This window comes from Poecilia mexicana, unplaced genomic scaffold (genome assembly GCF_051168715.1).
Source record: "Poecilia mexicana isolate PSO_F unplaced genomic scaffold, ASM5116871v1 scaffold_12, whole genome shotgun sequence".
NCBI classification, from domain to species: Eukaryota; Metazoa; Chordata; class Actinopteri; order Cyprinodontiformes; family Poeciliidae; genus Poecilia; species Poecilia mexicana.
The window spans coordinates 6,237,114-6,381,292 of NW_028263381.1; the positions used below are offsets into that span (position 1 = coordinate 6,237,114).

General features: G+C 39.3%; 4 protein-coding genes across 5 annotated transcripts; 2 read left to right on the plus strand and 2 right to left on the minus strand.

Annotated features, from left to right (window-relative positions):
- Positions 1-10,474: 10,474 nt before the first annotated feature.
- foxd1 (forkhead box D1) lies at positions 10,475-12,711 on the minus strand. Its single transcript, XM_014997113.2, has one exon. The coding sequence runs from the start codon at positions 12,203-12,205 to the stop codon at positions 11,123-11,125; it is 1,083 nt and encodes a 360-aa protein (XP_014852599.2). The 5' UTR covers positions 12,206-12,711; the 3' UTR covers positions 10,475-11,122.
- Positions 12,712-16,448: 3,737 nt separating this feature from the next.
- btf3 (basic transcription factor 3) lies at positions 16,449-20,673 on the plus strand. 2 transcript variants are annotated; one of them, XM_014997115.2, is made up of 6 exons: positions 16,449-16,545; positions 18,435-18,503; positions 18,765-18,878; positions 18,960-19,161; positions 19,261-19,317; positions 20,162-20,673. In XM_014997115.2, exons 2-6 carry the CDS (start codon positions 18,435-18,437, stop codon positions 20,206-20,208), a joined length of 489 nt encoding a protein of 162 aa, XP_014852601.1. In that variant the 5' UTR covers positions 16,449-16,545; the 3' UTR covers positions 20,209-20,673. The 2 variants fall into 2 exon arrangements, with proteins under 2 accessions (XP_014852601.1, XP_014852602.1); XM_014997116.2 differs by having other exon boundaries at positions 16,482-16,608.
- Positions 20,674-22,210: 1,537 nt separating this feature from the next.
- ankra2 (ankyrin repeat family A member 2) lies at positions 22,211-26,434 on the minus strand. Its single transcript, XM_014997117.2, has 9 exons — positions 26,238-26,434; positions 25,712-26,031; positions 25,461-25,619; positions 25,311-25,376; positions 24,683-24,780; positions 24,464-24,589; positions 24,257-24,323; positions 24,076-24,156; positions 22,211-23,245 (listed from the first exon to the last, which is right to left on the minus strand). Exons 2-9 carry the CDS (start codon positions 26,010-26,012, stop codon positions 23,190-23,192), a joined length of 954 nt encoding a protein of 317 aa, XP_014852603.1. The 5' UTR covers positions 26,013-26,031; positions 26,238-26,434; the 3' UTR covers positions 22,211-23,189.
- A 3,358-nt stretch (positions 26,435-29,792) lies between these two features.
- Positions 29,793-78,473, plus strand: arhgef28a (Rho guanine nucleotide exchange factor 28a). Its single transcript, XM_088010824.1, has 36 exons — positions 29,793-30,866; positions 35,282-35,336; positions 40,903-41,047; positions 41,134-41,508; positions 43,467-43,656; positions 44,398-44,587; positions 45,082-45,145; positions 46,769-46,815; positions 48,172-48,244; positions 52,293-52,402; positions 52,474-52,715; positions 52,814-52,988; positions 53,090-53,186; positions 53,592-53,687; positions 54,577-54,619; positions 55,395-55,496; positions 56,064-56,187; positions 57,260-57,395; positions 57,468-57,523; positions 57,611-57,671; positions 57,792-57,927; positions 58,013-58,128; positions 59,153-59,299; positions 59,597-59,847; positions 59,914-60,039; positions 60,125-60,242; positions 60,346-60,594; positions 60,705-60,781; positions 60,866-61,044; positions 61,716-61,807; positions 61,915-62,100; positions 63,016-63,227; positions 63,852-63,899; positions 65,577-66,095; positions 70,183-70,432; positions 75,881-78,473. The coding sequence occupies exons 2-36, from the start codon at positions 35,304-35,306 to the stop codon at positions 76,036-76,038; spliced, it is 5,223 nt and encodes a 1,740-aa protein (XP_087866950.1). The 5' UTR covers positions 29,793-30,866; positions 35,282-35,303; the 3' UTR covers positions 76,039-78,473.
- Positions 78,474-144,179: the final 65,706 nt, after the last annotated feature.

Here is a 144,179-nt window from a genome sequence, read left to right on the forward strand (position 1 = left end):
AGTATAATTGGGAAGTGGATGGAAAATGAAACAACTTTCAATTTATTTTTTGCAAATATTAAAGGGTGCTGTGGTTGGTTATTAATTTCCCTTTGCTCTTGTGCAAAGGGAAATGTGTCGACTCAATGACTTTTTGTGAGACATAGTGTTGGGGTTATCATGATTTGGGGGATGCTTTTCCAACAGGCACATTGTAGTTAAACTACAATGCAAATTATACAAAAAAAAAACATGAGACTGGTTGAGAATTGACCCTTATACATCCAGGCAAAGAAAATGAATTTATTAGAAGGCCCCAGTTGAGAGAGTTTGTTAAAGCTTGGCATTTTAATTTCTCACGGCATTTCCATCCAATATGCTGGATTTTGAGCTGTTTTGCGAAGAACAGGAACCATTTCTCTCTTCAGATATGCAAACCTGGGATGTGCCTCAAAGTTTGTGTTTGCAGACGAGTTCTAGTGCAGCACACCATTGAATATTTCTGCAAAATTTTTCACAGGAACCTAACTTGGCAAAGATGTTCAAAGGGGCCTGTTTCGGAAAAAACAAACAAACAAAAAAACATGTTAGCGACTGAAAAATTAAAAATGGCAGCCATTTGTTTAAAATGGCTGCGGTCGTCAAAGAAAATTTATTTTGGCACAAAATTTTCCAATATATGTCATAGATTAGTTTTTTTTTTTTTTTGCTCATAGAAATCATATTTTCTGATATTTGTTTTTCATGGTGGTTGCCATGGTTATCATGCACAAAAATTTCTTTTAACTAAAATCACCACTTAGTTAAATGTATTTGATGTCAAATCATAGCCCACATCTTTTAAGCTGTAGAAATTAGTTATATTTTCTTAGTCTTGAATTTCCTTTTTTTAATTTTTTTTACATTTTTCAAAATGGCCGTCATGATAGTAATGGGCGTTTGCATTAAAACGTAGTTATTGCCAGTGGTTGGAATAGTCAACCAAAAAATTATGCTCTCTAACCACTAATTCCCTAAGCAAGAATACTTGCTCCACTAATGCTAAACCACTTACCACATTAAAACATTAGCAGAAGCTAACGCTAACCAGTCTGTGTCACACATCCAATCAAAGTTAGTTCTGCTTTTGCCACATATTATTACTTTTAAAGCTGTCTGAACAGAATGACCAGAATTCAAAACATATGAAGTGACATAAAATTCATCCGGGTCATGAGAAGGTGTAACGTGTTGGCTTAAGAGGTTCAAAACTGGCGGCCATGTTTAAAAATGGCTGTCAATTCACGTGGCTAATGGGAAAATATGAACGACATACAGCATGAGAGGTGAGCATGCAAACTTTTATCCTTGTATCCACATTTGAAAGTTTTTTTACAGCATGTTACACTATTCCACCTGTCAAATGTACTGAAAAATATTAGCCACATCTTTTAAAACTACAGTTTATAGTTACAATTTGACAAAAGTGGGAAAAATATCAAGGCCTGTTCTTAATTTCACTAAGTGCTGCTAATGCCTTTGTAGAAAGAATTCAGTCGCATAACCGCGAAACAAATACAGCATGGTGGCACTATTTCAAGACTCTGGAAGACGAACACGCCTGTCCCAAAGTTCTCCTCACCCCACTGCCATGAAGTGTGCTAAAAGGAAATCAGATTCCCCCGACATGTTGCAAGCAACATCGGTTTCGTCTTTTATGTGGTGTGCATTTTGGCAAAAAAATAAAAAATAAATAAAAGCTATTCGGGAACTTGTGCAGGGAGACGTCTGGATCCAATTGTGGGCTGATGCTTCGCTGTGCAAGAGGAGCAACGTCGGTCAAACAGCGAGACGGGATATTTTGGGAGACGTCCAGAAAGCCCGAAAGGGACGCAGCGACACAGATGGAGCAGGGGTGACTCGAAAACAACTGCCCCAAAGTCTCAGCTCCGACATTTTCCCCCCACCACCGTTCCATTCACAGATCCGAATCATCTGCCACAGACACTTTGTGGTTGAGTCAATGAGGTGGAGAGCTGGAGTGAGAGAGAGAACGAGAGAGGATGGAAGGAGAGAAATACACCAACAGAAGGGGAAGGTTTGGGGGAGGAAGTTTAGGGAGGGAAAATAAGAAATGAATGGGGCCACATGGGTGGCTTCCAGTCGGGGATGTTTTATTTCTTTTGGCTTCTTGAGTGACAGGGCCATCATCGCTGAGGAATCAGTGACATAATGCAGACGACGTGGACAGAAAGCTTTGAAGCGCTTCAGTCTTTTTTTTTCTTTCCCCCTACATGTGAACAGCGTTACATTGCAAGCAATGCAAACATACACAGGCTTTTGGTCTGCCTGCTTTTAATCCACGATAGGATCTGTGTTGAAATGCAGCATGTCTGACACTTGTCTAGAGTTAAGATTAGAAACACTAGTAGGCTGGAAACATTTGGTAGTTTTTGAGCGAATGCTGATTTCTGAAATGCCCAATATAAGTTACTACACGCTTTAATTTATACCTAAACATAGCTACTTTCAGCTTGCAGTGAATACTTAGCAGATAAATGTTATCTCAAGTCAACAATCTTAATCTCCTGACAAGAAATGGCTCGTTTTTGCTCTACTCATTGTTGTACCTTAAGTTTCTTGCAGCGTTTCTTTACATGATGTAAAATCTAACATGTTTTATCATGCTAGATTTATTATTATTATTATTATTATTTATTATTACTTCGTCCTCTTGAAAAGCTTCAGCAGAGTCTGACGGTCGGCAAAGAATGATCTATTTTCTCTTTTTTTCATCAAATGAAATCAAAAGCCTGCCTGTACCAATGGGTTTACAGCTGCGTTTTAAGGTCAAGTAAACAGAGTTTATTTATTTATTTACTGATTATATATTAGTTACTGTCCTTGAGGCTTTTATAGAATGGGTGGTTCCCAAATCAAGCTCTGCTCAAGACCCCTGTTTTCCTGGGACCGGCTCTGTTTTAAGCACACATACAAGCCGTGCTGTACTCACCTCTCTCTCTCTCTCTCTCTGTCTGTGTGTGTTTGCTGTGTAGACTTCTGGCAGTCTGTGTTTAGAAGAACTGTTTGGGCTCTGCCTTGCGTCAAGCTGCAGCTCTGGGTTTGGGTTACCTGCGGGTGTCACGATGATGAACGGGCTGCCGGAGCTTGATGAAGTGTTTATGACCGAAAGGCGTTGTTGCATGTAACTAATCAGGCCTGAAGTCGGTGGGCGAAGGCGAGACTCTCCGCCGAACGGCAACGGCAAGAGATGCTTGATGATGTTTTGGATGCAAACAGTCAGCGGATGTTGCGGTGACATCACGCAGCTGCTCGACTCGGAGGGTTCCGCGGAGCGGCCGCCACTGGGGACTTCTCCTGGCTAGAGACGGCTCGTTTTTTTTTCTTCTTCTTCTTTTTTTTTTTGCTCTATTTATTGTTGTAACCTAAGTAGGAGATGTCTAGGTAACCTCTGTACTTCGTTTCAAGTGGACAGAATAATAAATCCAGCCGTAACAAATGGTTTGTTTCAGGCCGGCCCTGTTATTTTATCATCACATTCTGCACAGGCGTGATGGATAAGCTACGAGGCTCCGGCTGTTTGTACGAGTGGCTAGCATGCCAAAGCAAACACGCGCGCGGGCTAAAAAAGAAAGTGAAAAATGCGGTGAGAGGCGGGCCCGCATAATTCTGCAGCAGAATCCCCCGGATCTGAGGGTTCACGCCGGGGTGAGACAGGCAAAAAGATTGGAGGATAAATAAAAACACCTCCAGAAAGTCTTCGGCTAAATAAATTATGTGCAAGGACGCGTGAGTTTGCACTTCGCGAAGTGGTGAAAGCTTGAAAGTTTCTCCTCGGCGGCCCCCGTCTGCAGAGATGTTGCTCCGGGCCAGAGTCTTTAATTCCCTTTTTTTTTTTTTTTTGCACTTCATGCATCTGCTGCTGTTACTGTAACTCTCTTTACGGGGGAATCGTCAATGCCCTGGGCTTGTCTGTGTAAGATCAGAAGGGTTACATGGTATAATCTTTGTTACAGTTCCTTTTTCTTTGTATCTTATTTCAGCTGTAGGGATTTCCATGATCAGAACTGGAAAACACTTATATGTAAAAGGGGAAGAAAATAGTGAGCAGTTGAACATTGCCAATAATGCATTAATTACATTTGGATTGCAGATGTCAGGCATAATTAAACACACACACACACACACACACACATCTAACCCACAACACATTGAATTTTAATGTCTGCTGGAGAAAAATTTAAGTTCATAAAGTCAAGATTTATAAGTCAAGGGAGGAAAAGTCAAGAGAAATGTTGTATGAAAGCAACAGTTTGGCACCCTAGGCGGACATTAAAAAAACTCTTTGCTCCAAGTCCAGTCTGCCTCCAAATAACCACACTTTGCCCCTAAATGCTGTGTTTTGGAGCATTTTTAAAAGTTCTGGCAGAATTCAGATAAATGCTGACATTTTTGTACAGGCATGTTTGAGCCCTGTTCCTTAACATCGACTGTGTCACCAGAGCAGACTAAGTCATATTAGCAAGCCGTACGGTCATTGTGTAAGTCTCACCTTTTGTCCACATAACCTAACCGTGATTTGCTCATTGGTTTTTCACCACATTCATCAACGTCTCTGTCAAAAGAAGATTACTCCAGAGTGATGCCACACAAGCTTGTCTGCAGTTAGTTCCCACTTCCCAAAAACATATTGTTCATATGTAAAAGTAAAAAGGTCATTTTAGGTTAATGCTACAGATTCAGCTCATGATTACATTGTTGATCCCTGCAGGGAGAATATTATGTAAAAGTAACACAAAATACAGTCAAAATGTAAGCAGAGTAAAATAAAAAAAGTAAGTATCAGAAGTGCAATATCCCACAGAGAGAATACAACCAGCAGGATTAGATTAACTACCAACAGGTGGAGTTGAATGTTCTGATGGTCGTGGATAAAAATAAAAATCTAGTGGGTAGTAATATGCGAGAGGGTGTTAAAGGAATAATAATAATAAAAAAACACTAATGGAAATCAATTTCTTACCTGAAAAACTTTATGCTCACAAACAACCTCGACAGGAGCCAAGGTGACCCAGGTGTTTACACCCTGCTCAAGCTACATATCCAAGTTCACCCATTTTTTCTGAATATCTATATATTGTAATCAAAAGTACTTACTGAATCCTTTTTCTACATTCCCGGTGAGCAACCACATGTTCATTCAACATTCAACACTAAAAATGTCCTTTTGTTTGATGAAAAACAAGGTGTTCTGCGTGGATCCAGGTAGCACGTCATCAACCACATATGGTGTTCACTTGCTGTTTTTAGTGAGGGAAAGGATTTATTTTTAAAAAATTATTACAGTTGCCTATTATTTCTTTTTTTAATTTATTTAGTTAAGGTTTTCGTGGCTATCATTCATTAGCTGGACAGGAAGGAGGGGCAGAGAGAGAGAAGGAGAGAAGGGAATCAAACTGAGTCGATGTCCTGCCACTGAGCCATGTGGCGCTCCTTATTTTTTATTTATTAATAGCTTTATGGCAAGAAAGAGAGAGAGAGAGAGAAAGAAAGAAAGAAGGGAAGAAAGAAAAATGCAATGGCTTGACAAAAATGGAAAAAAGCCACCGTTGTGCAGCAGGTCCTTGCAGTTTGGAGCAGCCTCTAATTAGGGTAGCATTCAGGGGTGGCATTAGTTCCCAAACTTCTTTAAGGGGTAGAAAGCGGAGCTCCTATTAGAGGCAGACATGCTGAGCGTAGAGACATATGCTCCCATACGCTGAATAGCAGATGGAGAGAACCAGCAGGCAGTGGGGTTGCTATGGATCTTGCAGCTCTGGGCTTCAGTTCAATAAATGTTCAATTTTTTTTATTTTTTTTATTTATTTTTTTTTTTTACATCTTTTAAAACTGAAATTATGTTGTAAAAGATAACCTGCATAACCTGCGAGGAAAGATACTTCTCTTTTTATTGTTGTAGTAGTTGGAGTGAAACACTAAGAAGTCAGAGCTCCATTTGTTTTGCAGGAAGATAAAGAGGGAACACTGTCAGCATACATTTATGTTTTATGTAAAAACACGACATTTTGATGTGTTTTAATGAAAATAATCAATGGTTTTATTAGAAATGCATTTTTAAAACGACTTCCAAAATGATTAAAAAAGGAGTACAAGAAAACATCCTGGTTCTTATGAAGGTAGGGGCGATGTTTACGTTTTCACTCCTTTTATTTCATTTTTGAACTTAATTCCATCGATTGGGTTTTAAATAAAATTCTGCAATTAGAATTAAATTATGATGATCTTTTTGTCAATATTACAAAGTGCTTATTACACAAGTCAGGGTTTTTTGGAGTGGGCGGGAGGGTTTAGTCACCAAAAGTCAAAGTTTTCAAGCAATTTCAGTTATTTTGTTGAAAGTTTTATTTTAAAGTTTTTAAAAATATTTATTTAATGATTAGTTATCTAAACATTTTATTTAAATAACAGGATGTACTGTTTACATTTGCAAGATATATTTGTAAAACTATCACCTCATTAATAAAATTAGCAAATGAACAAAACAGTTTTGTTAAAAATTCAGCACTTTTTCTGGTACACAGAAGAAAAAAAAGAAAGTTACTTTTTCTTATTCTGTTGTTAATATACATTTTACAAAAAAAACCTTTCTTGTGTACTTGGATTATACTCGTTGATTGCTTTAAAAATAATGTATACTTAAATTTTTTATGAACATGAAAATTCTTTTTTTTTTCTTGTACTTTTTGTACATTTTTCTGCGTTTCAGTTTTTTCATTCAAAAACACATCTACAGAGTCAGAACCAAAACCAGAGTAAGAATCAGACACGTTTGCACCAAAACCCTTTGTTTGCTCAAACTCAAATATCATTTTGTGCTCTTTTTTTTCGTCACAATTTTCTTAGAAACTTAACTTGACTTTTTCTTCCTTTTTTTTTTTTAAACCACGAGTTTTTTTCTGCTCTGAATGTTGCTTTATCCCCTCTCCTCATGACCCGTGTGACCCCGCAGGATAAACTGCTAACTGGGCTTCAGTCATGCTCAAGGAGGATGATGGCCACATGATCCATGGACACGTTGAGCCGCAGGTCTCCTCTACCTCTACCTCCACCTTACTGCACCCTCCGACATCCAACACTTCCTAGTTCCCAACGCATCTATTTCTTTCTTTCGTTCGTTCTTGCTTTATTTATTTATTTATTTATTTTTCAGCCGTAGTGTCGCATCTCTGTGTTAAACACTTTCCATAATCCTTTCGAAACTTAAGGTTATTTAGTCTTATTAAGCAGGGGAAGCTGAGAGATCTTATGCAATAGTTCAATAAACATATAGCCATCCACTTATTAAGAATAAACCAATTAATAAATCAATGTAGGAAGTGGAGGATGTAAACAGATATTTCCAACGTGATTTGATCTGTGTTTTACGGCAGGGTATTTTTGCGTATTTTATTTATTTATTTATTTATTTATTTATTTATTTATTTATTTATTTTTACCTCAAATCACTTGAACCGTTTTTACATTTTAATCTACGATTCTTTTCTTTTCTTTTCTTTTTTTTAAATAAAAACAAAAAAACAAAAAAAATAAACAAAGTCAGATGCCAGGTGAGTTGAGTAAAATTTCTTATATTCCCAAGAGAACAGAGGAGGTGGAGGAAAAAAAAGCACTTCAAGAAATTCAGTGGTTGATTTACGCCGAATCGGCCACTTAAACAATTTACGGAACGTATTTCTAGGTAAGGTTGTTCCAAAAATGCTTTCAGTTATTATAAGAGCAATTCACATAGGAAAATTAACGCCCATTAATACTGGAAATATGCCAGAGGGTTTAATAATGATAATAATACTAATTAATAATAATAATAATAATAATTACTGTATTCCTTACATTCCCAACTAATGCCAGATATAAATTCCGGAAATGATTCCATGATTTATCATTTCCGCATTTACTTTAGCTTTTGTCTCTATTTCACTTCTGCTATTTGTAAACAAGCCTTCAGCTGACCTCGTTCTTTACTCTCTCTCTCTCTCTCGCTCTTCAGTGTGTGTGTGTGTTCTGTATCAGTGTGTATGTGTGCCCGTCTGTCTCTCTTGCGTGTTACATCATCACGCAATAGCTGTCCTCTCGTGGCCCACTGAACTGGCTCTAAGCGCTGTACCAATTTGGCCATCTACTACGCGCTTCACGTTTCTGTGCATCAGCGCAGGCAGACACACGCAGGCGGCGGGCGCACACATCCAGTCACGGAAGCGCTCAGGCTGTATAGTTTTTTTTATTTTATTTTTTTTAATTTTTTTTTTAAGGCAACCATGTGGACTGATTAAATTTAAAAAAAAAAGTCTACCACATGCATCATCTCAAAGTATACTTGCATATATCTCAGATGCTTAAAAGCGGTTTGATTTTATGCGAAAAAATAGGGCAATTGTGTGGCTTCTTTCTGCAGTAAAAAACGCACAAGTGAACACTCCAAAGGGGCAGAAAACATCTGAAACAAATGGACGTATAATGTAAATAAATAAATAAATAAAAATCAAGCGGATTGAAGGGGTTCTAACTTCCAACACTCACATTTACGCACCGATCAAGTTGCTGCCAAAATGTCAACTTTTTTTTTTCCCTGGCAGATTTGCAATTTATGAATTAACTTCGAAGTTATTGAAAATTACATGTCTCATCAGTAATAATCCCAATTTCCAAACGTATTTTAGCACGTCATTGAACATCATACTAAGAGAATATTAAATATTATACACTAAAATAATTGAACTCCCGCAAACTCATATATTTGTACGTTCAATTTCCAATTAATATTAAGTTTTCAACCTACCTACATTTTTTGATTATTATCTGAAGTGAGCTGAAGTTGTTAAATTATTGAACCGTTAGCTATTCACATTCGGTGTGCAGTGAGGAGAGAACACACAGAGAACAGTAAGGCTAAAGTGTTTATATGAATTAAAGTTGAGAGAGGTTCTGTTTTTACATCGAGAACTTAGGTTCCTCTTCAGTTTTACCTAATTTATGGACAACACTAACGTGGTTAGTGTTGAAGTAATGCTTTCATTACTTCAAAACAAAACACACAGCAAAACTCAACGGGGCAAGCTGCACTGTAAAAACGAATTTTGGAAATGTTGAATACATTCAATAAAATTGTCTCAAGCCTATCGGTAGATGAATTTAGCTTCCAGTGATGTTTAAATTATGACTTCACTCGCTTAATTTTTTTATTTATCACAAATTGTACCAACTGTTTCAGTTGTTAGCTAAACTGCTAACTAGCTAGGCTCAGATGGTCAGCAGATAATAATGAGGCTGGGGTGTTTACATGGGTTTTACTTTGAATCAGTAGCTTAAGGCAACTAGTTGTCCTTAGACATGTGGTTGAGACGTTTTCTTTGTTGGAGTAAGAATTTGAGTTTTTAACCAACTTTAACAACGATGGCTCTTTCTTCTAAACTTGTTACCAGCACCAAAACTTTCCCAGTCACAATCTTTATAAGAACCCTGTCTGTTCACTACAATTAAAAACATTCCTTCACTTTGCAACCCATATAAGCATATCAATACAACTTCTTTCTGCTGAATGCCACACAAGATAAATGAGAATTGGATTATTGGTTAAATTCCGATTAAAGCCTTCAGGTTTACTTAAAATCACATGAATGTATATATATATATATATATATATATATATATATATATATATATATATATATATATAATATAGAAAATTTAGCTTATGTTGCACTTCATTCTCAGAAATGACCAGTTTGTTCAGATTCAAATATCTTAATCACTAAAATTTAATTTTCTTTTATAGTATAAAATCGTTAAAAAGAAAACTAGAGCATGTGTGACTAATTAGTCTGCGTAAAAATGATATAAAAAATGAGAATTTTTACTCTACTTGTTAAATAATTAATATTAAAAACGGTCAGCTTACTTACTGTTGATCTTCTAAAACAATTCTTTTCAGGAACGATTATTCACCGTCAAATTCGAATAATTTTTCTTATCGGTGTGTGTCAAACGGGAGCATATCCTGGATGATGATTATTATTATTATGTCTTTTCTCAAGCACTGTGGCCATGATGTGTAAATCTGTGACCCGGCGGCAGGGAGAACACAGCCGCACCCCCTCCCTCCCTGCCCTGCCTCACCCGGCTGACACCCTCCTGTCCGCTCACCGCAATTACGAGGATGAGTGTGAGAGAGGTCAGATGGACACGCAAGGCCCATTTGCGCATGTTCCAAAACGTGCAGCGGTGGCACCGAGACCAGCGTGCTTCAGCTTACATTTGTGAACACACGCACAGAAGCTGAAACACGCTCATCAGCCAGACGTAATCTGTCCTTCCTCGTTGCAGGGGCTGCGTACACCGCACTGTAAGTGGTCATTCCTGCACTTTGACTTTGCACTTAAACGCACCAGAAAGCTCAAAAGCAATTCAACTGATTTCCCAAACAGGCTATTGTCTCGTCTTTTTTCTGTTGCAAAACAAAAAGAGAAATTTATTCTTAATAAACAAATTGTGTAAAAAATATCACACCTCAGTTACACCATAATTGGCAAAAAAGAAAAAGAAAAAAGAGAATGTACAATGCTTTCATTACTTCAAATCAAAACACACAGCAACAGAATTATAAATGACTTTGCTGCTTGCGTGTTCTTTTCTTCTTTTCTTCTTCTTCCTTTAATACAAACTTCAAATCAAAACCTTTAAATCTTGTTTTGATTTGTTCATAAAATAATAATATATAAAAATGATGGATGTGTTTGACACAATTTAAAACATGTGATCACTTAGAACCTGTCCTGAGACGCTCCTAAAGAAAACAACAGTGACTGAAACTAATCACGTTTTGATAAAATACAAGGAAAATTCGAGGTCAAAAAAATCCTTTTGATTCTCACTGAAATAATAATAATAAAAAAAACCATACCATAAATATATAGTTTCATTAACAGCATGAATATAGGCACAAATAGTGTTTTTTATTCCTGCATGTCCGTCATTCTGCTGCAAACAAACGTACAAAAATAATCCTACCTTCAAAGAGGGGAGAGGGAGTTTGTTTCTGTTTTTGATAAGTTTTGTTGTTGCTGCAGTTTTAAGACTTTTTTTTTTTTTAACAGGCGCTAGTGCCGCCGATAATTCTGTTCGGGAAATTTTCGACTAAAACGGCCTCCGGGTGGACGGACTGCGGCTGGCTGGGGAGCCCCAGGGAGGTCGGTAAAACCGGGACAATGACAGGAGGAGTCCTGGCGGGGCTCAGCGAACCGCCGATGATGCTCTCTATGGAGAAGGGAGAACGCTGCTGCGGCTGCGGCGGCGGCTGCTGCTGCTGCGCCGGGGGGCTCGCTTTCTGTGCCGGGGATGCGGAGCCCAGAGCGGACCCAAGCTGCGGGTAAAATCTGCTCCGGGCAAGGTCCGTGCTGGTGGGCATAAGCGACGGCGAGGGGATGTGCGTGTGGGAATGTCTGGGCTGCTGCTGCTGCTGTTGCTGCTGCTGGAAGGCGAACAGCGCGGAGTGCGTGTGGTAGGACTGCAGCTGGATGCCGTAGCCGCCGCAGCCGTACGGTCCGTACCCGTACGCGGCCGCCGCTGCCGCCGCCGCCGCCGCGGGGATGAAGCCGTTGGGCTCTCGCAGCAAGTCCTGCGTCTGCTGCCGCTTGAAGCGCTTCCGCCGCCTCAGAAAGCTCCCGTTGTCGAACATGTCGGCCGACTCCGGGTCCAGCGTCCAGTAGTTGCCCTTCCCGGGGTTCCCGGGCTCGCGCGGGATCTTCACGAAGCAGTCGTTCAGAGACAAGTTGTGCCGGATGGAGTTCTGCCACGCCGGGAACTTCTCCCTGTAGTACGGGAAGCGGTTGCTGATGAAGTCGCAGATCTCGCTGAGCGTCAGCCTCTTCTTGGGGCTCTGCAGGATGGCCATGGTGATTAAGGCGATGTAGGAGTAAGGGGGCTTCACCAGGGCGTTCTTCCCCGCCGGCTTGAAGGCATCCCTGGAGGAGGAGGAGGTGGAGGTGGAGCCGTCCTGCAGGCACGGAGGAGGAGGAGGAGAGCCAGCCAGGAGGATGCCGTCCCGCATCTGCGCCACCTCGTCCACGTAGGAGCGCGTGTGGCCGTCGCCGTCCTCGCCCTCGCCGACCACGTCGATGTCGGTCTCTTCCGAAAGGAGGGAGGCATCCGACATCTCCGAGCTCAGAGTCATGGCTCAATCTGTGCGCTCCGAGCTGCCCCTGAACCCCCCCAAAAACACGTCAAAAACTCATAAGAAGAGAGGGAGAGGAGAGGCGCAGGAGAGAAACGTCCGCTGTTTTTTTGCGCTGTTTCCATAGGTTTTTTTTCTTCTTCTTTTTTCTCTCTTTTCTTTCTTGGGAGGTTAGGCAGTTCGCAGACTGAAGCGCGAACCCTGGAGTTGTAAGACTGAATGTGTGCGTTGGGGGGGGAGAACCTGCGAAACGGGCAAACCTAGATCTCACAAGGGGCGGGTCTTTTCTTTAAATTTATACCACCGCCCTGATCACATGGGGGAGGAAACGTCACAGAGGCAAACGAGAAGCATGCAAATAAAAAAAGACAAAGCAATAATATAATAAAAATTAAATTTGAAAACTCAGGTTGACCTTTTCTTTTGAGGAAAGATGTTTTCTAATGCTTTTTTTATGCATTCCAAACTCTTCTAATGCGTTTATTTGTTAGAAATGTAGCCAATTGCTCTCAGGACGCGCATGTCTCCATTTATCTAAATTTACATACAATATAATAAGAATAAAAATAGGGTGAAATAAAGGGGTTAAAAATACATTATACAGGAAGCTCAGTGATTGGCCATTTATTTCTCTTCTTCCCGCTTCCTGGGAGTGGCGCTCCCAGTTTGCGTGATCCCGCACTTCTCCAGATTATCCTGCGAGCCATTTGTAGTAGGAAAGAGTCAGCTGTTAACTCGAATCAGTCACGGGTCACGCAGAGCAGGCAATCCCCCCCCCCCCGACATGTACATGCAGCCGGGGCCTAGAGCTGGCTGCATCCGTGGTGCTGTGGGAGAGCGGCTATAGACTCGGATTTTTTTATTATTATTTTATGGCGCCATTTATATTTTATCGTATTTGTCTGGTTTAACAAACAACACAAAAAGGGAATTCTATAATAAGCATTGCAGAAGACGTCAAGCTTAATGAATGTCAGGCAAAAATCGCAAAATTCTTATTTAACATTTATTTTCCTGTTTTAGGATTATTATTATTATTATTATTATTATTATTATTATTATTATTATTTACTAATCTTTTGGGTTCTTTCTTTGATGTTTAACGCGTTAAGTCATGAGTAAATAGATAAGCAAATTGAATTTAATTAAATTCTGGCTCGCTCGCTTATAGTTGGCTCATCTTGAGGTTGATTTAAAACACTTAATCACATTTATTGTTCGAAATAATATTGTTTTTTCGAAGTACAGTTTCGATGTTTTTTAAAGTACAAAATAAACATGACAACCAAGTAAATAAATAAATCGAAATTTGAAAAGAATTCAGTTTTTATTTTTACATTATTAAAGAAGGAAAACAGACGTGTTATTTTTTTTTGTTTCTATATTGATTTATATATTAAAAATACATAAAGAAAAAATAGCTGTGGTTCATTAAAAAAATCCATGTTCAGGCTTAGAACTTGATAAGGTAGCTTCCCTTTCCAAGGGGATCTGTTTTGTTTGCGTTGCCCCCCTCCACCTCCCAAACGTTTCAGACGTTCCCTTGTTTGCACCGCCATCTAGCGGGGAAATGGTCCCGTACAAAAAAACAGAAAAAACCTCCAAGGGTCGCAACAGTTTCATACCAGCTCACACACAGTGCCTGACTAAAACTTGATTCATTTTTGAATAATTCAGAATACTGGAGTTATTTTGTCAATGTTACATAGGCTATATTCTTGTGCTGATGTTTTTTGTTGTTGTTGTTTGTTTTCTGTGCGTAGAGCAAAAACATCTCTTTGACCATAATTTCGCTTTTTAGGGACATCACTTACTAGCGCCAAAATTAATCGAAAGTGGGGTTTTATTTTCCCTGTCGTTGATATTTTGAACAATAACTGATGTTTAATTTGGTCAAAATGTGAATGTTGGCGGTTTTAACCGGCTCATCCTAAAGGTGTTAAAATTTCTTAAAATATATAAATTGACTGACAGTTCAATGTACATAGAGCAGAATCACAAAGAGATCTGTAATAGACATATATCTGTTTATCGTCAAACGTTTATCGTGATAATAGAGCAACTTTTTTTCTTATTGAATCATCTAATTGAATCATCTATTTATTTTAAGCATATAAATTTATAAATGAAAATACATCAAAAGTTTTATATATATATATATATATATATATATATATATATATATATATATATATATATATATATATATATATATATATGAAAATACATCAAGAATATGTGCAAAAAATGCTCGGAAACCTCTGGCACCTGCTACTTATCCCCTGCGTCCTACTTTTTCATCCAAATAAACGTGATACTACAAGTGTGAGATGCAGAGACTTTAACCTAAACATAAATGCTTGAATAACCACATTATACTCTAAAAGCAAATGGAGGTTATGGAACATAAGGTCATTTTCCCGACCCTGAGACGTTTTGATGCAAACGCAAAAAGAAAGCTAATGCGCTCTGGAGCTTTCTGTTGTTTTTCTGTATTTACAGTCAAGAGGGACGAGTCCTGACAACCACCAATCCCTGCATGTTTGGGGTTTTTTAAATTGAGCAAAAGCCCAATAAAAAAAGAAAAACACAAAACATTTACTTTCTCAGAGTTAATCTAACAGAGATTTGTATTTGTGAAACGTTTTTTGTTTGTTTGTTTGTTTGTTTGTTTTTTCACAACTTTGAAAGAGTTATAAAAACCAAATGACCTACAAAATAGCCAAACTAGGACTGGGTGAAGAAATGCCACAAGTCCCAGTTGCCACTGACACTTTATTCAAACACAGTTTATTTGGTCCTAGTTACATGCAAAACAGGTGAAAACACCCAGTGTTTAAGATTTAAGGAACAATTTCACTGAACACAACTCACTTTTTGCGATTATCATTACTTTATAGTACTATTGTGTGCATATATTGTTATATATTACATATATAATAATAATACCGGCTACACCCGTTGAAACTATTTAAATCCTGATCTTGATAAAAAAAAAAAACAGCTTTTAGATCGGTTTAATAATGATCGATAAGAGAGGAAATGGATCAAATACATTTACAGAAGTGGGTAAAAGTTGTTAACCACATTGGTAATGTTTTCGAAATGCTCAGTATAAGAAAACTTGCATTTTTAATTTTCCCACAGAAACACTATTCTGCTGTGTGCTGTTATATGTAGAGTATTTTAGCATTAAGATTGATATTTCCATATATCCATCACCTGGTGCAACATTTCCTTTTGAAACTTGATGAAATGATGGCAATGAAAGCAGAATTTAGTTGTGAGAGTGATTGAAATTTGGATACATTTTGAGAAATTAAATACCTTGTTAAACAAAACTATGGAACAGCCCAGTCCTGGCACTAATTACTTTTTTTTTTTTTGAAGTGTTGCATTCTGCCCTTCTTGAGACAAATGTGAAAAATGAAGACTGATGTTTTGGAATCAGCAGCAGCTGCTGGACTAATCACTGAATCATCTCTGAGTTTATCTCTTCACCTCCAGTGCAGCCAATAGTCAAATGCAAGGAACTGTGGATGTAAAAATTTTAGTGCAATACTTTCTAAACATCAACACAGTTTAATCTTCTGTGGCAGGGAAGGTGCTGAGTTAATTTTTATATAATTTTTATTTTATATTATTTGACTTTTTTTTCTTCTGGGAAAAAAAAAACTTTTGGAAACTTTTTAAAGCTTCAGTTATTTTTGAGTTTTATTTGAGGTCCTAATGATATGTATGCATGTCCACAAGCACCCAGAAACTTAGAAGACTGAACTCTATCAATGTGTACAAAAATAGTATTTGTGTGATGTCCATCCATTTATAGACACTTTGAAAAACTGATTCACAACATTCATTTTATAAGCACCTGTCTAGTTTTCTTTAGTATTGTATTTAATCTTATTTAACTATCTATTGAAAATCCTGTAGCTGTTTTAGTAAGCTGTGTCTTTGTGAAATCTGTTTCTGTTATTTGTTGGGTCATAACTAATAATTCATAGCACTAATCAAACATGCTGCCTATGTTTGTATGTGTACATGCTTGTTAATGTAAAAATGAGCAATCACATCGACCAACGGACGTCAAACTGTAACTGTTGCTACGTGTACGTACGACAACTGTTTTTATACACCTACTAATTGATTTAAATTTAACTTAAGGGACTTGAGGAAAGTTTTACAGACTTTCATGCGGACCGAGCGTCGCTTGCAACCTGCAGAACTAAACTCAGGGCAGAAAAACCCCAATTACGCTTCTCTTCTTTGTCTGACGTCACGTCCTCCCTCCTCTCTCGCTTCCATCTTGCTCCCCGCATGTGTCTGCTGTTAGTTTACAGGTCAGTGAGGAGCTTTAAATACTTTCTTCTCCGCACTGTTATCCCCTGATCAGACGGCCAGAGGTAAACGAAAGCCTTTCCCGACCTGATGGCTGATATCCGCCGCGGTGTGAAGCTAATTTTACTCACGGATCTGTGTGGCGGTGTGACAGGCCGTGCTGCTAGCACCTAAGCTAGGCAAAGTTAGCCTCCAGCTTCCTCGCAAAAAAAGCTATAAAAAACTAATTTAGGCTGAATGCAGGTTAACTAAACTTGCCTTTGACGTTGGATAACGTGTTGTTGGCTTATTTAGTTCAACTAATAATATTTCATTGTTATTTGCTTGGCTTCGCTCGTTTAAAGTACCTCCCAGAAATAAGGAGAATAGCTTGAGTTTTGTAGCACTCGTTCTGCGGATTGGGTAATTTTGTCCTTTTGGCTTTTTTGTCATGCAGTGTTCACTGACTGTTTAATATGGTTTTAACCTTTTATCTTGAGCATTTGCAGTATTACCACACCCACACTGACAATTCTGCTCCGTGCGCATGTCTGTTTATATGCGTGATATTGTTCCTTTATTTTTATCTTTTTTTTTTCTCCAATCAGATCGCATTTTGCAGAAAGCTCCGTTTTGCACTGATGACACAATGTGTAGACATAAATGAATTTAAATAAATTGGGGTTACAACTTGGTATTAAGTGATTATTTTTTTCATGGGATTTGGCAAGTCAAACCTGAACAGCCTGATTTTTTTTTTTTTTTCAAATCTGTTTGTTTAACGCAGGGTTTGCTTATTTTACCCTTGTTGTTTCTGAAATGACTTGTGGGGGAAGTGGTGTTAAAATAAATTGCATCTGATTTCAATGGTTAGATTCTACTTTCTCCCAGATACATTTCTGGGATCAGTCATTCAGAGTTGTTCTTTTTCTGCGTGAACATTGTTTGAACCTGTGATCTTTGTGATTATAGTAGTTTAGTATTTCGTAGATTGCTTATGGAAGATTTGAACAATGTTGGAGTTTTGCTTGCTGGTGTCCTATTAAGATTCCCGATGCCGACTTCTATATCTTTAAAAATGTATGTTTCTTGAGGTTTGCGTTTCTTCCATAATTTCCAATCCTCTTAATTTTTTTTCTTTTTTGAAGTTGTCACTAGTTTTATCATCTTAAGGAAATACTTTCATATGTTATACCAAGTTGCTACTAAACAGTTATTTTCTGCTAAAAACAAGAAAACTGAAATTTTGAGATTAATTGCACATATTTACAAGGAAAGAATTTTTGAAGTAGGAAGATTGTTGATATTAAGTCAGAAATTTGGAAGTAAAAAATCTTATTCAAAAGTAAGAATTGTAACAAAGCTCATTAAGTCAGATTTATCAATTTTTGTCATGAGAAAATAACCAAATTACTTGTTGTAAATATGTGAAATCTTAACATTTCCTAGTTTTATTGCTCTGCAGCACAATGAACGAATCCCTTATAAATTTAAATTTGGCTGTTATGATAAAGTATTAGAGTTTTTCTTATTTACTCTTTTTTTTTTCCAGAATCCAAATTTATAGAAATAAGTTCTGAACATAAAGTTGACTTTATTTTCTATCTTTTGTGGCTTCTACCGTGTCTGAGAGAATCATTTCCTCTCTGCTACACTTACATTCTTATTTCCTGTTGGCAAAAGTCAAAAATGTCGTTCATGTGAGTTAATTTCAAGATTAAAACCTTCACTCATTGTTTCTAATCTAATTTAATGTTTGAGTTGACAGTGTGGTGTCTTTATCTGCATGGTGTGTCTTTGTGCACTTGAGATTTCTGCATCATGTTGTCCCATGTTCTTATAACTTAGATTTGTCTGTAAATAACTGCAGCACTACCACCGTGTTATAATATATCAATCTTTTCATTTGCAGATGAAAGAAGCAATAATGAATCAAGAAAAACTCGCTAAACTACAAGCACAAGTCCGCATCGGTGGAAAGGTAAAGTCTTGCCGTTATGCGCAGCGTATTTGGGTTGAATGATCTCAAACGATTAAAACGGCTCAAAAGAACAAATCAAAATCAATGGTTATGAGTTGTCTAGTTAAAGTCTGAGCCTAACTCTGATTTGAGATGCTACTTAAACAGATCACTCATTCATGGGGAAAAAAGGCGATTCCATAAGATGGACAGGGCCAATATTTCTCCAGTGTGAAGTTAACGACTCTTTGGGACGCATCCTCCCCGTCCTCTCTCCCACAGGGAAGCGCCCGCAGAAAGAAGAAGGTTGTACACAGAACGGCGACCGCCGACGACAAGAAGCTCCAGTTCTCCCTAAAGAAGCTCGGCGTCAACAACATCTCCGGCATTGAAGAGGTAGGCGCCGCGCCCGGCAGAACCCGCCACCCCCCTGTCCGCGCCCGTCTCCTTCGGTAACGCCTCAGCGTCTCGTTCCAGGTGAACATGTTCACGAACCAGGGCACGGTGATCCACTTCAACAACCCCAAAGTGCAGGCCTCCCTCGCCGCCAACACCTTCACCATCACCGGCCACGCCGAGACCAAGCAGCTGACCGAGATGCTGCCCGGCATCCTCAACCAGCTGGGAGCCGACAGCCTGACGAGCCTGCGGAGACTCGCCGAGGCTCTCCCCAAACAGGGTCCGCAACCCCCCACGCCGTCACAGATTCCGTAGCTACGCCGCGATTTTCCGGTCTCGTTGCTGATGAGGTAACTTTGATTGCTTCCTCTGCTTTCAGCTGGAGATGGAAAAGCGCCGATCGCAGCAGTAGAAGAAGAGGACGATGACGTTCCAGGTGAGGGATTGGACATCTGGGGGGAATTTTCCCGCAGTGCGATCATTGCATCAAGATGTTCCTCCTCCGGCTTAAACAAATAAAATGCCACAGGTTTTTTCTTCCCAGGATGCATCGCTGTCTTTTGACGATGTTGGGCTTTATTTGCTTTTCTTTGCCGAGAAAGTTGGACCCAAACACATGAGGTTGTCATTAGTGCGATCCCGGCTTTTCCCAGGACTTCTCAGGTCCTCTCTAACGCAACAAACGATTACGCTTTGCTGTCAAAGTGCGTGATGGCACAGGGGTCAACTACCCTCACCACCACGTTGTTGATAGAGTTGGGTTTCCTTTTGTTCTCCTGCTGTTTGCCCAGACGTTTTTAAAAATTGTTTCCATTTTAACCTTTGACCCTCTGAGACTTGGACATGGTGGTTCTCACAGAGGAGGGAGAAGCCAACTTCTTGAAGTGCTTTGCCATAATTTGTACTGCAACTGTTTTTTGTCGACAAGAAACTTATTTTCATAGCATGGCCTTTATGTTGCTGTAATTTAAGTTGATTCTTTTACTTTAAAAAAAACAACAACCTTAGTATAATTTTTTTCCTTCTTGACAAATTGGTGCACCACTTTGTGTCGGCCTCATCTGACATACAGTGAAGTTTGAGGTTTTTATTGTGACAAAAGAAAGGTAAATTGTGTGAATGCTTTCATAAGGCATCGTATGCTGAGCACATTGCAAGTCTGTGTACGAGTGAGGAATCAGGTTTCAGATAAACTCTCTTCCTGGGAGCGTTTTGAAAGCTCGGATGTGACTTTCCTTCCCGCTCAGACAGTTCAGACCTCCGTGTTTGTGTCGTTTCAGATCTGGTGGAGAATTTCGACGAAGCGTCTAAGGACGAGGCCAACTAGGGGGAGACGGGAGACGGCAGAACTCAACAGGACCACGTGGGGAGTGGAGGGGGCACGAGACGTTGTTTCGCATCGAAGAAGCGGAGAGTTGACAGTCGAAACACCTGAGCAAGTTGAGACATCGTGTCGGCGTTGAGCCTTCTGTAAAAAGCGCAACACTTCAATTAATTACCGCCACACTCTTCAGTCATTTCTTTTGAGTCGTTTTGTAGAGTATTACTCCGTATGGAAACCGGGGTCACAGTATTTCGGTGTTCAGGTGTGTTTATTTCTCAGTCCACCTCTTTGCCACCAGGCGCTCCACATGCTTGTCGTGCTCATGTGGTCTTAATGTACAGTTACAGTAAGAGATTGTGTGTCTGATGCCCCCCGGCTGTACATCCGTTTCCTCTGTTACTGAACTGTGGCCTCGCTAAAATCACCATATCTGGAATAAACCTTTGCTACTGTCACTTAACAGAACAATGCGTCTGTTTTTTGTTTGTTTTTTTCCCTCTAACTGGATGATAAAATGCTTCAAAACATCTTTTCATCAGACATGTTTGCCACTTTTCACCAAATATCTGACTTGCACCCTCATGATTCTCCTGTGCTCTTAATTGTATTGTATTGTTTAATGCTAACTTAAAGGAATAGCATTAAAGTGTATGCAAAAATTAAGGCCTTAAAATTTCTTCAATTCAATGAAAAACAAGTTCTGTTGCAATAAGCAACTCAAAGAATCAAATGATAAAACGAGCTCAATAACTTCCATTTACATGATTCATAGTTTTTCTCTTTTCTTTCCCTCTACCAAAAATTGGTCAACAAACGTCTTCAGTCTCAACTAGCTCCCCCTCTTTTTTTTTTTTTTTTTTTATTTACAATTTTGTTCAGACTTCATAATTCATTGTATTTGTTTCTGTTGCTTTGTCTTCCAGTCTCAGTGTTAAATGTTCTTTAGAATTTAAAGTTTATTGATTTTTAAGAATTGGTTCTTGCGTTATTATGCCATTACCATTAGGTTACTTGAAAGTGGTCTATAAACAACGGTACTGTTTATCGCAATAACGTCTGGGACCATTTCAGTTTTGTTACCGTGACAGGCCTAACAAGTTAACAGCGGGTTTTGAATTTTGCTGTGGCAGGACTGTTTAATCTCATTATGTGTAGTTTTCTTGTGAGACTTTGTTGCTTTGAGTCGCATGCAGTCATCTTCACTGTGACGTAGTGAAGATGCGGCCATACAGCTAATCACATTTTTTATTAGGTTTGTTTTCTGATAACTAGCTGCTAATATATCCTTGCTGGTCTGACGACCATAAAACGTAAAAGCAGGTTTATTCCCAGTTGGCTGGATGGTATTTGTCTTGCCCATTAGCTCACCTGTGTTAACCAGTATGATTTTTAGTTTTATATATTTTTTTTTTTGTTCATGCGTTTGTTTTTTGTTCATTATGTCTCGCAATGCATTCTCATTAGTCTTAAAAGGTCTTAAATTTGAATTGGTGAAACCTGCAGGAATCCAGCTACATGATGTTGCTCTGGGTTAAAATGGAAGCCCTGAATCTTGACTGAATGAAGACCACTGGTCTGAAGCTGATTTGATGTGGTTAGCTGGATGATCAGCCATGGTAACAGTTTACATTTCTTTCCATACTAACAAGTGTAATGAACTTTAGAATAATCATTTCTTCAAAAGTCATTTAATGATTTAGCTTTAATTACAAACAGATTTTTTTAAATTTAGTCTTAACTCAATTCAAACTCATTTCTTGGTTTGCTTTGTGACTCGATGTTTGTTCAGTATGGAGCACTTCTAACTGCAGAGTCCTTCACATCTAAAAAGTGCTAATTATAGGGCACCTTTGTGTTTCCCCTCACAACCAATTTGGTAAATTGCCACAACTAATGGGATTTTATGTAATTTAAGTTTCACAAAACCACATCACACTGTGGCCTAAAAGAAAATCTAGATTGTTTTTTAAAAAAACAAAACAAAAAATTCTCACATGCCATTCAGTTTTCTTTTTGTAGCTTAAAACGGCTTTTATTTTTGATGGTAAAAATGTAGCTTTTTTTTTTTTAAAAACAACCAACGAATACAATTGGACAGATGGCAAAATTACGACTGTTTTAATGCACAAGCCATTTTATACAAAACTGCAAAAGAAGCACCACAATACCACATAGGGCTGTCGATTTACAGTGTGCTGTCTTTTTAAATTCACAAAACATCTAAGCGTGGCTGTACATAAACACACAACTGACCCTAGAAAGGCCCGCAATACATTCAAATAAAAACAAACAAAAAAAACACAAAAAGATTCGGTTAATTCACCGACATGTTGCCAGCTTCATGTTCTCACGGTTCAGTGTGCATCTGAAATGTGCTTGCTGTGAAGACCAGACGTGATGATGAACAACTTTTTGGTTTTTTTCCAACTTTAGAAACCATTTCAGTATGGCTAAAGTTATTTAACCCTCCCGCAGTCCTAGCTCTACATTCGGGAAAAGCGAGGCAGATGTTACGGTCGTCAGTTCCCAAAACCACAGGGACAAAAAAAAAAAAAAATCAGAAAACTTCACACGGGGTCCACTCTACCTCTTTTAGGTCAGCAGGAGGTTTAACAACAGGTGGAAAAGGTGTAATAATATATTAGGATGTGACAAAACCAATAACCAATCGTTGCTTAATTTAAAACATCACATGTAGTCTTGCGACTCGTCTCCACCTCACTTCCACGTCCTTCGGTGTGCTCCGATTACGTTTACAACTCCAGAGGATTATGCTAAAGTGCAGAGCATGACTGCTTCGAAAAGGGTTAGAAGTGAAAACAAGCTGCCGTGTGCACAAGATTAAATAAATAAGATTTTACGACACGAATTAAATATCATTGTTTTTAAGAGATCAAAATATTCCCACAGGCTGTAATCCAGGGCATGCTACATGATTGTCCAGCACCAAGCGACGTCCCACAAGGAGTCTGTCCTCCAGGAGTTCACTCTCTGATTCCCATCAGTAGTTTCAGTAGGTGGGCCTCCATCACCTGTTGAACTGAACACACAAACACGGATTTGTTTCAAGTGTAGAACCAGTAGATGGCGCCACATGACCAAAGAAACAAACCCCTGAGAAACGGCAACGCTGAAGGTTTGCTTAACAGCCAGGTGTTACATGTGCATCTTCAATGGTTCTATGCTCGGGAAAGAGTTATGTCCCACTGATGGATGTGGTTTTGGTGCAAAAATGTACCAATCAGCCGCAGGATTTAAAGCCGGTTTTTTCAAGAGCCGAGAGGCCACTCTATGATTAAGACTTCACTCCAAAAACAGAATTAAGTCAGATTGCAAATGCGGCAAACCTTCATTTTTAGATCATTTCTGTGGTTTGAAGAAACCAAAACTTAAGTCCTTGGCTCTAATGTCAATCGCTACATTTGGAAGAAAATGTAACAATTGTTAGGACACTATCTCAACTGGTAAGTATGGGGGTGGCAGCATCATGTTGTGAGGGAGGTTTTGGTGGCTGATGCTCCTTATGAGACGGCATCATGAAGGAAGAATATGAGAAAATATTGACACAACATCTCAAGATATCAGTTCAGAAAATATTTGATTTATATTTAGACAACAGGGGGAAAAAAAATGTTTGTTTTTTTTAAATGTAACTGGTTTCAACTTTAGCCGGAAAAAAAAACAACAAACAATTGAGAGGATGAAAAATATTTATACTAAATTCCAAGTTGTATTATTGTTTTTAAAAATCACTGAAGCCATTTCCTGGATAATTATAATTATTCTCATCTTTGATGAGCATGTAAACCTCTAACCAGCGCTGTATTTAGAGCTAAACGTAGCAATCAGACACATTTATTCCTCACACACCGTTTCGATGACCCATAGCCACGGCCATATCCATGGCGTTGAATCCCGAATCCGACTCTACGGTAGGATCGGCGCCGCTATCTAGAAAACACGAGTCACATTTCACGTTAGTGTCGGATTAAACAAAACAGACGGGTATTTATACTCTCGAAGTCATTACCTGCAGATGAATTTTCCTTACCTAACAGAATCTCAACACAGCGCACGTGGTTGCCATGGACAGCATACAGTAGAGGGGCGCCTCCATTCTGAGGAAGATAAGTTGATGTTTAAACAGTGACGCCCAGAGGCCGACCAAGGGAGTTCAACATTGTTTCCTTCCACAACCAGATCTATGTTAAACACATCAACCACAATGGGATGCAGCGGACGTGAATCAAGCTCATACCCAGTCGTACTCATTGACATCCACTCCGCAGTCGATGAGCATCTTCACTATGTCTGTGTATCCCTTACTGCAGGCCAGAGAGAGCGCACTTTCCCGCCCTTTGGCCAGCAGATTTGGGTCAGCCCCCTGCAGCCAAGCGAGAGAGAGAGAGAGAAAGAGAGTGAATGTTTTCAGAGTCGATTCAATAACCGCTACGTGCTCCGTTTTGTTCTGCCGTACGTTTTGCAGCAGAAACTCGACAACGGCGATTTGTCCGTGCGCCGCAGCCCACATCAGAGGGGTGAAACCTTCGTCGTCTTGGAGATTGATTACGGTCTCTGTGAAAAGAAATACACCTGAGATTAAAATCTGTTGGAGGTAGCAGAGGTACAAGAACAGGGAACTGTGGGTACACTTTTTCTGTAGTTCATGATTATTAGGTCTAAATTAGCAATTATTGTAGTGTTTATGTCTTAAATTGTTTTGTTCACATTATAGAAGGATTAAAAGTGATATTAAACAAGTTACACCAAGTTAGGCACTTTTTGGCTAAAGGCTGACTGACAATGTTGAAGTTTTTTCCCCTATGGAACATATAAGATGTAAAAAATATCCCTCTATTTATTGGATAAAATCAGTGTTGAATGTTATAGAAAATTAAGGGATTACAAGATGATCCCTGTTTACAGAACTAAACTTCATCAGTAGTCATAGTATTGAGGTGAGCAGTCTTGGAATTGTGGAAAACTGAACGTGCAGAAAAAGAGGGTACAGAGAACAGGGCCCTGAGGAACACACAATGACAAGAAATTGCTTTTACTGAAAGACAAAACTATACATGCTCTAAAAACAAAGATGAACTGCCCACCTTGTTCAATCCTACTGGCCAAAAACACCATTTCTCCCTGGGCTGCCAGCTGATGAATGGATAAAGCTGGAAAATAAGAGGAAAACTTAATGTGTTACACTTCCGATTAAATGATACAAGTAAAAAAAGAAAAAGAAAAACAGCACTTACAGTGGACCAAAAGTGGTGTGGAGGAAACCTCGTTGCCACGGTGTTTGTTGGTCAGTGTGGTAGACTGTTTGATCGGGGAGAAATGTTTGGTGGTGGACGGCGTGTAAACGTGACGTACTTGTATACCTGGCGACGGTGAGGTTTGGATGTTGCACTCAGCTGAAAGGAAGAAAAGAGATCTTTTAGCGTACACACAGGATGACTTCTTGTGCATTAAAGAAACAAATTTCCACTTAGAAGGCAGATCATACCTTTAAACAGAACGGAAGCCACCTCCAGGTCAGAGTTCACCTGGTCCTGAATGTTCTTACTGTCCTCCTCGTTGAGAGACTTCACAAATCTGGAGCAAACATTCATGTCAAAGCGGTTGGGGAGGATGAACTTGATGCCCATGGCCACATTTTGAGGGCTTGGCTCGTCGGGGGTCGGACCCACCGACTGCTCGGTCTTTATGGAGCTCAGGTCAGGCATCACGCAGATCCCCTCCATGTCCTCAGCGACCAGGGGACAGACAGCGGTCCCCTCTACAGCTGCCACGGTAACGTTATCCATCCTCTTATCTTTCACACAGCTAAGGCGGACCAATAAGAATAATGAAATACAAAGCTATATCTCGGAGCTATCTTCACTGAACTCAAGGAGTGCCAAAATACAAGAATTAAACTAAAGCAGCATTTATTTTATTCATCCAAATGCCCACAAACCAAACTGTCAGTTAGCTATTTGTTAGCATGTTATAGCATATTGTTGCTCCAGCTTTCTGTCAGTCATACTTACTTCTCGGAAAATAAAACATGTTCAGTTGTTCAGACTTGAAGCTTAAACGTCACCAGCGTCCGAGTAGCTAAATCGAAAAAAATACAACATGACGCTAAATTATAAAATCGTCATAAAATCATCGCTGCAGCTTCGGTGTTTTGATAAATATGCGCATGCGCACTTTGATTCTGGGTGCTCTCCCTTATTTGGTTCTCCTTGGACTTCCGGTGTTTTCGGCTATCCAACAGGTGCACACTCAGCCGCGGTTTAGTATGATGATGCATTCAAGTCGGGTCGTACACTGTATTTTAAAACTATTATCCCTCCCCACCCCCAGGACTTTATAAATGACATCCCAGAGTATTTGCAGGTAAGTTTCATGTTGTAAAGATTAAACATTACATAGTAAAATCAAATACTCACCAAAAATAATCTCAAATCTGTACATGGCCTTAGTTTAGATCTCATTTTTAGCAGTGTTTAAAAATCGGGCACCTTTTTGCTCAGAACTAGTGTGTATCTATTGTTTTGACCAAAATACATGAAACATTTTCAATTATTTGTAATTTGCGGTGCATCTTGCTGTATTTTATTAAATTCCTTTGACAAATGTGAGAAAAGAAATATTCAAGATACTGAGCAAAGCGCTAAAGTTAGACATTTTCTGGAAAAAAAAGTTATTTTATCTGAAGATTTTTGCAAAAAATTAACCTAATTTATGCCGTTGTTATTACACTTCTACCAACAGATGGCGCCAATGTCAAGGTGAAAATCAAATGTTACCTTGAAATTGAAATTGAATTTATCTTAAATTTATCATTGAATATCGGCTTCACGTGTATGGAGAAAACTAATTAAAAACTATACGTTAGTGGTTTTGAAACCATAGTTATAGGAGAAAAAAGTATTTTTTGAACTTGTGGTATAAAAATGTTAACATGTTTCCAAAAAAAAAAAAAAAAAGAAAAGAAAAGAAAAAAAGAATACTTAAATGATCTGGAAGAAAGAATCTGTAATTTCTTATCAGTCTCTGAGGACTCTATTTTTAAGCTGCGACTATCAGTGTGTTGTAAGAAATCTTTTTATAGAATAAGACAAACAAAACATTCAGAGTTGGTTAGTGGGTGGATGAAAATGCAGTGGGGAGTGATTCATGACACGTTTCCTCCAGTAAAACTGTCATTTTCAAGGAGCAGAGCCAAAAAACACATTGTAGACTATATAAAGCAGTGTTAATATAAAATAGCCAGAAAAACACAAAAATAAATAACTTCTTAAACTGATTATCACGAGGTCTCTTCTCTCCTAAAAGAATATGGCAACAAAGGACATACTTGGGAATTTGATTAGAGTGAAGTAACAATGCACCTCAAACAATGTCCGTGTGAACAAATAGGAGCAAAGAATAGATGTTTGGGTAAACAGTACAGTGCTGCACTACAGCTGGTGAAAACCAAACACAGTAACACCTCATGTCAACAGTCAAACACGGCAGAGGAAACTTCACCATTTAGCCACGTTTTACAAGTTAAGCACAATCTAAACGCCTGCTGATTTATTTATCATTAATACTGTTTATGACACATTAATAGGTTAAACAAAATACCAGAACAGTTCATTATAATATAAAATATAAAAATACTGACTGAATGCAGTGAAATACTGGGGTAAGAAGAGGCACTATTTCCTCTGTGTACATTAGTACAATTGTTAGCCTGGTCTCCGTGTGCACTGGCAGAGTCTCACCATGTACTCCTGCTTCCTTCATAATTGTGATTCTGCGGTAAGACTTGAAATTCAATTTAAGCAGACCTTCTCCATCTAATCTAACTAAAATGTAGAAAATTTTGGAAAATTTTTTGCCCCTAGATATGAAAAGCTGGTCGAATAACCCAGTAAAAGAACTGTAATTGCAGCAAAAAATGTTAATCAGAGTAATGATTCAGACAGGCTAGATTACAAATGCACAACACAAATGCAGAACACAAATGTAGAACACATTTTTCAAATCTTTAAGCTTTGTATTTATTCCAAACAAACTGTGTTGAATTTTGTAGTTAGAACGTGACAAAATGTGGAAAGTGAGCTAGTTTGAAATTTGAAATTTTGTAAGAAATACTCTGCTTTAGTTTAGTTTCAGCTCTTGCTAGTTCTAGTGGTACCTGAACACCACACCAGCATGACTGAAATTCACTTCACTTGTGATTGGTCACAAACGTTGCAGATATGATGAAGGGACACTGCATTGCAAAGATCTTTAGTCGACTTTTGCAAACCTCCACTCCCCTGTCCTGTTTGAAAAACAAAAACAAGCAAACCCCCACACAGTGATGCTGCCACCACCGTGTTTCAATCCTGCTTTTTTGTTGTTGGAAGTGTCGCCGCTTTTTGGCCAAATGACATCACTGAAGGCTGGTGTGGCGTAACACAAGCTCTCCCAAGGATTTGAAAACTCTCTAACCATTAGCACACAAAAATGAATCGGATTGAGAAAAGCTTTATGTACTGGACTGGTGCATAACCAGTAATCTTACTTTCAGGTAGGTGATGTCACTCGTCTCTTTTCTGAAATACATCCTGATAACGTTTTTCAGTTTTTCAAGTACAAGGGCGCAGTAGTGTGACAGGGAGTATTACCGCATCATAGCGCCATTGTTCGTATTTGCTTGTTTACACTGACCAAACCGGTTCCGATGTCTTCTTTCAACACGTCTGCTGAATTAAAAGTTTCTTTAGATGTGAAGAATCTGCTGCTGCCTCACCCTGACTCATACGTCTGACTTTATGAGACAGATGCCTGAAGGATTTTTGAAGAAGGCTTCATTTTTTTTTGCCACAACAAAGTCAGTCAGAAGTAAAATGTCTGCGTGTGTACAACCCTAAACCCGTTTTTCTTTTCTTTTTTTCTTTTTTTGCTGCTGCCTGCAGCATCCTCTAATTCAGTGATGGCTTTTAATCTTCTTGATATCAGCTTACGTGGTTCCAGATAAGCCGGAACAACATTCAGGTGTACTTGAGAATTTTATTTGGATCTTATAGTGACAGCCATAGTTTGCAGTGTGCTTTTAAAAGATTATAGTGGATCTCTTTATTATGAGGTAGCAAACGCAATTGCAAAGTGAGTACAGTCTTACGTATTTGCAGAGAAACAAAAACCTTTGCATACATTTTTGACATGCATCAAATTCTTTGACTACTGCATACTCTGATTGTTGCTTCAAAGGTGTATCTCATCCTTTTGGCCCACATTTGTTGCCGGAAAATAGGTATTACATTTTTTATTTTTAACCACATAGTGAAATTAAGCTTTAAAATAATGTCACTCTCAGTGATATCTCGGGGCGAAGTTTGTCTTTGCTAGCACAAAATGAGATGTAGCTAGTGTCAGAATATGAGAATTTTCTGCACTCTTTGACGGTAATTTTACGCCAGACACTATTTTAATTAAAAAGTAAAATTAAACCAAATTTTAATTTCAGCTTATCTGTAAGTCAAATTGATCATTCATATATATATATATATATATTAAAGAATTTAATCTTGTTTAAGTTATTTTTAATTATGGGTTTATGATGAAACAATCCAATTACAAAAGGAAACACGGATTTAGTTGGACACCAAGTGTATGTACAGAGGCAATAACAATAGTAAGAGTGACGTGATAACAGTCTCTAATTGGTTGAAATTTACAATATGACACAGTCATGAAAACAAAATTAGAGGTGTTTAAAATAACAAAAAATTCTATTCAATGTAATAATACTAATATTTTTTAAAGTAAGTGGAAGTGAAACTGACAAAAATGACTAGAGTAAAAAAGTGGTAAAAAAAAAGGCAATTTAAAACTATTTAATAATTATCTGATTTAATTAGCAGAGAGTTGAGCAAGCGGACAAACAGAAATATGAAGTTATGTGGAAATTTTGGTATTTTAAAGAACAGAATAAAAATAAGCTTAAAGTAAAAAAAAAAATTAGCCATCCATCAGAGAAACCATGGCAATTCAGGAAGTCAGTGAGTTGATGCATTCTGCTACTGTTGGGTTTCCTTAGACATTTTTTAACCAAATTGAACAATAAACTAAACTCGATAGCATTGTTTGACCGCTAGGTTCAATTCAAATTGTATGTAATTGAAATATGGTGTAGCAAAACTACTCCTAGAAGGACAGCGGTTATGCCTACTATCCTAAACATAATATTTGACCGTTTACTGCCTAAAAATCTTAATAAGATAACAAGAAATGCTTTATGTAAGACTAGACGTAGTAGGCAAAGTACAAATGAATAATAGACGTCATGTGACGGGGCCGTGGGACTCGTCCTGTCTCCCTCCTCTGTCCTCCTGCTGCAGCCGGTGACTGACGGAGAGAGAGGCAGGGGGCTGGACCGCAGGAGAGCAGCCTGGAAACAGTAAACCCTGCACGGCGACACCTGCAGACATTAACTCCTCGTGCTTATTTTAGGTCCCCCCCCTCCACCCCACCAGTACAAAAAGAAAGAAGAAGAAGAAAAAAAAAAACCGCGGATGAAACCGAAGCAACTGGTGCGGAATGAGGGCGTGAGAGTTGCGGGAATGTACGGAAAGCCGAAGCGAGACTGAATTAACAGAAAGTTCTGCGACGGACGACAGCGGAGACGACATCAGGTAATGGCAGACTGAGTCATTCTCATTCAGAAAAACCCCCACAACAAAACGGTGCTTTAAACAGCTTTTTAGATAGCTTCGCATTCCCCCCCCCCCCCTCGTGCTGCTTTAATATTAATGAACTATCTCGCGTGCGTTAGTTTAATTGATCTGTTTAGACCGGTGCGTTCACAGGTAAGGAGCGGAGCTCGAGTTGCTCCTCTCACAAGCCACTCTTTGTTGTGATCCTGCACACATCATTTGTTTGTTCTTGTGCATTTGGGAGGTTGCATGAGTGGCTTTCAGCATAAGTCGCTTTATTGTTCCAAATGAATAAGCCTCGATTATGATGATGTTCCACAGGCTTCTTAGTTTGACAATGTTTTGAAGCTTCGATCCGCCATAATCGGTGTTTTAAACAAGGACTCTGACAAAAACAGTCTGTGCTCTTTCTGCTTTGAATGCAATTAGACCAGTGACATCACAAAAGGCACGTTTTGTTTTTAAATGGATATTTAAGTTTCCTTCCAGTCTGTCCTGGTATTTTTAACAAACAGTGCTCTATTTTTGTCAAATCTTTCTGAAATTTCTTCAGTGTTCTCACATATTATTCAAATCTCAAAAGTAACTTTTCAGCAAGATAAATAAGCTTGTTTTAAGTAAATAATTCTTGAATATAGATATTGAAAAAGCACCATTTAGGCTCATAGATAATTTCCCTTATAACATGGGAAAAATATATTATTAGTGAAATAAGTAATTTTTATATTCAATAATTATTTACTCAAAACAAACTTATCTATCTTGAAAACTTAAAAAAACTAACGTATCTTGCTGATAAGTTAGTTGCATGCTGGTTTATTTTAAGTGCAATGAGATATTTACACTAGAAACTAGTCAAAAATACTTTTAAGATGTTGTGTTTTTGCATTTTGTACCTGTAGGACACTTTATGCCATTTCCATCTTTCTGGTCAACATCACAGGAAAGAAATGAGACAAAAAAGTCTAATACTCCACAATCGATGAACTCAAGTAATATGAGATCCAAATGCACTCATTTCCTTCGTACTGACAAATCACGTAAAAGTGATGATGAGGCAATATGAAATTCAAAAATGCATTTATGAATTTCAAATACACAGGAATACCAATCATAGGGAAAGCTTCAAATAGGAAACTGTCACTGTACTTGTCGCAGTTTGCTTCAGCAGCAGTATCCATCTCGGCTTGGGAGTCACCCGATTCAAACTCCGTCACAGACACTAAGTCGTCAATCGGCGACAATGCTAATGCAATCCAGATTTCTCTCAAAATCTGCAAAGAGTCACTTATCTGTCACAATCTTCATCATTGCCAGCTGATGAAGCTCGGTTCTTGTGCAACTTGTCATGTCATCGACCAAACTGTAAACTAAGCAGAGTTTGCAGTTTTCCTCTTAACTCCAAACGCCCTCTGTGAAATCCTACATTAGAAATCCAAACATCATCAGTGTTTACGTGGTAACAGATTTGCTAGTGGTAGAAAAATACATTAGAGGATAGCATCTTTAAAATAGCATCTGTCATTGGTTGTTTACATTCTGAAGTGAAGCCAAAACCTGTTTCCTGCATTGCATATGACGACTGCATCACAGTTAACCGGGAGGAAAACTCCTGATACATTTGCATCATTTCTTCTTAATGATCATGTTAGCGCTCATTAGCGCCGTGTTAGTCTCCTTCTTGCGTGTGAAATGCGCAGCAAATTAAGGTGTAATTGCATCAGGGAGCTAGTTTAAAGCTACTTCTTTTCATGCAGTGTGGCAGCTTGCCATGCGAGAGGAATTACATAATCCAATCCCACTTCACCTGGCAAGAAAGTGCAGGGCGTACTCGCTTACATCTGAGAACATTTGCATAGCATTCTTAGCTGTCAAAGACGCTCACCGAATGCCTTTTGACAGCGTGCAATCTTCTGGTGCTTGTAATCTCTTTTCCCACGCTGGGTTCCGGGGGGAGCCTGGCCCTAAGCCAGCTCAGGTTTCTGAGTCACTGTAAGCTCAGGGCCAGGACAATGACAAACGTAAAGAATTGTCTTTGCAACTCATCCTCTTCCCAAGTTGATTTTTTTGTTTTTTTTGTTTTTTTGTCTTCGTTTGGTTATCTGATCGTCTGACGGTTTGACATCACGGTAATTGTTGAACTCCGTAAGATCAGAGCCAGGCGCCTCTTCATTGTTTGAACAGGTGCATTCGGGTCATGCCCTTTTATTTTTAAAGCTTTTGTAAAGGAAAGCGAAACGGAGCGTTCGCATTTGTTGACCTGACGGGGCGGAGCCTGTCAACCCGCGCCAATGTTTACACTACAATATGAAATGTAGACTCGCCTGTTGACTGATATAGTATTAAAATCGGAGACGCCCTTGCCTGTGGTATCTTCTCCTGAAAATGCTGTATGTGTCTTGGTTACGTTATAGTGTGCAAACCTGGTAGGGACCTTGGTGCTCTAGGGTGTTATTTCCTAACCCTTCCAGGTTTAGACGCATAAAAAAACAAACAAACAAAAAAAACACTCAAAGGGAATCACAACTCCCAGAATATGCATGGAGAAGTGTTTTTGTCTTAGTGTACTTGAAATAAGACAAAACTAACTTACAAATAACTTTTCAACAACAAAAAAAATGTTGCTTGTTTTAGTTCAATAATTCCTTAATATTGATGAAAATGTACTAGTTCCACTGGCAAATTATTTCACTTATAGAAAAAAACGTCTTATAATAATAGAAATAATCTGCCAATGGAACTAGTACTTTTTAACTAATTTTAAGACAATTTTGACTAAAAACAAGCTCCTATATATTGTTGAAAAGTTACTTGCAAGCTAGTTTTGTCTTTAAAGTATATAAAGACATGTAATCAATATCAATAGATAATTCATCTGAAAGAATATTCAATAATTTCACTGAACTGCACAGCATTCTGGGGGATGTAGGCAGACGAAATACTTTAGCTGATCTCTCACGGCCAGCTAAAAGCGAGGTGGGTGGCCTTAACTAACTCACTCTTTGGTTACTTAGCAACGTACTCTGCAGCATTTGCAAGGTTTTGCAATTGTTCCTCATAAAGTCTTAAAAATAAACAACAGAGTTGCCAATAAACATTGTGTGTTGCAACAGCTAATGAAAAAGAGAGTCTGGGACACAATGTCAGCTGTAAGATTATTTAAAAAATAAAAAATCTTAACTATACAACACAAAACAACTCTAGACACGTATGTAAGCAGCTTGACAGCAACAGGACGATGTTGCTTTGTCTTTGTCATTATTAGCCTAGCATAGAGAGCGAACAAATAAAAACAAACGAGAAGCAAAACTAACCTGTCTATCCCTATGATCAAACTGTTGGTGTTAGTATGCAGCCAAATGCTCAGTTGAGGATATCATGGCTGATTACAACTGAGCAGAAGATGCAGTTCTACTCACCATGTCAGAGCAGATAGACAGTGTAGCCGCTGTAGCATCAGCTCCACAGGCTCAAGTGTTGGTCGAAAACTTCATGCATTCATAAATGCATAAAGTTTTAAAAAAATAATTAAGAGGTGCTTCACTTTTACGTCAGTATGACTTTTTAAACTACTATTTCTATATTTTGAACACGGTAGTCTTTAGATAAAAGAAAGAACTGCATGATATTAGAAAAGCCTCAAATTAGGATATTAGTGTTGAAATATTCTTTTTTTCCCCCATAATGCTGAGTTAATTTTTGAGATATTGCGAAAGTTATACAAGGTTCAGGTTGAGAATCCTTTGCAGTAATTCAAGGAGAATCTCCTCCAGTTATGTGACATTTAGGGCAGCAGAAAAACATTTCTTAGTATTCTGAGTTATCTTAGCGAGATGATGTTTTATTTGCAAATGCGTAGCTTCAGACCACAGACAGAATCTCCACTGTAAACATGCAAGTATAAGGAAGAGGTAAGAAAAAAAAAACATATTTGCAGAAACTAGCTGAAAGTAATCTGGGATCTTGGAAAAAATCTTTGTCAGAGGAACACAGAATTTCTCATAAAAATTGCTGGATCTCATAAAAGTAACCCAGGATCATGCTAATCTAATTTTTGCAAGATCTTTCAAAAGTAGCTTTGTTCTCTTTCACTGCAGCAGCTCGAGCAGAATTATCCCTTTTGCCTCCATTTCTGATTTGCTTATAATCATTAAATGTTCAAATTATCAAACACCAAGATTAAATTGACCTCACAGGGGTATAATTGTTTCTTCTTTTCATGCTTCTTGACAAAAAAAAAAAAAAAAAAAACTCCAGACAACTAAGAACAAATGAGTGCGGTCTGAAAAAAGCATGGGTTATAGATTAGACCGGGTCCAGGCCACCCACAGCTTCGTGGCTTCTGGTGTTATTATTAACTAAACATTAGAGTAACTCGACTCTTTCATCTGCAGGTATCTGGTGGATGGGTGGAAAATGGAGGTGAACAGACAAGAGGTTCCTTTATATGTAAGTAACTGCACAAGTAGCTTTATTTTGACATGTTGTGTAGGTCTGCTGGGTGATTTATTTTTTATTTTTTATTTTCCTGTCCAGAAGTAGAGCAGTTTTGAGCTATTTCTTTGTCTCCAAAGAACTAACCTTCCAAGCACTGGTTGACTGGTGAGACTTGTGTCGCTGATGAAACCCAAGCCAGGAGTGTTTTAGTCCCAAGGGAAGCCAGACCTTTAACAAGCTGTTTGCCGAATGAACATAACCTCTGAAAGCATGACTTCTCCTAAACACGAAGGCCACGGTGCAGGAATAAACTCGTCTGAGTGGGATTTTGGCTCTTTAAAGACAACTCCACTTAGGTCTTAAGTGGTGAAAAGATATACAGGATGTACATTAACAGCTGGGTGTGTCTGGTTAATTGTGGGACAAAGTTTTTCCTTTGTGTAATGCTTTTATTTCTTCAATCTACCTTCTTTTTCCCTTTCAGTCTTCCAAATCTGCTGTCTCTCTCTCTCTCTCTCTCTCTCTCTCTCTCTCTCTCTCTCTCTCTCTCTCTCTCTCTCTCTCTCTCGCCCGGGTGCTCCCGTGCCCTTGTGTGGAAACGTGGGTGGGCCAGTCGTTGAAGCGATGCCAGATTTTTTTGTTAGCGGAGTGTCTGCTTGTTTTGCTGTGTCACCGCTTTCAGGAGGCAAAAAAAAAAGGGTGGTGTTGGGTGGAGAGACGATGACTCCCCCCAAACCCTCCCCCCCAAAAAAACCCTTCACCTAGACTCAATGAAGTCTGAAAGCCAGGCATGTGAATCATTGCGGCTTCCAGCGCCTCTCCGGTCGGAGGAAGTGGCGTCTCCAACCTGGAAGGTCACACGGCTCAACAGGAGCGACTCTGGCTGCTGAATGAGATCCAGATTTCAATGGCGGGCTTTGTGCGGACAAGCCGCGGCGAGCCGCCGCCGTATAAAGGCCTCCATTGTAACACGCCTGGTAAAGTTTTATGGGGCACCTTCACAGATGTAGCGTGGTGTCAGGCCAGTTGCAGATACTTGTGAGATCAATGGACAAGTGGACGCAGTTACGCGCAGGCAGGAGGAGTTTGAGTGGAAGCTGGTTTTAATTGAGGCGACCGCTCGACCAGGTCTACAGTCCTCCCTCTGAACGTAACGGACACAGTATTGCTTTTATGATCTGCGCTGGCTTTCACAAGAAAATTAAATGTAAGACGAAGATTAGCTTTAAGCTTTAATTTCCATGTTCCAAGTTCATATCCAGGCAGGTTTTGTTAATTCAAAATAGACTGAAAGAAATCCCTCCGAAACAAACAGCTAAGTGATGTTTTAGGTGTCTGAATCAAACATAACTATGACAATGTATTAGGGCCGTAATAAACGGAGAGTAATAAACAGGAGGAATCATTTTCAACTAAACCTTTTGTTTTATTCTTTTTCTAAAAAGGACAAGGAAATTTCAGAGACTCAAATGTCAAACATTTGAGAGAAATTTTGAGATTAAGCTCTGAAATTTTCTAGAAAAAAGAAGAAAATTTGTTCCTTGGTCTTCATGAAGGAACCGACCTTCACTAATATTCTCTTAAAATAAACAAACTCTGGGACTTTCACAGAACAGTTTACAATTCAATTACACAATTTAATTACAACCAGGTCTCTGTCTACTATTGGGAAAAACACTACTGAATGAATATAAAGTGACAAATATCAAGAAGCAACAGAGTTTGAATGCTTAACAATATCTAATGACTTAATTAAAAATGTAGTTTGTCTAAAATGCAAATTAATTAAGAATTTAAACAGCTTTCCTCCACCAGCTAAACAAAGCACAGTAGCTGGTCATCTAAAAAAACATTCCTCCTTCCAGCTAGGCTAAAATAGCTACTGTCGAATCTAGTTTTAATCATGTCATCATCACAGTTATTATTAAACGGGATTCCAGTCATATTTTCTTAAACATACAAGGATTAGGTGAGGTTGTCATAATACAGTTATCTCACTAAAGCTGCATGTTTCTGTGTGTTTTTTTCTTTTGAGTTAGTGCAAAGTAATTGTGCAATTATGTAATTGTGTTGCACTTCACCAATTTAAATAAGCAGTCCATATACTGAACATGTGTGTTTAGCAATAAACCGTGTAAAGAAAAAAAAAAAAAAAAAAGCAAAAATATTGTTTGCCTGAAGCTGGTGAACGTTTGTACCTGCTGCAGCAAGTGTCACATATTTGAAATACCTGCTTGAGGCTCTTTGATTATCTCTTTGAATAAGTATTCATGCTTTACTGCAGAAGCTTGATTTCACTCTGACAATATGAAACAGGAGATGTTCAGTGCATTTGATTGGTTAATTCTCTATTTGAATGGTTTTGTACTCCAGGAGCCCATCCCAGATTACTGTTACAATAATGTGCATATCTATACTAGAAGTGTTTACTATTTTATTGTCCTTTAGTTCATTTGCCAAGTCCTGGACCTGAGGTTCTTATGAACTCCTCTGCTTTGATTTTGTGGGCCCAGAAAAGAAATGGAGCCAGGTTGGGGCAGGCTTAGAATTTTACTGCCATATTTTTTGGTGCTGTTGGGGGAAAAAAGCATAAAACGTAGAAATATAGATATTTATTAATTGAATTATATACTATATTTGTTCAGTTGTGTCATATTAAATGTTTTATATTGCTTAAAATAAAATGATTTCAATCACAAATATTAATTATTTTTTTAGGTAACTGCATGGCACAGTAGTACCACATTCTCTTTTAAAACAGGCTTTTTTTGGACACCATTTACTTATATATATCTAAAACAAACATAACTGTTTGAAGGACACTGGTGTGAGCTAAGGGCTGAAAGAAGTGTGATTTATATCCCTAGACTGCACACAGTAGCTGCATCTAATCATCTTTTTTCTGTTTTTATTTTAAATTTGTCTGGATAACCATACATCTAAATTCAAAATTCTGAAAGTTTTCCCGATAAACAGTAAATGATAGGATAAATGCCCACCCCTAGGACCAGGCCAGTGTCACTCCAGTGATCTCTCTGACGACCACAGAAAAGAGACAGAGCTCAACTCTAAGGTTTAGCTGGCGACCTTCTGCTAAAAACCCCACTTCTTTCACCAACTGTGCAAGATAAATAATTACCAAGATGCATTTCTGCTCAAACTGATGCACAGCTGTACAGAGGAGAGCAGCATCACAGCGTGCCAAGTAGTTCTTCTGGGAGAGAATTTCAGAGTTTATTTTGAGTGGATCACTTTCTAGTCTCAGTGGAATGCATTACTCATACAATTTACAGTATATCATACGTTATTTATTCTTCTATATTGTTCCCAGAAGTTTTAGTATGAGTTTTAGTATGAGGGCTTTTGGAGATAAGTGTGGAGAGGGCACTTTATTTCTGAGTAATTCTTTTAGCCATTAGCGTTCTTTGAACTGAAAAAAATGTGTGGCTGACAGCCGTCATTGTTTTCACGTCAGATTTAAATCAGCAGAGTTTGAGAATCGGATGTTGGTTGTCAACAGATCCTCAAGTTTATTTCAGGTCAGGACGCTTCTCTGCATTGCCACTGTAAACGATTTAAAACCCTCTTGCTTTATCTGTGAGTTTATGAATTCAGGGGGAAATCATCAGAGCAAGTTTGAAGTCCTGACGATGATGTTTTGTTTATATTGCACGCTTTTTGGTTTGATCATTCATATTTTGTGTAGCCTAATTCTTCTTAAATGTCATACGTGAATAATAATTAAAAAAACTGTGCTGTCCAACATTTCTCTATGAGACAAAACACAATTTGTGTCTGAGCTGTAATCCTATACAGAGAAAAACTGACATCAGGCAGCTTCTCACTAAGGAGAACTGCTTGTTATCGGAGCTGTTTTTGTTGTTCCAGCGGCGCTGGTCTCTCTCCCCTGACGTCACGCATGTGTCGCACTCAGGGGATCATAGCAAAGCGCTCTACTTGATAACTGCTGGTTTCCTGGAGACCGGACGGCAGATCTGATGTTGTTTTGCTCCTGAATGGCGAACAACACGTCAAGATTCTCGTCATCCACATGTTTGGATGCAGTGACAGGATTAAAACATTTCAGTCGTATTAAGCAGCCATGCCGTTTTAAGACAGAGTTATGTTTTGGTCTTGCATCTTGTTTTGATTGCTTTTATCATTAGCCTGGATATTTCCATTGTAATATTGTGCCTCACCTGAAAATCTGACCATATGGGAAGCTAGAGTTTAGGTGTTGAATTATTCACTGATCCTGGATCAGGTTGTGTCATGATAACACAGTGGAGAATAGGCCATAGATCACATCAGTCTGGAGTCTTATTAACGACTCCTGGAGCCAACTGTCTTATTGTTTCACAAGGCACAGGAGGTGCGATCCAGATACTGGACGTTACGTCAACCATGATTTTTTTTTTTCCTGTTATATAAAATAGAAATAAAATAGAAATGAGGAAATTGTTTTTCTTCATGTAATTGTTGAAAAAAGATTCATACACAGAAAATAATATAATCAAAGTTTAGAGATGAATAATGTGAATGCATTTACTTAGGACAGGCATGATCTGTCCAAAGGAATGGAAATACACAGCGAAAAAATATGAAGTTATTCTGCATTTAACAGTTTTCCATCAGTTTATTTCTGAAGAAAAACAGTTAATTATAACACAAATTTAAACAAGAGAGAGTAACATTATAATAAATACTTAGTTCACACAACACAATGATAAAAGGCAGCCAGAGTCTCAGCTCCCACAGTGAGGCGGCTGTTTTTCCTACCCCTACTCATCTGTTGGCTGGGCTTAAGTAACAACTCTTCATTCATTGACTAGATAAAGATGATTCTATTGCAATATAAAATTTTGTTGAGCAATTGTGTGATTTAGATGAATGTAGTTGGATTAGGACACCCACATGGTCTCCAGGATCTCAAGCCTCTCTGGATTGCAGCAGATATAGAAATCCAAGTTTTTGATGTGAAAGCCTTCGGCGTTTTTGTTTTTTGAGACACAAGTTTTTCCTATCACAAGTATATTGCTACAAGTGTTGCTCTCCAACCGCACTAATTCCCTGTAAATCTGGGAGGTTTCCGCATCCCACCCATCAAACATCAAACCAGTCTTTTGCACTTTTAGCATTGAAAACACTGATGATGACAATCCCACTGTCTCAAAACTCAAAGATCCTTCAGGAGCCTTTTTTGTTGTCTTGTGCAGCACCTCTCTTCCTCCACATGTCCTTCATTCTTTCCTTTGCTGTGTCCTCTCCACTTTCTCTCTTTTTATTAATTTCTTTCGTCTTGTATTCCGTCCACTTAAAATGAATGTGAAGGGCAGAGAACCTTTTAAAGCTAAGTCTGGGACTTTTGCGGCACAACGTCATCCCCTGTACAGACATGGAAAGCACCAGTCATTCCAGCACTTACTCTGTGACCTTGTAAAAGTACTTGAAAGCCTATTTAAAACCTTTGTAGACCTTGATAAAAGAAACCAACCTTTCCCTTGTTACCCCCAGTTGCATGTTCTGATTGCCTTGCAAAGACATTTAAATGAATGGATGTTTTTTCTCCTCATCTTAGGGACAAGTTGATGGATGCGTGTTGCTGCAAGAAGCAGCCCCTGAGGATGGCGAGTCTTATGTTGTTGCAGAAGGCTCCAGTCTTACTCACGTGACCACCGCAAAAAGAGGCAGCGACGAGCGGACTCTTTGTTTCACTGTTCCAGGTGATTCCCTAAAACATCATTGAGTGACACTTGTTCCCTCTTTGGCTGCCGTTTTTGTAACGTGTTGTTTTGTTTTTCATCCACAGGTCACGATCGCGTGGAAGTTGTCTCTGTCACAGCCTACATCTCCACGAACAATGGAGTTTATCCTTGTGGGTGTACAGCTTTCCTTCAATACTTTAGGGATACTGCTCAGGACGCAGCAGAGTGCCTTAGGGGGGAGAGAGACCAGCTTGACCCTCAGAGCTATCGGGAAGTCTTGAGGAGGTTTCCTCTGTTGGCGCAGGCAGCTGACCAGGAAATCTGTGGACTGTTAGAGTCTAGAGAAATGGAGACCCAGCTCAGAGGAAGTTCAGGGGATAATGTTGACCTGAAGCATCTGGATGAGAAGATCACTCTGACCCTGGCTAACATGGAATACCCTCAGCAGTGGAAAAACCCTGACAGGGAGCAAGGAGAAGGTAATGTAACAGGCTGGCAGGCGTGTATATCACGCGCTGGGGTCATACGGGCGAGTTTACAGACACTCCGGTAGCTTCCTCCTGGTTGTTGATGCTTTTTGACATCTCTGAAAACCCAGACGAGTTTGCACACTATGTGGTAAGGACCATTTAAACTTCACAAAGTAAAATCCCATTCATTAAGGCTGGTGTCTGGTTGGAATGATTCACTTCTAAAAGGGGAAGATTTCAATAAATGTGTACATATTTTTGCCTACCATCATTATTTTTTGAGGTGACATCACATTGTGTGTGAAAGAGTAGTTACTGTAGAATGATGTTTCACTATTTTGAAACTAATGTAAAAATATTGGAGTTCAAATTTTAAACTGTCTCCAGTGTTTTATCTCAACAGCTAGCGTTGTTAGCATGGCTAACATTACTGAAAGAGCGGTCCTTAAGCTTATTCCATGGAGAATGAATATCTTCAGCTTGACAGCAAGATTCTGAAAAGGCTGCTAACATTTACAAAAAGTTTAAAGAACTAAACAGGAAACCATTAGCTGTTATGTGCTCAAAATTATGAGAGTTAACATTTTAACTCTAATAATGCACAAGCAACTATTCCAGATAAATGGATATATGGACTATGAATTATACTTTGGAGTATTTTTAGATACTAGCAACACTCTAACTCTTCTAAATTGTGACCTAACTCTTTTTAAACAAATCAGAAATCACCGCCGGGAAGAAAAAGCTCCACAGGCAGACGTCAGCCGACAAGCTGAAATGTAGGACACAAAGAGCCCTTGTGTAGCTGAGTGTAAATATGGCCATAATTTGTTTAGAGAAAACAAATGTCCATGCAAAACACACGCAAGGTGCAGATGCAAAGTAGCTGTTGCCCCTAGCCCTTCCCCCACATGGGTGGCCTCTCAGTCTGCTGTCTGCAGAAACAAAACTTTGACAATAACTTTCTTGTTGTTTGACCTTTTCATGAAGTCGTTGGGCAGTGTTATCTCGCCACAGTTTGAACAAAACTGGGTCACAATTAACAGCTCTATTGTAGAGCCCATGGGGAAATTCTTGATATTTTTGCAACTGTCTTGACAATGGATTATCTTGTTGTTGTTGTTTTTTCTTTTTCCACATTTCTGCACCACAATAAAAATTCCACAGACCCATATGCAGTTAATCCTTTTGAAAATTCTCTCTGAGGTCACAATTAAAAATAGAAAATAAAAAAAAACAACACACCAAGACGCTGTCGCTCTTTACTGACGCAGAGTATCAGCCGATAGAGAGCAGGTTGAAGTGTTTCTGCTGAGTCGAGGGGCCAATGTTTACAGTCCCTCATACTCCACTGAGCAGCAGCCTTCGGGACACACACCTGCGGTGTGTGTTCAGCGAAACATCCAGTTTTTCTGGGTCGTAATATTGCTGATTTACTGTTTGGAACTGACATAATTACGAGTTATTCATTCCTCTTTTTTGCACGTGTTATTACTACAGATTCCACACATGCACATCGAATCATGTGTACAACTCTGTGAGTTGCACGTAATCGCTAGCAAAGATCATTTTGTGCTTTTACAACACAAATGTATTTTAAATGGATTTATGCAATACACTTAAATACAAATAAGTGCACAATTTTCAAGTGAAAGGAAAACGGTTCCTTTTTTTTAAAAAAAAAAAAAGTAGTTATATAAAATCTTTTCTGTTTACATTTATGCACTACTCTGTGTTGATCTATCATGTACATCTCAGTCCCAGGTTATAAATTATCATCTTGATCTGGTTAAATAAAAGTTCAATAAAGGAAAAAAAAATGGTGAACATCTGCAAAGTGACAAAATGAGAACATTTGTAAGGCTTCCTATTGCTGAGATGAACAATGCAGCTGTTGATGTACGAAAAATTCTAACTTTAGCTTAAATTTTTGACATTCGAATTCCTGTTTTGTCTGTTCTCTGCAGGTCATGAACATCATCGCAAAGAAGCCCTCCTCCGCCTTGCTGTCCGCTTGCAATTGGTCCACCTCACTCGCTTCCTAATTCACCAAACTGCAGGCCAAACATTGCCGAGCTTACCCAACGAAGAAGGGGAAACTCCACTCCAGCTGGCCCAGGGGGACGGATTTAATTCCACCTTCAGGGACCTGGCAGTGTAATACTATGATTACTATGAAATGTACTAATTTGTGGGACAATTACTGCAAGGACATTTTCCTCAGTGGAGAAATACACAGTGCTGAAGTAAATATTCTTATTTTGCAAATCTCAGTTATATCCAGTTGAAGAAAGCCTGACTTTCTCAGTTACTTACATCTGCGCTTAGATAATAAGCAACACCTGAAAGGCTTCTCAAGCTGCAAAACAAGTACTGCTGTATGCAGACTGTGAAACCTCCCAATGTAACGAGGCAGCGCTTCTCCCCAGGGCTGTAAGATCCCCACTGGGGCCTTTTGGGGGGCAGGCAGAGTGTAAACAGAACTTAGAAAAAACACAGAAACTACATTTGTCAAGAACCAGCTGACCCGAGGAGATTTGAGCTGGAAACTTCACTGCAGAAGTAGAAAAGAAATGTTATGTATATTTGCTCCTCCTTGTAGAGTTGTGGATGTTTTGAGAGGCTGAATGTATTCTGCAGTATTTATTCTGCTGACAAAGCTACTGTATAGTTAGAAAGATTTCAACTGGAGATAAATATGATGTGAAACACTAATATTGTGCATTTCTATTGCTAAGAAATATAATTTAATAGCGATTAGCAAAGGTATTAAATGTCAAGAGCAAGTTAGATATTGCTTGTTTATAACTACTCAGCATGACCCTACTTCATGTTAACATCCACACAGTGTTTTACTCAGTACTCTTGTTTGTTTGCTTTTTTCTTTCCCCTCATCAGTCCCTCTGAGGCTCCCGTAGGCCCTCCTCCGGGTGTTTTCTGTCTGTGGGCTGACAGCTCCTGCATGTTGAGGTTTTGTCCAGGAACAGAGTCTGTTTTCCTCACTCTGCGACAGGCTCCCGTTGGCTGCCCCCAGGACGCCATTATGGTTCTCAGAGAAAAACTGGAAGACCACAGAATCTGCAGACAGGTGGGGTGAAACCACAGGGAGCACTATTAGTTTGATTCATTATTCTGACCTTGTTTTTTTTTTTTTTTATTTTTTTTTTTTCTGCCCATGGATATGTTTCATGGTTTGGTTGCCATGGAGATACAGCAACATGAACACATTGCCTTCTCACTAAGTTTTTACATTCATTGAGTATTTCCACATTTTGTAACATTCCCACCACGACCCTAAGCGTATTTTCTTGGGATGTTTTTAAGTGATCACAGTGGATCACTTAATATACTTTGACAATTGTGGTGTTCTGTTTACTCTCACACATGTCAATGAAATCCACGACTTATTGCATTTAGAAGTGAAGAACTGCTAACCTACCATGAGCTACCCACTTCAACAGGAGAGCAATTACTTTGACATGCTTGTAGTTCACATACAAAACAAAGAAAAGCTTAAAAGCAAAAGCATTTAGCATAATATTTATGGTAGTTTTACAACACAAATATTTGTTTCTGTTCAAGATCAACGGTCTGAGAGGGAAACACAAGAAGTGCCACAAAAATGAAGCTCATCTGGATGATCAAAGTAAGTGTTTGTTTTTTTTCCTTTTTGGTATTTTAAATGCGGTGAATAAGTCATACAGTAGCTACTTAGCTGCACAAAAAAATAAAGCCGTTGTAGCTTTGTGTTGATTGAATTGCGGCTTATTTCAAATAGAAATGTTTTTTAAGAGAAGAAGTTGGTGTGTGTGGTGCTATGAATGCTGTCATGCAGTTACCTAAAAATAAAAAAGTAAGAAATAGATTTTTATCACAATAGTGCTAAAAAATATTGTGAAAAGTTTCACTTCATTTAATCATATTTTCAAATTTACAGATGGAAAACAGTAAAAGTCCAATTTCAATGTATTTTTCTGTCACTGACTGAAATTTATTGTGACAGCGATAAATAAAAATTCTTACCATGACAAGAGACAATAAATGTTAAATGATACAATAAATGTCCTCACCCTCTGGGGTATGCTGTCTTGTTTTTACATCTTGTATTTAACTGAAGTTTGAATTCAGGTCAACTCACAGAAGAGACTGTTGAAATAAAATCAAGGTTCTGAAAATATTTGTAAAAGAGAGAAAAATGGAAATTGGAAAAAATCCAAGATTTACTCAGCTGTAATTCTTACATTCCTGACCCATTGGAGTCTAACGTGTGTCTGGATGGATATAGCATCTAACAGTATAACTCTAGACTCACACTCACACTGGCGTTCATTCATTTTTAAAACGGTTTATCGGCGTCACTCTCCTGCGTTTTAAGGTTCTGTGATTGTGTATGTTCGCTTTCCCCTCGTAACTCCGTGAAACCCTGGGAGACGGCGCTGTCGCTCCGACTAAATGAGTATTTCTCTTGTTCCAACCTAATAATCAGAGGACTCTAGATTAGCAGCAATAATTATCAGCTTAAGAACTCGTGTTTCCCACCGTCCCGTTCAGACGGCTGGCGATGGGAAGCCTCTGCGCGGGTATGTGAGCGCGCAGGCTTCGCCGCAGAGCTGTAGGAAGCGAACCACCACAGATTCACTTGTGCAAACACCGGGATCGTCGAACATCCATCACTAGCAGCCTGCAGAAACTAGGAAAAAAACAAAAAAAACACTTTTAACAAATGCCATAAAAGGAGACGCCCCTGTGCAGCGTAAGACAGAAAATGAGTCTATTGTTTCTGTTTTATCCAAACCCCACCTCCTTCCTCGCGTGACATGCTCAGACTGGTTTGGAAACCCACGCAGAGAAAGATTTTGATCAGTTCTTTTTATTTATTTTTTTCCTTTTTTATATCTGTCAGTGGCTAGATCTCCCCCCGTAACTTGGAGCCACTCTTTCTGGTTACCATAGAGACGGCAGATGGTGGTATCGACTCATGAAGGCAGGCAGGAAGTGTACTTCAGTATTGACCTTAACCCTGTCCCGACTTCTGCAGTCGTCCATTAATTCTCTTGAAATAACAACTTCTCAGCAGGGAGTGTGTGTTCTTTCTCAGCACCAGCCGCAGCGGACGGACAAAACATCCCATTTGTTTCTTTTGGATTTGTGGACTGAAGAGTTAGGAGAGAGCCTGATCTCGTTCTTTCCACACGACTCGCTTTGTTTATTTTTAAGTGGTGGTGTTTTATTCAACACCTTTTGTTTAATGCTTTCTGTTTTGGCACAGGTGGGACCAAAGAGCTTCATGTCGATGGGAAAGAGATGGTGGACAATGTGAGTATTCTTACAGAAAGAAAATGTCTCAACATTTTGCTCTTATAGTGTCTTGCAAGAACTTTTTTTTCTCACAACTGTTCCTTATTACAACAATTACACTTAAATCATTCATGGTTTTGAAAGTTTTTACAAATAAAAGTCAGAAAAGTAGTCCATTCTTCAATGCAAGATTGCTGAAAGCCAGTCACGTCTTCTGAAAGCATCAGTGAATGTCAGGCTTCATTCTTACCAATGATTCTTGCTTGGATTTAGGTGTGGACTTTGACTAGGTCATTCTGAAACTGCAATATGCTATTCTCTAAATGATTTGTTTGCAACCTTTCTAAATGACTCCTTGAACCTAATAACTTGGGCCAAAAATGATAAAGAACCAACCAACTGATGATTTTAAATACAGTTACAATAATAAATGCAGGTCTCAGATGTTTTTCAATTTTTTCGATGCAGTAATTGAATTAAACTCCCCACAACAGAATGACACTAAAAGCACCAGCTTTATTCTTTTATTTCTATTTTTCTTGTATTTTGTCTAGAAACTATAAATATTCTTTGCATCATTTTCTACAGAAGAAATTGTGTGCTTTTTTTGGGCAAAAGTTTTAAGTTTTTCTTTACTTTAAAGTCCCAAAATTTAAGTAAAATGATGTTTCTTTTAGAAGAGGTAGATATTTATTACAAAATGTTAGCTGTCTTTTCCCAAGGTCATGTAGCCTTAGCGGCTCTAAGCTGGTTTTATTCAGCTGAACTGTGTCAAAACTAGTCCTAAATCGATAACTATATATACATCGCCATAGAAACGTGATCAGTATCAATAAATAATACGTCTGATAGAGTGAACTCCACCCAGAACCACACAGCATTCTGGAGGGTGTAGGCAGAGGAACGGCTTTAGCTGCTCAACCTCCAATGATGTTGGTGGTATCGACTCGTTCAGTCTTTTGGTTACCTAGCAACAACCTGTTGAGTGGGTTGCACAGCAACAGTTTCAGGTTTCACCAGCGTTCCTCATAACTGCTTATAATTAAACAGCAACAGAGTTTTTCAGCGTTGTCTGGTGATGCGTGTAGGGGCTTGGGTGATGTTGGCTTCCCCGCATCACTTAAAGTTTTGGACGTTGGCCACCAAAGTGTCAGAGTAGAACAGGGTGAATATGAACACGGTACCACAATGTTTATTTGTTGAAAGTTTTAGAAAATCCTGAACTATTATGCAACACTTTGTTTTGGTTTGTACGCTGTTTGAGGTTGTAATGTAGCAAAATATATATAAAAAAATGGCACATACTTGCCCTGGACAGTGCATTTAATTTTTTTTATGTCTTCTGTGTGCCTTTGTGTTCCTTCCTTTTTTAAGGTTTTTGACGATCCGACGACGTTGTTTTTAATCGACACCGATAGCGAAGAGGAAAACTCGCCGTCGCTTCCTGGTAATTCTTCCCCCTTCTACTCCTGATTTAGATGTATTCATCCCACTCCCTGAGCTTCTTCCATTTTACCACAACAACCTAATATTCCCATCTCTGTCTGAAATGGCAAACAGCTAAGCCCTAAAAGAACACAACAAAATTTTTGTGGCTGCAGAGAACAGCGGGGGTGTAGGAACAGTACACCATCACCGGCTGGAATCCTTTTTTTATTTTAGGACTGGCGCGATGCGCAACCGGTCTTCTGTTTTGAATCACATCACTGGAAATCAATACAGTTACTATTTCACAGCCACAGAGAGGGATGCGCTCCTGCCTGACCTCCAGTGGTTTGTGGATCTGGAAGCCCGTTCTGGTCGTGTCCAGCCACAACTCCACAACTAGTCCTTTTCCAGAGTCCAGGAATCTGCCCCATCACCGGGACAAAGATGGGAATGGGGTCAGGTTCGTCCCACTCAGAATCAGTCTGACCTGGGTGTCTCGTCCTCTCTTCCCCCTCTGTGTTCCCCCCAGAGTTGTCACCCTGCCATCCCCCTCCCCCAGCTTCCCCGATTAGACGGAAGAGCTGTCAGTACGAAGGAACGAGAGTTGGAATGTTAATAAGCTAAAGTGCTTATAAAGCATCAGAGTTTAGACAACATGCTTACTTTAAGATAATGTTTTTTCTTTTTTTTTCTTTTGAGTTAAAATCCCTTTGTGTCATCCAAATGCTTTAGTAGTTATTGCATCTACGTGAGGCGGCCAGAGTTATTGTTTCTTTCCAAATCTGCTAGGATGATCATAATAGTTCCTCCGGTTTCGCCGACATAACTCAGCGCCTGTCGGTTATTGTTGGAGCGAAGCGCCGTGACGTTCTGTCTACCAGCAGAGACCAATCTGTCACCAGCCCTCGGGTCGGACGGAGGGAAGATTTTCATGTCTCTGCTTGTGGTTGTATTTAAACACAAAAGCAGGAGGATAAAGACGCAGTGCTTTCCAAACCTTCCCCACGTTTTCTCATGCTGCAAGCGAAAGACATTGCATGCATGTTGGGATGTTACGTGAAAGATTCAGGATTCTGAAGTTTTTATTTTTGTGTTCAGGGAAACGGCACGCTGTGTAAGAAACAGAGCCTGTGATCTTGGCAGATTCACCTGTGTGATTTAAAGGGACACAGTGATCCGTAATGTGGGGTTGGGGGGGGACTCCCAGGTTAATTGTGGAGCTTTGATGTTTTTTCAACATCAAATGGCTGCATTTAAAGTTAAAGATACCCAGATATAATCTGCTGCTGAAAATTTTTATTTTTGATGAGCAGTCTAAATCTTCAACTCATAAAATCAAGTCAACACCTTGACACCTTGTCAAGTGATAATATACATCATTTCAACAGTTTTCTCAAAATCCACACAAAATCACTCATGTCTAAGTTTTTTTTCTTCATTAAAACAGCAGAACTAGTTAAGAATTTGTTCTTTTTGTAAATTAAAAACTCTACAGATATGAACTTAAATGTCATACTTTCAGTATGAGATGATCCAGAATAGCTTAGTCATTGTGTTCCTACTTGCAGGGATAATCAAGATGATTTTTTTTTTATTGTGTCATTTTGTTTCTGAACCAAAGTCCTTGAGCTTAAACATGCCTGACTTTATTGTTTATTTCTAAAGGACTATTGGAGTCGGCACATCCAGCTATAAAGAGCCATTAGACGCCCGTCTCGTTACAGAAACATAACTTGCAGACAGAAGCTGTTTCCCTTCTTCTTTACACATTGAAGCTTTTAATGTGTTACAATGGTCCAGTCTAATTGCCAGTCTAACTCGTGGTCAGCAGAATACAAATTCACACCGCACTTTTCAGATTTTTACTTGTAGAAATCTGTAAAAAAAAAAAAAAAAAGAATTAGAGTTTGCCCTTCACTTCAAAATGATTTGCTTCTTTCTGTTTATTACTTAAAATGTTGCTCCAACCCTTCTCAGTTTGTAGAACGGATTTAAAGGGGTGCCACGCTGCTTTGCAAATGGGAGAAGTTAAGGACAGGCCTGGATCTAAAACATCTGCCCCAGCGTGTTTAAACTCCAGTGTCTTCACTGTGTGAGAGAAGCAAAGAGGAAATGCCTCTGAGATGCCCAGGATTTCCTTTACATTAGTGCAGCCTTGGCTGGTTCAGACATCAAAGACTGGGTGGAAAGCGCACTCATCAAACGGGGCAATTTTCCACGCTGTTATTCTGCCACTCCTGCTGATATGCTGCAGCAGCACACGTACTTACAGACTGCACAAGTACTGCTCTGCTCAGTCACAGACATGCGTGGAGCCTCTTTAACATTGTTCTGAGCTGGAAAATTGTGTCTACGCGTTATTTTGAAGGTTAGGATTTCATGTGCAAAACATGAAATAGCCTTGGAGATGCAGTTTGTTGCGTGTTTAATCATTTACCCATCGCTTATTTTAATAAAACGATGTCGGCTCGCCGATGTTTTTCTACATGAGTCACAGGAAAGAAGGAGTGTAGGAAGTCCATTTTTACCAGTTTCTGAAATGGATAGTTCTACTGGAAATCAGGCAGGAAGTTTTTTTTTCTTTCTTTTTTTTCCCTCCCACTCCACTGAATTTATTTTTTTCCACTGCTTGAGTCTTGTTCTGGCCAGGTCTCCACCAGCTCTTTGTGATTGGTTTTAAAACCAAACATTTGATATAGTATTTTTAAAAATAATCTTCTCTCTCAATTTGCAAATCTATAGATGATGATAGGAGTTCAGTAACCTAAATTATTCCTTCAAGGCTTCCACAGGTTTACAACATTTCCAGGGTACTTATGAAATTCTGATGTTTTTCATTACTTATGCTTCCTGGTTTGACATAACTGTCATGTCCAAAAATATTATGTAATCTTTATTTATTCAGACAATCATTTTTTAAAAGAAGGAATATATTATCCCCAGTTATTTCTTTGACAATTGCTGCGAGAAAAAAATGTTAATTCAATTTTTATGTTTTTTTTTTTTAGAAGAGGTTTTAATTTTTTTATTTTTATTGAGAAAATTTTATATTTTCTCAGTGGGGAAACTCGGCAGCAAAGTAACCTAAAAATTGATGCACACAGATTCTCGCAAGCTAAAATATAAACAAAAAATAAGAGACTTTACACTACGGACAAATTTACAACATTTAAAAAGAAAAAATACTGTAAGCCTACAGTTATCGAAAATAGCTCAGCTGCCTTGGATTCAGAGAAACTAATTTAAAAAAAATGTCCAAAATGTGCTTGTAATATAATGTAATATGCTGACGTTTATCACTTTTATCGCTCTACGCACATCATTGCAGCGAGAGAGGCCAGCCGTTGGCTTGTCAAGATTTAAGACCTGACCGTTTTATATTAGAAGAGTGAGCACAAACATTAAGCAGATGTATCACAGCAAAAGGGCCCTGACTCCGAGAACGTCAATGCAATCCACCTTATTTTTCACCAAACACATGGGGCCTGTCGGCGAGGATGATGTGTAGAGGTTTTTTACAAAAACAATCCTTTAAAGGTCAAACAGGAGTAGGTATGCAGCAGCTCATCATATTTTCCTTTCTTCTCTCTAAGCCTTGACATTCGTGCAAAGAGAGAGTGATGCATTGTGGTTTGAAAAAAGCAGGGAAAAAGAAAAAAGAAAATCCTGAACCAGAATAAAGCATGGGGTAACACGAGTCAGGAGAAAGTAGGTATATCTTAATAGTCCAGCATTGTGACATGTTGATAATCGGTTCTCTAAGTTTGGCATTTCTGTGTGTGCTAGAAACTTTTTTTTCTTCCGGATTACTTGTCGTATTACTTTGGATTACTCTGGAAGCTGCGGTCTCTAAGCAGACGTCCACGTAGCTGGCTAAGGTCTTGATGAATTGTTAGAATTTTAAAGTAATTTCTCACCAGGCAGTCTGGTAATAAATCCTTCAGCACTACAAAAACAACGATCTGGCATTGTTGGATTAAAAAAAAAAAAGACCGAGCAAATATATGGAGAAGATTTAACAGACCACACTGGGAGGCGTAATGAGATTTTTGCTGTGTTTGTCTTAGTAAATGGGCACCGCAGACGGGACAGAGAAGTTCAGAACCAGTTCAGCCAGCGGTCTTCGGACCCTTTACTTTCCATCGTCAACGACTCGGATCGCACCCAGCAGACTCAGGTTGTACATTTTCTTTTTCAGTTAATCCTATCCTCAACTTTTTTTTTTAACATTTCTGTTCTTAACCTCAGGCTTGTGAAGAGGACGTTAAGGTAAGAATAGATGACGTGACGCATGACAGCACGGGGACTGACGGCGGCTTGTGGGACCCCGACGATCTTCTCGCGACCGACACCCCTCCGCCTCGGCACCGCCGTGAAGACCTCCTCCCTGGGTCCGTCTCTCTCTCACCAGTCGATCGGGCCCTCACCAGGCTGAGCCGTCGGCCCTTCACCGAGCCAAGCAGCCCGCCGTTGGAAACCTGTGACATCAGGTGTTACATTTTCCTTTGTTGTAGTCTCTCCGTGCCAGTGTTCCTGTTGTCATGACTTATTTATGATGTTTTTATTTCCCCCCGCTGCCGCCGCCCAGCCTGGTGGCCCTGGAGGTGGACAGTGAGGAAGAAGCTCCGGGGCCAAAGTCTCTGCTTTCCCGGCTGTTTTCAGACGTTGGCAGAAGCGAAGACAAAAAGGAAACTCCGCGTCCAGCTCCCGATCTCACTTGCACTCGGAGCCAGTCGGCCTCGGCGTGCGAACCCATCTCCAAAGTAAAATTAGCAGTCGCACTTTGACAAACATTTTTTTTTCACACCTGTTATGTATTTATTTATTTATTTATTTATTTATTTTTACCTCATTTTGTTTTTAGGACTTGAGTGAGGACGGCGTTCGACTTCGCTCCTATTCCTACTCGTACTCCAAGTTCTGTCCAAGTCGAAACCCCAGGGAGAACCACACACCAGAAGGTAGCCCCGGTCGGTAAAACTCAGTCCGCTTAACACCCAGAGCATTTCAGTCTAACACACCACTAATTTTCTTGACATTTTCTTCCACTAATGGAATAATCTGACACGTTGTGTTAATTTGTGAGCTACAGTCTTAACACTAATATAAAGTACAGTCATGTTCGCATAGTTGTTGGACAGTGCAGCTTGACGGGGTTTGAAAATATCCATACTTGACGTTATTTAGCTTCAAAATGCAGCACATTTTCTGAAAAGAAATATAAATTTTTCACCCTATTTGTCAAATAACACAAACCCTGCTGCATATCTCTCTGCTGGAACCTGACTGTACTGTTCACGCTGATAGTTTGCACCCTCGTCCTGTAGTGGTTGTGTTAGCCGCCTTCTGTCCACTGTGCCCTGTAGATGGCGTTCTCCACAGCGTCAGCCACAGCCGATCTCTCCTTCAGGCGCTCTCTCTGTCTAAATCCACCCTGTCTCTGTCTCTGCTCCACCCAGGCAGTAAGTACTGGACGCCTGCAGCCACCGCACCACACCCAGCACTTCACTGAGAGCACTTCTACTTGTGTGTGTGTGTGGGGGGGGGGGGGCGGGGGGGGGTGTAAGTGAGGCAGAGTGTTTGGGAAAGCAAGGATACAACATCTGAAGATGGAAAATTATGAAAATAAGAATTTACATTTCTAGCTAGCAGAACTGTGTGATTATTATTTTTTTCACTTTTGTGCTTCCTGTCTCATTTTAGGTCATTCTTATGTCTGAAATGTTAAAATCTGCAAAACAAACTTATTTAGTTGGTGGAAAGAAGGAGAATTAGGTGACAGTCTAGACAATATTTTCTTTAACGTTTTAAAAAGACATGAATTTAGCTCCATTAATAAGAACTATTATGTAAAAGTGAATTTATGTTGATTTTTTTATTTCTGTGAATAGCTTTATTCCTACTTTCAGTTAATCCTAATCTTAAAAAACTTAGAATTTAAAAAGTGCCTCTTTTTAATTTAAATGACAATCTGACATGAAAATAAATGCATGCGAGTAAAAGCTCCTTTTAAAAGTGTTAGATGAATTGAAATTCATGACGTACTTTGTCATAGTTTTTATGACATTTTCTTGTAATCTGGGAGGATTCATGATAAAATCGAGCTTCTGCTTTAACATTTATTGTTCCTGTTTTGATGAAGTTGTCATTTATCAGCATCTCAGATCAATTTTTAGAACGCATGAAGAAGTTCAGACAGTTCGTTTGCCTTCGTCACAAACACTCATGATTTTCAAATCTCGTTAAAGACTGAAAGTTATTGAGGCTTTATTTTTACTATTGATGTTTTTGCAGCTTTCCTTTTTGTTTTCCATCAAAGACTTTATCAGCTTCTCTTGTATCTCTCCACAGAACAAAGAGCCTCCAGCATTTCAGAGCAGCCCAATGATAAAAGGTATTAATTTTATATAACGGACTCTTATTTTTTTTTCTTTGCAGTTTCAATTGATATCTTAGTATATCTTGAATTTATTCATTTATTTTTTTTTACATTCTGTCACATTACAACCACCCATATACATGTATTTTATTGGGATTGCATGTGATAGACCAAAACAAAGCAGAGCATAGTTGTCAAGTAGAAGGAATATTTATTTAGTTAAAAAAAAAAAAACTTAGCAAGACTTGGCAAACTCGCTCATCCTTGTCTGTTTTCAAATGGATTTCATAGAAGTTCTGGTTGTATATTTTGGGTCATTATCACCCAAATGATAACAGGTGAACTTCTGCCTCAGATATTTTGCAGCCTCTCATAGGTTTTTATCAAAGATTACCCTATATTTACTGATATTTAACTCCTTCCTCATTCCCTTCGGCTGTGGTCCTAAAGCATGATGCTGCCGAGACTTTTCTTAAAGGAGCGGATGGTTTAACTTGTGGCTTCTGGCTAAAATAAAACCAGAAGCCACTTTATAATGAATATAAAGTATTCATTATTAATACTTTATATTCACTTCATCATTTGGCTCCTGTTCCAACACAAGCAAAGTCAAATATTTCACTGACATCCATTTTCTCCCTGATAACTACTTAGTCTTAGAGGAAGATATAAGACCGGCTGCAAATCGCAGAGATAAACTTTAATATTTTACAAGCAGTGTATGTATGATGTCTTTTTATTTCTATGGCTTCACAAAGCTTCAGTGTGTGTGTGTCCGTGTGTTTTCCAGAGAGGTTAGGTTCCGTAAGCGGGCCCAGTCCGCTGACGACGAGGGCAGCGCTGAGCTGGCAGAGTCGCTGCAGCATCTCACCCTGTCTGAGTTTCTCAAAGAGTATGTGTACGGGACCGACCTCTGTTGACCTCTCCCTGACTGTCCCGCAGATGGAGATACTAACCCAAAACAAAACTGGTAGCTCCTTCCCCATCTGGCTCCCAACAGCGCTAGAGCAACTTGAGCCCCCACTGACTGTAGCATGCACAGGTGTCTTAGTCCGTCTCGGATGTTTTTAGCCTTTAGCTCTGCTTCTAACTCTTACTCGTTCTCACGTCACAGCAGTGCAGAAGCGGAACACAGTTTTCTTACATTTTACTTACTAACAAAAAGGATTCTTGAGATGTTTTCATGTCGTTGCTTTGACTATCCGGGAATGCCCTGCTCCGAAACACATCCGATTTGAGAATGAACCTTTGCACCTTAAACTAACCGGATACTTTTCATTTACCTGGAGATTTATCTCAAAACCAGCTTTTGTTCTGCTTGACTTTGTTGTTTTCTTTACCTCCCAAGAAAAACAAGAAGAAGAAGGAAAAAAAAAGTGACAATTTTGAGTCTGCCTTATGAAAATCATCCACTCTGTATCTGCAGTTATAAAACTTTGGGACCTTTTTTTTTGTGCAGGATTGAAGAAGAGGAGTTGGAGCAGTGCAACATTCCTACCAAGGCAGAGTCAGAGAAGTATAGAGTCACTCGCACATTCAGCTTTCTGAAGAACAGGATGTCCAGCACACGCAACAAGAGCAAGGTAAGCCCAACTGCAGATTTCCAACTAGGGATGCATATTGGAGCAGCATCAATGTTGTCCTTAGTGCTTGGTTTTTGTCGCTGTTGAGAAAAACGGGTCAGCCTGCAGTACCTGGAACTAAGCAGAGGCAATAATAGAATGACTTACTACTTTTAGCTGTTGTTATAAGAATCATGGTTTATTATGATATCAATAAACTGGGTGCAAACTCCCAAACCAGACGTCATGGTTCGGATTGTTAATTTTGCTGCTTGAAATTTCTTCCCCACACTTGGTTCCATGTGATCATCAATAAATATTAACTGATTTGAAACATTACAAAATAATTCTGGTTTTGAGTGCTAAAGTTACACTACAAAACAGTGTAACTAATTTATGATGAGAATGTTTAGTTTTTAGAGCTATTCACTGTACATCCTAATAATTTAAAATTTAAATCCTTTCTTTTCATTTTTAGTTGTTATAATAAATCCCACAGATCCACCTCGAACTCAACCTTACCCATCCTTTCCGTAACCTGATCCTAACTCTGTTATGGAGTGTTTTTGGAACAATAGCTCTGTACTGAATCAAATAAATCCCACCTCTCGTCTCAGTAAAGATGCTGAAGCTTTACAATTCCCGGCTCCACTCTCTGGTATGAACTGTGCAATTGTCTTTTGGCTTTCTGAGAGACTCAACCAGGACAGAGTTCTGGGAATAACTCAAGGTCAGAGCGACAGACCAAACATGGTGTCCGGCCTCTTCCCTTTCAATGATTAATCCGCGGTTGTTGAGTCAGCACAGGGACTGGAAGCCCTCCCCGATTTCAATCTGTTGTTTACACTTTGGTCTGCTTCCGAGTCCGAGGACTTTTCTTACAGCTTGGAGGGAGGCGGGAATTGCTTCCATGCTTTTTTTTTTTTTTTTTTTCCCCACACTCAGGCTCGAGGTATATTTAACGTGTGAAATCGAAACTGTAGAAGACATTCTCTGAAGCCAGTCTTTAATGTGACTGTTACACTGTAGATGTAGGTGTAGTTATCTGTACGGTTTTCTGTTGACACCTATGTCTCTGGCACGGTTTTCGAAGGGGAAAGGGAAGGACAGAGAAGCCAAGGATAAGCACCTGAACGGCCACCGGTTTGCAACGGGCCCCTGTTTAGGTCCCACGCTGTGTGTGGTGTGTGACAAACCAGCTTCTGGGAAGGACCTTCTGCACTGCTCAGGTGGGTGAAAGGTAAACTCAAACTCCCAGGAGTCACCTGACTGAAATCATCAGTGGCTCGTTCCTCCCTCAGGTTGCACCGCTATTGTCCATAAGAGCTGTAAGGAGTCCGTCCCGCCGTGCTTGAAGGTTGGTCCGCTTTTTATTTGGTTCTCTACTTGAAAAATAAAATGGTCTCAATAGAGCTTTAATCAGATTTTCTTATATGTTGCTTAGAAACTACAGGATAGATCTGTGAATACCGTGGAGAAAAGCAAGACGGCGTCTCTTCCACAGAGTAAGATTTTACAGAGTCTAAGTTGAGCATTACAGATTTAACAAAACAATGCAGAAAAAAGTTTGGCATTTGCTGTTTTTTTTAAGTATAATAACTGATCTTTGTCTATTTTCCCCTCAGACTTCACAGTGAGAGACAGTCCATCCCATTCTGTGATCCCCATTTCTGCTCCTCAACCTGTCCTCACCCCAAAGGAGAGGAAGGACACTGGGACGCAGTCATGCTCTTTGCCTGGAAGCTTACCCAACAGTGACAGGTCATTGCGCAGTTGGAGTTTATTACTTAGATTAATGGGATGATAATAGTAATAACACACTCCCGTGTTCCACTTTGTGGTACAGTATGCTCTGCGAGAGTTCAGAGGCAGAATCTGAAGCCCTGAGGCCGAAAAGCCATTCGGAGGAGCTCCTGCCAACTCCAGGCTCCTCTGCCTCTAATGAGTCATCCTTCGGAGACGGTATGAGATCCAGTAAGGCTTCATGTTGAAAATATCCACAAAGCAAAAGAAAAATTAGATATGCATTAGATCTGCGTCGGTTTCTGGTCTCCTGCTTTGTAAAGCTTTGACTTACTAGTGTAAATATTAGTAGATCCAGATTTTTCACAGATCGAAATATTTTGCTCTAGATAATCTGTTAATCATAATCTGTTAACGCTTGGATTTGTTGCCTACTCTGACCAAAATAATATCAGATTTTTGAGGGTCCATTCAACCTAAAAGTCATTTTTTTCCGGTCAGAACCAATTCATTTGTACATCTCTAAAAGAAATGCATTTCTTTTAACCCACATAGTCTGACACTCTTCCCTCAAAGTGGTAAATGACTAAAAAAAAGCAAGTTTCTCACCTCAAAAAAGATGTTCAATAATAGATGTTTGGGGAAAAACATAAGAAAATGCAACTTTCAGTCATAATTTTTACTTCAAATGGTTTGAAAGTAAGAGGGAAATTACATTTCCATCCATTTTTCAATAATTATTTTTCTGTGGCTTTTCCAGTTATTCCTGGTGTTGTTGTTTTGAATGTACCATGTATGACCTCTTAATGAAATTTAAGCTTAAGTCAATTTAAATGAACATAAAATTGACATCATAGTATTTGATCTTCAAAAATGTGTTAAGAATCAACATTCTTGATCATCTCACCTCTTTATATCTGATGGTGAAAAATCTTTTGCTTCAGTTCGACATTTCTTTTGAACCGCGTCGAGCACAATTCCTTTTTAATTAGGCTTGGCATCTTCCAAATTTAGCCTCTAATTTTTTTTCCTCACAGCCAGCTAATGGTGGATGTCACTGATAAGGATGAAAAAAGAAATTAGTCTTTTTAACTGAATTTCTTTGCAGGCTCTGGCTCAAAATCCAAGCAAATGCTGAGAACAAAACATATCAAAGCGGATGTCCGTTTTAAAAGCACAGTGAAGACCGTTTATGTAAAAGAAAAACGATCAGAGTTAATTTTGCACCTTTCTCTGTCCTCAGACTGTGTGGACTCGTACATTCAGACTCACGGCAACATTTTAGCGGATTCTGCTGATTACGATGCCGAGTCGTGGAGTTTGACGGTGGAGCACAAGTTTTGCAAGAGGCAAGACAAGCGGGCCGTCAAGAGGCAGGACGTTATCTACGGTAAGCAAACGTTAAAGGGATGATTTGTTTTCTCATGTGCTGTAAGTCACATAATTGTTTCAAAAATTATCAGATTGAGTAACATTTATGTAAGCAGCATTTCTCTTCCTCTTGACACCACTGGTTGTGAAAGACCAAGATAAAGTTGTGAAGCAGAAGAAAAAAGAGGAAAACAAAAGTTTTTGCCTTCATCTGTATTAGTCAAATCTCTTTTTTTTTCCTCTTCACAATACAACAATATATGACTTTGGATTGAAGTTTGTAGCTAGTGCTGATTGAGCGTTTGACCCGACACAGAGCTGATGCAGACTGAGCTCCACCACCTTCAGACTCTGCACATCATGGCCGAGGTTTTCCGGCGAGGCATGAAGGAAGAGGTGCAGCTGGACGCCGAGTCGGTGGAGCGGGTGTTTCCCTGCCTGGACCAGCTGCTCGCCTTCCACCACGCCTTCTTCGCTGCCATGAAGGAGCGGCGTCACAGCTCCGTGCAGCCCCCGGGTCACAGGAACTACCTGATACAGCAAATCGGTGACATCTTGCTACGACAGGTTAGCCCTAGCTTTACAAGTTATCAATATTTCAGAGTCCAGTGCAATAATGAAACCTGCCTGTAGTTCTCAGAAGAGAATGGAGAAAAAATGAAGCAGGTGTACGGAGAGTTCTGCAGTCATCACAACGAAGCAGTCACCTTTTTTAAGGATCTCATGCAGCATAATAAGAGATTTCAAAGCTTCATTAAGGTATTTCCTGTCCTAAAAGTTATTTAGCATCGTTACAATTTAGTGGAGATAAACACTGTGTAATAAAATCTATTCATCTTTAAAGCAACAAGGTCATAACTCTTTGGTGCGGCGGAGAGAGATCCCAGAATGCATTTTGCTGGTAACTCAAAGGATCACAAAATACCCAGTGCTGCTGGAGAGGATCCTACACTATACTCAAGGTCAGGCAGCTACTGCCCTCTGCTGTTAAATCACAGTCACTGCAGGGACTGAAACAAGCACACCAAAATTGTTGTATCTTTTTTGTCCTTTCTGATCTTCCAGAGCAAACGGAGGAGCATGCCAACCTTTCCAAAGCCCTGACTCACATTCGGGACGTGATAGCGGCCGTGGACGTGAGAGTCAGCGAATACGAGCGCCACCAGAGGCTACAGGAAGTGTGGAACCGCATGGAGAACCGCAGCGCGGCCAAGCTGAAGAGCGGCAAGATCTTCCGCAAGCAGGACATGATGGGTCAAACGCTCAGACACCAGGGCATGCTGCTGTGGAAGACCGCCACTAGTCGCCTTAAGGGTGAGAATATATGATTCCCTGCTGATTGTTGCTTCACAGTTAATGTGATTGAGTTATTATATTGAAATTGATCTTGTGACATTACTTTCTGCTTATGTTGACTGTCCTAGATGTCCTGGCGCTCCTCCTCACAGACGTACTCGTCTTCCTTCAAGAGAAAGACCAGAAATACACATTTGCTGCTGTGGTGAGTGCAACAAATAAATATCATGGGAGTTACTATCATCTTTGCCTGTAGCACTCTAAGGCATTTTCTACACTTTTTCCATAGGACCAAAAGCCTCCTGTCATTGCGCTGCAGAAGTTAATAGTTCGGGAAGTGGCGAACGAGGAGAAAGGGATGTTTTTGATCAGTGCCTCTTCTGCAGGCCCAGAAATGTACGAGGTCCACACTTCATCCAAAGAGGAGCGAAATACCTGGATGAGGCTCATTAGAGAGGCCGTAGAAAGGTTGGTTTGTGTCTGGAGCTTTCAGAGCCACTTGATGCATTAATACGTTTTTGTTACATTCCAACCACGAAATTCAAAGCTTCATGTGACTCCAAGACTGTATGTTTTGTAATTTATTTTGGCATTCACGATTTGTTGTCCGAGTGTCAAAGTGTGTGTCCAACACATGTACATTCACAAGACTTTTGTCTTTGAGTTTATTTCAAATGTAATGGACACTAGATAAAAAAGAAAGGGGTGGGAAGTTGTGGAAAAGGTTTAAAGGGAAAAGAGTGAAAAAGAAGCATAGAGAGAACACAAATAAACACCCTGGAAATCTGCCTCTAAATTTGCAGAAAGAGGAAAACCAATTAAACCAAGACACTACAACAACAAACAGATGCTTATATAATAATAACAGTTATCACTGGAAACATGGTACAAGTTAAACAATATTTAGTGGCAACCGTAGCCCAACTGAGAGTGTATCTGAAAAACACCTGAATCCTAAACACCTTTAGAGACATTAAAATTGTGCAAAACCATAATAAATCGCTTCTACTTTACCTTGTGTTGATCTGTCATGTAAAATCCAGAAGGAAAAAAATATTTGAATTCATAGTTGTAACGTGACAAATATAACAATGTTTTTTACTTCTATATTGTTAATTGTATTGTATTGTTTGACTCAGCTGCCCTGAGGAACCGGAAGAATACGCAAGTGAATCAGAAGAGGAGAAGCGAACTGCTGAGGCTTGTTTCCAGAAGATCCTCAAGATACAAGGTAAATTCGTTCCAAGCAGGTGTTGTGTATATTCTGCCGTCGGGAGTTGGGAGGGAGGCATTTTTATTTTTTTTCTAATCTTTGAAATGCCTGAAACTACGTATCAGAGAGCTTGACGAGTCAAGACCAGCAGATCTGCTCCAGCCTGGAGGAGAAGCTGCAGATCTACACAGAGCTGTCCGCACTCAGCGGGAGGACGGACGGCGCGCTGGTGGAGCCGCGACTGCTGGTGCAGCCTCAGTCAGAGGACCTGCCGCAGGCCGCTGCGCTACTGGCTGCTGCTCTGCAAGAAGGTGGGACATAACAGTATGGCATTTCTAGCCATATTTTATTTACCTGATACATAAAATCTCAGCCTGCTTAGCTGAAATATCACACAACAAATCTATAAAGACAGAGTTTATTTGCAGTACTGAATAATCCAAAAATGTAGGAAATTTGATTGTCAAACTCTGGAACAATATTGAAAAATTTAAATTATTTCATTTACTTTTCAGAGTGAGTTTTTGGAAGGTATTGTGTTTTCTAAAAGATTAAAAAAGTAGATTCATAAAAAAATAAAACTATTTCAGACGCTGCTGTGTATTTCTATATAATCCTACGAATTCAAAATAAGAGAGGAACAATTTTACTGTTTTGGAGACTTTTACCTTTAACACTTTTGATTTGCATTCACTTTTTGACACATAAAAGAGAAAAAAATATGCTGCAGGATTATTAAAGAGGCCGTAGTGTTAAATGTAACAGAAATTAAGGAATTGAAAGATTATTCCTATTTCTGTATTAAAGCACGCTCCTTAATATTTATCAGGTTTGTATTTGACTTGAAAATAGTGCATCAGGGTACATGCTGTAGACTAAAAATGCTGGGAGTTCTGACTACTGATGTGTTCAATGAGCAAAAAAAAAAAGTTATTTTTTTACATGTTTGACCTGCCAATTAGGGACAATGAAAGATAAACTAGCTGGTTCCAATCTTTGGTTGTGTGATTAATGAATCTCAAGTCCTGATTTGATAAACTGTTGCAGATTGGAAATGGAGACAATCTATATTTTTGACTAAAATGTAAAAAAAAAAAAAAAAAAACTACTCTTAAAATATTAACATGCTTATATTATACTGTTTTCCATTGTGTGCTGCTCTTGCTCAGGATCGTTCTCTTTTATTTCAGCCACGTGTTTTGTTTTTTTTTCCGTTTGCTTTCCAGCTGAGAACCTCAAAGCCGCGCTGTCGTCCAAGGCCCGCTCTCTGTCGAGTCACAGCCAGGACTCGGACTCGGTGTTTCCCATCAGCCCCACCGCTCTGTCCGATCCCTCATCCGACACTTCGGAGGAAAACGGGGGAAACCGGAGCGACACTTTTGACCTGCAGCCTCCATCTGACTCGCAGAAAAAACACCAGAGTACAGTTGACTCTGAGGTAGAAATTCATTTCTTTTCCTGGTTGTTTTCCTAGTTTTATGCAGTAAATTGTTAATCCACCCATTACTGCTGTGGTTCAGGTAAGGTGGGGCTGCAGAGGTAACGGCCTCTCTCAGGTTCTTGTTCTTTTTTTTCACCCTATTTACAGATATCAGCCTGGTGTTCCTTTAATAATTGATCACTGTCTGTTAGAATTACATTTCAATCTTAATGTTGTGAATTATTGATAGACTCGTAATAAAGGGAAGTCCATTTAGCTCTTAAAGATCCTGCGGCATTAAAAATAGATATGGAGGCTTGTTCCAAAGCCGTTAGTGCGTTTGTGCTGCTCTCTGCACCCTTTATGACCTGTGAGCTAAATTACACCGATAAGAATGAGTTGTTTTCTTGTCGGCTCCTGTCAGGTAATGGGGGCTCCTGAATGATGCTGTAGGGACGGATTTTGCCTGGAGGGGGCGCAATTGCTGCATGAATCTACTCTTACCATGATTGAAATGCATTTTGAAGTCCCCATGCAGCTTCTTATTTTGAATAATTTTGACACTGATGTTAAATATTGCATTAAAAAACATGATTGATTTGTTGACCTGGATTGTTATTTGATTGTTTTTTTCTCCAACAGGCTGCTGACAGTGTCCAAACCTTGACTCAGTTACTCTACAGTTTGCAGGTAAGAGCAGAACAAGAAGTAGTGCATGTTTGTAAAATGGAATCAGATTTTTTTGTGATTTCTACTCATTTTGCAGATAGATACTCATGTTTTTATTTGTAGTCTTGCCACAGTTTTATGTCTAAACTTTAACTGTACCATAAAAACTCATCAATCTTATTTTGTTCATCTAAAAAACAAAAAAACAAAACTGTAGCTCAGGCTCAATCTTTAAGTCCAGTGTCAAATTCATGCTTTTTTCATTCTTTTAAGAGATAAAGAGCATTTTATTTGTTGTAAAAAGAATCCCAGAAAACCTTGTTGAAATCGAAACAATATATATATATATTTGCAAGCTACACCTTCTTTGGTAGATTCTGACTTTACTCATCTATGTTTAGCTACCACACAGATATATTTGTTTGCAGAAGAGACCCAAAGCCGCAGGTTTGACAAACAGAGCAACAGCGCTGTGTTTGACTGTTTGAAGCCAAAGGAAGCAAGCAACAGGAGCTCTTCCCCCAAATGATTATTATTATTTTTTGCTCAGAAACACAGGAGGGTCTTTTGTTTGGCAATGCACACACTCCTCGCTCGCTATAAAATGTAAATTTATGTAGAGAGGGTGTGTGTGTTTGTATTTGCATTTGGTTTGTGTGTGTATGTGTGTGTGTGTGTGCGTTCCTGTTTGGATTTAGGGGTTTTGATCACAATGTGATTTTCATATTCAAAGTTTTGTTTTCCCTCATGTGTCTGAAACCAAAACCAGTGATTCTATCAGTAAAGTGGATGCAAGGGGGGAAAAAACTAGGTCACCAGTTGAACCTGATTATAATTTCCATTTTAATTTGACATTCAAATCACCTGCAACAAGGATGCACATGAGCAGGGATGTGCACAGATAGACATAAGGAGGTGATAGAGTGCCTGCCCTTTTTACACTGAAGAAGAAAAAAAGTGCCCCTCTAAAATCTTTTTTAAAATTTTTTATTATATAGCATGTGGCAGAACAAAATGAACATTTTCTGTTTTGTTTTTGCTAGGCCTGTCGCAGTAAGCAATAAATCAATTAACCACAGGATAAATTAAAATGAGCTCAGTAATTTCCATTTGCATTATGCATCATTTTTTTCTTTTCTCTCTCCTTCTCTGCCAAAAACTGCATGACAAAACGCTTTTGTCTCAACTAGCCACTTTTTGTGAAGGACAGAGAGACTTCATAATTTATTTTATTTTGTTTACTTTTTTATATTCAACATGTCTTACAGTTGAAGTATTAAATGTTCATTAGAATTTAACGTTCATTGATTCTTGAGTCATTATGCCTTAGCTATTATATTAACTGAAAATGGTCTCAAAACACGATGCTGTTGTGGTGCGGGGGTTAAGCACAACCCACATAAGGAGACCTTAGTCCTAGACGCTGATGTCACAAGTTTGAATCCCGGCCTGGTGACTTTTGCTGCATGTCTTCCTCCCTTTCTCATTACCCAATTTTGTGTCCGTTCACTCATCTAAAGGCCACTAGAGCCAATTAAACCTTTAAAAAAAACAACAAAAATATTATTTTTTATCGCAATAACGTTTGGACAATTTATCGTCTGGCAAAATTTGTTATCGTGACCGGACTAAATACACCTCAAAATGTCTGAATAAATCTTCATGGTGAGGTTAACCACTATTTCTTGTTGACGCCAGGCTGCCGTAACCATTCAGGACACTTTCTACGAGGTCCAGAAGCTCCTCCTGCAAGCTAGCGAGCTGGCCTCGCCCCGCGGTCCCTGCCTGCACCTCCACGGCCTCCGCGCCAACTCGCTGCAGGAGCAGGAGAAGCAGCGCAACCTGGAGAAGCGCAAGGAGGAGGTGGCGGCGGCCCAGCGGCTCCGGGAGCAGCTGCGCCAGGAGAGGGACCGCTGGGAGCGAGAGTGCCAGGCCAAGGAGAGCCAGCAGGTGGAGCAGGAGAGCCGGCTGGAGGAGAGGGAGAGGAAGTGCCTGCAGGCTGCGCAGAAGCTGAGGCAGGACAGGGAGGAGCTGGACGAGCAACTGGAGGAGTACCAGCAGAGCCTGGAGCGGCTCCGGGAGGGGCAGAGGAGCGTGGAGAGGGAGCGCGAGCGTCTGGAGGACCAGCAGAAGCTGCTGCAGGCCTGGACGCACGGGCGGCAGAGCAGCCTGCCCGCCGTGATACCACACATGGTCATCCCTCTGGATGTGCATCAGGTAAGGAGTCCAACCTCCAACCGGCATTCGTCTGAAAGAAACGCTCGACCTTTTGAGGAGAGGAACCAAAAATGAACCAAAACCAATATTTATGACGGCTGACATCATTTTGCCGGTATTTTCAGTGTTACAAAAAAAAAAAAAAAAAAAAAAAAGTGAACGCAAAAGTTGTTTGTGTTTCTCGGGTGTACGTAGGTATGCTATGCTCATGTTCGTTTAAAGGGGCAGTATTATGTAAAATCAAAGATTTTGAGCTTTAAATTATTTTATACTCGTTATACTACTTATTCCCTCATCAAAAACAGATCTGGACTTAAAAACTGATTCTTTCATACATGTTTGAGAAATAATTTAATCTAACTGTTCAGCTATGCAAAACACCTGGGGAAACTTAGTTTCTACTCAGAACTGCAGTTTCCAAGCTTCTGAGCCTCCACCTCACGGAGCAGCGCCCCCTACTCAGCTCCTTCAGACTAGCCAGTAGCAATTAGCAAACACCTGGTGGAACTGCACATCTGCTGAGCTCAATGCACAAGCTGCTTCCTGGTGCAACGCTGGTAAAAACTTTAAGGATTAATGTAGGAGCCATGTTGTGATGACTTCCTGAAAGCGGACTTTCAGAAAGAGCAATAGTTCCTTAAAACACAATTTAAGGGCAATAAATTATGATTATAAGCACAGTTACTTTTTGATACAAAATGGCACTGTGTGCCTGGAAAAAACATAGTACTGACCCTTTAAGATGCTGCGCTATGTGGACAGCCTCTAGTCATGTGACTCCACCCGCTCTCGTCTGTAACAAGAAGTGAAAGAGACAATGAGGTTGAGAAAATTGAGAAAATTTCAAATTTTGATGTGCCGGCAGTAGATGTAGTCCTGGAGGAAGAGGAGCAGAAATTAGCCATCATTAGGGAATATCCTAGATAGAGTAAGGATGTTGGAAAGTAAGACTTTTTTTTAAATTCTAAACTTGTTCAGTTGTGTTTTTTTTTTTCATTAAGTTGCACATAATTGCGTTAAGTCAGTCCTGCAGGGTTAGTGCTGTCCTCCATTTATCGTTATCGAGGTGAACTGCTCAGTATATCACAATATTGACTTGAGGCCACATCGCCCAGCCCTAGTGGTGTCGTGAAGCACAGTTCGTCCAGTATTCCTTTCAGTGACCTCACTAATGAGATTCTTCTTCTTCTTCAAAGAGCTATCAGCTTACACCGGTTCACCCGTTTCCTCCGCCGCAGCTCAACCCAGCCTTGATGTACAAGCTGTGATAACGAGAGCAATCCCAGCGCCATTCGTCTTCATGCTTCAGCGGCTCGGCTCGCCAATGAACATCTCAATGATTAATGATAATTAAACCACCGCAAATAAAAGCTTCAACAAAAATAATTAAAACCCGAGGCACGCGGCCCCAGGAACCGATCAATTGTGTCCTAAAGGGCTTGAATTATTGACACTCTGTTTGAAAGGCACCTCACTGAAATTTGCCCCGACGCCGAAAGGCGTAGAAGATAAAGGATCACTGCTCTCTTGGACCGCTACAGACCTCGGCTTGAATGATGAAACCAACGTGCCACATGTACCACATACAATGTCTTGCAAAGGGTATTCACTCAAAGGTGGTCAGATTGGTTGGAGACCATGGGTGAACATCAGTTTTCAAGTTTTGTCGCCGCTTTCTAATTGAATTCAGCTTTATCTAGGCATCCTGACACATGGGTTTGCTTTGACATAAACCATTACATTGTAGGTCTGACAGGAGTTTTTGTCCTGCTAGAAGCTAAATCTCTGTCCAAACTTCAATTATTTGTAGCTTCTATCAGTTTATTTTCAGGTTAGCCCTGTGTTTAACGCCATTCATCCACCTCACAGCATGATGCTCTCACTACCATGTTTCACAGTGGGGATGGCTGCCATTGGAGGCAATTAATAGTCCTACATTTTGTTTTTGGGGTAACTGATTAATGGGGGTTCAATACGTATGCACGCCTCTCTTGCAAATCACATTTCTTTTTCTGCCATAAATATGCACTGCTTTGTGGGAGAACCATATATACCCAATAAAAAAATAATCCCAATGTACCTTGCAATTTTTGGTTGTAGAATGAGTTATTATATGAATAAATCAGTTAGAAGTTTGGACAATCAATTATTTTGACAATTAAATTGTTTAATCAAATAAAAATCTCAGCACATTCTATTGATTTTTTTTTTGTAGAATATTAGAAATGCATTTAAAAATGTGAGTAAACAAATAATTCAGTTCCTTTTTTTAAAATAAGAAAATAAACAGTTTAATGTCTAAAATTCAGTAACACAGAATTCCTTTAGTGTATGCTTGATTACTGGTAGCAAAAAATGCAGTGGTAAAAAATTCTTCTAACATCAACATGTGAAAAGCTCAGCCCTTTCTGCTGATGGTTTGTTTTTTGGATTACCAAATTAATAATTTGATAGTAAAAGATGCTGAGTTGGATATTATTTTTTAGAGAACCTGAACTGGGTGAAGCTAAAACTATGCCATTTTGAGGAGTTCTCAGTAGAACAAATCTATAGACGAATGTTTTTTTTTTTTGTACAGTTTTGTCGTATTTACTGCTCTGAGTATGTTGTTCTTTTAGCAACTGGCCATTCTTTGAGTGTATGCTCCAGTCAACTATTAATTGATTACTAAATGAGTAGATCAGTTATTTCATAATTGCCCTGATTAAACCAATTAATCGTTTCACCCCTACAATAAGTACTTTTTCCGTGCACCATGTATGCGGAGCTCTGCTGGCAGGTGGTTCTGCACCACAATGGGCGGACAAATGAGCACACTCGGGTTACAATATTCCCCGTCTCCCTCATTAATTTACACACACCACTGTGGGTCTTTTTTTTTTTCCTTTGTAGGCTGGATTTGATAAGGCTCTCCTTGCTTTGAGCAGACTTACTGTATGTATTTCCATTCATCTATTTTAGTCGCCAGTAACAAAGCGGTGCTCTCACAAAGGCGAGTGGAAGCAGTGGAGGTCCTAATGTTTCCCTGGTAATGTTTTAGCCTAAGGCAGTAGTTCATAGGGTCAGAGACGGATCGAATGACACACACACACACACACACACACACACACACACACACACACACACACACACACACACACACACACACACACACACACACACACACACACACACACTCACTCACATATCAGCTCTCAGGTCGTATCTAATTAGCTGTGCTGCCTCCACTCAACAGTGGAAAAGCCCTGTTGACGTGATCACTAGACAGGATCGCCAGCGGTCATTGAGCGAGTAGCTGGGGTTACACCCTGGACAGGTCCAGAGGGACATCTTTCACCAAAAAAAATCTAATTGTCAGTCAGTTCATAAAATTGAATAACAGGTTGTGTTTTAGAAGTCGATCAATCTTGACTTTGAGAGACCGATTTCAAAATATCAGCAAATAAAGTCCAAACAACTTTTATATTATTTTCTTACACCATAAAAACTAGAACACGCAGCTGTAGGGTTCGTTCCACACATGCACGAGCAGATAACAAAAACAAAAAAGCATTGTGCTGTGTTGTGCTACTTAACCAGTTTAGCTTAGCATTATTCTTGGTAAGGAATATATTTTCCATGAGCACTTTGTTGGGAGACGGAGACTGGTTATTTACGATTAGGTGGAAGCTAAAGGTGAAAAACACATGCACGTTCCATGATATTCTAAATCACAGCACCATCTTGTGGCCTGGCATAATAACTACAGCTGACTTGAGGTATCTTGGCGGTTCCGTCCAAATGTGGATCTTTTTCCGAGTCAAAATCTGAAAATACCGACAGGTCCTAAATGATTTTTGATCTCCTGCATCTAAAGAAAAATTATTCGTCATCGATATTTTCAGAAACATTTCATTGTATATTTTTGCCGTGGCATACATCTACATAGGTATTGACTATAATTTACTTGTTACTTATTCAATGTAACATCTCATCCTGCTGGAACATTTTACAACTGGGGACACAGTTGGAACATCTTAAAATTTCCTTTGAATTCACGCTGCTTTCAACCTGAAACGTAACGGTGGGATTTTTCTCTGCCTGACAGGCCTCTCCGCCAAATAACTCCAGACAGCACTCCGGTAACGGCTCTGTGTTTATGAACGAGGCAGCATTTGCCGGCAGCAGCGTCAACAATCGCCACTTCCACCACAAGCGGAACGACCCGAGGGCACACAATTGTTTCAACAGCCTGTTGGACAGATCTAACAACAGACAGTACCCTGGTGTCACGGGCCCGCACGGCACTGGATACATCTACAGTAATCCCTTGGGAAGTCTTAAGCACTCAACCAGTGGTAAGAAATACCTAAAACCTTGTACATAGAAGGCTGGTTTATTGTATGGTAATATCTTTAAATTAGTATTGACATTAAATTAGCAATAAATGTATTGGCATTGACCAGACAATTGGTGTTATCTCGTTGCCTCCTTTTGTAATGTAGGCTTGAATTAAAGACTCAGTTGAGTCCTATCGTCAACCATGTAGCACATAAACCATTTAATTGAATGAAGGAATAACTTGATTATTTTTCAATTGAATGAGCCATATTGAAATATTTCAAATATCTACTTTGACCTAAAACCTTTTTTATGCTCATAAAGCAGACTGCAGTGTTCGTTATACGAGTTGAATCCTTGCTATTGTATTTTTATGAAATGCACAGCTGATGCTGTCCTGTATATATTTATTTTGTAACTGTAAAGCACTTTATGTTGCATCCGACAAAATTTTTACTAAACATAGTTCCTATGTGGTCTTAAAAAATGTGCCTTGTCTTGGATAAGAAAATGAAATTTGAAGAAATGTTTGTATTTCCAGATGTTACGTCATGTCTCACTGTCTGTTATATTCTTTCCCCTCTTCCTTTCATGCTGTCTTTCCTTCTTTCCTGTCTCAAGGAAGACAGGAAACAATGATACAGTCCTTGTATCATTGTTTTTTCTTTCTTTTTGTCCTTTACTGTCCTCCCTTCCTTTCTTTCTGGTGTCTTTCTGTTGGTTCTTTCCTTGTGTTTTCTCTTTGGTCCTTCATGTTTTGGTCCTTTCTCATATCCTTCCAGAAGCCCACCCCATCTTTCTTTTTCTCCTTTCCGCCTTTCCTTTTACCTCTCCTACTTTTCCTCCTTCCTTCCTTGTCTCTCGTTAGTCCTTGTGCCATTTCTTACTTTCTTCTCTTCCCTCTGCCTCCCATCTTTCCTCCCTTGTATGCCTTCTTCCTTGTCATTAGTGTGTTCCTTTTTTCCCACTGTTTGGTTTTTCCAGGTTTTCCATTTAAAAATCCACCAATATGTTCATTAAATAAATGTTGCATAACATGCTAAGTGCATGGTAGAACTTCCCGATACTTTACTCTCGATATTTTATGTTCAGGGCTGTAAGTGAATGGCTCTGATTATATTTTCCAGTTTTCGTTTCAGTTTTTACCTAACGCCATTAGGTGTGTTGGTGCTAATGGCACAGTGAGGGGTTCTGCTATCAACCTGTCAGCTGAAAGGAGAAATGTTCTGCCTGTGAGAATGTAAACAAAGCGGAGCTTCACTGGTTTCACCCACGCTTGCGAGAGCACACTGAGCTTTCAAGGCTGTATCCCTGGTGAGGCCTCGTCTGCCCTTCCTCTCAAGCCCCCCACTCCACATTATTGTCTCACCACCTCCACCTGATCACCCTCACCACCCGCCCCACAGCCCTGCCAAAGGAAGAGAAAAAAAAAATCAATGGATTCTCTATCTATCGCCTGCCAGGGGACACAACAGTACGTGAATCACAGTTCACAAGCGATGGGTGACTGATTAGAACATTGATCTTGAAAAAAAAAAATCTTTACAAAACTCATTACTGCATGACTTGCCATCACAGCAGGTGAACGGACAGAGGGGGAGTGGAGTGAAGGTGTGAGGTACAGGGTAGAGGAATGAGAGATCCAGACTCAAATTAATCTATGTTTCTTCTCTCAGGAGGTGTCAGCAGTCAGCAACACTCTCACGTCGTTCCTCATTTCTCATCCTGATATCGCAAACCGCAGATGAGGAAAATAACCATTTGCATTTGGCGCGTCTCCTCAGAAACGGGGGTGGGAGCTACCCGCGCCACCCTCCCGAGTTCCTGGAATTGTTTACCGTCTCTCGTTCATTGATTAGCTTATTAACCCCTTTCCTCGTTATCGAGCGCACACAGGCCCCGACGAAACCTGAGTTACTTGTTAACAAGCCGAGGGAAATGACGGCCGCGGTTCCCAGCATCAGGGTTGTTTCAGATCATTTTTATCTGTAATGGGTTGCTCAGTGAGTCCCACAAGGGCCTGGAACGAACTAATCCACACAGGGGGAATATAATAATTGACCTTTTCTTAATTTCCTGCTTGATTAAACACCCCTATAAAGGCCCATCCTCTTACTTTATGTAGATTTAAAGAGCTTCTTTGTCACTACACTTAGATTGAACCTCACCCTCACGCTCCCTCCGTGGCATGCGGAGGAACTTTCTGTTTTTAGTGAGAAAAAGAAAAAAAGATCCTCTTTCAAATGCAAATTCCCCTCTGTGCCGTCACACGGTTCAAGACACGATCGCACATCCCCTCGTCTCCTTAGCATGTAGCTGCTTCTCTCTGAGACGCACGTTTTCACGGAGTAGATTTCCATAATTTGATCCAGGACAATGTAATCTCTTTGAAGCAGTTGGGTGGAATTTACCGACACGATGCTGACGAGTCGCCACCCTTTTCATGGGTTTCTGAAAAGGATCGGAGATGTGAGTAAAAAGAGCGGGAAAAGATGAAACCAGTTCACCTTTACGGTGGAATGTGGATGAGTTGGAACCTTGTAGAAAAAAAAAGAAGTAAAACTTTTAATTTCCATATTGCTTTTTATTTTTTTTAACACTAAATTATATCCAAAAGGTCAAAGGGTATTTGTAAGGCACTATATAATGAAGTCATCCTATCGCTTTTAGGGTGTTTTGACAGCATCAGCACCAGCTTTTGGCTGGACTAGATGGAGTACTTCATCGCAAGCCATTTAGATTTAAGATTCAATTTCTCAACATTGCTCTGCACAAGATTGGGTAATAAAATTATACAGTATTGTGTTTTCCCTGAAGTCCCTCTGGCACAAAACAAAAAAACAAATGAAAAGCATTGCAGCAGAAAAGTGGGGTCTGATGGAACAAACCGAGGACATATCAGTTCGTGCCTTTTTCAGTGTAACCAGTTAAGTGTGTGTGTTTGGAGCGATCGTATCGTTTATGGGTCCAGCCGAGTTTCTGCGGATCGTAAAGATGTACGCGCCTATCCGAGGCTTGGGTCTGTCACAAAATTTGTGGTGTAGGTTTTGTTTTTCCCTTCGTCCTGCACATAAAGTAGTTAAATAAATATCCATATGTCCAAATACGTTGGGACGACAGAGGCGTGTTGTAAGGGAGTTTTTTTTTTCTGTGAGCACACAGAACAAAAAAGGCATCTAGATCCTACGTCGAGTCTGAATCCGTCATTTTTACCTGTGCTTCCTAAACTAATCGGTATGAATATTCATAACTTCATGTGTTTTTGGAAGGTTCTTAGCAGAAGAGCTGATAAGAGCATCCGTTTTATGTAAAGTCTAGTTTAATTTAATTGTTCCTTCTGCATGTGGGCTTGAAGCGACACAAACAGAGTTCTGTCTCTCTCTGCTGCTGCTTCATAAGTGAGTCATACGTCCTTCAGTGAGGGGGAAAAAAGTGAACAGAATGGAAAAATGTAGGTAAAAATGTGACAAATGTGAGACCGCTACTTTATTTTCATTCTCTGGCGTTGACATGGAAATAAAGAAAGTCCTGTTGTTGCCATGGAAGTATAAAAAAATAAAAATCTAATGTCGCCGCCATGAAAATCAAACGCGTTATGCGTCTAACAACCATAACTTTCTTTAACTCGTGGAAGTGAGACAAAAAAATTCTCAAACTGAAAAATTCTACATAAGCGCACAATAAATGTCAAAATTGAATTTGTAAACAAAGTAGGACTTTGTTTACAAAGCTGCTACTTTCACGACTGTCATGACACCATCATATAGCAGCTGTCTTCAGTCAGAGGCCTGTTTGAGAGCCTGACTGCTACTGGATATCGTCACCTTGCTTGGATAATACAAGCTAAAACATTTAATTTCCCTGTGGGATAAAAATAAACCATTTTTTCCACAGCAAGCCACAAACAGCAATATCATAAACATGTGGTTGATGTGACTGACAACTGCAACATCGAGCAACCTACTTGTTGCACCTTGAAGTTTATATTTTATTTAGAAAGCGTTTTGCCAAGTAGGAAAGAAATTTTCAAATTCTTAACCGTGTTTTTTTTTTTTTTTCCTGAAGCAAGCTGCTAGCTACGTTATCGTATATGAATATTACTAACATGGGATATCTCCATGACAGAGACTGAGTGTTTATATCATCTGGCTCCACGTTGATATCTCATCTATCAGCAACCATGTGGCGGCTGAGAGGGCGACTCTAACAGACGCTTGTATGATTAATCAAACAGAGACACTTTCCTGCAGGGACACAATAAGGCAATTTATAGTTCATGCCATCTGTTACCATGACAGCACACCTGCCCTAATACTAGACAGCCCGACCATTAAGACAAACATAAAGATGCAGCTCTACCATAAATGCACAGCTACATGCAACCCACATATTACTGCCTTTTTTTTAAATGATTTTGCTTGTTACAATAATTGCATATTATTTAATCTTTTTAGTGTCTCAGACCCTGTATTATCATCAAGAGTGAGCCGGCAGGGCTCCTTAAAGTCGAGTCCCAAGTTTTAGATGATCATAAACAGATGATAAATTGGATAGTGCTGAGATGAAGGGCAATGGTTTATGGCTTTAGAATCTGTTATTATATGAACCTCGTACTTTGATCTAAAAAAAACAACAACATTGCGATTAGAAAAACACTGGTTAGCTAATTAGGGCGAGATTGTTAAATAATTTATCAGCACTTGCTGAACTATGATCCTAACCCTTTCAAGCATTAGCAGTAATAATCTTAAGCATAAAAAAGTCAATTCAATTCACTAGTTTTCAAAGAGGTTTTTACGTGTGAACTCAACACAGAGCCTTCAGAAGTATAAACGCAGATATTCAGAAACTCTGCATAATGGAGTGACTGATTTCTTTTATTCCCAGTAAATCAAACATTTCTTTAAGGAGAGATGCCATTCCTCTGAAAAAAGCATTTAAAAAATCCAGATTACACTTTGTGAAGTACGGATGTGGTAGCATCATGTTGTGGGGATGTTTCGATCCAAGTGGGACTGGTGCACTTCACAAGATGTGTTTAAGTAATTTAAATTATTTATTTATATCCTCTTTAGGGTCAGAACTTTAGGAGAACTTTTAAGATATCAGTCAGGACGGTAAAGCTTTGGTACAACTGAGTCTTTGATCATGCCACCAAATTAGTTTCAAAGTGGTTGATGAGAAAATCTTCAGGCAAAACTGAAAAGATGTTTGAAAGCGACAAATCTGACTCCGTTAGAGCAGATCCAGCAGGCAAAATTCCAGTTCACTGTTGTAAAAAGCTTGTGCAAGGATAACTATGATGGTTGACCCACCTTCTACCAATCACTGTAAACTTTTGAGCATTCTCAAAAGGCTTTTTTCTCTTTTGAATAGGCTTATTTAATGTCTCTCTATCTAGGTTTGAGGTGTTACTGTGTGGAATTGAACTGTCTTCTTTTTTTCTTTCTTTTGTGCTCACTCAGAGTCCAACTACAATGGTAACACCTGGATGTCGACACCTGACCCCAATCCAGAGCTCCCACATCCCAGTGAGCATCATCTGGAGCTGAGTACACTGGTTTCCTTGGAGACGGACAGCGATCAGGAGGAGGGAAGGGAGGAAAAGATTGTGTTCCTGTGAATGTTGAACCGTGTCAGACTTGGGTTGATATACCACCCGGAAACATTTCCATCTTATATTTTGCCTCAAACGCCTCTCGCTGCCGTTCTCCTCTCCCATACATCTCATCTCTTGCGCACTATATTTAATGCTCTTGAAAAAGATCTTTTAACTTAGGCTCTACCCTGTATCAATGAAAATGTCAGCTGCGTGTCTCGTAAGCCCTACTTTTCCTTGCACCTCCAGTAAATTACAGAGCAGCTTAGCAGACCTGTTGTCCGTGAACATATGTTGTCTCTCAGTTTAAAGAAAAAGTAACGTCTAACATGGTTGCAGGAGGAATGTTGCACTTGTGTTGCTGTGCTTGTTAAATCAGGGATTAACACGAAACGGTACAAGCAAACATTTAAAGTACTGCAAATCCTACTTCAGGAATAGTTTGGTGGTTTTTGAAGCGAGGTGATGTTAGCAGAATATAAGCTGTTCATATTTCAGCTGCAGATAACTCTCTTGATGTCTCCATTTGATGTAAATTGGGATTAATATTTCTCAAAGGCTGAAGCTAACCTTTAGCTAGCTAGCTAGCTATGGGAGGCCTGATTAAAGCAGACATTTTCTGTTCTTAAGTTGTAAAACAAGTTCAGTCCCAAAAATGTCATAGTGGTTTAGGAAAACACTAAAAATACCTTTGTTAGATTTGCATTGAGTGGATATTTAAGCAGTAGTCGATGATTATTTACACAGGAAATGAAAGAAGGCGGTGCGCCACCAATGGTCTTCCTGTGTGAAACATGTGCTGTACTGAGTAACTACAGAATAGAAAAGTAAGGCAGTTTAACAAACAATAAAATAGGGTTGGTAACACTTTATTTGAAGGGGTGTGCATAAGACTGACATGACACTGTCATAAACATGACATAACATCTGTCATGAACATAAAGGAGTCTTTATGAATGTTTGACAGTTGTCATGAAGTGTCATTCGGTAAATAATGACACTTTTAATGCAAAGTTGCTCTAAAAGTTGCATTGAAAGTCTGTTAAAAATGCCAAATTTGCATTAAATTATCATAATTTACAAAATCATGAAAAGTTGGCATTTTTAATTGACTTTTAATGCAACTTTCAGAGCAACTTTGCATTAAAGGTGTCATTATTTACCGAATGACTTCATGACAACTGTCATAAACATTCATAAAGACTTCTTTATGTTCATGACAGGTGTTATGTTTATGACAGTGTCATGTCAGTCTTATGCACACTGCTTCAAATAAAGTGTTACCATAGGGTTCACTTAAACTGCCATATAATTTTTTTTTTTTTTTTTTTGTGGTTTACACTATTTTTGTTTATATCATCCATTTATCAATGGATGTGAACAGTTTCAGTTTGAGTTGTTTTGAATAGCTCAGCTCCGTTTCTGGCTAGCTGTTAGCCTTTAAAAACAGGATTTATTTTGTTTTCTAAAAAACTTACCGACATATCTGCAACAGAAACCATCTCTGGTAATCTCTATGATATTAACTTCTTTGAACTTCATTTTTAAAATCTGGACTTTAATGTAGCAGTGTGGTCGAAATGGGTTTTTTAAAATTGCCATATATTCTTCAAACAATTTCTCAGAAATTCTCATAACAAGCTGTACCTCATCTGGAGTCAAAATGAGGCACAGCATTTATTTAACAAAGACCTTTGGTCTGTAAATAAGCGATGCTACCTTCACTTTGCCTTAAGTGCAAAAATAATTTGTCATTTGGGCATTTTTAGCAAGAATTTAGCTAAAACCACAATTCTGCTAACTCACCCAACCCTGCATGCATTGAAGGCTTTCACCTCTTCTATTATATTTTATGAAAAAGAGAAAACATGTTAAGCCTTACAGGTCGTAAACTATCCTGAGAATATTTTTTTGAAGTGCCCAGAACAATACAAAGTTGCCTTCCTGATGCTGTTTTGCTTACTTCTGAGCGACAGCACTTGAATATTCATGTTGTACATTTGCATGCTGTTTCTCCAGAGCATTTTGCTTTCTTAAAACAGATCTGTGCCAATGCTTTAGCTGTGTCCTGTTGTTTTTACATACACTACAAGACAGAAATTTATAAAAAAAAATTCTGTTTTCTTTTATGTTTGCTGCAAGGGCAGTAAAGCAGTGACAGTATTTAATGTGGTATTTAGTAAAATGTACAGAAAATATGTTCGTTATTTATTTATTGCATAACAATTTATGTTTTACCCGTTTCTTTTTTCTTAAAAAGTTGAATTGTACATAATTGTGTAACTGTGTGAACGTCGTCATGTCATGAGCGTTAAATAGTCACACGCGTCGATAAAATGTCATTTGTGGACTCCCAAGATGTGAGTTTTGTTTTCCTTGTGGCATGTTAAATAAAAATCCACTTTTGTTTTACTATTTCAATAAAACCTCACAAACGAGTGGCGTAGCCACAAACATCACCCCATGCATCGTGTCCTTGGTTTCACTGTGTGCCATCTCCAAAGGTGCAAACAGATGTGAGCGCCATTGGCCGCTGTTCAGCTGCCAGCAGTGACAGGTGGCAGACCAGGTGCATGAATGTCAATGACTCGGTGTCTGACTGCACCTCGGAATCGCAGTCACTGTCGGTAAACAAAAAAAAAAAAAAAATCACCCAAGATTTTTAAACATTCTACTTATGATGTTGTTGGTTTAATTAAATAGAAGAGAAAATCCAGGTCAGTTCTCTTATGGAGAAAGATCTCTCATCTGCAGCTTCCCCTTATTTATCATGAACCACCTGTGTCTGTGCTGCCATCAGAGGAGAGCAGAAATGTCAGACCTGCGTTCCAACTACGACCTGAACATACTGCTCATTATATTAAATCAGCCTGTAAACTGCCACATCCTTCCTCATCAGCCATTCTTTCATTTGGTCCGATACGTTTACCTTTTGAAGTGATGATGTTCCTTGCAAAAGCATTCAAGTCTTTTTTTTTTTTTGTGTATTTTTTTTTTTACTTTTTTGGGGGTTTATATGACAGCGAAAGAGCTGAAAGACTATTTATTTTTCTAAATAAAAACCTGAAAAGTGTGGCGTATATTTATGCCGCTGCATTTACTCCAACAACATCACAGAGATCAATGAACACACCTGACACACTGGGGATTAAATTATCAATCAGAGAAGCCTTGGTTAATCTATTTCCAGAAGCCCAGAGGTGTCATGTTCATCAAACAATTATCTAAGAGCATAAACACCACGGTGGCTTCTATGTCCTTGAGAAATACTAAATCCTTTTGAGAGAAATATATATATTCATCCCACCAGCGACATTGTCCACAGTAAACGGAGTCCTGTTCCAACATGGGCTGAAGGGTCATTCAGTGAGGAAGAAGCCATCACTCCAAAAGGGAGATTTCACTAAATTATTTGGAGGCATTTTCTGTGGTTTGATGAGAAACAAAATCTAAGTTGCAACATTGTTAAATATCAAAGAGAAAGGGTGATGCGTGGAAGCTGGCTGCATGTGTGTTATTGGCTCCAAGAGGGACCGGTGCACTTTGCATGAGAAGAAAAAGTCACTGAACAGAAGCAGACCAGTAAATTAGTGACTAATTAGCTTGAAGAAAACAAAGTCAAGATTTTGGAGTTTCCTGATGTTCAAAGAAATCTGAAACGGTGTCTGTAATTACATGCCTAATGCAGTTCCACTGTTTCCATCAGGAACTTAAAACACTTCATTCAGGCTTTACTATTTAAAAATGGATTCAACTTAGTCATTAGTAATTTGTAACAGTTTATTCTGATTGTATATCAGACAGGGAGCAAAAAAAAAAGGTTGCGTCTTTTAATAACAGCACATCTAAGTATCTGGTCTTAAATGTTAAGGATGTTATTTCTATGTTAGTTTTTTTCAATATACAGCATGGTATATTAGTGCTTTTTCTTCTTATGCATGCTGATGTTACTGCATTAGTCTGCGGTTACCCTTGAATTTGATTCTCTTTGCTTCGAACAGACCATCAGGGATCCATCCTGTTACCTCTGTTCATATTGAGCTTACTGTCAGTTCCATCAGCTCCAGTCGAACTTGGCATCAAACACGCGACTCTAATCAGTTTTGAAATGATTAGGTAATGTTACCCCCCCATGTTAAAGACTGTGGTTCTGCACAAAAGGAAACTTGAACAGCTGTTTGAATGGGAAATATTAGGGCTAAGAGACTGAAATAGAGGCACGTTTTGCTGTGCTTTCGCATTAGTGGAGATATCCCAACGCAATTTAATCTGCTGCCTGCAGCACACCGCAACCACAAATGTTAATGCGTTTTATTATTTTATGTGCGAATCCAATGCAAGTTATTGAGAGAATGAAAAAACTGCATTGTTTTCAAAGCTTTTTTGTGTTTTATGAATTAATATCATTCGAACTCATCATTTTCGGTTTTTTTAACCCTGATTCCTCACACAAAATTACATTATAAAACAACATCCCAGGCTTTTGAACATCTCACCAATCCAACATGCGAAAACGGAAAGAGCGTGGCTCAACTTGCAAACCTACCGAGACGTGCCTTGTCCGCCCAGAATGGCACGTCCCATTGACATTTTGCCACAAACCATGGGGTGGGGGGAGCACAGTAATGCAGGAACCACACCGTCATTTATTTGGGAAAAACAGAAAAGAAAACATCTTGCTTTTCTTTGACTTTTGTTACGTACACCTTTGTGTTGGTTTATCGCAAAATCCCTATGAGTCAATAAACCTGTTCATGCTTCTGACAGCTTGTTATTATTGTCTGAAGCTATAATAATAATAATAATAATAATAATAATAAATATGTATTTTTTTCATGTCCAGATTACCAGTATAAAAGAACCAGAGTGTTGGCTCCACATTCATTTCTCTGCATAATAACAGTAATAAAACAAAATCTCTCTGTTTTTCTGGATTTTCTGGAAAAACCTGGATTTTTCATGCTCAATGGCCTCAACAGCTAAGAAGTTTAACATCCCCTCAGGGTTTTCATCACGGCCTTGGTGTGTGTGTGTGTGTGCGTGGGGGTGTGTGTGTGTGTGTGTGTGTGTGTGTGTTCACACACACACACACACACACACAATAATTAAAAGCTGCTCCCTCCTCCTTACTGTTCAAAAACCCCTGTATGTGTCCTCCGTGTCTCTCTTTAGTTGATTTTTAATGACCTCAGAGTAGGGTAACCAATAACACCAAAGGCGAAGCCGATAACGGAGAGCCGTGTTACCGCTGAGTCATCTGCAAGGGTAAAACGCGCATCGCTCCGTTCGTCCCCAAGGGGAAGTGTAATGATTTCTGTGGGTGCGCGGAATAAAGCCACCCGGGCCCGAGTATAAATAACAGCCATTAAAGCACATCCCACCGAGGGATGCTTTTATGAGAAACCTGAACAATACACAGAATATATACAGGTTATTAGATTTCTCTTAGGGTGAAAAATGGTGACAGGGCGAATAATGCCCAGAGGGGGAAAAATCCACAACCGGATCTATAATTGTTGAATATTCAGTTGTTGTTTTTTGGGGGGGAAGGGGGGGTCTGTAGGCTTCTGTATTAACCTGTGGAATAATTTACAAAAGATTATTCAACATACGGATCTAGTTTTGGAGCTCATTCACTAACCTTTCCTCTTAACCCTGGTTTAAATTTTGTGTTACTCAATGTATCTCTCCTTTCAGCTGACTCAAAGTCGATAGCGTTTTGTCGCTTAATGCAAAACATAGTCTAACTACAGCTCTCACGCAAAAGTGAAGCTAATACAAAGAGATGAAAATCTAACTTCACCTTTCGATTACAGAAGCAGAATTCACTTTATTTATTCTCCCTCTAAAATCGAACACCTTTTGATTTTCGTGAGTGTCACTTTGACCGGAGGAGAGAAGATTGAAGTGGATTTATTTAACAACTTCAGGTCACGTTTGCATCAGACGCACCAGGAAAAGGGGTAATCAAAAAAAAAAAAAAAAAAAAAAGCCAAGAAATAAACATTATTTACACAAACCTAACACAAAAATAATGAGTGGTACCAATACACATTTACACACACACACGTTTGTTTTGCTATCTTTGTGGGGACTTTCCATTGACTTCCATTCATTTCTACTAATTTCTACAGCCTAAACCTTACCTTTACCCTTTTCCTAACCCTAACCATCACATACCTAACCCTAACCCTAACCAAAACTCAATTCATACCTTAGCCCTAACTCTGACCCCTGACCCAAAAACAGGGTTTCCCCTTGTGGGGACCAGACTCAGGTCCCCACGAGGAGCGATTGGTCCCCACAACGTAGCATATGTCAGGAAAATCGTCCCCACAAGGTATTACAAACAAACGCACCCACACACACACACACACACACACACACACACACACACACACACCCCCACACACACACACACATCATTACAGCTGAACTAAACTAAGGTCAATCACAGAATAGATTTAACTTACCGTATTTTTCGGACTTTAAGCCGCTACTTTCCCCCCCACACTTTGAACCAGGCGGCTTGTAGCCCGGTGCGGCTTTTCTGTGGATATTTCTTCTACCGCCAGGGGGCTCTTTAGCAGAAAGTGAATCATTGGAAGTCAAAATTGGAAATCAAAGAAGAAAGTGCTGATTTTCATTTAGAACACGCACATGCTAGTAGCAGGCATTATGGAGAAATGTTTTCAAACTCATACCCCCTCATCATGGAAACAACAAGAAGTTCATATAATGCTGTTTTTAAGTTGAAGGCGATCGATATAGCAGTACAGTACTTATAGTGAGGTGCAGAAAATACGGTAACATAACTTAAAAGTCGTACCCCTCCTAATTTAGACAGTAGCCCCAGCAGCTTTTTATTCAGCACATGGAGGGTTTTTTTCCACTCTTCTGAGGAAACACAGCTGGAAAGGTAAGTGCCCTTTTAAAAAAAAATAAATAAATTGTTTAACTCATAAATTAAACCAAAGGAAATTACTTTTTTCCTATTTGATCCTGTACTGGAAGTATGGCCAGTCCCTCCACTCACAATGTTTAACGAAATGTCAAAAATACAACTGAAACGCAGAACTGAACCAAGAAAAAATTGGTCTGTAAATGAATTAAACACAATGTGATATCAATAATCCTATTTCCGTAGAGAACGGCCTCCATCATGATGAGCTATTTTAATGCATTTCAGTTACAACTGCAGGCTCTAAGCAAGTGTAGATTTTATATTCCTTTATCAAGAAAACTACAAAACGTATTGACTTCTTGTAGTAAACACTACAAGAAGAATACAACAAGTAAACGTCAAGGAAACTTTGCGTTGTTTTCTTGACATAAGAAAAAACTGATGCTAATTTGCTGCATGGACTTCTGGAACCTCTTTGCAACACAGAAAAAGACTAAGAGTGAGCGCTCTTACTTTCCCCAAAGATCTGCTATATGCGGGAAACGGAACTGAGCGTCGGGATGAGAGATTTCTCACAAACTCCGCCACTGTCACTTCAAGTTCACAGTAAGGGACACAAACCTCCGCAATACCGGAAAGATACCAACCAGAGCCAGAGTAGACCAACCTCCTCCCAAATATAAAACACCCCAACAGAGCAGATTGCGACCCATATTTCCAACAGCGCCAACCGGGTAGGATCTGAGCAGAGCCAGAGCAACTTACCTGCCAGCTTCTCTGCATCTGGCAGCCCAACCCTGTGCCATCAACCAACAACCTTGAAGTGAGATTTCAGGGCCAAACTTCCTTTTGTAGAGATGAAACGAACCGTAGACGGACTCAAAGAGTTTGTGTGGTGTGACAGACGCTGTCCTCCAAATGACGTTTTTACCCTTAAGTGCAATTGATTGTATGAGCAAAACACCGGTTAAAAAAAAAAAGAAAAGAAAAAAGCGAGGCTGTGTGATTTCCGTTTGCATCTGTTGTTTTATAATTCACTGCAAAACTATTTAACATCAAATATGCTAACAGAGGGAATAGGGGTGAGAAATCCACCTCCACTTACTATGAAAAGCAGTCTTTTATGGAGCTAACGCACACTCTTTATTGCTGCAGTGTAGTTATCATTTTTTTATAAAAATTACGAAAAATGGTTTTCAAATCCGTTTCAAACATACAAAATAAGCATGATGAATGTTTACTGTTTCTAAACTAATACTCCATAAAATACAAAGACAATATGCACCAGCTCTCTGAGCTTGGATGGTAAGATATTTTTTCCTTGCATATTCCACTCTCTGGCTTTGAAATATCGAAAAGTATCTGTAAATGTAGCGTTACATTAACATGCTGTCCTCATGTCCCTCGTTGGCCATTTTGGTCATGACACATCGCAAGTTGGAGTTAAATTTGCACAAAAATTGTCTGCCTGAATTTATTTCTTTAATACCGCTGGGATTGTTCTTCAATAGCAATTCACGAACTACGGACAAACACAAATCCTCATGTGAACGCTTTTAAATCCCTGCATAATGTGCCGGTTTACTGGGTCTTCAAGATCCTGTTCTTAGACAACACCCGTCCAATCTTCATCTGCACTCGTTTGACCTCGCAGGGTTGCAGTGACGGTGCCAACCTCCAGAGGTGAGAGGCAGGGTACGCAGTTCATCACAGGACAAGCAGTGTGCACACACACACACACGCACGCATGTACCAAAAGGCAAATTATGGAGACCAATTAACCTAATGAATGCGACTATCAGGAGCTACCAGTCTAAAATATCAACAAGGAAAAGCTGTAAACTCCTAATGTGTTTCATTTAAGTTTTTATTTGTCAAAAGGCCCTTGCGTTTGTTTTCCGAATCAAAGCATGAGAAGAAAATAAAAGCCTTCATTAGCGGCTCCGGGTTACTACTTGGATGCTGGTTTTATAAGGTGGAAAAGTGGCAACTGTGTTGCTTCTGATTTGTGATTCGATTGCAGCATTGAGAGGCCTACGGTCGTTACGCCGCTGCTTTGGAAATTTCTACACGAATCTCATTAAAATTTAACGAACCTGCTGCTTTCTGGTTGGACGCTTTTTGTTCCTGAAGTAACCGGCTTTTGACGTCTGCATCGCTCCATCTGCGTGATGCAACGTACTCATTCAGTTGCATAATACTGATGTATGTCTTTGACCGGATCTCAATAATAATTATCAAAACTTCATGAGACTGTGATACGAGGTGTACCAACAGGAAAAAAGAAAGTTAATTGGCTTTGGCTTTGGAATTTATTACACAATTTATTACAACAGGTTAGTCATCGTTTGAATGGGATACAATGTACTTTCCGCTTAACAATTTATTTTACTTGAAATTAACAGCCTATTGAGGAAAGTTTTAGTGTGGCTAGAGTGAATCATCATAGCATCTTGGGTTTGAACTGCTTGTTCTGTAACACTACGCTGAATGAGCCTCATTGTAATCCGTATTCTGAATGACTGAATGTGACTGGATGTGCTCACGTTTTCTGTTGATACCTTAAGCACCAAGTTTCTAAGTTTCAGCACGTAGGTGCCAACTAACATGACAAGGTCAATAGAGTCGGTTCTTTATTTAAGCCATAGTTATCAAAGGGAAATTAGCGTAGGTGATTCCTGTAGCAGAAATGCTAATTAGCCATCTGTTACACAGAACGCTGCTGTCGGAGCCGACAGTAGGACAAGACGGAGATCAGAGATGAACCGCCCTCAGTGACTCAAGCATAATCTCATGTCCAGAATGAACATCCGGACTGCTTTGCTGCGCCCCAGCCTCATACACAAACCCGAGTGTGTATTCTACTAACAGGTGCCAACTATTCACATCACCAGTCAGTGGTCATAATATTATGCATCATTGTTGGACAATTTGTGGTTTAAGTGTTTTTCAAAAATACTCCCAAAACGGGGTAAGCACTCTTTATAGCGCCAGTCTTTCGAAAGACTTTTCACTTTGCGTAATATTAAAATAAAATGCATGAAACATAAACAGAATAAGATGCAACATCTGAATTCTTCCCACTGCAAGATACTCTGAAGAAGGAGAATAGAGCTCCAACTTAAAAAAAAAGAGTTAATTTGTTACATGTCATCAAATTAAGTTTGGAAAATTTACCTAATTATACTTTTGCTTAACATGACAACTTAATAAACTTTATATATTTGCTTGAGTAAATTTAATTTGATTACTTGTAACAAATGAACAATATTCAGCGGGTTCCTGAGCTTTCTAAATGTTTTTCTGTCATTCCAGTTTTATTACCCGTCATTCCACATTTATTGCATTATGGGGAGACTGTAAACCCATATCTAAATACTGCCACCACCATGTTTTAGTGTTAGTTTCTCACCACATATTGTTTTTTATGCAAGTCAATATAGCAGTAGGTCAGTACACCTTCTTTTTTGCCACATCGTTTATGTATTTGTTTTCTAGCTTGTTCCTCTTCACACTTACTCCTGGCCTTGTGTTGACCTGTTACGTAAAACTCAATTTAAAAATCATCAGGGTTTGTGGTTTCAATGCGGTAACCTGGTGAGAAAAGTCTGCTTACTGTTTAAGACGGCCGGATTATTGCCATGAATAGTGTATCTCTCCTTTTTGTGTCGTTTCTACAAAAACCTCATTGACGGCCTGCCGTCCTGTCAGCACCGCTCTAGTCCTTCTGTCATCAGTGCCATCAATTCATCCTCTGATGTTCTTTGCATGCACAAAAAAAAAAAAAAAAAGAAAAAAAGGTGTCTGCTTTTGTGGCTTAGGTTGTACCCAAAAGGTAGAAACTATTTTTTGATCGTCAGCTCACGGGTCGGTCGAAGAGCCTCGGCTGCTTGCGGTTTTGAGCTCAAACGATGACAAAAGAGGGGAATACCTTTTCGAGGGTGACTTCCCAGGGAGCGGGTCTTCCTTTACTTGCGGTTTCGCTCCAGGAGGAGGTGAGAGCTCTCCAGGGCGAACCTGCACAAAGTCACACGCGCTCACCTGTCGACGCTGCGGAGGGAGTGGAAGACGCGCGTGCGACGGTTGTTCGTGCGAGCTCCTGGATGAGCTGTTCACTGGGACGCAGCACCGTGACAGTGGGGTAATCCTCAACAGGAGGACCCACCCGCTTTCTTTCTTTTTAAAAGGACCCTCATTTTCTTTTTACGGTCCTTTCAAATTACAGAGGACAGTCGAGAGCTTATTTTGTTTGAGAGAGCGAGCAAAATGCGCTTCATTTACTGAGTCATGGATAAGTGGAGTTTTTGTGTCGGGTTGAGTCTATTCAGTACGACATGATGTAATAAGAGGTCATGCGATGGGTTAGGGTTGGTTGCACTTAAATATTAGCTGTTCAACCTTTAAATGGCAATCAAAAGTATTTCAGCAAGAAGAAAAATTTGTGTTATAATCAAGAACATTGAGTCTATGAGGAGATTGTGACGCTTAAATAATAAAAGGAGAATAGTAGCAAGGTCTGAGTTAACAGGGTGTAATTTAACACGTGTATAGAAAACTGCATCAAAGTTGGTGTTAAAAACATTGGAATCATAAGTGGAAAAATGCAAACTATCTTATTTTAACACGTCTCAAAGTCCTTTCCCCACATTTTATTTATGCTTTAATGAGATAAGTGAGGTATATTTTACACCCACTTAGTAAAATATGCCTCACAACAAATCCTTCTGCTAATTTTTAGTGACACCAGAGCAAATGGCGCGCTTCCGATTATTAAAGATTTGGAGCTTGAGCGCCTTAAAATTATTGACTTGTATTACTTTTAGTATTCCCCCTCCTACAACTCCAGAAGTGGCAGGCCCCCAACATGCTGACCTGGCAAAACGAACACTTGGGCATTAGAATAGGTGAGAGTAAGGTCAATGCTTATCTCCGTCCATGCATGCGCAAAGTGGAACCGACAATTACAGCCTTCAAGGGCAATTTGCTCCTAGTTACGGGTCCAGTCTCCCTGTGATCAATGAAGAAAGCTGAGGACGCTGCTGAGCTCTGAGCCTGGCGGTTCTAGTTTATTCAGTCATAAGAGTTCAGGTTTTGATGCACAAAACGTCCTCTGCGGACTTTCATCAGGGGAAAATAGAAGTGTAGTAAGAGAAGGTTAAAAAAATAAAGTAAGGAGATACTTCAATCTTTTCAACAAATGTGTCTTAAATCAAAAACCACACGTTTGATTTTTGTTTAGGATTAAAGACGGCAAACGAGAAATGTTTTGGCTGTCGAAAGCCTTCTGAAATCAGCAGGCTTTGTAAGCCGATGCTAAACAGACAGCTTGCATATTGTTTGCGTTACAAAGCAGGTGGAATGATGTAATTCTCTAGCGTGGCAGCAGGTTCGTCATCCAGCCTCTGTCGTTGTCGTGAGATAAGGATGGTTGAATTGTTTCAGGAGCCAATTTTTTAAAAATGACTAAGAGCCTTGTGTGTTTCTACTTAGTCAGCCTTTTGTACTGACTGCAAGGAAAAAAAAAACAAAACAAAAAAAACAAACTACCCTCCCCCAAAATGACTCATCACTGGACTTCCTTATGTAACTGCTCTTTCAAATTTTGATTCAGGCTGTTTGATTTTCATTTTCTGGCAATCTGATTTAAAATCTTCAGGAATAGCAACCTCACGGTTGCTTTAGTACCTTGAATACCCAACCAGTACTTGATGAAATGTGTGAAACAGAACTGACTGAATGGACGCAATTAGATTTTTTACTGACGGTTACACGCATCTTTTGTTAATCCCAGTCATACTCTTGTGTTCTCTGAGACATCCACTTCCACTTTTTATCTTCGTAATAATAACCACCTTTGCTCAGCTGCCGTTCCTCAGAAAAATTCCAGTCTACACCCAGCCTGTGGGAAAGGTAAAACATTCCTTACCGCTCAGCTCACTTTACCGCAGCAGGTACCAAACTAGTGTTGGGCGTCTCATGACTTTAGGGCTCGTTGACGCCTGTCGGAAACATTTCTCTTCGAATGTTTCCTTTTTGTTGTCCGCACTCGTTTCACTTTTGCTGCTAAACAAAAACAGGTTTTAAAGTGAAGACGGAGACTTCATTTAAAATGTAACTGACGTATCAGTCACTTTTGTTTTCTGGTGCGCCTCCTCAAAACTTTCAAATGCCACGTTGGGTGAATTTCGATGGCTGATATAAAACAACTGGCTCAGCATCTGACATAGTTTGATTTTTATCCCTGTGTGAAAGTTAAGCTCCACATTATTTGTATATCTGTTAAAGGGCACATATTACTCATTATATGTTGGAGCCCAAAAGCTGTCTTGAAAATATGAGTCTTAAAAAAACAATTTTAGATCACATTATTCTAGAGAAAAGTGGGTAAAAGATGATTCTACCATGAAAGATGAAGTTGTGTCTGGAAACTCGTGGTCTTGAAATTCCTGGTTATTTCAGAACAGATGGCCTAAACTAAAAATTAAAATTGTGACTAAAATTGCAGTTTTAATGGTAATGTGTTGAATAGATGTGTTATTTTTTTGTTTTTTTATTGACATACTACTAAACTCTTTTAAACGTTGGTGAATCTTGGTTTTTAGAGTAAGAGAAAGTCAAAGTAGAGATGTGGACACAATGCAGTTTTCATCACATGTAGCATTAATATGCATATATAAGCTTAGCAAACAGCATATTTTGAGAAAACTGTGGTGTGGACGTACTTATAAAGTTTAAGCAGACAGTAGTTTGACCGCACTGGCATCCTTGGTCATCAGAATGACGATGCTGGTCAGAACAGGAGCAGAAAAAACTGTTACCTAAACAATAACACCCACCTAAATCCTGACTTTTAGTGTTTCAGATGACACGTTTTGTCACATGCCGCCACTCCCTACTGTGGTGTGTGTCACAGGCAAACCATGTTCATAACAGAGCACTTTTAAAGCCTTTCTTAGTTGTCCTGGTTTGTTGAGTCTCCAATCTAATGTATTCACAGAGCAGTTCTTCTTTCCTCCTGGCGCAAATCACCATACAAATCTTAACTCTATAAACTCATAATTGAGCTTTCTGTCAGTACATTTGTCTTGAGTGGATGTTGCAACGTTTTCTTGATATTCACTAATAACTAAGTTTTATATTTCAAACAAAGTGTCATCATGCTGAGGCAACCTCTGGTTGTGTTCTTAGTTGTCTTTTGCTGACTTTTTGTCTTTCATGCTTTTTTTTCTTAACATATTTGTTTATTTCAACCATTGAAATGAAAATGACTGTCACGAGCTACAAGCCTAAACACAGATGTAACAAAAAAGAATATGTAAAATTGCGATGTATGCCATTTACGAAGACTTTTGTTTGGCACAAAACCTATACATGCCATTTTCTGTCATTTGATCCCTTTGATCTGATTTTTTTTTTTTCTTTTTTGTTACAAAGATGACAGAAAAGCTGAGACTGTTTGGGATTACCTCCTGCTCATGTGCGCGCGCACACACACACACACACACACACACAGCAACGCAAACATGCACAAAGGAAAACTGAAATACACATTTTTGCGGTGGCTACGGTATAATTTAAAAAGATTTGGTCTCATTAAAATATTTTTGAAAGGATAAAGCATGAAAGCCGTCAGATTGATTTGCTAGCCCGAGGCTTGGGAGCAGACTGCTTCACTCGCGTTGCGATCGCTTTAAAAATCACTTTTTGTTTTTCCTCCCCTCCGCTGAACCACTGAGGCGCTGTGCGTTTCTCCCCGCTAGTTTTGATTGATGTTGGCGTGCCGTGCCGCAAGTCCTTAATCAAATGTTGTTTCTCTCAAATTAAAAACACATTTCGAAGGTTTATAGCTCCGGGCGCCGGTATTTACTCATCAGGCAAGTAGCAGCAGTTGTTAAAATGTACTTGGTAATATTAACTGGCACCATCAGTCATCTGGTTTTCATCTTAATAGAGATTACAATGCTTTGTCTCGCATGTATGCATTGTTCGTAGTGCTGTCTGTTTGGATCATTAAAGTCAATTCATGAAATGCTTCCCAGCTCATTTTTATTCTGTTTCCAAACTCCCAATTAAACTCTCGCAAATGAAAATTAAATCAAGGCAATTGAAATGTATCCCTCTACCTCTAAGACTATTGTTTTCAATCCATTCAACTTGACTCAAAGAATTTCATCAACCATGATTAAAAGTGAAAGTCGTACCCGAGTGGTTTACAGTGCAAAAGAATTCAAGCACTTTAAAGTTTTCCAGATTTTGTTGTGTTGCAGTCACACATTTAACATATTTTCAGAGATTAAAGCAACACAAATTGACAGAAAACTATTCATAAACTAATCAGAGAAGCAGTCAAGAGGCCCATGGCAACTCTGGAGGAGCTGCAGAGATCTACAGCTCAGGTGGAAAAAATCTGTTAGGACGACGACTATTAGCTAAGGAGTTATTTGTACACACACACACAAAATAAAAACAAAATGCCAAAAAGTGGATTTGGAAGGTTTATCATCTTTAGTTAAGATAAGTCAAGATTTGAAACCATGATGAATCTTATGCTGTTGATATGTAAACATGTGAAGTAATCAACATTAAAGCGTCGGCTTTAAAATAAAGAGCTCAAATGATGTTATCTAAGCTTAAAAAATATATATATATTTATATATATATATATATATATATATATATAAAGACTTGCATGCATCAGAAAATATTTTTCCATGTGGAGCAGACTAATATGAGAGGAACCTGAAGTTTTTATTGCTCTAAATAAAAGTAATCGAATCGACTGCCAGCGGAGACGCAGTGGAGAATGTCGGGATGAAATTTTCTCAAAACACTGAATACCAGTTTATGGAGTAATATGAGTTTTTATTGGAGTAGGTGGTGTCATTAAAAAAAAAATCTGTATAAAATAAAATCCCTATTTAAAAAAAAAAAAAATTTGTATCTATCTGCAAAACACTCCACAATCTGCCCGGCGACAGAGTGCAACCGGCGAGAGCGGAGGCAGGAGCACGTAGAACACACAATGCTTTGTTTTCCAACCAGCGGGATGCCAAAACAAACAGTGAACCTGAGCTCCGGCTTCAGAAATAGACGAGCAGCTAACAGGATATGAGTGATACTCCAATGACCCGAGAACTGTGGGAATCTCTCCCAGGGTCCTTGTAGACAAACAGCAACTGTGGGAAATTAGCAAGTGACTGATAGCAGTGCCATTAAAACCCGCAGAGACAGACTGAGAAATGGCAGTTTGTAATCCTGTCAAAGGGGTCAACGAAAATCTTAGTCACATTAGCAGCAGGTGGAGCAGAGACACTGAAACCTCCTAATCTCGAGAAAATGACTCCAGCTTCCCTTCGCCCCCTGTCTAGACCGGAGAGCGTAATCACAGGATGGAAGACTTTAGCTGTAGGTCAGTGACTGACGGCTGATTTCCAGTGTCGCATTTGGCTTTAACATGATTGTTTTACTTTAAAATACCAACAACGCCAACTAAATGTTACTATAGTTTGTCACGTTACAACCACAAAACTCAGTGAATTCAGTGATGAACACATGATTGTGAAGTGGAAAGAAATATGACATGAGTTGTTTTTGTATAAATAAAATTATGAAAAATGAAGTATGCATTTGAATTCAGTGGTGCCCTTGGTTAGGACCAAAGCTGACCTAAAAATATAGACAGAAATGTATTTATTTTTGTTTTTTGTTTTTCTTGTACATGCATCCATAGTACAGAGGACCAGAACGTGCATAATTAAAAATAAAAGCATAAATATATATTTTTCTTTTCTCCTGTACATGGATTGTTGTCAAAGAATATGTGTGTGTATATATATATATATATATATATATATATATTTTTTTTTTTTTCCTTTATAGATGCATTTTGTCAAAAATATACACAAAAGCAAAAAAAATTGACAAAAGAATTCATAAGGAAAAGAGAAAGACATATTTTTTTAATGAAAATGCATGAGTAAGGAAAAGGAAAAACAGAAAATATATATTTCTGCTTTTATTTTTAATTATGTCAGTTTTGGTCGTCCATAATTTGAGGATATGTGTATATGTTACCAGCATGGCGACTTCTGGACACTTAAACTTGTGTGCATTCATTCTTTCTTTTTTTTTTTGCAAATTGGCTCAAACTTTGTGAAATCTATGAATATTAACCTTCAAGTTTTCCACAGATTGTCGATGGGATTTGGATCAACTTTGACCAGATTCTCCACAAACTCTTCCCCACAGCTGCGCCATGGGAAAATCTTCTTCAGGGGGAGTTTTTTCTTTTCTTTTTTTTTTCACAATGTTTTGAATGCAGACCAAAAAATTCTGTCTTTATCTCATCTCAACTGTTGGATTTGCAACCAATCAGGTGATTTTTAAAACGATTTGTTGACACAGGATTATTATGTATAATCAGAATTAAGAAGAGGTGAATAAACATGCAGGTTGTTTAGATATAAAAAATTAACACTTTTGTGGTGGCTTAATCCATTAAATCCCATTAAAATACATTCATTTTATGATTGAAACATGGCTACATCTGAAAAAGCTGAGGGGTATGAATACTTTTGCAAGGCACCAACAACATCTTATGTAAGTGTGTCTACATCAGGTGACTAAATCTAAATCCTGCAATTATTATTAACACATTCCTGATATCCAGACAAAAACAAATAATGCTGCGGTTCTTACGACTCTCCATACGAGATGTTTGCGCATTCATGCTGTTAGCCGCATTATCCGCACTATTGTCTGGCCAATAGAATCAGGTAATCCTCTGGATCAGGACCGTAGACTTGGAAACCATTAGTTTGTGTGCTACGCCAATGATATTCACCGAAAGCTTGTTGACAATCCCATGGGTGGTTGTGTTAAATGGCTGAGTTGCCACCCAGGTTGAATGAGTAGCCACCTTGTCATTGTTAGCAACCGGTCGCCCTGCTATCAGGGTTAGTTAATCATTGACCACATCAGTAGCCGTCTTCAGCCTCCGGCTCTACGCAGCCTCTGCCGTCTTGCTAATAGCCCCACTTTTCCTCTCTTTTACTTTACCACAGGGGTTTGCTGCTCTGCTGCTCCTGACTGATCACAAATTACTCTCGATGGCCAGACCTCGCTCTTTTTCGGCAGCTACTTTGCCGAGGAAAAGACAAATTTGCCACCTTATAGATTTTTTTTTTCCTCCCTCTCCTCGTTCCTCCTTTTAACTAAATTATCAAATAGGAAATTTTGGGAGAGAATCTGACAAATATCAGACAAACAAAACAAAAAAAGGCAGCCTTCAAATTAAGATTTCATTTGTTGAGGGAAAACTTCTAACCAAACCAACATGGCTCTGTGTGAAAAACATGGTGTCTCCCTAAACCTGATAACTTGTATCATCTTTAGAAACCGCAGAAGTAATTTAATATGCTGTGATATGACTGAGTATTTTACATTACTCAGCTGCCCTGGTAGGGATGTTTAAGGGTAATTTAAGGTAATGCCACATCATCTCATTGCTGTGGCACCAAAAACATACCAAAAACATTTTTTTTGGTGTGGTTTTCATACTACACTGTGTAGGCACCAAAGCAGCCTCAGACCATCACACTGCCACCACCATGCTTGACTATAGACACGACGTTCCATTTCTGTAAAGCCGAATTAGTTTTACACCAGATGTGACTGAATTCACACTTTCCAGAAAGTTTCATTTTGGATAACCGAGGTGTGAAACTGGCCTTTATGGGGAGCTTTTGTTGAAGAAAAATGAACGCAGCTGCCTGAGCCAAGTGAGGTTTTCAGTGCTTTGAATGTTGGTTCTTTGTGTTCTGGTGGAAGGGTCATCAGTGCTCACATGGTACCATGTTCAGACTCAGCCGTGGGACGCTTGACCGCTGTTCCATTACGAGTGAGACCCATTATCCAGCTACGGATAATCACTTTGGTTTGCTGGAATCCCAAAGTCTTAGAAGTGGCTTTTAACCCTTTTCCACACTGAACAGCCTTTACTTTATCATTATTGTAACACCAGAACCAAGTACAACATTTTGGATTTTGATAGTTACCAGATTTTTATAGACCCGTTCTTTATTTTTAAAGTTTTAAATAAACCTGGTCCTCCTTCTTTAATGTGTTTTATAAGCCAAGAAAAGCAAGTAATACAGTAAACAGGAGAGGAGGTTGTAATGTGTGGCAGAACAGGACTACATTTAGTCCATCAGAGACATGCAGTTGTGCAACACATTGCCAGCTTGTCATGAACTGTAGCACCTAAACTCCAGCTTTGAAATCTCTTTGAAACGTTGAATGAAAACTAAACAAAGTTTCACTTATATGTAGATTATTTTGTCCATTATGTAATGGTGAACTAGCTCCTTTGTAACTTCATGTTGTTTGGGCTATAGATGTGTTGCATTGGTGACGTTTGTATTGTTCTCCACTCTTTGTTTTGTTGGAACAACGGACGAAAACTAGCATTTGTGCTAACTCCACCATGTTTACATTGATGTTTTCAGCTGAAATGTTGATTAATGTGCATTGTCTTGATTTAGATAAATAAATAAATGAATTGAAATGAAGAATACAGGCCAAACACCTTTTTTATTGAATTTCTTTAGGTCAGGGCATGATGTGTTGCTTTTGCAGATATTTTAGTTTAAGTTGACATTGTCACAAAGGATCTGTAATTATGCCTGCATGTATGTAGTTTAATTAAACTAAATTGTTAAAAACATGGTTAATTAGTTAATGAATAATATGTTCACATATAACCAGGTTGGTTTTGTGTAGCTTTTTTTCTGCTCAACATCTAAAATGATATTTTACTGGCTGAACTTGGTGTCTACTCAGGTTATCTTTCTCTCATAGCAACAAACTTTAATGACTTGAAATACTTAAGTGAGAAAAAAAAGCCAAAACAGAATATAAACACAAGGAAGTAAAGTCTTTTTATTACACTGTATGCATGACTGAATTAATTTCTAAAAAAATATGAATTGGAAAATAAAACTGTGATCAGTCCAAAAATAAGGGTCTGTATCGTCAGCATACTCACAGCAGACACCAATTATTTCTAAAACTGGAGAGACTGAAACTGGGACAAAAAAAAAAAAAAGGCTATTTACGCAGTTTGCTGCTTTATCGATAGTCGGTGAGTTCTCCGGTAGCGTGGGAATACAGCGCCACTGCAATTTTAGATAATGAGATGGTGAGAGAACGACCACTTCTCAGTCCTCCACCGCTCTCCTGAGTCCACCTACACACGTCCGCGCTCGCATGGACACACATCACACCGCTAACCCCTGTGGCCCCTCGCATGAATTTTAATCTTTAAATCACCAGAAGTGCAAATTCAGACACAACGTAACAATCACCAGGCTGCTGGGGCTTTCAACGGGCCCAATTAGCTGCAGAAATCCCTCCAGCAGAGTATCCTTTTAGGTTTTATCTTTGTTAACAAGTGTTGTGTGACGAGAGGTGAAAGAGCTCGCAGTAAAGTCTCCGTCTAATTAGTGTGACATTTTATTTAGTGCTGCGCAAAGAAAGAGTGACTCGCCAGCGTTCATTTATTTGTGTTTCTTTTGTCTTAAAAAGTTCAAGCGAGAACTTCTGATTGAGTTTAATAGCAATAACCACATGGTGTTAAAGTAGATTCACCACAAAAAGGCCCAGAACTCTTCGGTTCCCATGTGATGTAGCCCCTCCCAGTGTGACTCATGTGCTTAAACAGGGTGACATTTAATGAGTCAAAGGCACTCTGCACTCGCTGAGGCCGTTTAAAGGGCCACAGAGGACACATCGATGTGCAAAGTTGCAGCCTATTAAAGTTTTCTTACATAAGGTTTCTCATTTCAATACCAGATGGACACCCACTCGGTCACGAACGAGTTCCCAGACTGAATGATCCGCTTGTTAAAAGGCAAGTTCACACCCTGTCACCGCAGTAAAGAAAAAAAAAAAAAAAAAAAAAAAAAAAATATATATATATATATATATATATATATATATATATATATATATATATATATATATATATATATATATATATATACACACACACACACAAAACACAGAAAGTATATCCCTTAGGTGTGAGTGTGTGCAGACATGGTTGTTTGTCCCGTGCGTCTGAATTAGACACTTTCCGGATCCTTATTTCTCAAAAAAACAACAAACAAAACAAAACAAAAAAACCACAGACAGTTTACCTCTTCTACTGTCAATCCAGGTAATTCACGATTTGCATTTCCAATGTAAAAACAAATTCTAATTCTAAAAAAAAGATTCAATGTCACTTACTGATTTCATGAATGTTTCACATTGCAAATTTGATTGATTTATGGTCAACAAGCCATTTATAATCTTGGATAAGATATATTTTTTCTTCTGCTGCATTGATATTTTAGTTACCGAAAGTATTAGAAAAAGAAGTCGTACTCAACGGAGCATGTCGTACAATTTGATCTGCAGTTTAAAAGTATTTTCTATAACATGCTCTCTACTGTGAGGAAGTTTTACTGTTACACAATTAAATATTTAACAGTAAGATGTTACATAACGCATTGATGTGTTCGTCTGATCAGAAGAAATTAGCTGTCACCAGAGCCAAATGATAAATAATGAATAATGTAAAACCTGTTTTTTTTTTTTTAATGATGAAGTTAAATTAAACTAATCAAATTTGAGAATTCTAATGATCAATTATCTCCATAATTCGTCAAAAATACTAAGAGAAATAAACAAATAGCGAGGGGTTAAATGCATTGGTGTGAAATTGAAGTAGGTTTTGAATGAAATGGCATTTAGTGGGTTTAAAATAAGGGTGTGAGTGTTTGTATCATCTGATGCCAAACATTTCTTACAGCTACAGTATGTGACTTTAACAAAAGGGTTTTTTTTTTACGTTTTTAAAATTATCATTATGTGGCGACAGTATAAGATAGTTAAGCTATGAAAACGTCGAGCTCGTCTGCCTTTTCCCAGTGCTTCCAGTACTAAACACAGAAATACACCACTCACCAAGAAACAACCAATCAGAGTCAGGAGGAGGGCTTTAGCGCTGTCAATCACTCTCATGCTAACCCACATCATTGCCGGTCACCAATGCTAAGGCTAGTTAACGTAGCCACCGATAACAGCGCATACATAGTAAGTTGTTTTTCCACCATTAGCACATTGAGCAGAGTACAGCAGGATGATTGACGGCGCTAAGACCCTCCTCCTGGCTGTGATTGGTTGGTTTTGGTCAGGAGTGCTGCATTATGGCGGACCGTAATAGCAGCTCAAGGAGGAGGTGGAGGAGCTCGATTTATTTATTCATTTCTTTTCACAAATTATCTGTCTCATGTTACGACATTGTGCCAGTTTTAATAAATAAATAAAAAGTCTCATACTGCAGCTTTAATGCCAGTCACCTCCTTCTTTACCCTGTGCCACAGGTATGCAACACGTAAGTGCACTCAAGCAAAAATGTATTCATGAAGAATCTAATAAGCAGGCAGTGGAGAAGGGGAAGATGAGAACAGCCTCCAGCAGGCAGTGGGCCGCTGCTCATCCTCGACGCCGTTCAGAAGGGACGCAGATGCAAATGTTCACCCTGAACAGGATGACTGACGGCTCCCGTCTCTGCATTTCATCTCCACCGTGGGCTGCCTCGCAACGATACCTCTCGCTGATGTAGCTGCCGAGATGAGGGGGAATAAGTGTTTAATTGTGATTCATCTGCCGCTCACACATCAGTCGAGGCTCCACGCTGCTGTTGCAGGAGAACAGATCGGATGGGAAGTGCCAATGAGAGATCTCGAATAATGAGACTGAGGAGAGGGGGGTTCGAGCCGTCACCTGGGCCCCTTCTGTCTCCCCGGAGTCGATGAATCACCTCCCCTTTGCCTTACGGGAAGAAGAGACGGAGCAGAGTTTCCTGTTTAAACTCCGTCTAAGAGCGTCGCCTGTGATCTGTCATTGGCTTGACATCTCGGAGTCAGAATGTAAGGAGAGGAAATACTTGAAACGAGTCAGAGATGTGGGATTCCCATATCCAGGGAAGATTCCTGGTTGTTGGTGCTTTGTGATCTTAATATACGTTTACCGGAGCCGACTCACCCATCGACCTCTTTCAGCTTTGATGCCGACTTTGTAAAGAGGAGAAGCTTTGAAGTTTAGAAGTTCAGGCCAATGTTGGATCAGTGATTTCACTAATCAGTCATGAATCTCTACGTTTACATATCGATTTCAATTTCTACTGGTTAAAGGTTCTTGTGTAAGAAAAGGCCACTGCCTAGATCGTGACTTTAAATTGTTTTTGTTGAATTTCAAGTTATTTATTTTCATTTTAAAAGTTCCAAATATTGGTTTATTTTTTTTTATTTCTCTCTCAATTTATTTAATTTCTCTCTCATTTTAAGGAAATAGCTTTTAATTTCATATTTTCATATATATAATAACTCCATTCTGTGAAAAATGAAAAAATAAATTCCACTTGACCTTCAATCATCTTGTGTTTTACACTTTATACCACCACAACAGTATGTTTCCACCCACAAACTTTACTTTTGACATGGTATTTTTGGGTGATGTGCAAAGCTATTCCTCCTTTAAACACGTGATGTACAGCAGTGAGTGCGTCATCTGACCAGTCAGTGTTGTCTTGTTTTTGTAAAAATCTCATTTTAGCAGCAGCAATGTCATTTTTGGGGCTTTTTCGTTTTAAAAAGAAATTAAATCATCTAATTTTGTTGTAAGTCTCATACAGACGTAAACACTCTTTGGCTCAATTTTTTTTTTTTTTGGCTTTCATAATATACTTGTCAATGTGTTGAGAGGAGAGCTCAACTGAGTCTATGGCAGAATAAATACTATATGAAAATAAGATTTCACCTTTTAGCTCAACATGAAGATTTGTTTGACTTTGTTGAGTCTGTTACTTTAAACTTATTGTCAAGGGGGGAGATTTTTATTTTTTTTTTTGAGTCATAATTACATTTTCTCTCTTGACTCATTTTCTGGCTCATATTTCAGGAGACACATGCGAGGGTGTCTTGTGCAAAAGGGTCATCGGTGGCAAGTTTGACAGGCAATTTAGTCTGTCTGAAGCAGACCTGTCCCTCCATGACCGGGGGCTGGAGCTGTCATATGTGCGCTCACACAGAAAGATTTCTTTCTTCTTTTTTAACCCCATCACCCGTCCTTCTCCATCTGTTACAGGCCGGGCTTGATTTGAGCCAGACACAAATCACAGGAAACAAAGCATTATACAGAACTTGGACAGGACACTGGACAGGACTTGTTAGTTGGGTTACACCACCTAACTTTTTCTGCATACTTTGTGCTATTTCAACAATTTAGATTTTACAGTATTCTGCTTATTCAGTACATTACAGCTGTATTGATATCTTCTATGTTTTATGAAATATTCAGGTTTTTGTGATCATCTTGTGTCCCCATTGAACTGAATGGAACATCTAATAAGTTCTGAAAAAAATTGTCTAAAAACTTTGTGCTCTTTCACAGCTAACTGCTTCAAACCTCTTGGAGTAATCAGTGCAAGTAAAGATAAACACATGGATGAATTTCTCTAGATCTTGCTGGGACATCAGTCCTCTAATCCTGGAGATGTTCTTCAGGTGACAGAAGGCCGACTTTGTAACTGTCTCCATGTGACTCTGCAGGTTAAGACCAGAGTCCATCACCATACCTGGATTTCCGACCTGATCTCTAGTTTCCAGCCGTAATACCTGAAGCTGTGCGTTGACTCTAGTTCGTTCCTCTGCAGGTCCAGAGATGATGACTTCAGTTTTGTTTCTGTTCAGCTGGAGGAAGTTTTGGCACATTCACACATTTATCTGCTCTAAGCGTCTGTTCAGACATTGGATGGGTTCAGAGTCACCTGGCGACATCCTAATGTAGAGCTGTGTATCATCTGCGTAGTTATGGTAGCTCATCTTGTTATAACTTGAGCTAATGGGAGCATATAGATATTAAATAAGAAGGGTCCTAGATTGAACCTTGGGGTACACCACATTTAACTTCTGTTTGCTTTGATGAGAAGTTTCCTATTGAAACAAAAAAAATCCCTGTTCTCTATGCAAGATTCAAACCAGTTGAGCACTGGACCGGAGAGTCCGACCCAACTCTCAATAATATGGTCAACAGTGTCAAAAGCTGCACTGAAGTCCAACAGAACCAGCACTGTTTTTCTTCCACAGTCTGTGTTTATGTGGACATCACTGAACGCTGCGACGAGGGCAGACTCAATGCTGCGGTGAGACCGGAAACCAGACTGGAAAAAATCAAAGCGGTTGGTTGTAGCTAGGAAGCTAGTTAACCGTTGAAGCAAAGCTTTTTCAATCATTTTGCTGATGAATTGATGGTCGAAGATCGTCCTGCAGTTCTGCTATAGTGATTTGGGAGAAAACACCTGATGAGTTTACTATTTGAGCATTTTGACCCAATGGAAATTTAAGAAAACTCATGGGAACAATTCTTATAAATACATCTTCACACATAAAGCTTTCTTGAAGACAAACAAAAAACAAAGTTCAAATAAATCATTAAAGGCCAATGTCAATAATTCCCATGATGAGTGTATTTAAAATTTTGATTGGTACTACTGCATGTTTTAGGCTCTCCTAAATAATAAAATGAACTGGTATGCTGGAACAAAAACAGCGGCGACTTGATGAGACAATGCACTCATGCCTAAAAAGGCAGACTGGCCGTTTATTTATTTTAGTTTCATTATGGAGCTCCCACCTACATTTATAGGATGCCTTACTGCTTCTATAAAAATGAATTCTGTCTGAGCCCGGCCCAAAAATGCATGTTAAAATGTTAAACAGGATGACAAAGGCACCACCAGAAGGCTCTGAAGACTTAATTGCCTAGAGTTATTTAATATATTCACACTAAAAGCACTAAAACTTTCTTCATAAGCCTTTGCAGACTAGACTTGTTTACTGTAGTTGACTCAAATTTTGACACTAATGGATAGAGGTATTTAATGAGTCACGTGCAATATATTTCACTTTTTGTTCTGTTTCTATTTTTCTAATTTATTCCTGCTAGTCTGTGTTGAACATAAACGTTGTCAAAACACAAAACAAGCTCATTAACTATCGCTTGCCAATTACAGCATCCAAAAACTTTACAGCATTCTGATCATAAAACTTTCTGTTTTATGATCAGAGTTAATTTACATTGTTTATAGCTTTAACGTTTAAAAAAGACAAAGCAAAACACACATCTTGAACATGTTTGTCGTGTAATTTGGTACTCTAGACTAAAACCGTAGGATGTTGCTAAATTAGAAATAAGTTTTGAGTCGTGACTCTGCTGCTTTAATCGTCACCATGTCTGTTTGCTATTTTCTCTTGCCTGCTCTTGTTTTCTCTCCGCCAATTTCTGGTGAGAAAGGGGCAGGGGGGAATCTCTATTATTTCTTAGTAAATAAGGAAATTGAAAAATTGTATCCCGCAAAATGATTTACAGCACGAAAATGACTAAAACGCACACGACTCTGTTATTAAAAACAGTTCATTTTTCATCAGCCTGATGTACTGCTGATCGTTTCAGAGTGCAAAGTTTGAAAAAAAAAAACCGTCTAATCATCGTTTTTAATGTCTACAGTCTTGCGTACACCAGTAAATGTTTAGTTGATTGTCTCTGAAGTTTTATTCATTTATTATTTTTATAAAACCAATCCCCTAATTGTTAAACAAACGTCATGGTTTATTTAAAAATAGCCTTGCACAACAATAAAAATATCGTGCAAAGCGGTTAAGCTGTAGGATCTGGACCATAAGGTGTTAAATATATTTGGGGTCTTCATGTTTTGTGTTGAACTCTACCTCCTTAACCCAGAGAGAAGTTGAATGGTGAGAAATTTTGCACTTATCTGACCATATTCTCTCCTGTTTCTCTCATTCTGGTGACACAAGATTGACATCCTGCACCTCACCTGGGGACCGAGACACATTACACCTGGAAGTCGCCCACTTAAGAGACTGAGTCATGCTGGAGTGATGAGGTACGGCTACAAGTTTATCGCACCGCTCTGCGGCAGGTTGTTCCTACTTGAGCTGCCATAAATCAAAAGGAAGGTTAATAAAGTCGCATCACAGCATCAGATAACTTGGGAGTCTTTGGCTAACCTTGACTTTGAGTGCGTGTTTGGGCATGAGTGCTGGAGAGAGGGACCCTTTTATTTATTTATTTATTTATTTATTTATTTTTCCCAAACAAGTGAAAGTTCATCACGCAATTGATTTCATTCAACTATATGTGAAGAGATTAGGACTTTCCAGATGTAATGGCCTCCGAAAATCCCTTCGCAATTTATTGTAAAAACGTAATGTCATTTAAAACGGCTAAAATTACACACATCACATTAGGTCGGGAAAACTGGGACACTGTGTCACATAGAAGACTATTTGAACGTCACCCATGTGGTTTGGAGTGCTCCTGACGGTCAAAGTGAGACTGAACACCATGTTGAGACGACAAAACTTGTCTGAGGTTCTCAGGAAGAAGATTTTAGCTGATTATGAGCCTCATAAGGTCTTCGAAAAGCTCTTGAAAGATTTTAAATAATTAACTCCACTCTCCAGAAGATGGTCTCCAAGTGGAAGAGATTCAAAACAACTGCAAACATGATTGGATCTGACAATTTAAGCAATTTCCTCTAGAAAAGGATGGAACGTGCTAAAAGAAGTCATTAAAAAGTCAAAGACCTCATGGGACCTACAGTGTGCTCTTGCCACCGCTAATGTGAAATAAGAATCCATTATGAATTATGAGGATTCATTGTTCTTTTGTTTAATGAGAGAAAAAAAAAAGTTAATTTCTGGCATTTACTGTACTCAATTAACTTTTTGTAGGGATAAAAAAGCTAAACTTTTCATTGAAGGAACTGGATAGTTAATGGGATGCTCTACTTTTCCCCACAACTTCATATTGACACGTACTCGTGTGGTAACCTCATCCCCTAAAAGATGGGTCCGCTGTGTTTAATGAAGCTCATCTCCACGTCCCAGATGAACAACGCTGACACGGAATCTCTCACACACTTTGCAACAATGCCCCTGCCTGTGAGTAAACCTACACTGGTACAAGTCTGAGGTCAGGTGTTTACATACTGGAAGCCACATGCTTTATTTGTTGCACAAGCTGTATCCCGTGTCGAGTATCACAACAGCTCTCTGTGGTTCTCGCGACATGTAACAGTACGCCAGCCAGCTGAATCGAGCACAAAGGGATTTTTTCATAACCAATCTTGCAGGTTTAGCTCTTTGTTTTTTTTTTTTTTAAAGAATTAAAACAAAGTTAAAGCCGTAGATGTGAGATGTAACCGAAGGAAGCGTTTGGTGGATTTAAATGGGAAGACAAGGGGAAGTGTTGATGAGGTTTGACTTGCGTTTATTTGGTAGAATTTGGGTTTTACTGTTTTTCTGTTTCCTAGCTGGGATAATGGAAGTCATTTCCCCTGAGTCATACTGACTTGAGTTTTCCACTAACTCTGAACAGATTGGCTGCAAATGTGAAGGACACCTTCTATTTCTCACTTTTAAACACTTTCTCACATGTATCTTGGGAACTCTCCTGTTATTCCTTTCAAATGCCCTTGTCTAAATCAATACCAATAAACTCTAAGCCCTGCTCTTTATACTATTTATTTTTTTAGAAAACTGTTTTTGTTTGTTTTTTTTCAGTCTTCCAGTCAAAGCCCAGACCTTAAGTCGACCTGGAAGGTGATGGTGTCAGTTTAATAAAAACTCTGCACAGAAATAGAACCTGAAGAAATGCTGTAAAGGATGAACCAGAAACTCTGCACAACGGTGCAGGTGATAAAGTCGCACAGGAAATGTCCATTCCCCCGCTCAAAGGTAAAAGTTCAAGTTTGTAAATTGAATGTGAAGTTTGTGTTAAGTCAAGCTTGGAAGAAGGAAGGTAGGAACCATTCTGTGATAAACTGTTGTGTAAAAGGGGATGTGTGGAAGAAGACCCACTTCTGCCTGTCAAATACATTTGGATCTGTACAAAAATGAAGACATTCCCAACTACCAGAGACAGCAGGTAAGGAAGCAAGCTTTAAATAATACAATCACTGAGCTGGAAATTGTTGCTTCTAAGGCCAACACAGGTACAGAGCTAACTGCTTAGCAGCAGGTGACCCAAACATTTCTGATCTGTGTTTTTTTCCATACATTTGGCTTAGAACTATTGTTTAGAATGTTGTTTTGCTTTATCTCACTGTTTAATCTGTTTGCTGCTCGTTTCCTCTTGAAATTCATAATGAGGAAATGTTTATGCCGCAGGGGTGTCAAACTCCAGTCCTCAAGGGCCGCTGTCCTGCAGTGTTTAGATGTGCCACAGGTAAAAAACAGTGGAATGAAACGGCTTAATTACCTCCTCCTTGTGTAGATCAGTTCTCCAGAGCCTTGCTAATGACCTAATTATTCTTTTCAGGTGTGGTGCAGCAGAGGCACATCTAAAAGTTGCAGGACAGCGGCCCTTGAGGACTGGAGTTTGACACCCCTGGATTATGGCATCCTACAATAACGGGAGAACTTTTTAGCTAACCTTATAACATTGATTTGAAAGAGGATTGTTTGGAAGAGCTGAATAGATTTCAAAGATAGCCGTGGAAGTTTAGTGCTTTTGATGAAAATTTATTTATTGGCGACGTTTTAGTCATCAACAGATTGACTTATTTACACAAGAAGTATTTGTTTAAACTATTCAAAATCCAACTTTTCTCACCTGAAATCATCACTGATAAAGTGACTTAAAATACATCACAAATCCTGTCCAAAAATAAGCGATGAGAGGAAGAAAAAACAAAACAGGAAGATTGGTCATTGAGTGAAGTTCTAGAGTGTAGATTTCTATCCTTTTCAAATGGAGAAGCACAATGAAATAACTTGATACTTACATTCAGCCTTGTGGAAAAAAGGAACAGTAACCCGTATCATTTATTGCTCTTAAGTTTTTTTAAATTTTTGAGTTTTCAGTCTGAGCTGTGCCAGCTGCGGTATGGGCTACATGTTGGGACGTGTGCAGACCTCCATATGATGCAAAAGCCTCAGGTGAACATACCACAGACTCACATCATCATGTTTTCAGAATCTACTCTATAGCGCCGATATGCGGTTTGTAACATTTTCAAACTTCATGTCAAGCATATCAAAGTTTTACCCATTTCAGTTTTTATCTTTTTTTAAAAAAAATAATTCCCCATGTGTCTGGCATTTCAGGTGAAGCATACAGGGAAGATGATTGGATATCTGTCCCTACACTGGCTCCCTGTAGCTCAAAGAATAGACTTTAAAATACTGTTGTTAGTTTATAAATCACTGAACGGTTTAGCACCACAATACATTAAAGATCTGTTATTGCTGTTCCAATCGTCGAGACCGCTCAGATCTTCTGGTTCTGGTCTGCTCTGCATCCCCAGAACCAGAACCAAACGAGGAGAAGCAGCATTCAGTTTCTATGCACCACGGATTTGGAACAAACTTATAGAAAACTGTAAAACAGCTGAAACACTGAGAGCCTTTAAATCTCAACTTAAAACCCACCTGTTTAAGAGTTGCTTATGGCTAAATTAGGGTTAGAGTGTGGGTTTTGATGTCTTCAATGTTTTTAATGTTTTTGTCTTTACTTTTAATCTATTTATTAATTTCTTTTTATTTCTCTCTGTCACTGTTTCCGAAAGGTTAGAGTCCTTTTCAAACGGCGTTTTGAATAAAGTCGAAAGAGTTGGAGTCCCAGTTGACGGTGTCTCAACTAAAGTTCTACTGCTTTTTATTTCTCTTTCTCACTGTTTATTCAATGTCACATGCCATTTTTATTTTAATTATGTAAAGCACTTTGAAATGCCTTGCTGCTGAAATGTGCTATACAAATAAAATTTGATTGATTGATTGATCTAAAGATGTCATCCTAATTGCGTGGTTGAATTTATTGAATCCAGATTGCATCCAGCATCAAAGCAGGCAGGTGGCATTGATCCAGAAATAACCTGTGCGTTTGACCTTCAACCATTTGGGTTATGAGTGTCAGTAGCATGTGTGTGTCTGTGTATCTTTTGAGTTTGTGTCCTTAACTTCTCCTACCAGTACATGGAGCAAAGATGCAAGCCACATATTTAATAGTAAAAATAGTTTTTCTTACCACGTCAGGTTCTGGATGCATGCAGCTACTTTGAGGATATTGAGGTTGTCGAGGAAACCTCTGACTTTTCTTACATCTGAAATTTGAACTTCAGGCGACATTTTCCGACAGTTCGTCCAACTGGAAGTTTGGAAAAATTTCAAATTCTTCATATGCAATGGAAAACGGTAAACTAGCCATTCAGTCTCATTTGACATTGAACCTTTTCCTTACGTCCTTTTTTGTTGTTGTTTTTGCAGCTTTTAAAATAACACAACAAACTGACAAAATCCAAGCTTTAATGTACTGATTTAAGATGAGTGTCAGCACATGAAACATGGGAAAACAGAGCATCTAGTAGTAGATGGTACTAATAATAGTACTATTATTATTAAAAAACAATAGGAATAATAACAGTATTAAATTATAATAACATAGTTACAATTTAATAACTTTATTTTCCCTTTTCCATTCCTAATTCATCGCATTGTTTTCCAGTTCTGACAGAAAAATGAAATAATAACTATACTAATATTTCCTGAACCAGATGAAATACATACACACACATATAAACATATACATGCTCATCTGCATATACTAGCCTTACTTAGCTTATTAAAGTTACTCCAACATCGAGTAACTTTACTCAGTTACTCGATGTTGGAGTAACTTTGCACCAATCAAACTTTGAGAAACTTTGATACAAAGTTACTCAAACGTTGGTCAAACACCAACTGAAGGTTTTCTTGTTCAGTTCATTTAAGCTCAGAAAAATTGACATTCAGTGAAGATTTCTTATTACTTGCTATATTTCCCTCGACTCCATCAAACACCTGGCACCCACTCACTTCTGCATAAGGACAGGAAGAGTGTGAAAAAGAATACATGTCTGTGTCTTTGTATCGTGTTTTTTTTTTTTTTTGGTTTAGACGGAGATTCTTGAGTATGTTTTGTCAACCAGGCAGAGGTTAGATCGGCATTATGATGTGTTGACAAGCTTTACAATATAGTTTTCAGGAAAGAAGAAAAAAAAACCCACAGCTGTGGGGAAACCAATCAGAACCGAGCACAGCTCTCACGGTGGCAGTTCAAGCTATTATCGACCTCTGCAGCACATCTCCAAGCTTCTCTTACAATCCATAATGGTGCAGATGGGAGATTTATCTCTTTAATTCAACTTTTGCATTAACTCCTGACAACTCCATTCTCCCGTCTGGCCTCGGGCATCCGAGAGCTGAAAGAAAAAAAAAAAAAAAACAATCCTCTCACTTTCCCTCTGAAGGCACCGGGCTGCACTGTGGGTTCTTTTATTTATCATGGTTGCTGCTGAGGTTTGCTAATAAAACAGCTTGTGTGCATTTCACACAGGGAATGGATTTTAAAATGAGTGCTATGAAACGGGCTGAATTAGGCTTCCCTTCAATAACCGTTATAAATTCTCACAGCTGCTGCGCTTACAGCTTTAAGGCGTGTTGGGGTAAAACAAAAACAAAACCAAAAAAAAACAAAAAAACATGTTTTTATGCTTCGAGTGTAAGAGCCCGAGTGGTTTTCTGCTTGCAATTAATTCAAACAATTTTTTGATGTGAAGTAATTTGTTATAGCTGTTGTGTTTACTTGCAAAAAAAGCCAGTGAAACACATTTATGCAGAACATGTGTTTTAATGTGAATCAGAGTCTTCCACCCGGTGATATAATATGTCTTCTTTTACACTATGCACTCAAAATGCTGCAACCCAGGGCTTCACTGGGGCGATACATTTATTTTTTCTGCTGTGTGGCTTTTATTTGCTGCTGAATTATTAACAGCAGATTGTCGTCCATTCCCAGGGAGACTCTCACGATGCACTGCGTTTAACATGGTGGCCCGGCTCATGATGTCAGTAGCTGTGTCAGCTCTCAGGCTCGATCCACACTGATATTCAAAGCACCAGCTAATGACTCATGCTGCGAGCTCATTTCATTTCCCAGAATCAGTAAGGCTATGCGGTGCAACTGCTGGATGAGTCTTTTCTGTAACTCATTCTCATGTGTGTTCAGTGATTTCATCCAAAACTGTAAAAAGCTTTTATTCTAGATTCTGGTGCACATCTCGTTGATCTGGTCCCTCTGTACTTTGCATTTCCCAGCGCTGTTACCACGAATTATGTGCGTCTTGCTATATTTATTTTTACACCCTTTTTCGTGAGACTTTTTTTTTTTTTCTCAAAGAAAGGACGTTGTGGTTTAACGCTCTCACTCCTTCTCAGATTTATTAAACGGCTGGCCTGTTTCTTCTAAGTTTATGCTGGTGGGAATGAAGTTGAGTAGCTTTGGCCAAACATTAGATCAAAAGTTGTTGCCCAGTTTGTTTTGCTGGAGAACAGACTACAAGGAACCTCGTCACTCTTCACAGACTGCCAGTGGTTGGACTTCACAGAGGCACTTCCACAGGATGAAAAAAAGGGAAATGGCATGATAGCAAAATGATGCTATGCAATGACGTTAATTTGGGATATGACTTTATGTTTCTCTAAAGGACATGTTTGTTCTATTAGCATCAGCTCTTTACTTGCTAACTAGGTAGCCACACTGGTAGCTACGTTTACTTTTTAACGCTTTGAGCAAAGACTTGATTATAAAGTTGGTACAGAAAAGTAATTGCAAGATAGTAAAATGATGTTAATGTGACATGTTTGTTCTACAATAGCATCAGCTTTTCACTTGCTAAGTAGTTAGCGAAACCGGTAGCAGGGACTTGGTTATAAAGTCGGTAATGAAAAGTAACACTGCTTGTTATTGCATATGAATGTCATTATCAAATGATTATTGATTATTTGTCCTGTAATGGAATGATGACACATCCTGGTTGCGTCTGCCTTTTGATAAGCAAGCCATAGATACCATCACACCTATAAGTCTTCAGTGATAAAGTGCTATAGAGGACAGGTGGGTCAAACCCATAGCTTTGTTAGATTAAGCCAGAGTTGAATCAGTATGTAGTTGCGCTGATAACAGAATCATATCTTTTATCCCAGAGTACAGCGATTACAAACAGAATAGAACCATTCTCACACAATGGGGAAATCAACTTGTTTTTCCAACCAAGATGTGGTGGATATTATGATGGTTCAGCTGGTGGAGGAGACGGAGCAAGGAGCACTGTGGGAAAAAATAGAGTCTGTCGCTGCTAATGTGATCATGTCGCATGCAAATAGAGCTGAAAGCACAGCAGCGAACCATGGACTGTCAAATACACATTTCTTTCTCTTGAGCGAGGAAGCACTGAAGATGGATGGATGGATGGATGGATGGATGGATGGATGGATGGATGGAGGGATGGCGGCGTTTTTCCATGTCAGCTGCCAATCAGAAACATGGAATTCAGGTTCAGATTTTGACCTGGTTTCATGAACATCCACAGAAGTGTGATAAAATTCATTCAATCTGAGGGCATGTGATCCTTGGAGAATAAAAGGATAACCTTTTACAGAGCCGGTGTCCAGGGGAGAGAGAGAGATGGAGTCGGCTTCATCTGACCTTCAAGCTGTTCTTTGCTCTATTCAAATGTCCGCATCTCTGTTTTTTATGGAGTTTTTATGGATGAAGCATGCCTGTTTGCCGTTTTGTTTGACAGGTGAGATAAATAAATTCATGCACTCTAGAAACCTTTGCAGGTCTGTGGAGGCGAGGCGTCAGGGGCTCCGAGATATATTTACCCTAACTTGACAACCAAAGCAAAATAAAATAAAAAATTCCAGGTTTATGAGTTGCAAAAGGTCATGTTGCAAACTAAACATACAGATGCTTATGCTCCTGAGTTTCACTCTCCCTTGGAGACCCTGTTAAATTCAGTCGGTACACAAGGTTGGGGATTTTCTCACATCACAACACAAACATTTTCTGATCTATTTTCACATTGACATATGGCGGGGCCACAAAGCAAAGCATTTAAAAAAATGTATTTATTTTTGTCCCAAGTAGGATAGAGAACCAGGGTTTTCAACCATTTCCAAAAGGATTTTAACCACAAAAACTCTTAAAATTTGTTGTTTAAGCTTCTTAAACTCTGCTTCAGGCTGATTGTTACCGCTGTAAAGTGAAGTTGGCAACAGAGAACTGTGGCTACTTTCAGTACCCATGAAGTTGAGGCTAGTAGCTAAGAATAACATCACATTGATTTCCAGCTGCAAATTAGCCAGACAGTGAGAGATGCCAATTAAAATTACAGCCAGAGCAAAAATTAATAAAACATAACCAGAAAACGCAGCTGTTTATGTTTCAGATTGTGTAAAGACAAATGTACCGTCTGCTGAAAGCTGGTAAGAGATAGAAATGTTGGCGATCTGTGGCGAATGAGTCGATCCAAACAGAATCGATCCAGTCAGATGTTCTTAAAGTTTTGAAATCTGATCACTATTTATATCGTAAATGATTTACACACATTGCTCTGATCTCTTGGACTGAGTGTGTTTGTGTGTATGAACTTATTGTAGATGGGTTGCACAAAACAGTTGATTAAAAAAAATAAAGGGTGAGGCATTATGTCACGATATCCTCCCCTTAGTGTTACCTGCCTGTACAAACCTCTCATTTCAAAGGTCATTGATTTAAGATGGAAATCACCATGTTCCAGTTTCTGAGACTGTTCTTCACTCTGCTAATTACTGTCAGTCAATCAATAAATCAATCAAATTTTATTTGTATAGCACATTTCAGCAGCAGGGCATTTCAAGGTGCTTTACATAATTAAAGAAAAAATAATAACAGAATGTGACATTGAATAAACAGTAAGAAAGAGAAAGACATTTTGAAAAATCCCCGTCGCCTGACAGGACGGAATTTACAGATTTTTAGTCAAAACGCCATTTGACAAGGATTCTGTCATTAATTTCAAAAAGCAAATGGCTCATGATCACGATGTTGATTAGTAGTGTTGATTTAAAAGAAACCGGATGTAGGCCTGTTAGACAGAGAGGTGCAGGCTGGGCTCTTAAAACATGGAAATGTCATATTTATCCATCCACTTTAAAATGAGTTCAGAAGTAGATGGAACTGCTGCTGACTATAAATGAGCATTGATCTAATTTACTTTTTAGGAAAAAAAAAATATTTCAGATAAATACGCTCAGCACACACATTTACACTCATAAAATCATTCATCATGGGATATTGGATTTTTTTTTTTTTAGCAAATATGGGAGCAGTAGATAATGATTCTGGTAGCAGTTAGGGCTGTGCAGCAAATTGATCAAAACGGGAACATTTATGAGCTCAGGTCAGTCAACACAGACTGTCCAGACAGAAATGGAAACCCCAAGCCTGCTGTTTAATTCTGATACCCTTCACCAACAACAAGTTGATCAGATTAGGAGTATGTTTGTTTTGTTGTTTGTTTCCATGCTGTGCCTGCTCAAGGGGCAGTATTATGTATTTTCCTGTTGTACAGTGGCACTTTATAGTGTCATTATATAACTGTTATCTTCAGTTGTTATAAAAATACTAAATTTATCAAATATGACTTAAGAGAAATTTGGCTTCATAATTTACCACCTTGAAATTGGGGTTCTGTCTCTTTAAGAAGCTCCACCTTCAGGAAGTCATTACAACATGGCTCCTCTTTTAACCCTTTAACAACATTTTTACCAATGTTGCACTGACATGTAGCTCATAAAATGATCTCAGCAGGTCCACCAGGTGTTTGCTGATTGCTGCTGGCTAGTCTGAAGGAGCTGAATAGGGGAGTCATGGGCGAAGGGTTCCTCTGTAAATTGGAAGATTAAAAACTGCAGCTCTGAGGAGGAGCTACGCCTCGTAGGCGGTGGTTCGTCCAACAAGGCATTTAGCACATCTGAACGGTTGCCACGGGAGATGAAAGGTTTTCTCTAACATGCATGAAAGAATCAGGGCAACACTCCAAGCCTGTTTTATGATGCAACATGATGTAAAGCTCAGAGTCGATTTCACATAACAAGTGCCCCTTTAAAGCTGGAAAGCACTGCTGTTGTAATCAGAGGTTAATTCTAAGATTTAATTTGCTCGGCTTTGTTTTTCTCCCAGTGATGACTTATGAGTCAAGAATCTGCAGAGATTTAAAAATTTCCAACTCAACCCATATGGCCCATTGTAAAGTCAACAGAATGATGGTGTCTTTCACACTGAGGTAATACATCATCCTATTCCTAAGCACTAGCAGCAGTCTGTGTGTGTGTGTGTGTGTGTGTGTGTGTGTGTGTGTGTGTGTGTGTGTGTGTGTGTGTGTGTGTGTGTGTGTGTTGACGGGCCTTGGCTCCGACAGGCTTTTGTGCCTATGTTTTAGTTTGCTGCTTGTGTGTCCTTGTAATTGGCATGAGTTGAGCTAATGAAGTTACATTCAGTTTGAAAGCGTACTCTGAGGATTTTTTGAAGTCTTTACCACTGAAAGTTACTCCACATATAAATGTGTGTACCATGAAAGTGTACGACTATAGATTGCGCCATCTGTGCGACGCAGAACGCTGTGAAGAACAGGACGGCTTTGTTGATGCTTTTCACTGATTCCCCTGGACAAAAATAAACATGATGCACATATTATCTGAGCAATCTTCCTCTTTAATGGGCGAGATTTTTTTTCTTCACAGAACTGAAAAGTGCAGAATGCAAAGGAAAGTGTCGGATCTTAAAGGGAACATGAGAGTTCAAAGTTCCCTAAAGTTGTGCAGTAGGTTGGATTTTATTACAATGAAACATATTGCTTCAATCTGTCCTGTTTTATTCACAGTTAATATTTTTTTGTACGTCTGGCAGAATTAGGCTTAATGTAATCTGTTTTTAATCCCACCAGCATTTCTTTTGACTGGGTGTAGCAATGATATGTTTGGAGTGGCCAAAGCACATCTGAAATCTGATAGGGATTCTGTGTAGCTACTGAAAGATTAAGTTGGGATGACAGAAGAAAGCCTTCCAACCTCAGATATAGGAAGTGTTGCTGTAATGCTATTAAGGGATTTTTGGATTAAAGGGGTGGTGGTATTATGTATTTTCCTGGCACATAGTACCATCTTATAGCACAATCAAGTGATTATTTTACCTTCAGTTGTCATAAAAATCCCAGATTAAATTTGATTTAGTAATTTAATGTTTTGAAATTGACCCGCTGTCTCTTTAAAATCTCCTACTCTTTCTGAAACTCCGCCTCCAGGAAGTCAGGCTTTTAGGTCAGGTTGTAAACAGCTCACGTTCTTCTGCTGATTGGTTAATTGATAACATTTGAGCTAAACGGAGACATAACTGTGGAGGAAGTGTTAGGCAGTAATTTAGTAACACAGATTCCTTGTGTGACATGGAATCTATCACACAAGGAGAAGAATTTACCCGCTTATCAAGAAAAGTAATAAATTATAAAAACACTTATGTATCCCATGTAATACCGATGAGTTGTAATGTTTTCTAACTGTCCTTTATCCACAAAATCTCACATGATTATGTGCATGAATCTGTATATTGGATGCAAAATCCCGATTGGCAAATCACCTTGTAAACTGATGCAAAAGAGGTAAACTGTGTAAACCCCTTTATAATGAGAGATTATGCTAAAGCAACACTGCATTAGTGCCATGTCTCATTGTGTCGAAATGACTCGTTGTCATTGATATCCATTATGCTAACACGAAATGGTGTGGTTTACATCTACAGTCTTTGCATGTCCATGCCACGATGTCTATATTTGCGTTTTCACCCTTGACAATGCCCATAAACTTCTTCAGCCCGACTCCAGCAGCTTATCATGACCTTGCAGTGTCTTGGCAGCAGGCTGAGTAAGTGCTTCATTATGGAAACCACCAGCAGCAGGAGCGCCAGTGTTACACACACTGTCCACCCAAGAGTCTAAATCATCCTGGCGCATAGGGAAAGCATTTAAGCTGCCTTTAATAATGATTAATACACCTCCACCACAACACCAAATAGGCCTCCGTACAGCATCATCCATCATCGATATGAAACTCCATCCTGTAATACACTTAAATTACATTTATTAGAGAAGTCTGCTGCACAGCGGCTCCTTGGAAGGTAGTTCAGGCACAAGTAATTGTTCTTATATCAATCAGTTAAGTGATTGTGGAATAAAATAAAATAAATTAGGAAAAATGAGTCCTGGAGTTGGTTTCACGACAAATCCAATGAGCAATTTCACTAGACGGCAATGCAGGCACTTAACAGCTTTTCTTTAGTAAAACCCAAGAGTTCCCAACAGAGACCTCACCCATTAGCTACTGTGCTTTTTTTTTTATTTTAATTTTGCTGATGAGTAATGTTTTAAGTTACTTTGTGATCAGCAAGTTGGTCCGTCATTGATCTTTTAAAGCTGAACTGAACTTGCATGTTCAGGTCTGACATGTAGTTAGGTTTATTAAGCAGTTCAATCTCTTAAGCCTTTTAAAAGCATCGTTTAACAGCCCATTGGTTGTACACAAATATACACCTTTGATATCAGGCACACACTGATTTAGAACGATGATCCATTGCTAACATGACGTTAGATTAGAAACTCTCTACCTGCAGTACATTTTCTCTCTCTCTCTCTCTCTCTCTCTCTTTCTTGTCCACATCCTCTGGCACTTGGTAAATGTGAAAGGTAAAGGTAAGAAATCAAAGTCCTTTGTAAAGCCGATAGGTCACCAGTTCCTGCTGATAGAAACAGACTTGTACCTAAGGCCTATTTAGAGAGGACACTTAAGCTAATGTGCAGGTTTTTGGACGGTGGGGGAAAGGTGTAAAATGCAAAATCTACATAGAAAGGGCTCAAAGCTGGGCAGATTCACTGTCTGTCTGCTATGTGTTGCCCTACAATAGACTGGTGACCTGTGGCTGTGGCATCAGTCCCTCTGGAAGGGACAAAAGCTCTTATATTTCATCCAAACTGCTTAAAAATTGATTCTCATTCACATTTCGTCATCTTGTTCCCTTTCTCGACAACACACTGGGGCCGAACAATTTCAGCCATAGCTCTGCGTTGAGTGATTGGTCAAAAATCTGTGGAAATGCGCTGGGACTGCTATGTTGATATTTAGTTTCAACTCATCCAATATCAAGATTTTGTATCCGGAGGCGACTACTAAAATACTAACTGAATACTAAAAAGTAGAGGTGACTGATTGCAGTTTTCTGGATGATCGCCAATCATAGGCTTTAAAAAGCTGTACCCGCTGATTCCGATTTTGTCCAATACCAGTTTTTTTTTCTGGGCTGAAATTTCGCCAAGTACACCAAGAAAGTCGCTGAGTTGCCAACAGAGCGATGACTATTACCAACTGCAAACTTGCAGACATGCCTGTCCTCTTTTGCTCTCCCACTTTCATGGGAGTGAAACATTTTTAGAACGGGGGATAAGACCGGCTTCACATGTAAGTATTGGTTGATTTCAGATCTTCCAAAATGAAGGAAATCGGTACAGATAAATCAATTAGCCGATAAATTAGCTGGCCAATATATCTGTGCATCTCTACTAAAGAGTGTTTTTCAGATGGAGTGAGGAATTACGTACAGTTGTATGATTCTTCACAAAACACCTGCAAAGATTGTCAAAGGGCTAAAAAGAGAGAACATGAGTGTCCCATAACCACGTGACCGCACGTCAACTGTTCGGGTTCGGGTGGAGTATGGGAGCGCCTTAAATGAGTATAGACAATGGATGGATGGAGCATTGTTTTCTATTCTTTTTTTTTTCCTTTATCTAAATGTTACATCAGTAGACACATTCTGGGTTATTCTTTTCAATTCCCAATAGAAAACAGTCACTTCTACACCTTTTTTGGGGGCGTTGAAAATAAATTCCAGTGAACTGAGTCAAACCCGAAGCCCAACTCTGGTCTATTGTGTTCATCTTTAACCCACCAGAGTGTAGCGATTAGCATGTCATGCCCCTTTGCTCCAAACCCTACACCACAGAAGCCACTGACATGCCTTAGCACTTAGAATGACGGTATAAAATGTAGGGCAAAAAATTTAAATAAAAAAATGAGGCATGGGTTTCAGCCAAGTACTGAATTTGCTACACTAAGGAGATTTTCGAGAAACGATAAAAGCAAAAGCAGGATAATTTGTGTTAATTGTGCTCCTGTGACTTTTCCTGCATTTGTCATAAACACATAATCATGAACAGCGATGTGTGCTTATTAAAATCTTGATTATAGTAGATTTAACAGTTGGTATATTCACCAGAGAAATTCGCATTTACATCGAAAAGGCACGAGAAATCCAGATGTTTGACGCATCTGATCCTGTGACTTTTAAGAAGAGCCTGAGTGTGTTCAAGAAAACATCAAGTCAAATAATTCACTGAAGCCTTACTGAATTTTAATAGCGTGCATTGCCAATGAGAATTGGCACAATGATGGAGCTGGAGTTGTTCCACTTGTGAAATAAAGTAATTCGGTTTGGCAGTGCGCGTTGCACAGAAAGCGTTGTACTCCATAAAAATACACCATCGAAAAAAAATATACACCAACTTAAAATAGGATGCTTTTAGTGTTAAAATTGTATAATAGCATCAATTAAGTATTCAGCTATGAAGAGAAAAACATCCATGTAAAATAAATGTTTTCTCCTTTTTTTGGGTGGTCCAGGTGGTTTCACCCTGAAGTGGCACTTCTAGCCTTTTTACAAGTTTGTCAGGGCTAAACTGTGAATCTGGAATGCAGAGGGAAGTTTATACTTCAGGCTTGAAGGTTGCAGGGGGGTTACTTAGTCATCACTCATCACTTAATGGTGTTCAGGACTGCAGGGAAGGCTGAGGCCATCAGCAGGCAGCGGGTGGGAGGCGATGCACATTGTGAACAGGTCACTAGCCTCTCGCAGACAAAAACGGATCCGACGTGAGTTAATTTAACAAGGGCAATTTTGGACCGAAATAGAAAGCTCTTCAACTGATATTTACAGTCCATTAACAGCAAGTTTTCCACAATTTATTATTTTCCAACTGCATATGTCAGCGTATGTTATCAGGATTTTACATGATAGACGAACACAAAGTGGAAGACTGCTTGTCAGTAAGCACGTTTCAATCACTGAGGCTCCACCTGCCATGGTTGCTCGCTTGATTAGAAACCCTGCCTAAAAATAAAACTGATTATTTGCCCTTGCTGATTTGAGAATTTCTGTTGAGAACTTGAATCAAGAATACCCATAATGCTGTTCTTTACCAGGATGAAACCCAGAGTCGAGGGGAATTCACCAAGACGACAATCTGGTTGTCATAAGAAAGATAAATAATAGGAGTGTTTTTGCAATTCAACACTGTACAGGAATGTGTTGCCATAGTTATGCAACACATTCAAAGTCAAGCTATTGTGGAAGTCAGATGGTGCGTTCACACCAAGCGCGTCTGATTTACATTCAGAATCTATGTGGTGGTGCATTTTGTGCGTCTAGATTTGAACCGTTTGACGCGTCGAGTGTATCCAACTCGTTCAGCGGTCCACGTAGACTTTGAATGTAAACCTGACGCTCAAAATGTGTTTGGTATGAACGAACCAAAACATGGCTTCTTTTCAACATGGCAGATTGAGTATTTTTAAGATGTAAACGCACACTTTTGTCTTTAAAGTACGACAAATAACAATGGCCTAATCAACACCTGGTGGGTGTAGCTCACATCAAAATTAGAAATAATTTCTATCTTCAGAATTTAAATAATTTGGCAATTAATTCTTGAAGAATATCTTTGGTCTAAAACTATTCTGTTTTATCATTTTCTACTGTAAAGAACATGATCTTTTGACTAAATAACAGGAATGTTACAGTCCCTCAATAAAATATTATTAAATAAATGATTGTAGTGAAAACATCTTAGAAACATTGAGATATCTTGTCAATATTTGTGTTGCATTTTTTAATAATAGCTTAGAATTAAATCTTGCACTTAATAATTGACCTGCTCACTGTCATGTCATCTGAAACTCACTCTGGAAATGTGTGTGTGTGTGTGTGCGTGTGTGTGCGTGTGTGTGTGTGGCATGAAGGAAGTTCATTGTAACTCATTTTATGAATAACCAATACCACCACCATTTAGCTATACAATATCAAAAGGAATACTTCCTTGGTTTTGGATCTCTACCATCAACTGTCTCTTTGAACCTTTAGCACAGATCAAGATCCCGATCCATCATGTTTTATTCTTTACTTGATAATGATGTAAGCAAGTAGAGATAACAAGAGCTCTTTATTCTCAGCAATCCACCAGGTCATATTTCGTCTCACTCTGTAGCTACTTGGATGTAGGAGACTAATTTGAGCCTAAACCATATCGATGTCAGCTACATTTCTCTGCTGCCAGATTCGAAGCAGTCAAGTGGACATTATGTTAAGCTGCAGTGACATGCTGCCAAAGATTAGCCAAGACTAATCCTACATGCTGACAAACCGTACTGTAACTTCACATTTCTCACTTTTCCAGTAAGATGAAACTCACTTCAGACGATTTGAATGCTGTCCTGACCTGCTCCTTAAATCACATGCTTTCCAACAATAAAATATTCATGTCATGTCTGTTATTGACTGAACCGAACATTGCTTTGGCAAAGCTGCTTCCACACCTGCATGGCTTAAGAGAAACCAGACCACTGCTATTTATCCGCACCTAAGCTGTAATCACAGGTTGCTTAAGGGCTTTTAAGTGATTCATGCATTTTCTTGCAAAAGTGTCAATACCCCTTTGCACTTGCTCAAATTTAGCCCCAGAGACTCCTTCTGTAGAGAATAGGATCCCATCATGTCATGTTTTACCACAGTGACTGTGAGTTTATGATGATTTTCAGAATGAGTCATCATGCTTGGTGTTTTCCATATAGGACAAAATAGTTATCTTTAGCTACCGTCTTACCTGACCAATGTTTGTCTTTCAACAATGGTCATACCAAAGGATGGGTTGTATGGACCTGAATGTTTGTCATAGTTAGTGGTATTTATTTATAGACTGATAACAATAATGATAGAAAGTATTTGGATACCTATTGAATTTTACTTTACTAACAAACTATGTGACTGACTAGATGCTAGAGGTCCAAAGTATCAATAATATTGATACCAAGTTGGTGTCAATATCCGATCGATACTAGAGTGATAAGATCGGTACTATAGTTTCAGATTCTCTTGAAATTGTATTTAATTTTTGTATCGTCGTTTCTCAATGCTAACTCAAAAGCAAATCAAAAAGATGTTTTGATTTGCTCTCAAATTATATATTTTTTGCATTTAAATATATATATATATATATATATATATATATATATATATATATATATATATTTCTGGTTTTAATATCAGTAAGCAAAAGTAGCTTGTTGATACCTACAAACTTTGCCCAAATTCTGTTCTTGGTTTTAACCCATCCATCCATTTTCTGTACACCCTTGTCTCTAATGGGGTCGGGATGGTTGCTGCTGCCTCTCCAGCTAACGTTTCGGGCAAGAGGCGGGGTACACCCTGGAGAGGTCGCCAGTCTGTCACAGGGCAACACAGAAACAGACAGGACAAACAACCATGCACACACACTCACACCTAGGGAGAAAGACCCCAGGCTGGGAATCGAACCCAGAACCTTCCTGCTGCACGGCAACAGCTTTACCAACTGCACCACTGTGCAGCCCGGTTTTAACCCCCCGCGCCTCCCCCCCCCAAAAAAAATTCAAAGAACAAACCACCAAAACACCTGAAAGTCAAAAGTTTGATGATATCGTAAACCTAAATAAAAGATATCGATATTGGTATTGATATCAGTGATATTGTCCCTGTATTTACTTGGTATCGGATTGATGCCAAGGTTTGTTGTATCGCACACCTCTGCTTTTCTAAATTGTGTAATTTACGAGTAAAGAGCACACATGAACATTTTATCATATTTTAAAGTATATTGATATTTACTGCTGCTTTCATGGAACTAAAGATAACAAACCTGTCAGTATCTGATGATGCTTACAGCCTTGTGCAGTTACCACTCTCATAATAAATTTAAATTCCAATGTTTAAATAAAAAAAATCATGCAACTAAACAGTACAAGAATTGCTAATCCTTTGTCCCAACTTTTGTGCATTTTAATGGGCTATCAGTTCATTTGTGTTGTTAGAGGTGTTGGAGTAAGGAGATAAGTAATCTCTTTAAAAAATGCATTTGCAACTCACCTATTATTTCCTGTTATTGATTTTTAGATTACTTATGATTCTGCTCCAAAACCAAAGTATTTCCAGACAATCTGCTGCTGGAGGATGGTACGTCTCAAAGTAATAGGAACATTTTCTTCAAAATAAGAAAAAGCGTGCGTCAGAATCCGGCCATACACATTATAAAACATCTTGTGTCAGAGTTGCAAAATCTGCAAATGTGCAATACTTTTTCTTGCTCTTTTGCTCTGTGCATTCTTATTTTAAAAAAAAATCACCTTGTTTCTCAAATCAGAATCAGCTGAGTTGCAGCCGCTTGTTAAATGTGCGGTGGGAGTAACTCTGCATACAGTTTCACTAAGACGGAGAAAAAAAGTAGATAGATAGAAGCCTAATTAAGAGGCTCAAAGAAGCGTTTGACATTTTCAGAAATACTGTTCCTTCTAAGGGAGCTTAGATGCCTCCCAGGCTAATTGCATCTCCGCTGCAGCTCGAGCTGTCACAGAATTAAAACAGTGGTTTCATCTGTCACTTAAAGAGAAAGTTGTTTCTAAATACCTTGTCAGAATTGAAGACAATTTTTGGTCTGAATAAATTTAGGTTCTTGACATTTTTCTCTCTAAAACTTGTCAACGTGCCACCGTCGGTTTTGAGTCGAAGGCTCCCCCTTTATAGCTGCACCCAGAGTCACTTCGTGGTGCTTTAACACCACCCTGCTACATATCACACCGGAGCTCTAGATTCTTTAACTTCGGCAGATACGAGGAGCGGCTCCAAATAAAACAAATACTCTACAGAAAAGCTCCAAAGAAGCCTTTCATGGTGTTGTTTTCTTGTTTTGATCCACCCCTCGGGTATCCTCAGAAGTGTCTGGATGTGTTTCCACAGCTGGTTTGCCATCAGGCCTTTCAGCACCTCCATCAAACCCGCAAAAAGTCACCATAAAACCCTAATAAGAGCCACTAATTCAAGTCACAATGAGTGAAGATCAACCTCCTCAGACAGACAGACACTTGTAAGAACATTTGTATAAACACACCAAGGCAAACACTCCCTTTATGGTGCTCAGGAATGTCCCAGACCTGTGCGGTTTGACACCTCTCCAGAACTTTTTGTTTCAGCTCTTTCCCCTCCATTTGGTCAGTTCAGGTCATCTGTCCTCCTCCGTAGGATGACTTTGTTTTATCAGCTGTTTGACTTTTTTTTTTTTTTGCTTTAGCTTCTCAAATATTTCACAAATGCAAAACTTTACAAAAATATTTTGTCAAAATGTACTTTATTGGGATTTTATGGGATAGACCAACACAAATAGTATAACTGTAAAGTAGACAAGGGTAATAAGGAATCGGCACTTTGTAGGAACACTTTGACTGGACCATTCTAAGATGATTTCCAAAGTGACCAATGATGCAGCTGCTACAACTAGAAACTAGTGACCAGGCCTGATGGACTCAGACCTGAGCCTTCAGAGACACATAAAGACAGTTATAAAGTCAGCCTTCTATCTCCTGAAGAACATTTCCAGGCTTAAAAGACTGAGGAAAAACTCACCCATACATTTATCTTTAGTGCACAGCGCTCAGGTCTCCTGGTTCTGATTCTGCTCTGCATCCACAGAACCAGAACCAAACACGGAGAAGCAGTATTCGGCTTCTCTGCACCACAAATCTGGAACAGACGTCCAGTAAACTGAAACGGCTACAACACCTACTTCCTGAAAATCAGGTCTAAAAACCCACCTGTTAAATTTGTTTACTAATAAGTCAAACACTGATCAACACATTTGATGTGTATTTCCTTGTCGATGACATTTGGCAAAATGTGTTGCTTGTTCCATAATTGGTGACTGTATGATGTTTTCATGGTGTGAAGCACTTTGAACCGTCTTGTTGCTGAAATGTGCTACACAAACAAACTTGATTATTATTTAAACTGGATTATTTATTGTATTCTCCAGTGATGATTTTCCTCTTGTCACTCTTCCATTGAAGCCAGATTTATGGACAAGAAAAATGTTCCTGTTATCTACCTGAGCTATGGATCTCTGCATCTCCTCTAGAGTTATCAGTCCTCTTGACTGTTTCTATAATTATTGTCCTTATAACTTAGCCTGTCAGTTTTTGGATAATAGTGCAATGTTGAAAAATTTGAAGATTATTTCAAAAATTAAGTTTTTATTAAGGATTAAGTTATAAATCAAGACCTTTGTTTGTTTTCTGGTCCACCAAAGGTGAACTCTACTTACTTATTGCTGGTTCCACTGAGTTCTATTTGGGTGCATTAGTGTAAAAAGGTACATTCTTTTTCCTAAGGCTCTGTTAATTATTTTAACATCTGTTTTTTGGCTTGAATTTCTCATCTAGTCAGGTAAAAATCAAAATCGAATTCCCCTCCTGAGTTTTTTTCCCCTATCGGTAAAAGTTTAACTCTGTTTCATCAAACTAATCGGTCATTTTGTCATTGTGTGCTTTCCGTCAGGAAACCATAAAAGGGTTTTTTTTGTTTTTTTTCTCAGGCACCCTGTCAGGCAGGGCTTTGTATGCTGAGGCTCATACGGTGAGCAAACAGGCTTCCCTGCCATTACCTCAGACGTGTTATGTGATGTTTTCCCCCGCTGATGTAAGCAGGGGAGTGTCTGCGTTGGAGCGATTAAAAACTCTCATCATCTCCCTGAGAAGGGCAGATGTTTGGCCTGCTGTTGCCCTGGCAACAGATGTTTGTTAAACTCAACAGACGCATAGTTTTGTCTTTTATTGGCCTGGAAAGGGGAAAATAAAGATAATTTAACATGGTAAGGGAAACGGCACACGGTTCTGTTAATTGAACACATAGAAACCGGGCAGGAGCACAACGCGTATCCGATCCGTCTCAGGATTTAATCATCCTTTGACGCTCTTCTCCAGCATCTGATTCAGCTCGTCCCGCTGACTAATCAGCAGAAGCGCTGATTTGTAGCCGTGCCGCAATCCAAGCATGTAGAAATTAATTGACAAATAAGCACAAGGAAGCACTGTGCACATGTTTGAAGTCCACATGCGAAGCAGTATTTAATGACTCAGTGTGTATTATACAGATCCAAACCCGCCTTGTCAGCGTGCTTCATGTACCCTCCTGCTAGGCTAAGTATAGATGGATACATTTAATGGTTTAATGAGAGTCAGCTCATGCAGTCAGTTTGTAAACCTGAAAACAGACAGATCTGTTTGAATCACTTGAAGATGAAGAGATGCATGAATGACGGGTAAAGCCAAATATTTTTAAATCAGTCTGGATTAGAACAATTGAGTTCAGAAGCTACGCTAAGAAAAAGAATCTCCTCTTTTTCTTCAGTAACAGTTATTTTGTATTTAATAAAAAAAACTGTGCAGAACAAAGTCTCAAGTGACTCATATTCGCTTTGTGGCTTGTTTTTAGCTTTCGACCTGGTCAGAAGTCCTTTCTTTCTTCACAGAGATCCCACAAAGGGGCGAACAAGGAAACTTTTCTTTTTGTCAAACTTTATAGCGTCATGACCAAAAGTGTTTTTGTTTCATTGCATTGTTTTTCTCCTGTTCTTGACTTGTGCCGTTGCAGGTTCTCCATACCTCTTTACTTTGCAAACGGCACTCTGCAGAAAAATTAGCTATGAAGTCGTTCAGTGTTTTGAAGTGAGTGAACCGCTGGGATTTCTCATTCATGTCACAAAATTGGGTAGAATGGTCTGTTGGATGCTGTTGCTAAAGAAATGAGTGCCGGTTCTCATGAAAATGGGGACAGAAAAAAAACAAAAACAAAAAAAGAAAAACAGTTTATTACAGTTCCTGAATATGGGGCAGCATAGTTGGAGATGAGTCGGGTTCTCATTCTGACCACAGTCCTCCAACAAAAGGGAACGTGAGCCTCAGAAGTGGACCACAGAGCAGTGGAAGAATGTGGCCTGGTCTGATGAATCACCTTGTGTAGGTCCCATTAATGACCTGTGAGAGAGGGAGAGTGTGTGTGTGTGTGTGTAGGTATAGGTGTCACTTACCTAAGAACCAATGGCATCAGAATGCAGTGTGGGAAAAAGGTAAAACAGCAGAGGCAGTGTACTTGTGAACAGCTCCCTTATTAAAGCTTGAGCCCTGCCATGCAAATAGATTTTAGTTTTATATGTACCACTTACCTTGTCACAGACCATGTACCCTTTAATCAGGGTATCCAAGCATCCTTAAAAATTATCTAAAATTACAACTTTAAAATGTTTTCAATGAATTTCTAAAAAGTTAAGTTGACCTTGAATATGTTAATTATATATTTGAAATTTTGTCTTGGCATGGCTATTTAATCTCATGTATTTCTATATGGCTTTTGAGGCTAATCATAACTTGCTACTGGAATACCGTTGCTAGCTAGTGAGCTAGCTAGCATTTTTGTTGCGTCTATAATGGATAAATGCAAATTTATTGCCAGTTGGCTGGACACAGTTTATGCATCTTTATAGCGATATAATCATAATGGTCTTGAGAAGAGTAGTTGCATAGTTTTAAATTTCATTTGGCGAAACCTTCAGAAACCCCGCTAAACCCTCCAGCGGTCTTAAAAGATGGGGTCGTTTAGACCCCACAAGCTTGTATGTTGTGCACAATCTGGCCGGGTCCCAGTGACCCCACTTGTGTTTTTACAAGGTTTCTCTTTGTGTGATTTTGGGAACTGATGGTCTGACGGGACAACCCCACTGCTTTTCCTCTGTCCGACCCTGACATCTGCCACGCTCCTCAGTGTGTATCAAAACAATATATCCCAGGAAGTCTAAGTACATCAACGTACAGAGAACCTGTCAAATATGTCAGATTAAACCAATCTACCATCTATACAGTTTTGTTGAGTGTTATATATATACATATATATATATATGTATGTGTGTAAGAAATCTAATCCAAAGCCTGGATAATGTGAGTGGCTGTTTGGGATTCATCTGTAAGGACCGGGGTTGTTGTTGCTCCTGTAGGACGAGATAAAGAACATAAACGGATCAAGATAAGCCCTCAAAACCAACATGCCGACACAATTAGGTTTTCTGTTTTGGTTTTCCTGTTTCAGCACACCTAAGCAGGTTCCACATCATTGCACGCAAATGTGTTCGGCTCTGTTTACCGTCAATCAGCGGGCCTCTATTTGCTTAAGATGAGAAATGGAAAATAATCCCCCTAAAACACCTGATAAACAATAATATAAGCAGAGCAAAGCGTATCACCATAAACCATGTTTAAAATAAGAGACCAACTACAGCCACTCCTTTATTTTCATTCTCCGTTTCCCATACCGTAGGGTGTAAGAAGAACATCTTTTCACACACATCTCTGCATATTGAAACAATGTTGGGGAACTCGCATAGCTCTTTTCAAAATCTTAAGACCTTTCCAGACAAAGTCAGGAAAGATTATTCCTTAAACTCCTCTTTTCTATATGCAGAGCTGGGAAATACTTAAATCATATTCCATTTTTTTTCATCCCTGGAGAAAGAAGATAAAAATCAAAGAACTTCTTCTAAACTCCCAAGCTGTGTCGGTCAACGTCAGTCGCTGCTTGTTGATGTGAGATTACCGGGTGAGAAATCTGAACCCATTTCAGCTTCGATAAGATCCAGAAACCAACAGAAACATTAGCTCTGTTTGTGTCATGCAGTGTCCGTACACTGTACACTAATGCTGTCCAGACGTTCATGTGCCGGTGCTTTTTTCCTCCCATGAATTAATCATCAGGAGCCGCAGTGCTGTACATGAGAACAGTGACGACCCTGCAGAGCAACCCTTCCTGTGTCTCGGTGAGCTGCTGCTTTTTGACTGACACTTTTCATAATGCCACTAAGCAGAGTGTCGTGCTGAGCCAGTGGTTTCAAAGGATCAGTCGGTATTTCTGTCTCTGGCCATAACTGTGGCGAGAGCTCAGTGAGGAGGAGTTGAAGTCTTGCCAGGTCCTTTACCTTACGGGTTCCATAAATGAGGCTATAAGGATAAATAAGTTATCTCCCCCCCCAACACACACACACACACACACACACACGTCTAACTTTCTTTTTTCTTCCCTGTTTTGTTTTTTTTGTCAGCTTTCCATATTCCGATTTACTGCAGTGACGTCTATTAAATCAGCCGAAGGATTTTGTTAGAGATGAAGCAGCGATAAGGAAAGGAACAAAACCCCAAAGTTACTCAAAATTGACTCAAATAATCCTTCTTATTCAAAAATGACATTAAAACAAGCTTTAATCCCTTCTGCCAATTACTTTTGAGTCTCCCAAAAGGTCTCGTTCAGTTAAAATTGCTCTGTCAAGCAGAAGATGGAGTGGCGTAAATAAGACGTGTTACTTAGCAAACACCAGAATGAACTTCATTTGATTTTTGTTCCCCTAATGAGTCAGATTTTGACTCTGGGAACGTCTAAAGCAGCTTAGCATCAACTCATTCATTATCTTTCACATATTCAAACTTTGATTGTGGGGCAGCTGGTCCAGGACGGTGACCCAGACCACCCTGTCTTCACCAACAACCTGCTTGGTTGATGGGGTGATCTTGCCTTAAGCTCTTGCTAGATCTTAAGACATGGACAGATTGTATTGTCATTTAATTGTACATTTAAAAATATACATATTGAAAGAAATTTTGTTGCAAGGCCCCAATAATAATGAAATTATTCACCAGATGATTCATCTCCTCTCTGCCGGCCACTTTGTTGTTGTGCCACTGCTGTTGTATCATCCGCATACTTACTTATGTGATTCGTATTGAACCTGGCATGGCAGTCATGGGTCATCAGAGTGAAGAGCAGTGGGCTCAGTACACAGCCCTTGGGATAGCCTTGAAGACGTTCTAGACCAGAACGGTTGTACAATCTGTTTGGTGAGTTCTAGCCCAGGGTCTACACTCAAATTCTTCACTGTTGAGACGAGACCACCATGACATCTTGAATCCACTGTAGTTGTCATGCCAGGGCACCAAATGGCTGATTGTAGCATATAGTCGAAACGTGCACCGTCTCCGCTGAACCAAATCCTCACGCAACACATATATAATCTGAATCAGAACATCTGTTAAACTGAAAAGGCCAAGTAACACACGCAGTACAATGGTATTCGTCATTGATTTTTATTTATTTTTATCTGCCTGTGCATGCTTAGAACAAATCCTGCAGCCATGTGTTTTGTGCATGTGCACTTTCACATCTGCGGAGTACTTCCCACCTCTGAGTCCTGGTTTCAGAAAGTCTTCCGATCACCGGAGACGTGCAAAGGAGCCGCTGGGTTACGACCAAAATGTTACGGCTCCACCAAAAGGGCGTCTCTACGTTCTGACTCTCAGCTGAACGGATTGTAGTTGAAAGACAGACATCCTGGAAACAAACAGCTGAAAAGAATCATTTCTATGGTCCTACTGTCAAAGAGAAAAAGTCGTTGCAATACGTAGGAATATGTAGAAACCCTCACTTTCTGTGAAAAATAAAACTTTGAAGGTGAAAAATGCAAACATTTCCTCGACTTAGAAAAACTCCATCACCATTTCTTTTATCCTGCATTTACATAGTTGTGGCTTTTATATCTCAAATGGTATCAAATGAGCCCTCTTAATGTTTTCCCAACATCTCTTTCATGTCACCTTGATACTATTTAGCAGATAACATCTTCTGATTTCTTGGCTGTAAGTCAGACGCGGCTTGCTTCGTGTGCTGATTCATCGCGCTTTAAATCTGTTCACTACATAAGCTCACCGACATCTGGGGTTTTTAAATAAACTATATCGGGAAAAGAAGTGATGTCCTGATTGGAGGCCCTGCAGATTGATCCTGTCAGGTTGAACTGAGTAGCATTTTGCTGTTGTCTTGCTCGTATGTTCTGAACTTGTATTTTTTTATCTTTCTGTGCGTCAAACTCGAGCTTCAGAGCGGTGTAAAAAGGATTCTGCTCCCGACCATGATAAAAATGTGTTTTGCCATGGTGCAGAAAATACAAGTGTAGTGTAATATGAGGAGCCCCTGGTGGCTGATTCATTATTCATGAGAAACAACAAGGTAACCATTTACAGAAACGGTAAGTACTGATGGAGGATTTTTTACCTTCATCTCGTGAAACAGCTTTGCTCATTTTAAAACAGTCCAGGCAGTCCCTCATTTTATTTTATCATCTATTCAAAACCTGCATCGTTTGTGCTCATCTTTGAAAAGTGAAAACGATAAACCAAGCATTCAATCCAACTTTTAATTTACTCACATTATCAACTTTGCTTTGCTTACAAAAGTTTAGAAAGCCGACAATCTCTTCGTCAATGCTGAAGGTTTCCGTCGAGTATTCCTCTGAAACTTGTTTGTGGGCATGTTGGTATTGTTCATAGATTTTTTTTTTAATGCTTCTGCTGGAGTGTTGCTCATTCTCAGATGCAGGCTGCTCAACTGAGATCTTCCCTGTATGTATTGCATCTTTTGGAGAACTATTGATTAGGCAGAGCATTACGGCTGAATCACTGAATTGATTTTTGCACTCCACAAAGTAGGCAGTGAGGTATGAGCTCAAAGAATAATAAAAACAAAACAAAAAAAATCATTAATCTTGAAAATGAAGTTTGCTATTGCTTTTTCAGACGGTGCTATTTCATTTTGGAGTATGGCAGGGTATTCCATAAAAAGGAAAAATCCATTTACCTGTTTGTGCATACATATAATAAAAAAAACAGGCTTGCAGCAAACAGGCATTTTTCATATTTACTCTGGAGAAATCTTCATCCTGCCTTAGAATACAATTTTATGCCCTCTTTGACTGTGAGTGCAGCTGTAAATGTATGTAGCTTTGACAAACCTATAAATCCAGTAATAACATGTGCGATAAAAAAAATAAATGAAAGGTTTCAAAACACGTCTCCAATCAAACATACATTTTCCAGATCATTTGCATTTTCTAGATGTGCCTTCCATTTTCCATAAAATATACATTTTATCAGAATTCTATGTGCTAAACCCAAAGTAAAGCATATTTGGAAATGATGTGTGGATTTCATTTTGTCCATACCCACAGATCTGTTCGCAGGTCGGTGTGTGTAAGCGTGTGTTCTCCTAAACCAGTTCCCTTTGTTGGCCCTCATGTTACAAGCGTTTGGTTTCCTTTGATACCATCATTATCTCACTTGCCTGTCTACTCTCCAACATTTCTCTGTTGATTTTCCTACAGAAAGAAACAACAGAAACGATATTCCAGCTGCTTTTCACTACCGCCTGTCAGCCTAACGCCTGTCAAGATTTAAAAACTGTTGGTTGATTTTTCACGACGATGAACAAATTAGAGACGTAAGAGGTTTGCTTCTACAGCGTGCAAAAAAAAACAAACATACCACACACAAACAGATTTCTCTCTAACATTCAGATGACAGATGGGAAAATCCCCTGAAAAAAGCTTTGCGAGATTAAACTCGAGTTCAGACTGAATAAACTTGGCTAATGATGAAGTAGCGCCGTTAGCTTGTGGACTGTTTTTAACACAGAAAAGAAACAAAACTGGACTTTCTGGTCCGCCATGGTAGTTGTTTTGCTTTTTGTTGTCGGTATTCCGCCATTTTGCTTTCCAATTGGCTACACACCAAATTCAACAGCTTGTTTTGTCCTTAGGCGAGCGCTTCACATGCCGGGATATCGGGCCAAGACGATCCAACATGCTGAGGTCCGAACAGATTGGATCCTCCTTAACACACCACGTACAGCAGGAATATCTCGAGATTGTCCTTAGAGCCATCACGATGACCGGTGCGTTCTTTACGATTATTGGAAGGGGAAAATCAGATCAAACATCAGAATGATTATCTAGCCGTGTGAACCAGTATTATCAGGAAGATTTGCTCTGATGATCATGACGACGGCATTTAACAAAATGTAATGTTTATTGCTCGTTTCATAATTGGTAACAGATGTTTTTATGATGTGAAGCACTTTAAACTGCCTTGTTGCTGAAATGTGCTTTACAAATAAACTTGAGCTCATCAGGCCTGCTTTAATTTGAGTCTTAATTCTGGAGGCGGAAAACGTTTAACAAAGGCAAAACCAAAAAAAAAAAAAAAAAAATCACAAATTGAATGTGGCGTGTGTTTGCTCTGTGCATAGTTTAACAGTTAAACGCTTAAAATGTAGATGCTCATTCAACATCCATTTCATCAAAGTGGTTTTTTATTTTACTGATGAATGGCTGAATTGAAATAAAGGATTTAGTTTGTCCTTCTTATGATTCCTGACATCAAAACTGCAGGAATTAAACTTTGAAATAATGAGACAAATAATACATTTCCATTAGTTTAAGCCAGCCCAGAAATCTGTATATACTTTAAAAAAAAATCATTTCATTAAACGTTGTTTGGCCATAAACAGAGCGCCTGTAGTGGTCGGTCAGGGGGTTCACACTTGCTTCTGTGTTTGCATTTTTTTTTTCCCTCTCTCTCTCTCAGCCTTTGAAGTGGGTAATGTGCTTTTGGTTGAAGCCCAAAGCCTTGATGGTAATTACTTTGTTCTTTCTCTGACTCATAATTTCATGCCTCCAGGGGGCCATTACAGAATCCTCTACATCTAATTCTGCTGAATTAAAGGAAGGGGCGGGAAGGGAAGGGGGAGCTGCGCTGGAAGCGCTACAGCTTGCACTTAATGTCAAGAGGAGGAAGAAATGAAATATTTCTTTTTTTGATGGCTTTATGAGACAAAAACGTTTTATGCTTCTTTTAAACCTTTGAGCAAGTGTTGCAATATTGCAGAGGCAGAGAGGAGGCTCAGAATTAGATATTGACATAAGATGAGGAGTTTTATTTGGCATCAGTAATCAGTTTGTTCAAAATCAAAGTGTAAAAAAACAACTCATTTTTGCATGTTTTATAAACATAAAGCCGATCAGATTTAAGAGGTTTACTTTAAATTAATGGAAAGCCTTAAAATCTGTTGGGGGTTTTTTTCGGTTCTTTTTAGTTGTAGTCTTGTCACAAGAGAATGCTGAGTCCACCTTCCCTCCACACCCTGTGTCTCTACAGAAGCCCAGAGGAGACAAACCAAACGCTGACTTGAGCTCAAGTCATTTGCAATTCTCAGGAGCGAAAACACGGTTCCTCCTCCTCCCCCTCCTCCTGCTGCTGCTGCTGCACATTTGGAAGGTGAATTCGGGGGTGGAGGTTGCTGTCTGCGACTTACAGCTACAGGCTGTCCCTCACATGAAACGCTGAACCCTAAATGAACCGAGTATGAATCCTAATATGACTCTTGGGCTGAGAAAAAGATGTTTTTAAATGTCAGGCGAAAAATATGCTTGATTAGATGCAAGGGCATCTGCAGTTTGCACTGGTGTTCCTCCTATCTTTGGGAATATTTACTTTGTTTATATATATTTTAATATATATATATACATATATGTGTTATTGAAAGGTTTATTGTAATAAATATACCAACTTAGAAGTAATTCTGTAGATTATTATCTGTATATTTTATGATGCTACAGTGAAGGACATCTGTTTCCTATTATTATCTATAGTGATTAGAATCAAATTGTTTTTATTAGAAAAGTTGGGCTGGTATTTTGTTTCTTATTTCTTTAAAAACTAAGCATGTCAGACATTATCTTTGAACAACAAGCAGTAAGAAGACATTACGGTCGCTGATCATTGAGGTTGCAGAGTCGTTAAACCATTCAGAATCAGCCTGAAAGTTGTTCTAAAATGTCTTTAAAAAAAAATTGTATTGTATTTGCATAAACCGTTCCATTCACTCCGTCGTGATTTATTATGCATGCGCGGTTCGACGGAAGACGGCGATTAGATCCAAATATAAATTATTTGACTGTATAATCAGTTTCTTAAGATGTCCCCAAAGTTCCCCTCTCTGACAATGTGCTGCGTGACTCAGAATGAGTCATTAGCAGACGGCTTCACTGGCCTGATTCTCCGAGGAGATATCGAGTCTCCTGAATACTGTATCGACCACGTCTGGCTGCTTTTCAGGTTGGCTCAAACAAAAGAGAAAATGCAACGCAACCTCAAACATCTCAGAGTGTTGTGGTTCAGCAGAGGGATTTCTTTACTTCAACATGTTCAGACTTGATGTATCAGGGGGGCATTTTTGTTTGGTAACATCAAGGTCAATGGGGGGATTTTTTGATTCTGTCATTGGGTTGAACGCATGACTCAGTCTTAGGAGAGGCGTTCAACATGCTCATGTTCCCCCGGATTAATCAGACACCTGCAATTACTTAGCAGATGCTAAATGTGTGCGTTCATGGTCAGGTATTTATCACCCTGGACGTTGGCTCTGTTTTAGCATTAGCTCCTGTTTTTTAAAGTGCATTGGCTTGACAAGTCGATCTGAAATGACTCGCTGCCACACGCCTACTTCTGCTGGACGTTTTGGACAGAGCTCTGTCCTAAGCATTGTGTGACTTCTGCTGGACGGGCAGATTTGGAATTTAATCTTTGATGTTTGCAAATGTTTCATTTCGCACATCAGTGTGTCAGAATGCCACAAACTTTCATTGGTGGGAGATCAAGGACTTTGGAACTGCTATTGCATAACTTTCTGAAATGTTACATTTGTAGAAATCGGTGGAAGTGCGTTTCTGACTGAGTCAGGACCGTCTGAAATGACAGCAGTATAGTCTTGGTAGATCAGAATTGAATCTAATTCACTGTTAAGAAAACCCAAATGCAAATTGGATCATTTTGTTCACATAAAGGCACCTGGCCCGGGTCAAAACATTTTGGACAGAGTTCTGTCCTAAGCATTGTGTGATTGGTCAGAAGTTTGTGGCCATATTTTATAGAAAAATGCACTCTGACATCAATGTCGATAGTTTGCTTTAACTAGTCCGCTTCTACTATCCAGTTTTTGTATCTCCTGGTGATGGGAATACTTTTGAGGAATGTTCATTTGACACGGTACGGAATGATGTACCTTTCTGCAATTCTTCACTAAATAACGGAGTGGTTAATGACTCCTGGATGGAAATTGTAACGTCTGTCCTGTTCTGGACGGTGACTGCAGAAAACTCTGGCGCTAATTCTGTGACCGTTTCATAAATACAAGGGCCGGGGTGGATGTCAGTGTGGTGGGTTAGGAGGTGCCAAATATAATAGTAGTAAAACTTTGTGTAGATGATCTACAGTAAAGCATGTGGCTGGCAAGTCCAGGTTGGAAGAGGAGTCTGATTAGATTTGTTTTACATGAATCTTTGCTGTAGATACAGTTTCAAACATTAGGGGAATTTAGTAGACCCCTGAAACTCATAAAAACAAATCTGCAGCATCCATGAGATTCTGTGAATGTACAAGGGAACATCTGCAGAGGGCTCATTAGGCCTTCGATTGACTAAGAGTTACAGAAATAGAGTCGTGAACTAATTGTCTCTGTGGGTTTCTCTCCATTGACCTACCAGACGTTTGTGATGAAAGCATTCTCTGAACGCCTAATTAGAGTGACCACTAGGCCCGAAGGACGGCTAAATCAATGTGGAGCAACGTATAATAGAGTTTTTATGTACTGTCGAGGAAGAAAAGGTACCCTGCTGAAAAGTGATTCAATCAATAACAGGCGTTTGGTTTTTTTCAATGCGGTTTAACGAATTGGCTCTTTGCATAAAGATTTGTCTCGTTGCCCCCCCACCCCCCTCATCATCTTTGCCGTTACTGACACGTGCGTGCTTTCGAGTCGTCAAACGCGTGCAGGAGTGGAAGTGGAAGGAGGGATTCGCCTCTGAATTCCTCTGGGGCGAGCGAGGAGGGGAATTCAGGGGAGCGAAATAAAAGGTGTAATCCCTGAAACATGCGAGCGCCTGACATAAACAAACACGCTCGGTGAATTTCAAAGGGACGTCTCCTCGACGGGAATTCTCTCATGCGGCGATGGGAGATAAGGAATCAAATGCTGTGCAGAGAGGTGTGAAGATATGCACATACACATGTGCGGCACTAGCGCAAAGGTCCTTTTTTTTCTTCTTCTTCTTTCAAGTCTTATCTGGCTCAGAATTAGTTTGTGTACCTGTAATTTCTCCTGCCACCAGCCAACACGCTTTATCCTCGTTGATTCCAGAGTCGGAACGGGAACCATGTAGCAGGAATTTCCCCACGCCTCACTGATAAGCTCAATCATCATGTCTTGTCTTGAAGTTGGAAAACATCTATCGGATTCTTTAGCTACGACAGGAAACAATTTAACTTCAGTCAAAGCGAGTCGAGACATCCAGTCGTAGATACGTGATGCAATCCTTTATGTAAACAAGTACGACAATCATAGTCTATAATTTAGCTCTTTACTGCAAATGAACACATAGTATGTTATTGCTGCCCTAAGTTGTTTACCTTGGTTCTTCCCCGGTGTAAATCTTACAGTGTTAAAAGGAAGATCTTCAGCTCTTATACAGGTTAAAAAAAAAAAAAAAAAAAACTTGAATATTGTAAAAGAATGAACTATTTCTAGCCTTTCATAGACGTAAGTTTATGATTATGCCTTACAGAAAACAAAAACCCAAAATTCAGTGTCTCGGAAAATAGGAATTTTACTTAAGAGCAATAAAAAAAAAGGATGTGTTAAACAGAAATGTCAGACTTCTGTAAAGAAAGCTCGTCTCTATGCAAGCAACACTTTGTTTGAGCCTCCTTTACAATAATCACTGCATTAATGCGGCGTGGCACGGAGGGGGTCACAATGCACGAGATCGCTCTGCACAATAGATGTTGCTTGACTTTCTTCTGAAGGCTGTGATTAATGGTGCACTTTTTCCTGACAAACTTTTTCCTTCCATTAAACTTTCTACGAATATGCTTTGGTACAGACCTTTATGAACAACCATGTTCTTTAGCAATGACATTTTGTTGCGTGTCCTTCTTGTGAAGGGTGTCAATGACGTCCTACAGACTTCTGTTACGTCAGTGGCAGTTTGCTGACCTAGACTGAGACATTTATTTTAGGGGTTTTCATTACCTGAGACTCAGAATGATCTAAATGAAAAGAAATAAGGGCTTTGAATATTTCAAGATGCAGTGTATGTGGTGAACGGAGTCTGTGTGCAGTTCCCCTGCTGTACATTAAGCGGCTTCTTCCACAAAGCACTAAAAGAGGTTTACATGCCACTGATATGTACGTGAGGTAAAAGCTTCCAATCAATACCAAAGGTCTGATTGGACATTTTTAAGTCTGCAGCTTCAGCATTCAGGGAAAAATAAAAACACTTTGGAAAAATGTCTTTAGAGAACTGATTAGGTGGGAGAATCAAAGGCATTTAAAAAGAATCTGGAGAATCATTTTTGAGCTGCTGAGGTAATTGTTACAGCTACAGCAATAATGGATTTGGTATTTGAGTGTTAAGAATGTATCATGAAATTAAATTGTTTCTTTTGTCCAGAGGAACTGGAGTCTTCCTTGAGACGTAGCAACGTGTGTCCCCACCAGTCTGCATCCAGACTCTCCATGGTAACCAGCTGCTCTCCCACAGCCAAACTGGTGAAAACAAGAAGATGACCGGAAGTAGCAGGAGGATGATGGTTTTGTTTTTATTTATTTTATTTTATTTTTTTCTGACAATGTCCATCTGTGAGGAATTGTGTTTTTTCAACAGTAGCAAAGTTGCGACAAAGATTTGCGCATGTTTGCAGAGGAAACGCAGCTGGAGAAGGACAGGCAGCTTTTGCAGCACAACCACCATGGAAGGAAGCTAGTTGTCAGCTTCAAATGGACTCCCAGAACTACCGCAGCACTGGTTAAAAACCAGGACACAGCAGTCTCCACGCTTTGCGTCTGGACATGCAGCTACAAACTCAACACCCTGCTATTTGAAACACAAACCACTAAGAGGAAAAAAACAGGTGCAGTTGTTTTCTGCTGGCTAGCTTACAGTTTAAAGTTGCTCCAAACGGAGAGGGTTCTTGTTATTGAAGTTTCTTTTAGTCTCATTAAAGGAGATTAATTATATATCTGCCCTTTTCTGCTTCGTTTCATAATCTAAAACAATTAGCTTGAACTGCCGCAAGCCTGCTGGGAACTTCAAGGTTCAAATTTGTCTGCGAAGAATTTTGAATAATTTTACTTTTTTTTTTTTCTGACTGAAGAAATGTTCAAATTGCCAATTCCTAAAACCAACCCTGCATGTTTTACTCAGAATAACTGGCAAGATGGCCATGGGGAGCTAAATCATCTTTAAATGAACAACGACAAACATTACTGCTCAAATATCCTCGGTAAAAAATAATACAGTCCGAATGCAGCTTCGGTAAGTTCCAGTGTTTTAATATTTAGTGAGTAAACACACAGTTTACTGTCGGGAGGATACAATACACTCCTACTCAAAACTCCTGCAAGGCAGAGACCCTCTGATGTCGGGATTCAGCCGCGAGCATTCACAGTTTACTCTTCTGCTTGTCTATTATTTACGGCGATGGTGTGCATTAGAAATGAGGATGTGGTGTCAAGCGCTCACTCCACAGAGCCGGAGCGCCAAACGGCCAGCAGCCGGGCCCCGTTCCTGCCTTTAGAGCACCAACGGAGCATTCAGCTGCTTTGAAACCTTCTCAGCAAAGGGGAGCCACTTGTAATGGCTTCACTGGTTGAGCTTAGCAGCAGAACTGCTGTGATGTTCAGCTAACTTATGAATTTCATAATTACTATGCGAATAAAGTTAAATTAATCCAGATGGACTTCAGAAGTTGAGCACATGTTCTGAAGTCACGGAGTTGGTTTTGTGTTGGTCTGAAATTAAGTGCAAACGCTTTAGGTTGGCTTCCAATCGCAGCTTAAATGGTTTCTCATAACCTGACATTTAAATCATAATGCACAGTAAATAGACCAGCATTTTGTACTGAGCTTTGATTTTATTGCTGTTATGTAAGAATCCAGTTTGCAGGAAAATTGTGTTATTCGCTACAAGCCGCAATCATCAAAGCTAAAGAAAATAAATTGAAGTATATAATTATGGAATTTGACTTTTTAAGCTTTTTCACAAAAATAAAGGATTTTAATGTGATGTACTTACTATTCTGCACACATTTATTTTCTTTCTCTCCATCTAGTAGTAAAATGCTTTAATACACAGTACCCAATTCAGTAACAGAATGGTAAAAAGAAAAGGTTCCCCTATATCAATTCGCTATAATTCGCAGACTTTAAATCAATAAATTACATCTTTACTCAATTTTAGAGCCATTTAAATCTAACATTAGTTAAAGACACAAAATGCAAAAATTAAGCCAACTAGTGAGGTTTTGAAAAACGAGGTATGCCCTGAAAACGGCAGTTTCACACAAAATATGTAAAGCCTGTGCTTTTTCTCGTTGCCGTGACCCGACACCCACACTTATCTGGAGCTGACAGAACCACATGGGCAAAGAATAACTATGGAAACTCTTGTCAACTCCTGCAGGAAAGTTGCTATTAATGTTACTTCAACTTTACAAGAGAAAAAAAGAGAGGAAAACTTGTGTGACCTGGCTGAGCCTGAGGGCATCACACAGTGGAAATATGGACTGAACTCGTTACTGTATATTCCACATCTTTCTGGGATGACAAAAAAGAAAAACTAGCTGTATTGAAAGTAAGGTTGGCTGTGTGATTTGTGGTCATTTTGCTGCTTTTGGAAAAGGTATTTCAACATTTTCAGCAGAGAACACCGTTCGTCTTCTCAGGGCTAGAATAATTGTGTATACAAACTTTATTCCTTCTTTTCTTTCCACCTTCTGTTCTGATAGCCTTAGATTCTTCTTTGCTTCCCACTTTCAGAATAAAATGTTGTATCTGTCCACTACAACAAATGAGTATAATCAATTTCCATATTCCCAAATCTGGCAAAAATTCTCAAAGAAATTTTTCAGAAATCTTTTTCCAGAAATGAGCAATTTTTCTTTTTTTTTTTTTTTTTTGACAATTACTATTTTGCATTTTCACAGTTTTCTTTACTTTGTCGCAGAGAATTCGTCTTAATATCATGACAGTAGTTTTCCAGGAATGGAGATATTAGCAATCACAAGTGGGCCATCAGCATGTTGATAATAGAAACTTCTAATAAAGATGGCTAAAAAGTCATTACGCAGCCATCGTGAGGCCATTAATCTCTATAACTCTAATTATGTGGGAGCGGTGATAATGAGAATCATATCACTGCAAAGCAGAGAGTGGAAAATGCCTCATCGTTCTCTTGGAGAAGCTAAAATAAAAACAGACTTAACGTGTGACTGTAATTGAAATGGATGAAGACGGATGAATGTTATGGTTCATATCGAATGAGCAGTAATTAAGATTTGAGTAGAGCAAATGTATCACCAACTCATTGTAATGGATTGGTACTTTATTTTTAACAATATATCCATTTAATGTCACATTTCCTGCTGTAAATAACTACATCTAAAGTGGTTATTTTGACTTTGCCAGTATTTTCTTAAAGTGTTTGGAAAAATATAGATATTTTTGTAGATTTCACGAGTTCTTCGTTGCAACCGGTGATCAGATTTGAGTTACAAAGTAAACACAGCATCTATGCAAGGAATTTGTGAGTAAACACAAAGGAAAGCAGCTAGCATGAGAGATACTTTGTTGCCACAATCTGCCTAGAGAGCTAAATAATTACAGGACTGGTTGTGAACCTGTTGGGTCCAGCCGTGGGAGGGAACCAAGACTAAACCACACACATGCAGGCACACAACAAACAGTGTATGGAAAAATCTCCCAGAATGCACAGCGGTGCTAACCCATCCTCTCGCGCTGCAAGTTCCAGGAAAGAAGCGACCCAAACAGAGTTTTAGTTTTTACCAGTTCTTTCGTCGGCAGCTCCCCCCGGGCGGGAGAGGAGCTGGAGTCGCTTTGAGTTTTCACAAATTTCTTAATTTATTCTTGACCGCATGTAAAGCTGCGCTGCTCCGCGCTCCGTCATGCAGTTTGAACAGTACAGGAAGAGCGATGTAATCAGAGTACATTACATATTTATCGTCTTGGGACTTAGGTGTGCGCCACAATCTGCTAATACAAAGGGCAGGCCAGCCTCTGGACACGTGACGTCTTTAGAATGTGATACAAATGTGTGTGTGTGTGTGTGTGTGTGTGTGTGTGTGTGTGTGTGTGTGTTGATAAAAGCATGTGGCTCAATCCAACAGATCTACTGATAGAAAACACTGAATATACTACAGTGCTCTGCTTCTGAGCTTCAAAAAGATTATGATAAACAGCGACAACCTGGAGTTTCATAAAGCGCACAAAGAAAAAAAAATAATGAGAAACTTCAAACTTAGAAAATGGAACCAACTGGTGTGTGGTTAGCACCAGTTCACACACAGTTGGTAACCAGTGAATGACTAATACAAGCTTAGTACAAACGTGTATAAGTAAGTGGAAGTCATTAAGTCAGTTTCAACACCCAGTGACATCAAGTATTTGCCAGCAGCAGCATTTCGTTCTCTTTGCCGCAGCTTGAAAGTTTTGATCTCGCTGGTCGAGTTAAAGAATGCATTTTTCACAAAACCATGGATCCAAAGTAAAGCACGCTCTGCTGTTTGTGTATTTGGTGACCACACCCTGGTCAAAAATAAATAAATATATATATATATATCTGTTTGAAACTGTCTGATCTTTAGCAGAGAAGAATCTGAACCACAAATTGTACAGTGTGTCAATTCACACCTTTATCTATTGTTCTACATGTACCACACCTCACCAGGCAGGTATTCATGAAACAATACCTGACAGAGACAAAGAGCTGTTTGGCTAATAATTCCTGATCATCAGGCGCTGCCTTTGTTTTTCTTTTTTTTTTATTTTATTTAATCTATTATCAGCGTCATTATCACTAAAACCAGGAATGTAGAGCACATCGCTCCAGCTCTGAAGTCCTTCCACTGGCTCTTAGTTTATAAGTCAGTGAACGACTTGGCACCAAAATAAATGAAAGATCTGCTGCTGTTGTGTCAACCTTCCAGATCACTTCCTGGTTCTGGTTCTGCTCTACATCGCCAGAACCAGAACCAAGCCTGGAGAAGCAGCATTCAGCTTCGATGCTCCACTAATCTGGAAAAACAGCTGAAACACTGAATTACCTTTAACTCGCGGCTGAACACCCCCCTGCTGAGTTACTTTTGAACCATGATAAAGGAAACTCTGACCAATATTTGATTTGATTTGATGACTTTGACAATGGCGCTCATCAAAAAGTAAAGTTCATGACTAGATTTCTCAATCGTTGACTCTGGTGTTTTTATGACTGTGTGTTTTTGTAGTTTTATGACGTGAAGCTCTGTGAACAGCCTCGTTTCTAACATGATATACAAATAAACTTGATTAATTAATTAAACTATTATGAGTAATATTCTCTGATACGCCATTTCTGCAATTTTTTTGGGAAAATGTACTTTACCGCATCACGTGAACCTCTAACTATCTCAGCGTACTTTCAGGTAGATTTCTACATTTTTCCCACTGAGGAAGTTTTACTTTGGAAAGACCTGAGTGAAAGTCCGGGTTCATCTTTCCAGGCGAATGAAGTCAGTATTTCCTCACGCTGTCAAAAACTCCTCCAGTCATATTGTTTTGATCCATGACAGTTGTCGGGGCTTCCTCCCACACACTTGTTAGTCTTGACAGGAGGCATTGTGGTGATGTGAATAGTGATAGACAGTAGGGGTCTTGATTTTCTGTCGAGCGATTGCCGCTGGATCAGGTTTTGGGTGCAGAAGGACAGGCACCCTCCTCCCCTCAGTTGGAGATGTCAATCTTGAAAACAAGACGAGCGAGTCGATGGACTTTCATCAGCGTAGCAAATATCCTTAAATAAATGGGACGTGCATACCAAGGACAAACCAAAAGAAGGCATTGTGGATTGTTAGCCATGGATGATATAAAAAGAATGAGGGTCAGAAATGTCAAATATCATTTTTAAAGCTAGACTGTAATGATACGACTTGTCCTTGGACAAGTAAGAATTTAGTTTCTTTTAAAATTTGGAGAGGCAGCATTGGTCCCAAGAGACTCTGGGGGTCGAATGAGGTGAAGTGGACATTGAAGTTCTCAAAAAAATGGCATTATTAAAAATTATAACCCTTGGTTTCGAAGCAAAATCCAACAAGACAAAGTTCTCTTATGGTAAATGGCCTCTGCTTATATAAGACCTTAACCAGTCCAGAGAACATCGATGCGCTTTACACTACATTCACCCACACCTTCCTCCTGACCCACCATCGACTGTCGCACTGGAACAAATGTGGCTACGTTCACAGATATCAACGAAGAACAAAGTCTTGGTGGTCACCACAAGACTTACACGTATCTATAAGACTTTTGTAGTTTTTGGAAAGCTTTGGCGAGTCCCATGCAGATCTTGGCCACGTCCGACTTTTCTTCAAAAAACTACAACACTGGAATATCTATGAATCTGGCCTTGCTGCTGGAAGTGGTCATGAATTATTCAGGTCAGTCAGTTGACTGTATTTAGCCTCAGTAGTATTTAGTAAAGATAGGATTGCTAAAGCAGCATATGCTTATATTTCCTTACCTTCACTCAATGATTCCCAAAAGTTGTCAACATTTCCCACTCCAACATGTTGCCAGACAGCAAGAGGTCGAAAGGTCAAATAAAATGGAGCAGTTTAGCCATCTGCTGTTATCTGGTGAACTTCTCACTCTACTGTAAAAAATACTTTCCTTTAATGAAATAAATGCTTGTACTTTACTCATCCCAAGGCTTAAACCATGATTCTACCGTCACCATGACGTCATTGCTAGGATAAAGTTCTTGAGCTGAAACAAACATCGTTTGCTATTTGAACACTGCAATGCCAAATAATACAGCATTTGTCATATACTGTATTATAATACAAATAATGCAGTTCCACTAATGACATTTGTATTCCTCCAATCCAGCAATGTTTTTGTAATGAACCCAACGAGAAGTGCTACAGATGAAAAACCTGAGTAAAAAACTCAGCTGTTGAGGTGACGACACAAAACGATGTGTAAATTTAGCGCCAGAAAATTCAAAATTCAGTGTTAATTGTCATATGGTGGGGTTGAAGTGGTGAGGAGAGACGCCGAGACCCAGGTTATGGTGATGATGATGATATTTAATTATGAAAATAAAGCTCAGTCCAAAACAGGCAGCACGGCAGAGAGACAGGCACACAGCCAAATACCGGTAGCAACTGAACGACAGGACTTCGTGCGAGCGAACACAAACCAGGACTTAGCAGTACAACTGGCGCGAGTAGACAAACGACAATAGACAAGGACCCGACGAGGAACACAGACAACAGGTGGGTTTAAATACACACGGGGTAATCAAGGGAATGAGACACACCTGGGGAGCAATCAACGGGGAGGACAGGACAGAGACTCACAGGGAAACAGGACTGAACACAGAAAACTCAAAAATAAACACGGATCTTGACATTAATAAGGTCAATTTGCAACCAAATAACATGGCTGCATGTGCCTGTGTGTTACTTCAGTGTAGGTCTTAGGAAGACACAATCTTTTTTTTTTATTTTTTTATTTTTTTTTTTTTATGTATTGCAAGTTGTGATATCCATCTGTCCTTGAACACTGACCCAGTGTCCTGGGATGTGAATTGGCCATTTCTCCAGGGTCGGACAGCTGTGTGTGTGTGCCTACACGAGCAGACAGCTGCTCTTTACCTCCGTCCTGCCCTCTAACAGTGGAGCCTTGTCCTGAACCCGCCTCGCGTAAATGTCAGCGCTCGTGTAACTACCTCGTGCTCACCTCGCACCTCTGGAGGTTTCTTGTTCACCCCGATGGTCCCCTCGCTCTGTGTCCCTCAAGCAGAATGCAAGTTTATCTCCTGTACATTTGCACCTCTGCCGTGTTTGCTGTCTGCTTTCTGCAGGAATGCTGGGAGGCTCGAGACCTCACGACGGCAAACAATGGAGAAAACTTGTCAAGTGGCTTGTAAAAATCATTCATAACCCCTTGAACTTTTTCACATTTGCCACAGAACAACAACCTCCTATATTTTGTCTGGGAAGTGACAGCATTTTGCAGGCCAACACATTTTTGTGAATTCTTGTAACAT

Coding starts and splice junctions, on each gene's coding strand:
- arhgef28a (XM_088010824.1), top strand. CDS start 35,304: ATGGAGGTGAACAGACAAGAGGTTCCTTTATAT. Junction 59,300..59,596: donor GAGGCAGGACGTTATCTACG/GTAAGCAAACGT, acceptor GACCCGACACAG/AGCTGATGCAGACTGAGCTC. Junction 60,040..60,124: donor GATTTCAAAGCTTCATTAAG/GTATTTCCTGTC, acceptor TCATCTTTAAAG/CAACAAGGTCATAACTCTTT.
- btf3 (XM_014997115.2), top strand. CDS start 18,435: ATGAAAGAAGCAATAATGAATCAAGAAAAACTCGCTAAACTACAAGCA. Junction 18,879..18,959: donor ACATCTCCGGCATTGAAGAG/GTAGGCGCCGCG, acceptor GTCTCGTTCCAG/GTGAACATGTTCACGAACCA. Junction 19,162..19,260: donor CGAGGCTCTCCCCAAACAGG/GTCCGCAACCCC, acceptor CTCTGCTTTCAG/CTGGAGATGGAAAAGCGCCG.
- ankra2 (XM_014997117.2), bottom strand. CDS start 26,012: ATGGATAACGTTACCGTGGCAGCTGTAGAGGGGACCGCTGTCTGTCCC. Junction 25,620..25,711: donor GGCTTCCGTTCTGTTTAAAG/GTATGATCTGCC, acceptor TCTTCCTTTCAG/CTGAGTGCAACATCCAAACC. Junction 24,157..24,256: donor CTGTGTTGAGATTCTGTTAG/GTAAGGAAAATT, acceptor CGTGTTTTCTAG/ATAGCGGCGCCGATCCTACC.
- foxd1 (XM_014997113.2), bottom strand. CDS start 12,205: ATGACTCTGAGCTCGGAGATGTCGGATGCCTCCCTCCTTTCGGAAGAG.